Source organism: Dendrobates tinctorius, unplaced genomic scaffold (assembly GCF_039654945.1).
Source record: "Dendrobates tinctorius isolate UK_male_01 unplaced genomic scaffold, ASM3965494v1 ptg000020l, whole genome shotgun sequence".
NCBI classification, from domain to species: domain Eukaryota; kingdom Metazoa; phylum Chordata; class Amphibia; order Anura; family Dendrobatidae; genus Dendrobates; species Dendrobates tinctorius.
Genome location: NW_027361688.1, coordinates 35,064,659 through 35,208,837, shown reverse-complemented (window position 1 = coordinate 35,208,837; position 144,179 = coordinate 35,064,659). Strand labels below are relative to the sequence as shown.

Here is a 144,179-nt window from a genome sequence, read left to right as displayed (position 1 = left end):
CACACCTATACTGCTATATGGCAGCGAGGTATGGGGTCCAGCAACCTATCCAGACCAGAAAAAGTGGGATTCTAGCCCAACCAAAGTCTTCCATCTGGAGTTCTGCAAATATCTCCTCCAGGTACATCGCAGCACCTCAAACATAGCCTGTTGGGCAGAGCTGGGCCGATTCCCCTTATGGCTCACTATACACAAGAGGGCGCTATCACACCAGGCGCATATACAGAACAGCAACCCCAGCTCCTACCATCATAAAGCCCTGCTGAGCCAGAGCCAAGAGGAAGCCAGGAACCTCGGCAGCCAGCTCAACCAAAGTCAGCAACACACCCTAACTAAAGCCCAAATAAAAGAGATCTCAGAGAGCTGCAAGATGCAATACATAGGGGGTTGGAAGAGTGAATTGGAGAACTCCCAGAAACTCACCATCTACCGGTCACTGCGGAGGGACTACACACTGGCTCCATACCTGGAAAGGCTACGCCACCCCAAAGACAGGCAGACCCTGAGTATATACAGATTTAGCGCCCACAACCTAGAGGTGGAAACAGGGCGGCACCGACAGACATACAAGCCACAAGAGAACAGACTGTGCCAGCACTGCCAGCAGGGGCTCTGGAAGATGAGGTGCACTTCCTGCTGCACTGCAACAAATACTCAGCAGTGAGGGACTCCCTCTTCCAGAAACTTACCACCCATACCCCAGACTTCCCATCCATGGATGAGGAGAGGAAACTCTCCATCCTACTGGGGGAAGAAGAATCAATGGTGGAGGTCGCCGCCCAATATGTCACCACATGTCCTAAGATGAGAGGAACTAAAGACCTCCAAATGGACAATCACTCCCCAAATTTTGCCCCCAACACCCCATCCCCACTACCCTAATCCACTCCCCTGCCACACTTCTTTTCTTGCTTTGGCAACACTAATTGTATTTTGGTCCTGCCAATAAAGCCAATTTGAATGAGAGAGAGAGAGAGAGAGAGAGAGAGAGTTTTTTTTTTTTGTCCGGCACCCAGACAGATTTTGGGGTTAATTCAGTGTCTGGAGGATCCGCCGGCCAAAAAAACGTTGCAAGCTCCGTTTCGAAATCTTTGAGGATGGTGACGGACACTAACATTCTGGCGGATCCTCAAAAAAACGGATGCAACGGACGGCAATCAGTCAGGATCCGCCAATAATGAAAGTCAATGGGAAAAAAAACGGATCCTCAAAGAAAAATAGCGGATCCATTTTTTTTCAAAATTGGCGGATCTTAACTGATTGTCAAAAACGGAAGTGTGAAAGAGGCCTCACAGGCGGATCTTGACGGATGGCCATCCATTGGATCCGTTTTTTTGCAGATCCGCCAAAATTTTTGCGTCTGCTGACATGCCTGGACAGACAATGCAACGTTTTTTTGGGCGGCCGGATCCGCATTTTACATTGCGCATGCCCGGAGGACTTGCCTCGGCCGCAAATTTAACCCTAAACTCTGTTCGGGCGGCTGAAAAAAATCTCTCTCTCTCTTCCCCAGACAGCGGTTCCTTTAAATTTCTTCCTTGCCGGATCCGTCAAAAAAACGGTCCGGTGCCACACGTTGATGTCTGTACACAGGCGGATCCTTTTTCCGCCATTTTGGCGGATTACAACTGACAGAAAAAACTGATGTGTGAAACAGGCCTTAGTCATGTACCGACGAGCTGTTCTCCCTATTGCTCTCAATGCTCAGTGAAAAACTGAAAGAAGCAGGAAGAGAAGCTCGTTGTCATAGGACCATAACTATGAAAATCGCATATGAGTGAAGTGTCCATGTGATGACTACTGGAACCTGCAGAGCTGAATCCTGACATTGCAGGCTTCTGAATTCTCACACTGAATGCACTGCACACTTTTAGCATTCTCCCGTACCAGTGTCAAGAGTACACGGTTATGTCAGCACAAGCATGTGATTTATATACTTCTGGCCACATTCCGACTAGACGTGCCCGGCCTCGCTCTGTTCATTATCATTGAGTGAGGCCACACATGTCTAGTCAGCATGTGGCCACATGTATGTAAATTACTGGCACGAGAGAATCCTAACAGCGTTCAGTGAGCACTTTGAGAATTCAGATGTCTGCAGTCACTAGGAATGACTGCACACTCATAACAAACCTGGACAACCCCTTTAATGTTCCTAACAAATAAAAACATGAGAATTAGTCAGTGTCACAAATAATATTTACATCCAGGTACCTTATAGATGACATTGTCTCTGGATTTGTTCTTCTTTTCTTCTTCTTGTCCAGACCCCATGATGAGTTTTCTCATCCACATCTCGTCTCTGCAGACTTCCATCTTCTCTGGTCTTCTGCAGCAAATCTCCACACGATGCCCTTAAAGATAGAAGTGTCATTATAATGCTCCTGAATAAAAATATCTGCAATATACTGTTGTCTCACACTATTCCCCTCCCTCCTCCTACTGTCTCCTCTAACATCCCACCTGTTCACCATAACTGTCTCCTCATATATTTACCCCCTCACTCTCTATACTGTCTGCTCACACATACCCCTGACTCCCCATACTGTGTCTGCACACATCCCATCACCCTCACTCCCCATACTGTGTCCACATACATCATACTGTGTCCACATACATTTACCCCCCTCTCACTCCCCATACTGCTTCCTCATACATACATACTCTTCATTTTGTGTCCTCAAATCTCCCCACACTCATTAAATCCCCCCATCCCCACTCTAAATCACCCCATCCCCACTCCAAATCCCCCCACACACATGAAATCCCCCCATCCCCACTCCAATTCCACTCACACACATTAAATCCCCCATCCCCACTCCAAATCCCCCCACACATTAAGTACCCCCCATCCCCACTCTAAATGCCCCTACACATTAAGCACCCCCATCCTCACTCTAAATCCCCCCACACATTAAATAACCCCCCATTCCCACTTCAAATCCTGCACATATTAAATAACCCCCTATCCCCACTCCAAATCCCCCCATACATTAAATAACCCTCCATCCCCACTCTAAATCCCCCCACACATTAAATAACCCTCCATCCCCACTCTAAATCCCCCCACACATTAAATAATCCCCCATCCCCACTCTAAATCCCCCCACACATAAAATGCCCCCCATCCATTAAATAACCCCCTATCCCCACTCCAAATCCCCCCATACATTAAATAACCTTCCATCCCCACTCTAAATCCCCCCACACATTAAATAACCCCCCATCCCCACTCCAAATGCCCACACACATTAAATAATCCCCCATCCCCACTCTAAATCCCCCCACACATAAAGTTCCCCCCATCCATTAAATAAACCCCCACACATAAAGTGCCTCCCCCCTTAATCTTTGGTGGTTCTTCAGCTCCAGAGAGAGTGGAGCACACTTACCACCAGTGTCCTGGGCGCCGGCGAGTGACGTCAGCAGCATGATCACATGACATGATCACGTTGCTGGCGTCGCTCTGAGCCGGCGGTCAGAGCTTCAATTGTACTGGCGTCTGTATAGACACCAGTACAATTGCTCCTTGGGAGCTGGCGTGCGCAGCTTCTCTGCGCCGGCTGTCAGCTTGACATCTGACACAGAGAACCGCCGACTCAGTGCGGACCGCCGCATTAGGTGGCCCGACTGTGCACCCCCCTGCCGGCTGCGCCTAGGGAAAATGCCCCAGCTGCCCCCTATGGATACGCCTCTGGTAGTCATCATTGTCAGGGCATTTCACCTTATTTAATGCAGTCAGTACTGAAAAGTCAGACTGGGTATAACACCTGGAGGTCATGTCACTTTCTGTTATTATGGTTCACTTAACTAATAAGTAGGGACAAGTTTCTGTAAACCTGGTGAATAAAATCATCTGCATTGTACATTGTGCAAAAAGTAACATGTTAGCCTAATGTCGCAGATCTAGTTAACACTTAAAAAGCCGCAACAAACATCCAAACAACAGATCCTGCTTCCCATTTATAGTACTTTTTTGTGTTTGTTTGTGTGTTTGTATGTTCTTTTGTTATTATCCTATAGACACAAGTGAGACCTTTTCCTCCTCCAAGACCATTGAAAAGTGAACAGACTGCTTGTCCCACTCTTCCTGGCCAATAACTTTATTGAAGGTCACGCAGAGGTTGATGAGGCTCATTAATGTAAATTGTCCACATCAAACAGACCCACCTGCCACATCCTAAACCCACCCACCCCTATAGCTATTCCCGCACAAGAATGTACCTGCTTCTCTTTCTTTCTCATTCTGTTGTCTCTTTATCATATTGCCGGTTTCTTTAAAGATAGAGATAAAAGCAAAATTACATTTTTTGCGCTATGGAGTATAGTATTTTGCTGTAGTTTGCAGAACAATACATCATGTCAATAACAATTATCGGCATCAATGGAGTTTGTGCTCTGGGTACAAATTTACAGTTATATGTACTGTACATATAAAGGACAATAAAAGTACTACATACAGTTGTAATGATAATAACAGTTATAGGCTTAGCAGTAATTACACAAAATTGTGCTATAAAGTATCCTAGATTCCTATTGGAATTTAATTGCATAGGTTAACCCTTTTGCAACCACAATATGTTTTTGTATACATACGGAATGTATGTATATAGGAAAATGTCTTAGCTACGTGGGGTGCGAAGGCAGCAGCTGCACCCAGACATTGGTGCCTTAGGGGTCTTTACAAGAAAAAAATGTATTCGGGCTCATTCACATCAGTTTTTTCATATATGAGAAAAACTGAGTTTCATCAATGTATTTGGTCCGAGTTTCATCAATTTTTCTCGGACGTGAAAAAGTTATTTTAAAAAAAAGTCTCTCCATCTTCTTTTGTCAGTCCTTGAAATCGAAGTTCACTAGGATGGCATCTGCACTCCGTCCGATTGTTTTCCACTGATACGTAGACTTCCATTTCCGATTTTAATTTGACAGTCGGATCAACGGTCTTGGTCCGTGAAAATTTAAATGCATGTGATTGACCCCATTCACTGCTACAGTATATCTTTGAAAAACACAGATAGCACTCATGCGCAAAAAAATGGATGTCTGAAAGAGCCCTTAGGTTGGGGCTTCTTGGGTAGATGTGTCTTGCATCATCAGTATAGATGGGCGAATCCGAATGGTAATATTCGGGGTCCGTTCCGAACAACTAGTGTCCGTATACAGACCCCGTGCATAGACTGTTCAGGTTCAGCAGCCCAAACATCAGGTGTTTCCCATGCTGTCATCTGTGTGACAGCACAAGAAACACTGGCTCTCATCAGCAGTAAGTTCGTTACCGCCAGTCAGAGCGCTGCGGTTCCCATGCTGTCACACAGATGACACTGTGTGAGCGAGCAGCTCTGACAGGCAGTAAAAAGGTTACCGCCGGTCATAGGCATCGACTGATGAGAGTACTACTTTCATCATCGTGTGCCTGCTCTCGCTGATAGCAGCAATAGCAGGTGTACAATGATGGGAGTATTCACCAGACGGCGCTTGTGCAATAAATAAATAAAGAATGGCATGGGGGTCACCTCTATTTTTGACAACCAGCTCAGGCAAAACTGACAGCTGTGGGCTGCAGCCCTCAATTGTCAGTGTTATCCTGGCTGGTAATCAAAAATAGCAGAATCCCCACACATTTTTAAAAAAATATTTAAATAAATAATTAAAAAAAGACATAAGGTCCCCAAGTTGCACTGAAGTCTATGGCAAGTGTGTTGCGTGCAACTAGTAACCATTGACATTTACAACTTTGTGTCGCTGCTGCAGTATGTTGCAGGTTGCAAAATCATTACATCCAATGTTGCAAAATATTGCTGCGATTTCAGCGTTGTGATATATGTTACTGTGCAGCCCTTAGCCTAAGGTTAGATGCTCTGTTACCGATTCTACATTAGGACAGCTATGTATGCATAATGTCAGGTTTTATTGTATAGTTCTCCACCAACAGAAATTTTCTGTGTTGGGCAAGGGAACCTTTTGGGCCCCCATAGTCTCCAGATGTGATTACAACCCCTACACCAATTATAGTTACACTCCTGCTAATGTGATTTTCTACATGACATGAATGAAAAAGTTGACATGAATGAAAATGAAAATGGTACATAAACCTTCCACCACTGGTACATTACAACCTAAATGAAGAACGGTAACTTCCACATTTGGAGTATTGCTATGCCCCTTCTCAAATATGGGACACAAGGGTAGGACTTAATTTTTGATCTTCCCTGTACTTCAATTTTTAAAAAAATGCATTCTGGATTCTTCCAGATCCTTGAATATGAAAATGAATTAAAAAAAGCCACTAAAATATGTTTACTTGTACATTGATGGGTTTGAACAACCTTCTAATGTGCACTGGTGGAGCTCCTGACATGATAGTCGGGTGAGTTCTGGAACCTGCATGTTTGCTATTGGGCTGCCGATCCTTTTGTAAGCTGCCGTTCTCTAATAGAGAACATCAAGGCACTCAGCAAAGTGTGTACTGCTGTATATGGGAGAGACATAGCCAAGATGCCTGCCAGCCAAAAAATCGGCCACACCATCACTGAGCTGACAGCTACCCAATGTGTATGAGGCTTAAGTGTTCTAACACCTACAACAGAAAGCTAGGTACATGGGTGCTTTGCACCAGCTAATTAGATGGCTGTCAGCCTATTGATGCTTCGGTCGGCCGTTTGGTAGACAGCCATCCCAGCCATACACAAGAGTACTTGTTCGGGCTGTGAGAAAGCCTTTGATTGATTCGTTGGCTGGTGGCTTATCTCCAATCGACATCTCGGTGTCAATGTCGGCGGGTTCAGCCGACATTAGTCTAATGTGTATGGTTGCCCTAAGAGCAACAGACAACATTGAGGCCATGTTCACCCTATGAGGTTTTGATGCTGCGTATTCCAACTGCTTCAAAAACACAGCATCTTACAGTTCCAGTCAAGTGGATGGAATTTATAAAAAATTCCTGCCCACTGGGCTTCTTTTTGCACAGTGTAAATTGAAATTATTCTATGTGGTACTGCTAAGCACTGTATTCAGCTATTTCTAAAAGTTCCATAGAGAATGAAAAGAGCAGTGGTGTCCACGTCTGGTCAGCAGTCTACTCAGATGGGACATTTCAGAGCCCCATTCTTGCCATAAGTGGAGGCCCGAGTGGTCTGACAGCATGTTATTATCACCTCTCCCATGTATAGGTGAAAGCTTTTAAAGGTGGGAATAACGCTTTAATTAATGTAATGCACCATTTAATTAATTAAGTACCGGTACCCTGCCCGCCTAATTAACCCATCTGGTGTGGAATCGATGATTTCTGGTCACCCCTGTATTTTCCAAAAATGGCCTCCAGCTCCTCAGGCTACTCTATTCTTACTGTGATTCTGCAGTCTGAGATATTACAACTAGGCGTCAGGTACTTTACCTTTATGTTTCCCATATTATGTGAAAATTTCATGAAGGGTCCCGTTACGTAATTTTCAGACATCAGCATATTAGGGCGCTGTGTAGAGGGGTTTATTTATGTGCATTGAAATACAGCAGGTGTCAAGCTCATCCATATACTGAGATAGTGACAACATTTTAACAGCCTTCCATATCTTGAATAAAATAGGATATGTGGAGAAAGCTGTATTATTGTGTGTCATCTTCCTCAGGTTTATGATTGCCTTCAGTATAGTCCATTATCTTTACAATGTAGTGAGTATAATTGCGTTACAGTTATAGACCGTAGACAAACTAGACAGCTTATATTAGAGTCCCAGCAATGTCCAGGTTAGTTTATGGCGAATTCATATTGGAACCATTATTTTGTCACCCAACTCTGCCAGTTGGATAGATCCATTACCATTTTCTAAAACTTTATTATTTTCATGGACTGATAATACTGTAAGAAGATGGACATACTGCCCATGTTCCCCCTTGAAGAACATGTGAATGTTTTTATTCTCTAATGTGAACTGTGATCTGAGTTAATGTTGTTAGTATTGTGAACTTCTTGAGTGTAGGGACACCAAAAGTTAGCGTCCCATTATACATAGCGATGCTCCAACGTTCCCGACATGGTAAGGATCGCTGGTACATTGCTACATGGTCGCTAGTAAGCTGTCAAACAGGCTGATCTACTTAACGACCCAGCAACTATACGGCGAACCGTATAACGACCTCGGCAGTCGTTGGGACCTTGTCACGCAGCAGCTATTCCGATGACTCAGACCTCGATAGGCGTGCTTCAACGAGGTCGCCCGTCGTTGTTAAGGCGTCAAACATAGCAATGCATGCTGTCCAGCGGGACACCAACGATCAAAAAATGGCCTAGGACATTCGAGCACGATCAGCAACATCGCAGCAGGGGGGCGGTCGCCGCTATGTGTCACACGTAGTGAGATCGCTGGCGAGGTCGCTGTTGCGTTACAAAACTTGTGACGTTTCAGCGATCATGCTAACGATCTCGCTATGTGTGAAGTACCCCTTAATGTTTGGGACTAACCGAGAGTGGGAGGTGCTAAGCTAAACTGACAAGAGACAGTTCTTTTCAGGAAGGCAGAATGGGTCCGGAATTCATAGAGAACAGACTTAAGGCCTGAGGTGAGCAATGCCGTATTTAATGGGTGTCCCTAGTACTATGAGAGGAGACCAGGAGAAAGAGATAGCGTGATCCAGAGCAGAAACGAGGAACAGTGACTGAGAGAGTGGTTTACCAGAGACGGGTCCCGAGAGAGGACGCCTATTAGTACAGCCCAGAGTTTATCACTCCTAAAAGTAACGGGCCTAGACAGGACGGAGTTTGCGAGACAAACAATGCTCAGGGCCGGAGAAGATAAGTACCGGCCACACTGGCTCCATAGTTCTTGAGGGGGAAACACGACACAGAGCCATGGGTTGAGTAAAGGACTCTTTCTAGTTGAAATATAGTGATGAGCTGGGTTGTGGTGAAGTAATGAGGAATAGTGAAGAGAGGGTTCAAGAAAAGAGAGGGAAGAGAAAGGGACTGAATTTCTGTGAGGAAAATGTTATGGATTATGATGGAAATGTTTGAGAAGATTTGTACCCGCTATCTACTCTATATAACCCTCCCCAAGTTAATGTTCAGCAAAAGGTTTCTTTTAAACTGGTGGTCTTCATCACTGAATATGAAACATCTGGTCTTGGCCGTCCAGCAACACCGGTTACATGCATTCTGCATGGGCAAAGCGCCCTCACAGCACAAGTCCCAACACCCAGCCAGGATCTCCACCTTCATGTTACGTGCCGAGGTGAAAGAGATGAGTACCTCGCTCACGGCTACCCTCGTGTGCGTTACAATACAATACACTATTATTGCATCTTTAGAAGGATAGACTACCAGCAGAATCAGCCACCTTAGGGTCTGCATGTGAGGGTGGCATGGGGCCCATTTCAAGTCTGCCAATCCTAAATACATTTCTGAACATTACATAATAATACGATACTTTTATCTAGAGTAAAAGATGCATCGGTAATTTTTATTTTTAGGCTGACAATTCCAGTCGGATTGACCTGCTATTTTGATGCATGTGCACACATTGAGTATTTGGTAAGTATTTTACGTCAGTATTTGTAAGCTAAAGCTAGTAGTGGGTACAAAAATGCAGTAGTGTTTTTATTATACTGTTCCTCTGATTGTTCCTCTCCAGGTTTTGGCTTACAAATGCTGAGGTACAAAACTTACCAAATACTCAACATGTGAATGTGGCCTAATGCTGTCAATGAGTTCCAGGAGCGAACATATCAGTGGTGCAATCTGTCCAGCCACACAGGGGCCCAAGAGGTAAAGGGATCCATTTACATGTCCAGGGCCGGCCCGAATGTATAGGCGAACTAGGCGGCCACCTAGGGCGCCGACCCAAAGGGGGCGCCAGAGAAAAAATAGAAAAAATTATAAAAAATCTTTTCAAAAGGCAAAAAGTTTTAGGGATGGAAAGAAAAGTGTACATATTTAAGGGCAAATATGACGCAAGAGAGGTTGGTTGGGTTGGCAACAATTTCGATAGAATCTGAAGTTGCTAAACAAATTAATCTCGGTGACTTAGTGTCATCCTTTTCAAAAAAAAAGGCAAGGAAACAAAAATTTTAATTACCTATGGTCGTTTTTGTTTTGTGTTATTGATTACTTTGTATATATTTGTCCTATACAACTTCTCAGAAGATTAAAGAGTTAGGAGAGAGTTAATTAATCATTGTTGTTGTGGTTTATTTTGCTCCTAAATTTATATCCCAAGTTTTCATCTACTGCCAAGAATAGTAGGGGCGCAACAAAATAGTTTCGCCTAGGGCGCCGTAATCTCTCGGGCCGGCCCTGTACATGTCTAAATCAGCATACACACACACACACACACGAAGGAGTGCATTATTGTTCTTACACAGGTTCCCTCTCCTGTCTGTATCCACTCCTGATGATTTCATGTCAGTGTATTAACAGGGTTGAGCAGCGTTAGGGTACAATTCTGATGTCACATTGAGTGACTCCTCACAGCGCACGCTGTAAGTATTCTCTGATGAAGGCGCTGAGAGCAGTGGGTGCGTAACTGCAAGTATGCGATTTGCATCGCATACATGAGATCACATGCTGACTAGACGTGCCCAGCCTTTCTCCATGCAAAAGCATTGAGCCATGCTGAACATGTCTAGTCAGAATGTGGCCGGAAGTATGCAAATTGCAGTTAAATGACCACCTGCTCTTGGCACCAGAGGATTCAGGACAGGACTTCTTAATCACTATATATAAATGGTCTTTATTTTTTTTAAGATATACAAGTGAAAGATAGAAAATTTTACTTTAAGGGCTTATTTAGATGTAGAATTTTTTTATGCATGTTTTCTGTGCAGTTTTTTGTGCAGACTAAACAGGTTTCTACAGTAACAGCCAAATAAATGTTGTCAGGAACACTGCACTGCACTTGCTCACTGAGCCAGTGCGCATGTCCTGAGTACAAACTTGTGCCCAAAGATACCTGTGGAGTGGGGCAGCAGTGGTGACGATGCGTGCTCCAGGCTCACAGGACTTGTGTCACTGAAGGTAGAAAGCAGTGAAGGATCTACGATCATGTGACTGCAGGGGACGGGGCTTAGCGTCCTGCTGCTGGAGATAAGTGCAGGATTCTACTACAGGGATCCTCAAATCAGACAAACGGGGGGTCATACACAGAGAGGGCGGAGCGGTACCAGAGGGACAAGCAGAGAGTAGTCAGAACATAGGCAATGAGTCAGAAACCAGAAAAGCAGAAAAGCAGTACAGAATCAAGTGACAAACTCACAACAGGGGACAGAACCGGGTCAGAACCATATAAGCAAGCTAGAAGACAATCAGAAGGCACAGGCACACAGAGGTCACCACACTCGGCCAAAGGCAAAAGTATAACTAACAGGGATTGGAGTCTCCCAGGGCTATAAGAAGCTCTCCTTGAGTCAAAGAGAGGCTACAATAATTAACCCCCGGCGTGCAGGTCAAGCCTGCACTGAGCTCAAGACATTAACCCCTGATGTGCAGGTCAAAACCTGCACTGGGATCATGACAGTACCCCCCTCTCAACGGGGGGCCTCTGGACCCCCAGGCTTTCCCGGGTATTTGGAAAGCCCGAACTAGAAGATCTGCATGTACAGATTGAGCAGGAACCCATGAGCGATCCTCCGGTCCATATCCCTTCCAGTGGACCAGGTACTGCAAGGAGCGGCGCACCAACCGAGAGTCCACAATATGTTGGACCTCATACTCCAAGTGACCCTCCACCAACACTGGAGGAACAACAAGCTCGGAGTCCTCCTTGACAGACCCCATGGGTTTCAACAGCGATTTATGGAACACATTGGATATTTTTAAGGAGGCAGGTAGATGCAGCCTATATGCCACTGGGTTGACTATTTCCACAATCTCATACGGACCAATGAACTTTGGTCCCAATTTAGCTGATGGTACCTTCAAGTTGATGTTACGTGTGGAAAGCCAAACCTTCTCCCCTACCTGAAACATGTGCCCCAGGGCTCTCTTTTTGTTAGGAAAATAAATATTTTGCTTACAAAATATAAATATACCTCCCCTGGGCCTGAGAGATATTACGCTGAACTTCAGCCCAGAGGTTTTTCAACCATTGAACAGATCCCTCCGCCCCTGGACAACCAGAATCCACCCATGAAAACTCCCCAAAATGAGGATTAAACCCACAATTGACCAGGAATGGGGACATGTTGGTGGATTGATTCACCCGGTTTTAAAAGCAAACTCCGCCAACGGTAGCGCATCACACCAATCCTCCTGTCTGGTGGAGGTCAGACACCTGAGAATCTGTTTCAGGGATTGATTGGTGCGTTCCGTCTGACCATTACTCTCCGGGTGATATGCCGAGGAGAAGGAGAGTGAGATGCCCAATTTCTTACAGAATGCCCTCCAAAATTTGGCCACAAACTGCACACTTCTGTCAGACACAACATTCAGGGGTACCCCATGCAATCGGACCACATGCAGCACAAACAACCTTGACAATGTTGCTGCTGAGGGTAATGCTGCCAAGGGAATGACATGGGCTTGTTTTGAAAACCTGTCCACCACCACCCAGATCACGGTATTGCCCCTGGATGGTGGAAGACCGATAATAAAGTCCATGGAGAGATGAGTCCAAGGCCTATCAGGAACCGGTAACGGTATGAATTCCCCAGCCGGCCGGTTATGCGAGTTTTGGAACGGGCACAAACTTCACAAGCAGAAATGAATTTCTTGACATCGGACCTAAGTGAAGGCCACCAAAAAACCCTGGCTACTGCCTCTCTAGTGGCTGTCGTACCAGGATGAGCACTGAGCCTAGACTCATGAAACTCCTGTAGAAGTCTAGGCCGCAATAAATCTGGAACAAACAATTTATCTCGTGGCCTGGCTGCCCGGAGGTAGGGACTGGGCCCTCATAATTTCTTGTTCCAATTCTGACGAGACCCCCGCCACTACCACCCCTGGGCGAAGAATTGAGGACGGCGGCTCGGGGGGAGACACTGGCTCAAAACCTCTGGACAGCGCATCCGCTCTAACATTTTTGGACCCTGGTCGAAAAGTAATTGAGAATTGAAAGCGTGAAAAAAAAGTGACCAATGGGCTTGTCTAGGAGTAAGCCTCTTAGCAGATTCAAGGTATGCCAAATTTTTGTGATCAGTGACAACTGTGATCGGGTGAGCCGCCCCTTCCAAAAAGTGCCTCCATTCTTCGAATGCCAGCTTGACCGCAAGAAGTTCTCGATTGCCTACAACATATTTTCTCTCAGCGGATGAGAACTTCTTGGAGATGAAGGCACAGGGTTTGAAATTAGTAAGGGTGGCCGGATCCTGGGACAATGCTGCCCCCACCCCTAGTTCAGAAGCATCCACCTCCACAATAAATGGTTTGGACGTCTCTGGCTGAACCAACATCGGGGCGGACATGAAACATTTCTTAAGAGCTGAGAAGGTCTCCTTAGCGAGTTCTGACCAATTTTTTACATCAACCCCCTTCCGGGTAAGATCCGTGAGTGGTTTAACCACTTGAGAGAAACCTTTAATGAATCTCCGGTAATAGTTTGCAAATCCCAAGAAGCGCTGGAGCCCCTTGAGATCACGAGGCTGAACCCAGTCTGTGATCGCCAGCACCTTCTTAGGGTCCATACGAAGCCCCTCTCAAGATACAATCAGCCCCAAAAAAGACAGTTCCTGTAAGAAAAACAAACATTTTTCCAATTTAGCAAACAAGTGGTTCTCCCTGAGTCTCTGGAGAACTGTCTGTAGATGTTGCAAGTGAGACTGACTGTCTGGGGAATACACCAAAATGTCATCCAAATAAATGACAACAAAATGGCCTATCAGGTCAGAAAACACAACATTGATAAAGTTTTGGAAAATAGCGGGGGCATTAGTTAACCAAAACGGCATAGCCAGGTTTTCAAAGAGTCCCTCTAATGTGAGGAACGCAGTTTTCCACTCGTCCCCTTCCAGAACCCTTATCAGGTTGTAGGCCCCCCTGAATATCTAATTTGGAGAACCATTGGGCCCCAGATAGCTGGTTACATAAGTCTGGGATGAGGGGAAGTGGATAAGTGTTCCTAACCGTTATCTTGTTATGTTCCCAAAAGTCGAGGCATGGCCGCAAACCACCATCTTTCTTCTTCACAAAGAAGAATCCTGCTGCCATGAGTGACACAGAAGGCCTGATATGCCCTTTGCGGAGACTCTCAGCTATGTACTCCTTCATGGCATGGCGCTCAGGCCCGGACAAATTGAACAATCGAGCCTTAGGTAACTTGGCTCCGGGTACTAAATCAATGGCATAATCGTAGGGTCTATGTGGTGGCAGCGCCTCAGCCTCGCTTTCAGAAAATACGTCTTCGAAATCCTTCAGGTTCTCCGGAATACCTTCCAGACCGACAGACGACACAGTTTTAACAGAGTTAATAAGAGGCCCCAGGTTACAACATTTATCTTTGCATCCCTATTGAGTGATCTCCCCCGTCACCCAATCAATGGTAGGATTATGGCGTTGTAGCCAAGGCATCCCCAGTACCAGTCCTGCAGGCAAGTTATCTAACACAAGACAAGTTAATTTTTCTACATGAGTAGGATCCACTTTCAGAGAAAAAAGTTCAGACCTGAAACAGATACCATCCCGGGTAAGAGAGGACGAGTTAATTGCCACAAGTTTAACAGGGTCCTGAAGCCTGACTGTCCCTATCTTATTAAGAGCTATAATCCGGGCATCAATCAGGTTAACAGCAGAGCCACGGTCAACAAAGGTGGTAGTCTGAACATAGGCAATGAGTCAGAAACCAGAGAAGCAGATAAACAGCACAGAATCAAGAGACAAACTCACAACATGGGACAGAACTGGGTCAGAACCATATAAGCAAGCTAGAAGACAATCAGAAGGCACAGGCACACAGGGGTCACAACACTCGGCCAAAGGAAAAAGTATAACTGACAGGGCTTGGAGTCTCCCAGGGCTATAAGAAGCTCTCCTTGAGCCAAAGAGAGGCAACAATAATTAACCCCCGGCGTGCAGGTCAAGCCTGCACTGAGCTCAAGACATTAACCCCTGATGTGCAGGTCAAAATCTGCACTGGGATCATGACAAATGTATTTTCTAAAATCTAATTCACGCAGTACATTTTTTTTTTTCAGTTTTTGAACTGTGGTGCGTTTTTTTTTTAAATGCAACATTTTTTATTGCAATTTTCTTCCTATGAGATCAACATGGCTTAGCAGCACCAAAAAGATCATTAAAAATAAACCAAAACTGTGTCAAGAAAGCAACAAAAATGCACTTTAATTTCCGCTGCGTTCCACATGCAAGCATTTTCATAGATTGCATTTTATTTTTAAATAAATACTTTTTAATGCACAGAAATAAAATGCATAAAAAAACTATGTGAGACTATATCCTAAAATATAGACTGGGTTCAGAAGAGTGTATGAAAAATTATTCATTTCACAATGATTTTCCATACATTTCATATGTGCAAAAAATTACATCCAACACTGGTCCGTCTGACTTGGCCGATTGGCTGACTATGTACTGTGTTGTGCTGTGCAGTGCTGTGTTGTGCAGTGCTGTGTTGTGCAGTGCTGTGCATTGCTGTGCTGTGTTGTGCATGGCTGTGTTGTGTTGTGCAGTGCTGTGCATTGCTGTGCTGTGTTGTGCATGGCTGTGTTGTGTTGTGCATTGCTGTGTTGTGTTGTGCAGTGCTGTGCATTGCTGTGTTGTGTTGTGCAGTGCTGTACTGTGCATTGCTGTGCTGTGTTGTGTTGTGCAGTGCTGTGTGCAGCCGAGTGTACACATGAACAGTTCACAATTAAAATTTCTCTGAACTAAAACTTAATTTAGAAAATTAATAGTCAAATTATGTAAAATATCTAAAATTTACTTATTTGAAATATTTGGTCTGCATACATAGAAAATTACAATTCTTATGACTGTAAAAAAAATGTTTTTGAAAATTTGTAAGTACACTTAAAGCAATATAATATTTGAAAAATGAAATAAAAATGAGTGAAATATTTTATTATATTTAATTGAAGAAATACAATAATAATTATTATCTTAATAGTATTATTAGAAGTTTTACTTTAGTAATAATAATAATAACAAAAAAAATCCTGCACACAAGTAAAGCAATAATCATTCTTCTGAAACCTTAATGTTCAGATAAAAATAATAATAATATTATTATTACCATTACTATTTGAGCATTAAGGTTTGAAAAGACCGATTATTGTTTTGTTATTTGTGTTATTCTTTTTTTTATTTTGTGGGATTTTTTTTCCATTTTTCTCCTTTACTATATAAAGCGAAGAGCACGTAATTCCCTGTGTACAGACCCAATAGACTGAAACCAGTGGTCATAAAAACACTCGCTTTGCAGAACCCTGATGACAAAGACTACAAAATTATTTTCAAAATCAGACTTTCATTCCTTTTATTTAGAATTTCTTTTTTAAATACTAGAAACTATAAAAAGAAAAAATAGTTTATGACATAGCAAAGTGAAAACAGCAGAGCGTCCCAAATCCACCGGCAAATATTTTCTCTGGTCGCATATTATTTTTTGATGTCCACGTATATCTCCAAATATGAGATTTTTCATTTTTTTATTGCACGTTTTCCTGTAACTAGATCATGCATTTTTTTTTTAATTCTCGCTTTGCAGTCAGATAAATTCATAGAGATCTAAATTATGGGAATTTAATGCCTATACTCCACTCCTTTTAATAAATTTATAGCATAGAGATTGTCATTATATCTTAGAGGTCTTCGTAATCATGTTAGAATTTTTTCCCCAAAATTTTTACACTATATATATATAAATATATATATTTATATATATATACTGTATATAGATTTCAGCAAAGTCACATGTACATTATATTTTTTATTGAATTATAAATATATATAGGTATTATATTTTATGTAAGTACATATATATTATATATAAATTTTTATGTATATAACAATATATCTATGTATATATCATGTGCGTATGTATATGACAATATATAATATTATATATATTATATTATATATTTTTATTTCTGCCAAAATGTATATATAATAAATTTTATATATTATATTATATATATATATATATATATATATATATATATACAAAGCTTTCTTGAATATTATATATATAAATAAATATATACATATATATATAATTCCTAATGTGTGTCAAAATTTTGCCTAAAAAAACACTCTTACATGATTACGAAGACCTCTGAGATATAACATTCTATAAATGCCGTATATGTATATGACTTTACTGAATGTGACACACCAGGTGAGAAACAGTTAAAGATTAAGAACTTTCTTTTCGCACATTGATACTTTGGCCGGTCTAATAACTGATAAAAATGTGCCGCTTCGGCACTCCAGAGCATTAGTTGAGCTCTTCCTGAATCCTCCTGCTATTTGTCCCCGACAGATTTGTAGCTGGCACGGACTTTCGTTATATAAGCTTGGTTTTGATTTCAAGTTAATTCTTTTTGCTAAAAATAAAGATCGGATATTTTTCTACCTACCATAAGGTACAAGGTACAGCACATCGAGCCTCTTGTCTTAGGCCACGTTCACATGTTCAGTATTTGGTCAGTTTGTTACATCAGTATGTGTAAGCCAAAACCAGGAGTGGAACAATCACAGGAAAAGTATAACAGAAACACATCACCACTTCTGTATTTATCACCCACTCCTGGTTTTGGCTTACAAAGACTGATGTGAAATGCTGACCAAATACTGAACGTGTGAACGTGGCCTTAAAGGGAGCTTACACTGTATGATTATTGTGAAAGCTCGTTTCATGATAATCGGGTAGTGCTAAGAGGCTGCCGATCAAATGACAAATTAGAAACACGCTGTTCGTTGGATGAAATGATAATTATTCTCGGCAGCACATTGTCCTGTGTAAACTGGACCTGTGCTGCCGAGAACAATGACTGTCTATGCAGACTGATTGTTTAGTGCACATCTGAAGTGTGGTCTCCTTGTACCAACCGGCTATTAAAGGACTGTAGACCGTCAAACATGCTACCGGCTCGCATCCGTCTAAGGCCGGAGTCACACTACAGCGAGATACGGCCGAGTCTCGCAGGTTAAAACCAAGCTCTGGCACCAGGACTCTGGAGCGGAGCGTGCAGCTCCATGTATTGCTGTGCGGCTGCACTCTCCGCTCCGGAGTGCCAGCACCAGAGCTTGGTTTTAACCTGCGAGACTCGGCCGTATTACGCTGTGTGTGATCCCGGCCTTACGCTGCGCATCACACTGTAAAAATAAAGCTCAGGGTCGCATTCCCATGTTTTTTTCCACTGTGGTAATTTCATGAAATCTTCAGACCTCTGCGTTTTTACAGACACTATGAACTATGCTGTTTCTGGTGCGTTTTCTTTTTGAGGATCCTGAAAAAACCATAAAAAATGCAGACATATTTTCAGGATTTTCATTTCAAGGATTTTCTGATTTACAAAAACTGCATTAAAAACACTGTTGGCACGAAAAAAAAGCATCAAATAAAGGTAAGAGTGCCACAAAAAACGTAAGATCAGAGAAGATTGTTGTTACGTCTTTTGGTGCGGACACCTGCAGAAAGCAGTGGATAACAGCAGCTGAAAAAAACGCTCCATAAATAAACTCAGCAAAAAGACTACGTGTTAACACCCTCTTTGGGTATGTGCATATGGTGTCATGTTTTCCCAGGCAAAATCTCTTCAGGAAACCACCCGTGGTCATTTTCCTGATTCAGCTTCGCAGGTGGCTTTGCCTCCATTCGGAACTCTGCCACTGTTAAAAGAAGTGACATAAGACAAAACTTGCATGGCGCTATCGTTTCAACATTTTTATGCATCATGTTCATTTTATGGAGCAATTTTTCAGGCAGCTTTCGTTTGGAATCCTCCTCAAAAAGATGTCTTGTGCACATACCCTGAAGCTATGTCCACGCAAAGTCTTTTTCCTCAGTTTTCGGAGCAGAACCTGAGTGGCAAAATTACGGTTTTTGAGGCATTTTGAGAAAAATTTTGAGTTTTCTCTCAATTTCTGCTCAAAACATCCCACAAAAAACTTTGTACATAGCCTAATTTTACATTAGCAGGAGTTCTGCTCAAAACTGCTATAAAAACACTTTGAAAATGCTACCTATTCATGTCTATGAGAAATCTCCTGTGGTGTTAATATGAAGAGAATTTTGAGTGTTTTATTCTTGGGAAAAAAATGTGCGTCACGTTCAAAGCTGATCCTGATGGCCAAGTAAATGACTGTAAAAAGTGCTTTAGGAAAAAACCTCATTCAAAAACTGTTCAGTAAAAATACTATAGGAATTAGATTCAAAAATGGTTTCTGCTTGAAAAACTCATCGTTTTTGAACGCCTCAAAAATTTCTGCATCAACATAACCCTAGAGTCTTTAATGAAACTCAGTATTTTTCTTTGAACCAGAATATACTGTAAGGAAAGCCATGAATGGCAAGAGAACGGAGGGGAAGGGAAATATTTAGCATTTTATGATATAGAGGAAAGCAATTGGCTCTTTGTTTTTATTATTTGACTATCCCAGTTCCTGCAAACCCTGGAACAATAGCAGACAAACTGCTCCCAAGACGGAGGTGTGAGGTGGAACCAGGGATGAAAGGATGTCCTAGAGGAATAAGGGCTGGACCTCTTTGTCTGTAAGGCTAGATTCAGATATCTAGGAGCCTGATAGTCTATGAAGGTGAAACAACTGGAGGGGGCAGGGAAGTCTCGAGGAGTGAAAGATGGAGGTGGGGTATATTGGCCAGAAGAACAGGATGGACAATAATGTGGCACCTGGCACATGTCAAACCACTCGCTTAACTCAGATCAGGATTTGGGATCATTTACTTGTCTATTCAATTAAGAATTTTCTGGTTTTGACTCTGTAAATTCATTTAGTGAGGCACAACGCTGCCAATACTGATGTTCCATTGCAAATCAGAACTAGCAATGCATAGTAATCTCCAAAAAGGTAGAAACAATGGGGTATTAGATTGAGTTTCTACTGATGCCCATCTATCAGTCAATTCATGGGCATCTCTCCTCGCCACCCTCCGAACCCATGGACAATCAGTACACGAGAGGGCTGCTGGTTCTGCAGAAATTGGTAGGTTTCGATAACTTAGGCCTCATTCAGATGTTCATGTTGCACGTTTGTTTTTTTCCACACGTACACATTATAATCTATGGTTCTATCCACATTTCCAGTTTTTTTATGGACCGGGTGTCCATGCAAAACTCATGGAGACATGTCTGTGCTTCTCTGGTATCATGAATCAAAAGGAACAATACAAGTCTATGGGTCAGTGAAAGGCATGTAGAGCACACAAATGGCATCTGTTCGCCATTCGTGTGCTGTATGTATTAACCATTGCAGAGCATAAAATATTTTCTTTATTTGTCCTTCCATGAAAAAAGGACTGATGGTAAAAACACAACACCGGTACCATTTTTTGCCGTATGTGTTTAAACACTTAAAAGAAAAAGACGCGCACTCTTGCTATTTAGATACAGTAGGTGCTGACTGAGCGTGGAAAATCCACAATCAGTAGTCACTAAATAGACAGTCGCAATCAAAAATGGCTTGGTCTTATTGAAGAATCTTTGTAATTTTTGTAATTTTTATTTTTCATTTTTCAATTCAACAAATAGTGTAACACCGCAATAAATCCCAGAAGTGTACTCTATATGGTTACGTTTCGACCTAACCATAGGTCTTTTTCAAACCAAACTCAAATAGAAGTTTCAGAGTGGGAGATAAGAAAATTATTTTCAGAGTCCCTGTTAGGGGCTGGTGGCTTGTGGGAAGCAGGGAAATGCGGTGACCTATGGTTAGGTCGAAACATAACCATATAGAGTACAAGCAAAAAAGGGGGCTCCATGGGAGTGATTCAGAAATGTTTCAGGTACAGATTGCATTCAATATGGTCTTGCTTTTAATGCATTTAGGAGGCTGCAATGGCACAGCAAATATAAAAAACGTAGAGTAGGACTGCCCCACATGAGATTGCCTTGGCGCGGCGGGGTGGCTCAAATGATTGATTAATTTTTTGCCAAATATCTCATTTTGAATACAGCTAGAAATTAATATGTGTATATGCACTTTATGTATTGCGTTCTGACCACAAGCAGCGCTGGCTTCTCTCCTTTTTTTACTTGATGTTGGTTTGTGGTTGACCGCCACTATTGCTGCGTGCTGGGTTATGTTCGCCATTTTTTCTGTGTTCACTGTGATTGATCTAGGCTGCTGTGCACACACAGCAAGCCCTGCCCTGCCCCAAGCTCTGTTTAATTATGCACCTGTATCTGGACCTGTATCGCCCTTTATCTGTGTTTGATGGTCAGGCAAGTGTGGAGGTTAAACCTGAGATGCCTATATCCAGACCTAGTTGGCCTTTTTCTGCACTTGCTCTTTCTGGCTCCATGGGAGTGATTCAGAAATGTTTCAGGTACAGATTGCATTCAATATGGTCTTGCTTTTAATGCATTTAGGAGGCTGCAATGGCACAGCAAATATAAAAAACGTAGAGTAGGACTGCCCCACATGAGATTGCCTTGGCGCGGCGGGGTGGCTCAAATGATTGATTAATTTTTTGCCAAATATCTCATTTTGAATACAGCTAGAAATTAATATGTGTATATGCACTTTATGTATTGCGTTCTGACCACAAGCAGCGCTGGCTTCTCTCCTTTTTTTACTTGATGTTGGTTTGTGGTTGACCGCCACTATTGCTGCGTGCTGGGTTATGTTCGCCATTTTTTCTGTGTTCACTGTGATTGATCTAGGCTGCTGTGCACACACAGCAAGCCCTGCCCTGCCCCAAGCTCTGTTTAATTATGCACCTGTATCTGGACCTGTATCGCCCTTTATCTGTGTTTGATGGTCAGGCAAGTGTGGAGGTTAAACCTGAGATGCCTATATCCAGACCTAGTTGGCCTTTTTCTGCACTTGCTCTTTCTGGCTCCACGGGAGTGATTCAGAAATGTTTCAGGTACAGATTGCATTCAATATGGTCTTGCTTTTAATGCATTTAGGAGGCCGCAATGGCACAACGAATATAAAAAAACGTAGAGTAGGACTGCCCCACATGAGATTGCCTTGGCGCGGCGGGGTGGCTCAAATGATTGATCAATTTTTTGCCAAATATCTCATTTTGAATACAGCTAGAAATTAGTATGTGCATATGCACTTTCTGTATTGCGTTCTGACCACAAGCAGCGCTGGCTTCTCTCCTTTTTTTACATATAGAGTACACTTCTGGGATTTATGGCGGTGTTACACTATTTGTTGAATTGAAAAATAAAAAATAAAAATTACAAAAATGACAAAGATTCTTCAATAAGACTAAGTCATTTTTGAGTGCGACTGTCTATTTTGTGTTTAAACACTGACGTGTGAATGAGGCCTAAATTGAAACTATAATATAAGTCTATCTATGGAGTTGTCCAGGATTAGGAAAAGCTGTGCCTGCTTCCCTCTAATAACAGCGCCACACCTATCTACAGATGGTGAGTGGTATTCCAGTTTAGCTGAGGTGATGGTAATCTCTTATAGGGGACATAACTTTTGGACAAATGTGGCGCTGTTTAGTTTAGTGAATTGAATAGTACAATTAGTATGTCCCTGGCAGTGCATGCGGTAAGTCGCTGGGCAGCCTGTGCCACAGAAGTCAGTCTGGTGTTGGTCTACGTTCTGCTAAAGTGACAAATGAAATTTATACAAATGGAGTGTTATATAAAGTTTACAATCACCCATTTTTTTCACTTTTGATTTTTTTTATAGGTTTCCAAGAGCCATAACAGTTTCATTTTCCATATCTATTTTTTATCCATTTTGTTTTGTTGGACAGGTTGTGGTCTCGAATGACTCGTTGATTGTTTTTTATGTTGATTTACGATTTTTTATTTTTACATTTATTTTGTTTTAAAAAAATTACCTGGTAGCTTCGTTCTGTTGGTCAGTGTATACGTCTGGACTCTGGGACAGCACAGAGGCACTAATCATAGCGGCACAAGCGCTAAGTACCAGATCCATAGAAGCAAGAATCTACCACACAAGACAAGACCCAAGGTGTGCAAAGAAACCTCAGAAACCGTCCAACACATAGTGGCAGGATGCAAAATGCAAGCAGGAACAGCATATACCAAACGCCACAACCAAGTAGCGGGAATTGTATACAGTAACATCTGTGCAGCATATGGGCTAAGTCCTCCTAAGTCCAGGTGGGAGACCCCAGAAAAAGTGGTGGATAATGAAAGTGCTAAAATTCTGTGGGTCTTCAAGATCCAGACAGATAAGCAGGTGTTGGCTAACCAACCAGACATTGTGATAGTAGATGAGGATCAGAAGACAGCAATGATGTACAGTATATATATGAGGATGGGACCCAAAATAAGGGAAATATATACAAGGATGGCGTATATATATACCAGGATGGAGGACATCTATACCAGGATGGGGGGGCATCTGTCCAAAATCTTGTATGGCGCCCCTGAGGGTTCAGTCGCCACAGAGGTACTGCACCTCCTCCTGAGGTGTGGTACCCCACCATCCAGGTAAGGTGGAGACACCTGACCACGCTCCAACACCTGCATCCCACACAACATAGTAGTGTATCAAAGAACCCTTTGGTGGCTCCCTGCTTGGAACACGAAGAGTGCTGGTAGGTTGGTGGAGTTTAGTTTGCACCAAAAGAGCGGGAAGAGTTTAGGATTTGGTCAGTTTGTCACAGGAGTCTGACCAGGTCAGTCTGTGAGAGAAGCTCCCCTGAGAGGGATGGATGGAAGGAAGTGCTGCAGCCGACCTCAGTGACCTGGGTCCGCTGGCACAGGAAAGGAACATTGATAGAAAGCCTGACTTTCCATAAGAAGGAAAGGATAAGTACAGAACGTGAGGAGAAGAAGAGGACTAAGGATTAGGGTTAGAGGAGAACCCTTCCCAGTTCTAAGCGCAAAGCCGAGGTCCGGTCCCCGAGGTTGTATGGATACTAATAGTCCTGCAGCAGACACCGGAGGAATAGAAGTAGTGACCACTTTATTCCCACACAAGACTTGGGGGCACAACAGCAATGTGAGTGAGCCGGGACTAGGTAGTAAGGAGTCCCCGAAGCAGGCTACAGCTGTCTGCCGTACAAGTAGAGTTCATAGGAACATCTGACAGGAGGAACGCCAGTGTAACTCAGTACTGTGAGTACTTCACTAAAGGCTCAATAAGGGAGACTTTCAGAAAAGGCACATGTTGGCGGAGTGTTGGAAAGGAGTACTTCATCTTGCCTGGAAGTTGGCTGAGCTCCTGACCAGGAGGACACGGCATGGATGCGGGCCCTTGTGCCACAACAGACCGTGAGTAAAGCTTTGGAGTTACATCCCCTGCGCCTGACACTACACCATCTACGTGTCACTTCACTTACTCTGCCCTGGGACTACAGCCCTGCCTGTGGTGGGCTATAACATCATTGCTGCACCACACATCTGACCCAGAGGATCTGTCTGCAGCGTCGGCTTAACATCTTCATTGCCGAACACCACAGGTGGCGTCACGACTCATTCATTCATAAACTCTAATCTTCATAAGCACACTGAACATTCCCCTTTTACAATGGGCGCCCAGGGCCATGGGCTGGGTCCCAGCTGCTGTGACATCTCCCATTGAAGCTCATCGGGCCCGGTACCGAGTACCCCGCCAGCCCTGGGAGGGCGACCCACTTGCACCTGGGCTCAGCGTATCCACCACGTAGGGCAGCTAGGGTGGCTTATAAATCAGTGAAGCCTCCAGTTTGTTTTCTGTAATTGCTGGACCTTTTCGCATTGGAGTAAATGCACCGATAGAGGAAGGGTTATCCAGGTGTCAACAGCATGGATGACACGTGGAACAATATACAATATTTAATTATGATCCATAAATTCTATAAATATCATCGGGGAAATTCCAGGTAAGAAATCTCTTGTTATATACAGATTGCTTCAAATGATTTACACGGGACTGTAAACTAAGTGCAATATTGAGCCAAATGGCCTTTAGTCTAGAGCTAGATGACAACTTCTGCTGCACGACTTCTGTAAGCCGGGTATGTGGTGCTGCACCACGCTAGGATAACACAGTAGCAACCAAACCAGCAGGAGCAGGAGCTGAGCCTGATCCACACTGTGCAGGTGATGGCACCTGAGAATAAAAACTGCTTTCTATTGGAGCTATTTCCGATCACAACTTTTTTCCACTTGCTGCTGTCAACCGGGAGATCAGTATGTAAGAGGTCAAAAATGGGATGGCACCTGTTCTTTTGACCATGCCACACCAACAACATGATAGAGGAGTACTAATGGCATTGTCATGGCAGCTGGAGGTTTGTACATTGTTAAAGCCTGACCTGTAGCCGGACTTCATAGGAGATTGGTAATGAATGATCAAATATTAAAATACTATGGACATCACAGGTTCAAGCCCACTAAGGGGAATAGAGAAATAAAAGCGCAAAAAGTGAGAGGTCAAATCAGCCAACGTTTCCCAAAATGTAAATAGCAATTAATTTAAAAAATATATTTATCTTATATTGAAAAGTTAAGGTTTTATTTTAAATTGCTGTTTTTTGTCACTTCACCTCCCAACTCACACTCTTACAAAAAACGGCATGAAAAATAATCCAAAAAAATCAGAAAGTTGTACGAACCCCAATAAGTACCATAAAAACTACAGTTTGTGTTGCTATACCCAAATCGCTATATAATTCTATCACCCAAGAAATTAAAAAAAAAATGTTATGGCCCTCGGAATATCATAGTGGAAGCCAGAAGTCTTTTTTTTTTTTTTTTAGCAATATACAGTATGTATATATATTTATATCTCTCATCTTGGTAATATGTCCGCTATCCTGGTAAATGTCACGTAGCCTGGCATATGCCGCTGTTCTTTAATGTACAAAGAAAAATAAACCATTATACTCACCTCTCCTGCAGCGCAGCCTCTTCTTCTGGATCCAGCAGCTGACTTTAGAGTTCAAGTGATGGGAGTGCATGACATCACTGGCATGTGCCCCTAGTCACGTGCACACTGTCATCAGCTGCTGGCCTCTGATGAGTCTGTGTGCCACAATACATTTCAACTGGATGTGTGACCAAGGATGGACATTCATTTAAAGTTTCTGCTCGCATATGTGGACCGCTGACCTGCACAGGCCCCAACCCGCAACGGCCGGTTTGGTCGCGACTTGTGTGACCAAGGTTTTTACACCTCTGTGCTTCAGTTAAAAGCGAGCAGACTTTTTCCTGAAACGGCTTCGCTGGCGATCTTGTCATTGGCTTTTGTTGCTCTGCCACCAATGTATTTTCTCTATATTTTGAACTATACAGAACAGAGAGCTTAATTTGGAATTAACATGTCACTTCTTTTATCTGATTTATGGTTTCTAAACCTTGAAGCGGTTAAATTATCCCTTAATGACTTTTGACATGCAAGTCAAAAGTCGTGTCCCTGAATTTGATATAGACTCACACGTTGAGCCCACATCTTTTTCTGTATTCCTCCTCGTAAATCTGCCCACGGCTGTTAAATGCTGCAGCCAATCTCTGACAGTGGTATTTAACTTGCGCCAGCAGAGGTGAGCGTCATTCTACCCGCCCATCGGTACGCCCCTGACATGATTGCACGGATTGCCATGACAGCTGGGTGTCTAGTGAAGGACTCTGTACCTATTAATATTATTATTATTTATTTATATAGCGCCATTGATTCCATGAGAAGGGGTTACATACAAATTACAGATGTCACTTAAAGTAAATTAAATCACAGACTGATACAGAGGGGAGAGGACCCTGCCCTTTCGGGCTTACATTCTACAGGATGGTGGGGAAGGAGACAGTAGGTTTGGGGGTTGCAGCAGCTCCAGTGATGGTGAGGAGGCAGCGGGGTCATTGCAGGCTGTAGGCTTTCCTGAAGAGATGGGTTTTCAGGTTCCGTCTAAAGGATCCGAGTGTGGTTGATAGCTGGACGTGTTGGGGCAAAGAATTCCAGAGGATGGGGGCAGTTCGGGAGAAGTCTTGGAGGCGATAGGCACTGAGGAGCGAATAAGTGTGGAGGAGAAAAGGAGAGATCGGGAGATTAGTTCAGAGATATATGGGGGAGACAGATTATAGATGGCCTTGTAGGTCAGTGTTAGTAATTTGAACTGGATACGCTGAGGGAGTGGGAGCCAGTGAAGAGATCTGCAGAGGGGAGAAGCGGAGGAGTAGCGAGGAGAGAGATGAATTAGTCGGGCAGCAGAGGTAAGGATGGTATACCCAAAAGAAATCCTAGATTTGTGGCCATCCCATAAATATATAAACCAAAAAGAAAGAACAAAAAGGAAGCAAATGTCATAAAAATACGAAATTTATTGCGCAAAATTTATTGAAGCATATTAATTAAAAAATATATTAAAAATAATGCAGGGACACAAATGCAAAAATATGCCACTTTTAGAAGGAAATACGACGTGTGTAAAGCCAAATACTGGTAGAAAAGTCACCAATATACTTAGCTCATTTCAGGCTCTGGTTAGGTTTGTACAAAAATACATGTGTATACAGTTATAATAAAATAAAATAAAATAAACTTTTCAAGCCTATGAACAATGTTTAACCCAAAAATGAGTAAAAAAAAAGCCTAAAAGGAGCAAAGGATCAGTAAATATGCATACAGTATTTAATTATATATAAAAAAATAAGTGCTAAATTTCACCAATGCCTAAAAAACTGCTTCTTAAAGATAAATACACTAAACAGCGTAACACAATCCTTTAAATGTAGCATAAAAATAGGAGCAGTAAAGAAGGCAATATATAAAACTCCATTGAAGCATGTATATCAGATAATCAAGTTAATCAAGTGAATAGCCCATAAACAAAAAGTGCAGACTGTAACATCAATTAAAAAAGTCAGTGAGGCAAACCACTGATAAGATCTCTGGAGATGGACATATAACCTTGAGATTGTTTATATTTTTAATCATTTTTGGTTCTCAAGTCCTCAGACAGTTCTCTGCTCCTCTTTCAGTTCTCCATACTAGAATGGCGCACATAGACACATAATGCAAAGATTGAATCAACTTCTCCCCTATTTATCTGGTTTCAGGTGTGATCTGTATATTGTTACTTGCCACAGGTGAGTGTGATTGAGCATCACATGCTTGAGACAAAGTTGCTTACCCACAATTTTGGAAAAGTGCCAACAATTTTGTCTGGCTCATTTTGGGGATTTTGTGTGAAATTATGCCTAATTTGCCTTTTTTCCTAATTTTTTTGTGTTGTTCCAATACACACATAGGAAATAGACATGTGTATAACAAAACGTGTAATAGCAATAATTTTCTCTGAAAAACACTTCCTTTTCCGGAACAATTTCAACGGTGCCAACACTTTTGGTCACAGCTGTATGTTCTTTTTAAAAATTATATTCTACCCTTAAAGGACCCCAGATACCTTAGTATCACGTGAGCTGAACCCTCTTATATCAGTAGGTTCATCCGACTGTCTTAAGTGCATTTAGGCCCCACTACTCTTCCCTGGCATATAAGGATTTGTCAATTTCGCACTTCCAATCCTTTTGTTTCCTAAGAGACAATCGAATGCCAAAGTCTGGCATTTCTCTTAGGCCGGGGTCAGACTTGTGAGAAAATTGCACGAGTCTCGCATCTCAATACCCAACACTCGGGACCGGAGTGTGCGGCTGCATATATTTCTATGCAGCTGAGCGCTACGGTCCCGACTGCCGGGTATTGAGATGTGAGACTCGTGCGAGTTTCTCGCAAGTCTGACCCCGGCCTTATAGAGATTACAGGAGCACTTGACAGAGGGAGCGCTCTTGTGAAATGGAGAGTTGGGGCGGGATAACTGCCAGCTGAACCACTGTATGATTACCAGTAGTGATGAGCAAGTATACTTGTTGCGCGGGTTTTCCTGAGCATGATCGGGTGACCTCCGAGAATTTTGGCGAGCTCAGAGATCTAGTTTTTGTCGACGCAGCTGCATGATTTACGGTTAATAGACAGGCTGAATACATGTGGGAATTCCCTAACAAACAGGCATTCCTCACATGTATTCAGGCTGTCCAGCAGCCACAAATCATGCAGCTGAGACCACGAAAACTAAATAAGCACACCAAAATACTTGGAGGACACCAGAGCATGCTCGGGAAAACCCGTGCAACGAGTGTACTCTCTCATCACTAATTACCAGTGTTTGGGGGGCTTTATAATTTTGCACATAGGGCAACGGCCCATGTCTATAGGTGCCATTTTAAAGCTCAGAGATTGCATGGAGCAGTTGTATAGTACCGTGCATAAGGGCTCGTTCACACGTCTGACTTTCTCTTACGAGTTCTATCCATGGTTTTCATAGATAGTACACGTACCTATGATATTCTGTGCCTATGCGGTTGAGCATATCTATGATTATTCTTTTCGAAAAAAGTGGTCAGTGGAAAATATCGAAAAGATGTCCGATTTTGATCCAAGTGTTGGATCAAAATCGGCAATTCAAATCTATGGATCCATGAAAAAAATCAGATGTCATCGGAGTGGGGTTATTATTATTATTATGCGTTTATATAGCGCCATTTATTCCATGGCGCTTTACATATGAAAAGGGGAAATATAGACAAGTACAATAAACATGTGTAAGACAAGGGACACACAAGTACATAAGGAGAGGGGACCCTGCCCACGAGGGCTCACAGTCTACAGGGATGGGTGAGGATACAGTAGGAGAGGGGAGAGCAGGTCATGCTGTGGTTCAGTAGACCGAGGATCACTGCAGGCTGTAGGCTTGTCGGAACAGGTGGGTCTTCAGGTTCTTCTTGAAGGTTTCCGTTGTTGGTGAGAGTCTGGGGTTCGATTTTCATGGACTGTCAGAAAGGAGAAGATGGAGATTTTATTTTTTTCCACTGATGACACTTGGACTACGCTTTGACCAAACTCTGATCAGAATAATCGTGGAAAATACTGACGTCTGAATGAGCGCTAAGTCCTAAAGACGTCAGCTCTGTTTCTGGCTGGACCTTTTTTGGCTTCAAGGAGCTCCTGGGTGATATCATTTTCTCCACTGGGGATTTATTTCTTGGATTTTGTAATGTAAATGTACTAATGTAGTAACAAAGAAAATAACAGTAACCATGAGACTGGTAATAATAGCAGAGTGCAGCCATCGATTTAGGAATCACCTTCTTATAATAATGTGATCACCATAAATCTCTGGACAATTATCCCTGTATCTGAAGTCATCCCGTATATTGCACCAATTGCATTGATTAAAGCGAGTGGCTGGTGTTATATTTATGGTTATAGTCAGTAATTATGGCAGTTTATGCTGATGATTCTGATCTTTATGTCACAGAAGAGGAAACGACAAATAAACGAGGGCTATAATAACCTATCACTGGAATGAATTAATAATAATAGTGATATGCTGTAAGGCTGAGATGGCCTCAATTCACAGAAAAACGGCTTCATCTTTAACAAGCAGAAGGAAGGGAACGTCGAATGGGAATGAAAATGAGATATTATTCTTGTAGCTGTTATTATTATCATTATTATTATTTCATTTATTATTGCTATTATTATTAGTGTCATTATTTATTATCATTTACTATTTATGTTATTGTTATAATTGCTATTGGTATGATTTATTATTATTATTATTATTATTATTATTATTATTATTATTATTACTTTGATATAATTTATTTATTATTCATTATTATTATTTATTTATATAATTTATTATTTATTATCATTTACTTTTTATATTATTGTTATAATTGCTCTTGGTATGATTTATTATTATTATTATTATTATTATTATTACTTTGATATAATTTATTTATTAATCATTATTATTATTTATTTATATAATTTATTATTTATTATCATTTACTTTTTATATTATTGTTATAATTGCTCTTGGTATGATTTATTATTATTATTATTATTATTATTACTTTGATTAATATAATTTATTTATTATTCATTATTATTATTTATTTATATAATTTATTATTTATTATCGTTTACTTTTTATATTATTGTTATAATTGCTATTGGTATGATTTATTATTATTATTATTATTATTATTATTATTATTATTATTATTATTATTATTATTATTACTTTGATTAATATAATTTATCATTTATTATTGATATTAGTTTTTTGCATTATTGCTATTATTATGATTGCTATAGTCATTATAATGTATTACTATTTATTATTTACATTTTTATTTATCATAGACTGTCGCTATTATTTTTATTATTGATATTAATGTTGTTATTATTATTATTATTATTTATTACAATTTATTATTGCTATTGCTATTTGTGTATTATATGTTATTATTATCATTATTATTATTATTACAGTGTTAGTTTTAATGACAATGAAGTTATTTTGGGTCCCATACATAAGCTACTTAAAGGGGTTGTCCACCTTTGGGGGCAGCCTTTTCTTTCTTACTTGAATGCATGCAATCAGGCTAAAAATCATTTTAACTATTGGGTTTGATTAAAAATGTTGCAGAGTTTGTCATCTATAGCCACTGTATTAGGCCGAGGTCACACGGCCATCGATTCTGTCATGTGAGAGAATTAGGACAATTATGCAAATGACACTCGGCTAAAACTCTGTCTAATCCGAGTGTCAGTGCTCTGCGCTCCGATCTTCTCGCATGACAGAATCGGATCTCAAGTGTGGAGGAGACGATAAAAGTAATTTCTCCATCTTCTCCATTGCCGGGGTCTGCCGTAATTAGACTGCACTCGGATGACATCCAAGTGTAATTTACGCCTATTTACTTTTTCTTTCTCTCCTGGCAGGAAGAGATTTCAGAGGGGCGGTGGTAGTGATGCACCCTCAGATGCCGAGACTGGAGGGCACAGACCCAAATCTTTCTCCCCCTTATTTGATGTCTTTTTGGCGCAGATGTGAAGCCGCATTTTTAATGTGGTTTTTTTAATACTGAAAAGCTTTGATTCTGCACTTAATAAAGTTTCTGCAGTTTTTAAAATATGTCCTTTTTAGGCTCCACATAGAAGACAAGAGAGAAAAAAAAGCACCAAAACCGCACAGATCAGCAGCGTCTTTAGACCACAGGGGGCGCAGTTCTCATGAAATCCCATCCATTTTGCTTGGACAGTTAATCAGCAGAATTTCTGTGCTAAAAGAGCAGCAGAAAATAAGCAGCATTTACGCTACATGTGAACAAGCTCTAAATGACCAAGCAAAGTGGATGTGATTGTGCGAAATCTCCTCCCTCTGTGGTCTAAAGACGCTGAACTGTGTGGTTTTGGTACATTTTTCTCCATGTGGAACCTGAAAAAAAACACAAGGGAAAAAAAAACCGCCGCTGCATTTTTAAGCACAGAATCAAAACTTTTCTGTACTAGTACAAAAGCATTAAAACGCATATTCACATTTAGCACTAAAAAAGCATCAAATATGGGGGAACACACATAAAAGAAACAAGACAAGCACACAATAATGAGAGAAGATTGTTATCTTGTCGTGTAGTGCAGAAAACGCGCAGGAAAAAATATAGTAGAAAATACGCAGCATTTACGCTGCGTGTGAACATGGAATCAGTGTTACATTTTTACTACATTCTTTAAGGGAGAAAAAAATATAAATCACACCATTTTTTTACGCCATTTACCGATCCCCATAAATAATCTAATGGCTGTGTCGTGCGGTTCATCATGACTATAGGGACACTCAATATGTCTGAGAGTGGTGGGCTAACCTGAAGCCCCCTGCTCCACCAATGAATACAACTGTATCAAGTCAATGTCATATTACCACCGATATCGGTCAAAGTGGTGCTCACCAGGGGAACCCATCTGGAAATCCGGGTGTGTGGAATATGTTTGGTGCAACAACTCCATTCCTGTCTATAAGTGTTTAGCTGCCAGATTTAAATGCTGTTAATAAAGTTAGAACAAAAAAAAACTCCCAGAGGCTCACACAGGGATAACATGTGACTGTATTTCCTGTTTTTCCTGTGTCTGTGTATGAGAGAAGCAGCCTGCTTCAGATGCTGCACAGATAGAGACACACAAATGATTTATTCATGATCTATTAAGCTTATCATATATTGTTCCTGAATAAAGAAGCTCTGTTGTTACATGCTTGGAGAGTATCCTGAATAATCTGCTGCCAACACCGGGACATGTGTACTGCTCTGGATCTTGGAAAATATTGATGCTACTTTCTTTTTTTCTACTTTTGAAATTTTGCAATCCTCAGAATTTTGTGATCAGGACATCCCAATGTTGCAATGAATTAAAAAAAGTGTTAGTTTAAGTCACCACTCCAGATAACACTAAGTATCCCATGGTAGACAGTGCACGGGAGTATGCAATGGTCTGGCTTCCAGGTCAAATTGCTCTCAGTAGTCCAAAAGTGGGGATGTTCTCCAGCACCAGCGGAGAGATAGTTAAAACTTAGCCTTTAATCATGTGGAATTGTAAAATTGGATAAATGTGCACTTGTTAAAAAGTCCATAACGGTTACGCGTTTCGGGTAGAGAAACCCTTATTCAATTCTGTGGATAAGGGTTTTTTGATCCGAAATGCGTAAGATTAGAAAAAAAAATAAAATATGCTCATTTTACCATTTTTTTATCCTATATGATTAAAGGCTAAGTTTTAGCTACCTTTCCATTGGTGCTGGAGAACATCCCCTCTATTGGATCCCCATATTATGCCGATGCTAAAGCGTCTGCTATCAGAGAAATACATTAATGGAACAGTTGAATTTTCCAGTTCAATTCTGTTTTTTTTATTCTTTTTTTTCCCTTATGTCTCGTGCTTTAGTTTCTTGGGTAAATCGCCTGAATATTATTTGGTCATTATAGGCCGATTATAATTTATAAGTCAATGATGCCGCACTAAAGCTTCCTTCGACCTTCATTATTTGCACAGCTCCTTAGTGTAGAGACAGACAGACTCTACTCAACACGTAATTTCCATAAAGATGTTGTGGTTAAGCCTTTTCACAGATTTTGGAGAATAACTTAATGGGCCGTGTCTTTACTTAGAATCTTTATGGTCAATTTACACACTTCATGGCGCCATTTTATGCTCCGTGGCTCAATAAGCGTGTGCTAACGAGGGCCATATATCAAAGAGATACCAGGTTACAAGTCACTTGGCTTTGATAGGGGTCACATTTGGACCTGCAGGGTTGTTAGCCGTATTTAAAAAAAAAAAAAATCTAAATTCTGTAGAGTAATTTTTTTTATAAACGGGAACTTTTTAGCACAGCTATAAAGTACCATGATATGTACTATCGGTAGAGCAAAGGAAGACATTCACAGCTTACTACCCGATTAGAAGACGTGATCGTCAATCACACGAGATGGCTTTCGGCAGAATGATGCTTAGGCCGATTGTTTGACAGACAGCCATTTCGGCATTCCTACGTGCAAGATTGCTGGCTCAACCCACAAGCTCTTGGGTTCTTTATGAGAGAGTCAAGTATGGCGGCGTGTCTCATGGAGGACAAATGCAATCATACATGCCTAGTAGATATCTAGCCCGACGCTAGATACAGTTGTGGCCAAAAGTATTGACACCCCTGCAATTTTGTCAGATAATACTCGGTTTCTTCCTGAAAATGATTGCAAGCACAAATTCTTTGGTATTATTATCTTCATTTAATTTGTATTAAATTAAAAAACACTAAAAGAATTGTCCTAAAGCCAAATTGGATATAATTCCACACCAAACATAAAAAGAGGGTGGACAAAAGTATTGGCACTGTTCTAAAAATCATGTGATGCTTCTCTAATTTGTGTAATTAACAGCACCTGTAACTTACCTGTGGCACCTAACAGGTGTTGGCAATAACTAAATCACACTTGCAGCCAGTTGACATGGATTAAAGTTGACTCAACCTCTGTCCTGTGTCCTTGTGTGTACCACATTGAGCATGGAGAAAAGAAAGAAGACCAAAGAACTGTCTGAGGACTTGAGAAACCAAATTGTGAGGAAACATGAGCAATCTCAAGGCTACAAGTCCATCTCCAAAGACCTGAATGTTCCTGTGTCTACCGTGCGCAGAGTCATCAAGAAGTTTAAAGCCCATGGCACTGTGGCTAACCTCCCTAGATGTGGACGGAAAAGAAAAATTGACAAGAGATTTCAACGCAAGATTGTGCGGATGTTGGATAAAGAACCTCGACTAACATCCAAACAAGTTCAAGCTGCCCTGCAGTCCGAGGGTACAACAGTGTCAACCCGTACTATCCGTCGGCGTCTGAATGAAAAGGGACTGTATGGTAGGAGACCCAGGAAGACCCCACTTCTTACCCCGAGACATAAAAAAGCCAGGCTGGAGTTTGCCAAAACTTACCTGAAAAAGCCTAAAACGTTTTGGAATAATGTTCTCTGGTCAGATGAGACAAAAGTAGAGCTTTTTGGGCAAAGGCATCAACAGAGTTTACAGGAGAAAAAAAGAGGCTTTCAAAGAAGAAAGCATGGTCCCTACAGTCAAACATGGCGGCGGTTCCCTGATGTTTTGGGGTTGCTTTGCTGCCTCTGGCACTGGACTGATTGACCGTGTGCATGGCATTATGAAGTCTGAAGACTACCAACAAATTTTGCAGCATAATGTAGGGCCCAGTGTGAGAAAGCTGGGTCTCCCTCAGAGGTCATGGGTCTTCCAGCAGGACAATGACCCAAAACACACTTCAAAAAGCACTAGAAAATGGTTTGAGAGAAAGCACAGGAGACTTCTAAGGTGGCCAGCAATGAGTCCAGACCTGAATCCCATAGAACACCTGTGGAGAGATCTAAAAATGGTAGTTTGGAGAAGGCACCCTTCAAATATCAGGGACCTGGAGCAGTTTGCCAAAGAAGAATGGTCTAAAATTCCAGCAGAGCATTGTAAGAAACTCATTGATGGTTACTGGAAGCAGTTGGTCGCAGTTATTTTGGCTAAAGGTTGTGCAACCAAGTATTAGGCTGAGGGTGCCAATACTTTTGTCTGGCCCATTTTTGGAGTTTTGTGGGAAATGATCAATGTTTTGCTTTTTGCTTCATTCTCTTTTGCGTTATTTCATTTAAGACAGATTAAATGAAGATAATAATACCAAATAATTTGTGTTTGCAATCATTTTCAGGAAGAAACGGAGTATTTTCTGACAAAATTGCAGGGGTGTCAATACTTTTGGCCACAACTGTAGGTTGAGGCCGAATCCGGCAATATCGGCGAGTTTGGCTGATATTACTCCAATGTCTATGGGGGCATTTAGGGTGCATTTATTAGCTACCTGCACTCCGATTGGTGGTCATTTAATGGCCGGTTTATAGAGGTCAGCTATCATTGTTCTCAGCAGCACGTGTCCTGTTTAAATAGGATGATGTGCTGCCGAAAAAGCAGGATAATTTGAACATTTAGACAGGCTCTTTCACCTTTTATTTATTTTTTTCACTGTGCATTCATTTACCTTAAAGTGGCTCCTTCTGGACCCTATTTTGAATAGAACTGAGGTGTGTCAGCTCAACCTCCCCACTCCATTCATCCTCTATGGGGCTGACAGAAAGGGCAACGTACAGCTCTATGGATTCTCATAGACAATAAATAGCGTGGAGGTCAAGCATCCATATTTAGGATGATTAAGAGTCCCACCATCCAATAGAAAAGGGATAAATTACTATCTTGGGAATAACCGTTTATTGAAAGTCATTAATCCCAAACTGACATGATAAGCTCAACACATTGCCTTGTAGGGAATAAAGCCCCTATAAAAATCGCATGGTTAATGGTTTAAGTACGGCCTCTGTTCTGCATAAATTACAGTTTAATCAAATATGCTAATTATGGTGCTTCGTGCCACCTTGACAAGACCAACAGACTCAATGCTCAGTGGTAATTAGGCTGCTTGGTGTACCCTTGGTGTGGCCAAGTGGCTCAATATACCATTTTGATATTGTATGTCCTCACCTCCTTCACTGATGATTGACAGCCCTGGCTTGACTGCAGCAAACACTATCGCTAGTGTGGGAGGCGCAGACAAGCAAAATTGGTCGGCAGAACGGTGACCATGAGTCTCTTAGCCACACCCAGGGTGCACCGAGAAGATCACTGAGCAGATTAATAAACATATTTGATTAAACATACATTTAGATAGAAAGGAGGCAGCAAAATAAAAAAACAAAAACTAAAATTGAATTTTTTTTTTTTTGTAAGAGTAATATTCCCTACCAGGCGCTTTGCTTAGTTTATACTGTCAGCTACTCTTTAATAAAAAAATAGTTGTTTTTCGAGGAAAATGATTTAGGGAAACATTGTGTAAATTCATTTTACCCAGTGACTGGTAGACTACAGGAGCCTTTGCTCCCTCCTCCTACTCATGCACATACTTTAGAGATTAGCAGTTTTTTTCTTACATATATTGTACTTTGGACCGACCAGCGTTACATAAATCCAAGTAGACATGGAGCAATCCTGCTATAGATGACTTGATGAACAATTCTTCAATCTGCCCACATGTGGGTGACCAAATGGGACTAGATCCTCCTTTCTATCCTTTGAAACAAGTGGTTAGATCTCTGCTGGCTCCCAGTAGTCTGCAGTTGATTACCGTGCAGATGGTTCCATTAAGCAAACTGTATTTTGCAAAAGAGGCGTAACATCAAGCACCTGGCACCAAATTCAAAATGTGACCAGAGCCCCCACCTGCCATGTGCTAAGAACAGTATATCACATAGGAGACATCTTCTTCCTCTTCTTTTTTAAACGGATCATTAATTCCTTTGTGTTACACATGTGCGTATAAAATACATAAAAAGTACATCAAGTATTAACTAAGGGTGACGGACTGGTACAGAGGAGAAAACCCTACCCTGACCCTACCCTGACTTGCAATCTAGAAACTCTATTGGTGGATGGCTGTGGCAAAGGAAGCAGCTTACTGTAGGTTGTAATGTGGCAGCAGGGTTATTAAAGGCTGTAGGCTGTTGGTTTTGAAGACTTCAATTGTGGAGAATGTTGAGATATGTTGAAGTAGCAAATTCCAACGTTGGGGGGAAACATGGGAGAAATTTTGGAGATGCTTTTATAAGTAGTGAGAAAAGGCTTAAGGGCCTCTTACACATAGCGAGATTGCTAGCGATACCGCTAAAGCGTCACCGATTTTGTGACGCAACAGCGATATCGCTAGCGATCTCGCTTTGTGTGACACGTACCTGCGACCCGGCCCCCCCCGCTGGATATCGCTGATCGCGCTCGAATGTCCTGGGCCATTTTTTCCTCGTTGGCGTCCCGCTGTCACTGACTAGTGATGCATGGACGCAGGCGGAGGTTGTCATCATCACTGCGGTGTGACAGGTAAGCGCGACCGCCGACGGATCACTTATCGCTGCTGCGTCGCTGGTGAGATCTGCCTGTTTGGCAGCTCACTAGCGACCATTTAGTGATGCACCAGCGATCCTGACCAGGTCATATCGTTGTCGGGATCGCTAGTGCATCGCTAAATGTAACGGGACCCTTAGATCTTGTGTTGACTGGTAATTACCTGTAGGGAAGTATCAAGAGATTTGGTTAAAGATGTATGGAGGGAACAGATTATGGTGGACAGTCTTATTTGTCATTGTTAATGAATAAAACTGAATTATGTGGGAAATAGGGAGCTAGTGAAGCAATTAGCACAAGGATAGGATGAACCGGTCCACAAATTTGAGGTTCAAGGTTGTTAAATAGGAGACCACAGAGAGGGATGTTGCAGTAGCCTAGGCAGGAGATGATGAGGGTATGACTCAAGGTTAAGGAAGTGGTAGATTCAGGAAATGTTTTTCAGTTGGATGTGGCATGAGGTGGTAAAGGCTTGGAGGCTTGGTCTGAAGGACATAGTAGGGTCGAAGGTTTCGTATGTGACAGAAGTACACTTATTGCCTCTCCTCCATCAGCCCGAGGCGACTGCTACTTCTGTGCTCCCTATAGCAAATGCTCGGTTTCCATCTTGTCAGTACCAATTCTCAATGAGCAAGTCATTTCTAGTAGTGCAATTATTATCAGTAAGTGCATGCTATAAAATATGGATTGAAGAGGTCAAGATCACCTTAAAGAAACTCAGATTGATTCATAACTAGAAATTCAGCTGTGTATAGAGAAATATAGCCTCTTCTGACAATCAAATGAGTCAGATTGCGTAATCTATCATTTCTAAAGGCAGGATCCGCCTTAACACATATTAGTAGCACCAGCAGCATTGGGGATCTGGGTTCAAATTCTACCCCAGGACAACATCTGCAATGAAGTTGTATGTTGTCCCTGTATTTGTGTGGTTTCCTCAAGGTTCTCCAATTTCTTTCGAAACTTCAAAGACATACTCAGTGTTGGACTGGAACACCTTGGGTCCACCAGAGAAAATCATTCTTGAGACCCACTATGTAGCTACATATAAATAAATTTAAGACCACCAATTGTGTGGTAAAACACGCTAATATCAGGGTATAATATAAGGTAGTACACGTCTTAATTATGTAGCAGGGGTTGGGGTAGCCCCCTCATAGAATATAATGTAGTCCCCTCATAGAATATAAAGTATCCCCCTCATAGAATATAATGTAGCCTCCCTCATGAAATATAATGCAGCCCCCCTCATAGAATATAATGTAGCCCCCCTCATAGAATATAATGCAGCCCCCTCATAGAATATAATGCAGCCCCCCTCGTAGGGTATAATGCAGCACCCCACAAAATATAATGCAACCCCCTCATAAGGTATAATGCAGCCCCCTATAGAATATAATGTAGCACCCTCATAGGGTATAATGCAGCCCGTCCACAGAATATAATGTAGCCCCCTCAGAGTATAATGCAACCCCCTCATAAGGTATAATGCTATAATGCAGCCCCCCTCATATAGTATGATGTAGCCCCCAGAATATAATGTAGCCCCCTGAGAGAGTAATGCAGCCCCCCACACAGAATATAATGCAGCCCCTCCACAGAATATAATCTAGCCCCCAGAATATAATGCAGCCCCCCTCATATAGTATGATGTAGCCCCCTGAATATAATGTAGCTCCCTGAGAGAATAATGCAGCCCCCACACAGAATATAATGCAGCCCCTCCACAGAATATAATCTAGCCCCCCAGAATATAATGCAAACCCACTCATAGAGTATAATGCAGCCCCCCTCATAGGGTATAATGCAGCCCCCTCATAGAATATAATGCTGCCCCCTCATAGGGTATAATGAAGCCCCCCTCTACATCCATCATTGTTCTCCCCCTCTACACCCATCATTGTCCCCATCACCACCTCCATCAATGCCTTCTCACCCACCACCCCTATCATTGCCCTTTCTACCACCTCCATCATTGCCTTCTCCCCCACCACCCATCATTGCCCATTCCACCACCTCTATCATTGCCTCCTCCCCCACCACCATTGTCCTTTCCACAACTACCAACATTGTCCTTTCCACCACAACATCATTGCTTTCTCCCCCACCACCCCTATCATATTGCCCATTCCAACACCTCCATCATTGCCTACCCCTACCACCAACATTGACCTTTCCACCACAACCATCAATGCCTTCTCCCACCACCTAATCATTGCCCATTCCACCATCTCCATCATTGCCTCCTCCCCCACCACCCCATCGTCCTTTCCACCACCAGCAACATTGCCTTCTCCTCCACCACCCCATCACTGCTCTCTCCATCTCCCACATAATTGCCAATCTCTAATACACACATACCACACACAGAGTACCACACCACTCTCACAGACAAAGCACCACACCGCACCACATACACACATATGCACGCAGGCAGACAGACACACAGCACCACTCACCTCTCCGCACGTTGCCCGCAGCATATCCCTGCATCATCACTGGCAGCTTTCTCTCTGAAAGAGCCACGCACTGAATGATGATGTTATCCAGCTGCGCTGTGTCAGACAGGAAGCGCCGGGCAGGAAGCAGAATGGCATTGGATCCCTGCAGCTCTGATCCGCTGCCAAGTTGCAGGGATCGCTCCCTGCCAGCTGATTGCCCTCAGGGTTAGCCGCCCAGCAAGGGCCCACCTCCGGTGCCCCAATGCAGCCACACCGGCTTTACAAGCAGGTGGCGTTAGCCCCAGCCTGTGGCTAGCACTACCCTATATTAAAGTGAAATGAATATTCACTCCTCTCCACGCCCATGCGGGTGTGGGGAAGCGTGAATATTAATTTCTCTTTAGCAGCGGGGACAGGCTCCTGTCTCCAGCTGCTGCTTGCTGGCACCGGGCGGCCCCCCTGACTGAGGGGTCCCATAGCAACTGGTTGTGCTGCTATTAGCGACACGCCACTGGCTGGAGTCCTCTGGAGCAGTGGGGGGCTCTAGGCAGCTGCTGGCCAGCATGCCTTAAGGTGTCAGTGCTTGGGCCCACCAGAGAATCCTCCGGTTCCCGGTGGGCCAGTCCGACACCTGGACATACTGATAGAGGACTTAGATTGTGAACCCCTATGGGGACAGTGATGATAATATCTGTAAAGTGTTGTGAAAAGTATTGGCACTGCGCAATCAAATAAAATCAATAAATACACATTAAAGTCATCCAAACCTGAAATTTTTGTCAAATTCGGCTGAACATCTAACACGAATGAGTCTCCTGACTCTCCCGTAATAATTTTGGGGTAGAGAAGGATTGAGCCCAGAGTATATGAGGATGGGGTAATCTGTAGTGGAAAAGGAGTGTTTTTTCTGTGAGGACCCAAGAAACACAGGATGAATAAATGCAGTTTTAAAATCGACGCGTTTCGAAGTTATCCAACTTTTTCCTCCGGATACAACCACAGTTAACATCCTTTTACAAACAGACAGCTATATGGGATATGTTGGTGTTTGACATATGACATGCCCCTTTGGCATCCTTATTCAAAGTTCAACATCAGCCCGTTACTATGTTACCACAGGATTTGGAGTGATTGAACATAGGATCAACTGAAACAAAGAACATACAATACTATAAAACTAAAAACTTAGAAATGAACAATTGTAGAAACTATGATGACAGTATTCTAATGAAATAATGAAGATTGTATATACCATTAAAAATATACCGTATATGAAAAAATACTAATGCTAATGGGATTTGAACTGGTCGGAACACGTCAAGAAAATCATTTCACCGATTCTTGTTAAGGAGCGAATGAAAAAGATGTGTATCTAGAAAAGGAAGAATTGTCAATAGAACGAGTGACAATATGTATATGTTTTTCACATATAAATATAGAAAATATGTACAATGTTTTTAATTATTAATGCTATGTTGGGTGCAAGAATAAATGAAATAAAAAGTTGCCGACACTTGGAAATTTATTAAAAATTTTTATTTTATAAAAAAATAATAATAATAATAACAATTTCTAACTTTCTTTCTTGATGTGTTCGTGCCGGTTCGAATCCCAATAGCTTGTATATTTTAATATCATTTTAATGTTCGATACAATTTACATTATTTCATGAGAATACTGTCAACATAAGTTCTACAATCGTTCCTTTCTAAGTTTTTAGATTTATAGTATTCTATGTTCCTTGTTTCAGTTGATCCTTTGTACAATTGCTCTGGATCCCGTAGTAACAGGCTGATGTTTACCCTTGACATCATGTGCCCTTTTGGCGCTCTTATTCAAGCACCAACATATCCTATAAAGCTGTCCGTTTGTAAACGAATGTTCACTGTGGTTCTATCCGGAGGAAGAAATTGGATAACTTCGAAACGCGTAGATATTGAAACCGCATTTATTCGTCCTGTGTTTCCTGGGTCCTTTCCGTTGAACCTCACCAGCAGCATAGAAAAAACACTCAATTTCCACCACAGATTTCTCCTGGTCCTGCGACCTGTGGGTTTGCAGCACCTGGTAATTATGTTTTTCCATTGTTGCAATTGCAACTCCATCAGATGAGCCAGTACTCTATATCTATACGTTGTCACCAATGGATGAAACCCTATTTGCGCTTTGTTGGCTCCCCAGCTTTTCCTGGTATATATGCATGGGGTGACAAAGATAGCTGTTGCCAAACTTGCTTGGACAGCAATTTTTGTATATGGCCACCTTTAGGACTTGTGGGCACATGCATGGAGAATCTATGGTATAGAGCAGGACATTGCTTATGGATTACTATACAGTCTCTTGTAGATTCTCTGTGTCTTCCAAAAAAAATACCTTTTTGAAGGTGGATATATACAGATTGCTTATGCATCTCTATGGCAGCCCTTGGAGGGTCGTTGTGCCAAACAGAGCCATAATACAGCCATACAATGAGTAGATTTATCACCAAGAGCTTTATGGCCAATCATGTTCTTTTCATCTCTATGTCTCTGTATCATATAAAGGAAGGCCGGATAGCATATTTCTCTACCTGCAGTATAAATATGTTTTAAGCCCCACTATAACCATATAATGACTTGAAATTTTGTAGGGAAAGGAATAAGGGGTAGGGCTGTGAAAGAAATTGTCCATATTTTTTGCATTGATATTGAGAGGAGGACCACGGAAAAGGCAGCTGGTGGTGATTTCACCCATAGTATCTACGGAATTAATTTAAAAAGTATCCACATTCAAGGATATACTTGGATAGACTGAACTACAGGTAGATACACTGCACTGAACCAAAGGTGCATGGACTGGAAAAACCACTGGTGCATGCACACAGTGTACTGAACCAGAAGTGCATGGACTGGAGTGAAGCACAGGTGTGTGGACTTTACTGAATCACAGGTGTGTGGACTTTACTGAATCACAGGTGTATGGACTTTACTGACCCATAGGTGTATGGACTTTACTAATCCATATGTGTATGGACTTTACTGACCCATAGGTGTATGGACTTTACTGACCCATAGGTGTATGTACTTTACTGAACCACAGGTGTATGTACTTTACTGAACCATAAGTATATGGACTTTACTGACCCATAGGTGTATGGACTTTACTGGATCATAGGGGGATGGACTTTTCTGACCCATAGGTGTATGGACTTTACTGACCCATAGGTATATGGATTTTACTGAACCATAGGTGTATGGACTTTACTGGACCATAGGTGTATGGACTTTACTGACCCATAAGTGTATGGACTTTACTGACCCATAAGTGTATGGACTTTACTGACCCATAAGTGTATGGACTTTACTGAACCACAGGTGTATGCAGGGGCGTAACTAGAACTGATTGGGCCCCATAGCAAACTTTTAAACGGGGCCCCCTTAAAGACACCCCCCTCAAAACCACACCCCCTTACTGATAATGCATACTAGAGTCACATTAAGTAACAGAATTAGAAATAATGTAACACAATTATTCCTAATCCTGTAACTCAGTCAATACAATCAAATTAGTTAAGCATTGATAATTTTATATTTTAAGTTGCTAACCCACCACCACATGGTATATAGCCCAGCCACACATGGTATACAGCACCCAGCACCACATGATATATATATATATATATATATAGCGCCCAGCAATACATGGTATATAGTGCCCAGCACCACCTGGTATATAGCGCCCAGCATCACCTGGTATATAGCGCCCAGCACCACCTGGTATATAGCGCCCAGCACCACATGGTATTTAGCACCCAGCACCACATGGTATTTAGCACCCAGCACCACATGGTATATAGCACCACATGGTATATAGCACCCAGCACCACATGGTATATAGCACCCAGCACCACCTGGTATATATAGCGCCCAGCACCACCTGGTATATATAGCGCCCAGCACCACATGGTATATAGCGCCCAGCACCACATGGTATATAACGCCCAGCACCACATGGTATATAGCGCCTAGCACCACATGGTACATAGCGCCCAGCACCACATGGTACATAGCGCCCAGCACCACATGGTATATAGCGCCCAGCACCACATGGTATATAGCGCCCAGCACCACATGGTATACAGCGCCAGCACCACATGGTATATAGTGCCCAGCACGACAATGTATATAGCGCCCAGCACCACATGGTATATAGCGCCCAGCACCACATGGTATATAGCGCCCAGCACCACATGGTATATAGCGCCCAGCACCACATGGTATATAGCGCCCAGCACCACATGGTATATAGCGCCCAGCACCACATGGTATATAGTGCCCAGCACCACATGGTATATAGTGCCCAGCACCACATGGTATATAGTGCCCAGCACCACATGGTACTTAGCGCCCAGCACCACATGGTACTTAGTGCCCAGCACCACATGGTATATAGTGCCCAGCACCACATGGTATATAGTGCCCAGCACCACATGGTATATAGTGCCCAGCACCACATGGTATATAGTGCCCAGCACCACATGGTATATAGTGCCCAGCACCACATGGTACTTAGCGCCCAGCACCACATGGTATATAGTTCCCAGCACCACATGGTATATAGTGCCCAGCACCACATGGTATATAGCGCCCAGCACCACATGGTATATAGCGCCCAGCACCACATGGTACATAGCGCTCAGCATCACATGGTACATAGCGCCCAGCACCACATGGTATATAGTGCCCAGCACCACATGGTATATAGTGCCCAGCACCACATAGTACATAGCGCCCAGCACCACATGGTGTATATTTACCGGGTAGCCTGCCAGGCCAGACAGAGCCTGCCCCTGAGCCTCCCTCCGTTATACTCAGTCACCTCTCTCTCTGTCTCTTGCAGCCCCCCGCCGGTGCTTGTTTCATCTTCTCATCTCAGCGGTGTTCTTCCTGCTTTCAGCATCCACGTGGTGCCTCTCATTACATATGCGCATATGTAATGAGCCGCTCATTACTTATGCGCATAGGTAATGAGCAGACGCTGAAGGCAGGAAGAACACCGGAGAACTGAAGATGGAATAAGCACGGGGCCGGGCTGCCTGCAAGTGCAAGAGACATGCATTGCTAGGGGAGGAGTTGTAGTTAATTGCACTACCCGGTTAGCGCCGATTGGAGCCGGAGACCCGGGCCCCTATATGGGCTGGGCCCCAAAGCAACCGCTTCAGCTGCTACCCCGGTAGTTACACCACTGGGTGTATGTACTTTACTGAACCATAGGTGTATGGACTTTACTGACCCATTGGTGTATGGACTTTACTGGATCATAGGGGGATGGACTTTACTGACCCATAGGTGTATGGACTTTACTGACCCATAGGTGTATGGACTTTACTGACCCATAGGTACATGGATTTTACTGAACCATAGGTGTATGGACTTTACTAAACCACAGGTGTATGGACTTTACTGAACCATAGGTGTGTGGACTTTACTGACTTTACTGACCCATAGGTGTATGGACTTTACTGACCCATAAGTGTATGGACTTTACTAATCCATATGTGTATGGACTTTACTGACCCATAGGTGTATGGACTTTACTGACCCATAAGTGTAGAGACTTTACTGAACCACAGGTGTATGGACTTTACTGACCCATAAGTGTAGGGACTTTACTGAACCATAGGTGTATGGACTTTACTGAACCACAGGTGGATGGACTTTACTGACCCATAGGTGTATGGACTTTACTGACCCATAAGTGTATGGACTTTACTGACCTATAAGTGTATGGACTTTACTGAACCACAGGTGTATGGACTTTACTGAACCACAGGTGTATGGACTTTACTGACCCATAAGTGTAGGGACTTTACTGAACCACAGGTGTATGGACTTTACTGAACCACAGGTGTATGGACTTTACTGAACCATAGGTGTATGGACTTTACTGAACCATAGGTGTATGGACTTTACTGATCCATAGGTGTATGGACTTTACTGACCCATAAGTGTAGGGACTTTACTGAACCACAGGTGTATGGACTTTACTGAACAACAGGTGTATGGACTTTACTGACCCATAAGTGTAGGGACTTTACTGAACCACAGGTGTATGGACTTTACTGAACCACAGGTGTATGGACTTTTCTGAACCACAGGTGTATGGACTTTACTGACCCATAAGTGTATGGACTTTACTGAACCACAGGTGTATGGACTTTACTGATCCATAGGTGTATGGACTTTACTGACCCATAAGTGTAGGGACTTTACTGAACCACAGGTGTATGGACTTTACTGAACCATAGGTGTATGGACTTTACTGATCCATAGGTGTATGGACTTTACTGACCCATAAGTGTAGGGACTTTACTGAACCACAGGTGTATGGACTTTACTGAACCACAGGTGTATGGACTTTACTGACCCATAAGTGTAGGGACTTTACTGAACCACAGGTGTATGGACTTTACTGAACCACAGGTGTATGGACTTTTCTGAACCACAGGTGTATGGACTTTACTGACCCATAAGTGTATGGACTTTACTGAACCACAGGTGTATGGACTTTACTGATCCATAGGTGTATGGACTTTACTGACCCATAAGTGTAGGGACTTTACTGAACCACAGGTGTATGGACTTTACTGAACCACAGGTGTATGGACTTTTCTGAACCACAGGTGTATGGACTTTACTGACCCATAAGTGTATGGACTTTACTGAACCACAGGTGTATGGACTTTTCTGAACCACAGGTGTATGGACTTTACTGACCCATAAGTGTAGGGACTTTACTGAACCACAGGTATGTGGACTTTACTGACCCATAACTGTATGTGCTTTACTGAATCACAGGTGTTTGGACTTTACTGATCCACAGGTGTATGGGCTTTCCTGAACCACAGGTATATGGACTTTACTGACCCACAAGTGTATGGGCTTTACTGACCCACAAGTGTATGGGCTTTACTGAACCACAGGTGTATGGACTTTACTGATCCGCAGGTGTATGGACTTTCCTGAACCACAGGTATATGGACTTTACTGACCCACAAGAGTATGGGCTTTACTGAACCACAGGTGTATGGAATTTACTGAACCACAGGTGTATGGACTTTACTGAACCACAGGTGTATGGACTGAACAATAGATACACAAACTGGACTGAATTACACATGATGAAGTGGAGTGAACCAGAGGTACGTGGACTGGAGTGCACTAAACCAGAGACACATGGACTGGACAGGGCCATAGGTACATGGACTGGATTGCACTAAACCAGGGGTACATGAACTGGACAGGACAACAGGTGTATGGAATGAGCTGAACCATTCGTTCTTTGACTGGACTGATCCATAGATGCGTGGAAAGATTGAACCACAGGTGCGTGCATAGACTAGACTGAGACACAGCTATATGGACTTGGCTGAATTGCAGGTGTACGGACTGAAGAGAACTAGTCATGGCTAGACTGAGCTACATATACATGGAGTGGACTAAACCTAGGCACGTGGAATAGAGTGAGGTACATGGACTGGCTAGCAACATGGTACTAACTAGTAAAGATATATTGACTGAAGCAAATAACAGGTGAATGGACTGGACTATGGTTTGTGGACCCGATTGAATAACATGGATTGGATTACATCACTAGTTTGTATATAGTCATTATAGTTGATGAAGGTTCATCACATTAATCTGTTGTCATTCCTAAACCAATATCTTTCTATAGGTCTGGTTTGGACAATTCTTATCAAATTACAAGTCCTTCTGGCATAATCTGCTTTGCAGATGGTCCCACTTCTAATATCCCAAAGTCTTCAAAATCAAAGACCAGAAACAGCGCCATTCTTTTCCATAGGCCTTGTCTGGTATTGCAGCTTATCCATGTGAAATTAGATTGGGCTGAGCTTGAATACCATGACAAGAGAGTGACAAACGTTTGGCAGATTAGGCCGGGGTCACACTAGCGATTAAATCGGACGAATGCAATGCAATAAAAAATCGCATTGCATTCGTCCCAATGTTATTCTATGGTGCTGCTCCCATCATACTTTTTTTATCGGATCCGATCCTCGGACCGAGACAATCGCAGCATGCTGCGATTGTCACCGATTTTCGGATCGATTCGAGAATGCAAGTCTATGGATGCGATTAAAAATCGCATTGAAAACGCACCACACGTGTGACTTGCGATTAAATCGCAAGACTTCTCCAGGTCATCATGAAAGAGCATCAGGCATTGGCATTGGATGTCAATTTGATGCTTAGATGCGAATAAAATCGGTTCATCGCCGGAAAATGGGATGACAGACAGATCTCTGGGCATGAAATCTTTGTGCGATTTCGTACCGTTAAAATCGGACCGATTTTTTTATTCGTTGAGTGTGACTCCAGCCTTATACTTATAATCCTCTATGTACTATAACCTTTGGCTGCTTCAATGCAAGACCCATTACATAAACAACACTAATCTACCATGGACGTATTGTAACGCACCCCATCCACATACTATTCTAAGACTGAACGTACGAAACTGATCTGACATGAGCAAGATAAGCTAAAAAAAAATAAAATTGTGACTAAAGAACTCGAAGTTATAAGAAGCCACAAAGTGATCCTGCAATATGTTCCGCGTGACTTTTCAGAAGTCGCCATGTACAATTTACGACTTCCTTTTGACAACGGAGCTGGTATTTCAAGGGCAGCATTCACCTGTTCTTCTGTATGCGACTTATCTAGTCCCGGTGAACTCTGGAAGATTTGTAAGTTTAACATAGTAAAAACTTTTCAGTGTTTGACTTGGATTTTGAGTGCTTTGGTTTGTTAATTGAGTTTGGAGTATTGTCCTTGGGATGATTTTTTTTTTTTTTTTTCTGGAGACACACTCACACTGACACACATCTTGGCTATCTGTGAAGCAATTTGTACTATTTGAATTCACCTAGTGGCTTCCACTTTGATTCTTGCACTTGAGTCTCTTTGAAATGCAAAGCTGTCTTTCAATGCAAATAGTAGGCCTACTGGCCCAATAAAAGGGTTTAGACAGGGAGGTGCCTATCAAAGTGATTACTAGTGAGCTGCCAAAGAAGGTGAAGGGAACAACAGTCAACCAGGAAGAAGTAGAGCATAGTTGAGAAGAAAACTCTCATGATACAGCTGGGAGGCACATTATGTGCTCTGGACTAATCTTGGAAAATGTACGTCGCCGGTTATCTTTTGGATAAGGACAGCAATATGTACCCCAACCCTGTTAGGCATCCCGGTCTGAATCTCAACCCCCAAAATTATGTTCCTGCTCCTCCTCAGTATTCTGATTTTGCCGGCTACCATCATGTCCCTGGGATTAACAGCGATCCACATCATGGGCAACCAGGTGGCACTTGGAGTTCCCCCTATGCCCCTAGCAGAGATGACTGGCATTCTTATGGACCAGGACCACCAGCATCTTCTGCCAACCCAGGACAGATTGGATTCAGCCCACCTGATTATAACCCTGTTCAACCCCCAGTCTCTGGACTTTTGCCACCATCTATGAACAGCACTGCGCCTCCTTTGTCACCTAATACACAGAGGCGCAATCCTTACGAATGGATGAGGCGGAGTGGAGTGCCGCAAAGTAACCCCAGTAATGGTGAGTTCAATGTATTAATAATTATCTGGATAGAAGTTGGACAGTCTTGTTATAAATGTCGGTGGCCTATGGTTAGACCTTTTTGAGAATAAAAACATATATATATATATATATATTTTTATTTATATATATATATATATATATATATATATGTGCAGCACCAGCAAAGATTAATGGCTGCCAATGCTTCAAACAGGTCCTCACGGGGACCGAAATGTCACCATTATGGGCGAATAAAAATCTATGTTATATCTAACCTTATTGCATTGAAGCGCTGCCTCTATTTTTGTTATATATATCAAAAAGGGAAAAATATATATATTATTATTATTATATCTTAGTGTGTTGGTTTTGTGGCTAGCAAACACACATACTGTACACTCACCAAATCTGACAATTTCTTGTAGATTTGTGAGTGTGTGTGTATGTGTGTGTGTGTAAATTTTTTTTCTTTTTTATATTTATATATATATATATATTTATTTATTTTAAATTCGGCCATTATTTTGAATAGTCATCATTTACTAAGGTGGTCGCTCCTGCTTTTGGACAGGAATTCTAGTGTCAAGCCCCTAGGATGGATTTATTACACACTCGCTAGAAAAAAATTTAATGACCCTATGAGCCATGCTCAGATTTGTGCAAGTTTAATTTGTGCCAAATTTACTACTGGCCTCCAATATCAAATTTTAAAATAAATCTCAGAGTGCTCATTATAAATTACGGCAGATACATCTTTTGACAGCTGAAAATAAGTCATAGTGTATTTTGTATATTATTTATATAGCGCCATCATATTCCACAGACATTATCATCACAGTCTCCACTCACTTCTACGGCCCCACTAATTTCCAAAGCGATTTATAGACATCATTATTTGGGCCCCATAATCTAAATTCCCACGCAAACACGGGAAGAACATACAAACTCCTTGTAGATGTTGTCCTTGGTGGGATTTGAACCCAGGACCCCAGCGCTGCAACTCTAGCCACCTGAGACCCTATACTGGGTCAACATTTTTGCTTAAACTTTTGTAGAATTGTTTGCAATATACATATTTTTGTAACCACACAATGTCTACATTATGTAGGGTCCCATGTTCCTTATTCTGACTGTTCTCCTCTTATGTCAAGTTATTTTCCATATTCTCTCTGGATAATGTTGTGATTGTAGTTTTATGCAATTTAGAGCAAAATACAAACCTCTAAGCCTGCTGATAATTTAGCGCATTAAACATAATTACTCAGTGTTTCTTCTATTATTTCCGGGCCTTTTGGAGGATGATAATGTTTAAATGCAAAATAGACAAAAAAAAAAAATCTCAAATCCAGTATGTGTAAAAATAAAAATGCAATACATTGTTCCGAAAGAATATCACAACAGTTAGTCTCCCTTGACATTTATTATGGAAGTTCTTTTTTTTTTAATTTTTAGGATTTATAAAAAGTAGAAATGCATTAATGTATACAAATTTTTCCTGTTATTATGCAGTCGGATGGAGATCGAAACACAATGCTCGGACTGGTCGGCGGATCTCCTGACCCGAGACTGACAGCTTCATGTATTTCTATGCAGCTGTCGCTCTCGGGTCGGGAGAGCCACAGTCAATCCAAGCATTGCATTGCGATCTACGATTTAGATTTATACCGACATCTGACTGCACCCTTAGGCTATCGGTCCCAGTACACATTATATATCTGTTGGCTGAACAATATTTTTGGATGATGGCTGTCTCTCATGACTTGCCCAATCAGAGGAACACTCAGTCCTCTCAGAGAGTCACTATCACACTTTTCTGGCTGCGGCTTATCTGAGTTGAACAAAACGAACGGTTGTTGAAGTTCAACACTATGAATTCTTGTCTCGACTGAGATTCAGGAGGCCCCCATACACATCAGATGGTCTGTCAATCCCACCGAAATCGGTGGCTTAGGCCAATTTTTATCCAATGCGTATGCGGAAGTCCTTGAGACTGAAGGTGCACCTTAGATAAGTCAACCAACCACTATTTCCCCTGATGCCCCCATACACATGCATACTCCAGTTGGTTATTGATGTGTTGGGGTGAGGGTAATATTCTTTTGCCAGATTCTTCTTTTTTTGAGAATATAATTTAACTAGAATGGCGCTTCTCTCGCCAAACATCATCTTTCGGGGAATATTTAGGAGGCCAAATACACTTTAGATGGTCAGGCAGTTCCATCCGAATAGGTAGGTTTGGCCGTCGATAACCTTATTTGTATGACTTGAGCATATGCGATTGGTAGGTCTTATTGTTCTAAAATAATTGTACCAAACCAGTGGACTAATATGAGGCCATTGTTTAAGGTTGCGCCTTCCACATCTATGCCAAAATATGTTGTGCAATAGCTTGAAGAGATTTCATTTTTAGACAACTTCCCCCCAAACATAAAACAGGCTTCTTAGAACACTGATCACATTACTGGGGTTCCATCACCAAGTCAAATCAGTAATTTTTGAAAGCTTCAAATTACACAGGGAACTTACGGTGACTCATTTGTTAGTTGCTTCTTTTCTAATGCTGCAGTCCTGGGTTCAAATCCAACCAAGGACAACTTCTGCCAGGAGTTTGTATGTACTTACCATGTTTGCATGGATGTTCTCAGGTTTCCTCGTACACCCCAAAGACTTACTGATTGGGAATTTAGGTTATTGGACCCACTGGAAACAGTGATGACAATGTTTTATAACTCGGCCAAATATATTAGAGCTATTATATAAGCCAGCATCCTAAATAAGTCAACATGGTTTATGGTTAATGAGCTAGACTCTTCGGTGCACAGATACACCTTGGACCTCTGTTTTTGCTAACAGGGCAAATGAAGAGTTTTATGGGGTGTCATCCATTGAAGCCTCCCCTCTAACAGAATATATGTGAAGGGGTTGTGTAAGCTCCTGAAAAAGAATGTGGTAAAGTGCAATATAGTTGCCGACCATAGTAGCTGAAAAACTTTCCTGTTATCTAAAATATACGTTATTTTTATAGATAGTCCTTTATATTTATTGGTAGCAAACACGGTCTTGCCAGCAGAGACAAGTGAGTACCTAAATGGTTCGGGACCACTTAATCCATAGCATTTACCGTATATTTGGTGCTGTCCAATAAGTACGTGAATTGTGGTTTTATTGGGGAATAAAGTTGGCATTATCGGCGGCCAACTTTCAATTCAGGGGTCTAAAACTGATTGAAAAAAAATGGGACCATGGGTTTGACTCTAAACTAAGAAAGCTCTTAGAAATCTATATATTTCCTCTAGAATATATATTCTAGAGACAATTGCTTTTATTCCTTAAGGGCCCGACACACTAAGCGATATCGCTAGCAATATCGCTGTAACGTCACTGGTTTTTGTGATGTTATAGCGATATTGCTAGCGATATCGCTATGTCTGATACTTACCTCCGACCGCTCCCCTGCTGGTTAACCCTTGATCGCGCGAGAACGTCCTGGACCGTGTCTCGTCGTCAGCTTCCTGCTGGGCTTTCTGCTGTGGAGACGAGCGATGCGTGGAGCCGGGCGGGAGGGCGTCAGGATCGCCTCGTCTGACAGGTAAGTAGCGACCCCCGACCGCTGCGATGTCGCTGGTGAGATCTGTCTGTGTGGCAGCTCACTAGTGACCACTTAGTGATGCACCAGCGATCCTGACCACGTCATATCGCTGGTTGGTATCGCTGGTGCATCGCTAAGTGTGACAGTACCTTTAGTATTGTCTTAGTACTTTTTGATGAAGCTTGATTGTAATCGGCAGTAACGGAAGAGTTTCACCTTTCATCTCAGTGTTGCCCCCTTTGCACCCCACAATGTTAGAAGAATCTTTACTTTGGAGCTTCAGATGGCCAAGATCATTGGCTCGTTATTGCATTTGGCTGAACAAACTATGTTTCCCAACTCGCTCATAAATACACAATGGCTCTGTGTAACGATAATCGGCAAACAGACATTTCTGGCGCCACTTACGGTATCTTCCTGATAATCAAAAGGTGGGACATGACAAAATCCTGGATCTCATTAAAGTAATGATACATAAAGTGTACGGCCAGATTTTGGTATGTTATTTATTGTTATTTTGACTTTTTTTATTGACTGAATTTGTTTTGCTTTAATTGCACAGTAAAAAAATCATACAAATTCACCTTAGTCCAGAAAAGTGTTTTTGTTCTATTTTATTAGTCTTCACTTACATGTCAGTATGATGCACAGTATCATTAACCTTACACAGAGGTGTAGCTAGGGGTTTTGGTTTGGTGGGGGGGTGGAACTTCTGAGTGGGTCCCTAACCAGGTAACCCTGCTTACAGCTATGGGGGTGCACCCTATTAGTGGATGTAGGAGAACCTCAGCAGATGACCGTGCTGTTACTGAACATAATCTCAATATAAAGACCAACATTGATATTACCGCCATATGGTCAGTGGTAGATACCAGCCCTACGGAACATATAAGAGATTACAGCACAGTTATAGATGGTGACCTATAGCTGACATTCTTTCTGATGGAATCGTTCACTTTTCCTGTCTTTTCCATCTGACCCAGACCGAAATGACAACTTCTTCCAGCCAGGACTCGGCTTCAGAGATTACAATAAAGACACATTTCACTTCCCACATTTCAGGCACCATCCCCATCTATTCCCAACCTGCACAAACTCCTCATCCTGCTGCTGCCCCAATGCTGAGCCGCTTCTGCCGTATGTGTCCCGATTACTGAACCTACTGTGTGGTTCTCTGTGCCCTCTAGATCGTAAAACATCCATGTAGAGTCTAGAATATAGTAATGCTAGCTGTAAGTGCCATAAAAAACATTGCCCACATTTTGGCCCCCAGAAAGTAATAATACCCTCTGTGTGCCCCTTTGACAGTAGCAATAAATAAAGTGCTCCTATAACAATAAGTGCCCACTTAAAATTGGATAATTTTCTGAGGATCCCCTCTGCACAATATGATGCTCACCTATACATAGAATAATGCCCCCACACAATATACTGACCCCTTAGTTAGTAGCTGACAAACTGTTTGATGGCTCCAACACTGTATGATGACCCCCAAACTGTAATGCCCACACTGTGTGATGGCCCCCTAGATAGCCTTCATATAGTATAATGCACCCCATAGTCCTCTATATAATATACTGCACTCCTCATAGACCTCTATATAGTATAATATGGACACCATAGGCCTCCATATAGTATAATTCGCTCCCCATAGGTCTCCATATAGTATAATTCACTCCCCATAGGCCTCCATATAGTATAATGCGCACCCCGTAGGCCTCCACATAGTATAATGCACTCCCTGTAGGCCTCCACATAGTATAATGCATTCCCCCTTAGGCCTCCATATAGTATAATGCACTCCCCATAAAAAAAATACAATGCTCACATCTCCTACTCGTTCCCCTGCTGTTCCGAGCCTCTGTACATCTCAGCACAGCGGGCTGAGGGAATAGAGAGCCTTGGAATTCCAATTGTTTTTATTTATTAATACCAATGCATTTCTGAGCCGGACCGATGCCTTTCTCAGGGTATAAAATCCAAGCAGAAACACATTAGGATTAATAAAAACTGATTTGGAATCCCAAAGGCTCTTCATTCCTGCAGCGCAGCTCGCCTGAACGTGCAAGTTCCATTTTTGCCATTATACTTCAGGAAGAACCCTTTCCTCCAACCACGAGGCGGCAGCAGCAGGTTTCCACATTTATATTAGGTGTTGAACAGATATGAAATTTAATTAATTCCAAATTGTCCATTCTCAATAGCATGAGTACACAGATAAATAGCAAACAAAAAGGTCATTACAGACGTTTGGTAAAATAAAAAACTTAAAAAAAAAAGATTATCATTATTATCACTGTAATTTTTAATTTTATTATTTTTTCCATTATTAATAACAACTTATTCACTAGGAAATGTCAATAAATTGCGGTGATTAGCATATTAATACTATTAATTAGGAGTAGTTACTAAAATATACCGTAATGTACGGTAATTTGTATGGAAATATTGTTTTTTTTAGTTATGAATATTGTAATATCTATATTCAGTTTTTTAAAATAATGCAAAAACTTATTAGCCTAAATTTCAGTAATTTTGTTGATGATGATAATGAAATGAGAATTTAAGTTTTCATGTCCTGCACAGCTATTTGCACTGCAACCAGGCGATTTTTATATGGCTGTACTTTTTTAACGGCACTTGTAAGTTATATACTTTACGCCATTTATTTGTCATTGGTCATTAAATGCCAATCATAAATCATGCTTGTAAAGTTTAAAGTGCGGCGCTGACACTTTATAGCTTCTTACAGTATTGTACGAAACAATGGGTAATGATATTGCGGAAAATGTCAATACATAGATGTGATTTTCATAGCGGAATGGCAGTGATGTACGATGAATAAGATAAATGGATATAATAGATATTATACAGTATAGGAAGATAAATAGTAACATTTCCGAAATTCAAAATTTTGCAAGAAATTCAAAATTTTGCTATAAAATATATCTACTTAAATTAATTTCAAATTTAATAAAATAGCTAATATATGATTTTATTTATTTTATTTTTCTATTTTATTTTTTTCTAGTATTATTAAAACTTTCATTTTGTTAACTTTTTTTAGATTTCTGTTGCGAATATGTTACTTGGGCTCGTGAATATGTCCAGGATTAGAGATGGGCAAACCCGAAAATAAATGTTCTGTGTTTCTACTGGACAGTCACTGTTCGGGCCTGAACGCCGAACACGGACTTTCTACTGAAGTCGGGTGCAGTGTTCGGGGTAAATCTGTGGTGCGGAGGAGAGAGAGAGTTCTGGTGGAAGTTTGGATACTGTTCTGGTACTTGAACCGAACATTCTATAAAGTTCGAGTCAGGTGCTAGAACCCGAACTTCCACCGGTCCACCCATCCCTATGCCGGATCTATAATATAACACCTATAAAATTTATGGGAACCTCCAAGTTTTTCTGTTTGCGTATGAATTAATGGTCTATTGAATGACATACTATGGAGGTATTAACATGCTTCTAGTAGGAGCTGTTTCAGTATTATAGTGCCAAACAGAAGTAAAATTGAGGGTGCCTATAGCTTGGTAGCATATGGTTCCATGAGCCGCCAATCAGTGAACACGTCTCACTAATACAATTAATAGTAATTTTGAAAGATCTGGATAGTATCAATCCATATAAGCATAAAAATCAGACTTGACTGATTGTGGTCTGTCAATATCATTGGTCACCTGAAGATTTTAAAGTCTCTGATTACTTGTAGTGTTTAGAGTTTTGCATATTTACTACTAATAATTTCACACTCTTTGTAGATTTTTCTAAACGATTTACACATTTGTGCTCCAATTGTTTCATTAATTTAAAAAGTCATAGTTTTAGCACCTGCATTCTTATAATGCTAGAATGTCATGATTACAACATTCTAGCAGTTTTTTGGTGGTACCAAGACAATAATTTGACCATGAGTGCCGATAGGTCCTTCCTTCCTTTTCCTACATTTTTTTTCCTCCAAAGCTGGACAGTTTACGTCACCTATATTGAGATTTTTTCGAGTCTAGAGGAAAAGCAAGGAAGGAAAGCTCATTCTAAAAAGATATTCTTGTGTTATTAATTTAATTGATATTAACATGATTAACACTTCTTTTGATGAATACACATGCTTGGGTTTAAGTGTTGACTGGTCCTCCGGAAATCAGTAGCTTCTCCCAACATTCATCTGTGTATGACCACATCATAGTATATTATTCATTTACTTGTTATATTAAGATAAAGTAGGTACTTTCTAAAGCTGAACATACACGAGATAGCTCCCACCTGAACATTAGTTTGGTGGACAGCCATCTCTTCCGATTCCCCCATGTATACTGTATAATCGCTTTTCTCGATTTAACTGCTCAATTCTTTTCTCCCCCAACATAATCTTTTTGAGAGATTTGGAAAGATCCCATACACATCAGGTACATCATACACCAAAATTAGCAACTAACTTGTTAGTCTGATGTGTGTCGAGGGTCACCGATATCGACAAGTTGGGTCAACATCAACAGTCTAACTTGTATGACAGGCACCTGCTGACTGATGTTCGGGGGAGATGTTGATCGCCTATATCCAATTTCAGACTGTCGATCACATTATCCCTGAGATAACCCACCGACCGACATGTCAGTCAGCAGCTTTCTCATAGAGAACACAAGCGTGCTCAGCCAAGCGAGTCCTCCTGTGTATGGGAGTGTCCGCTGAGTTGGTTATTGGTTGAATGATCGTCTTAAGTATCGTTCAGCTGAAAGCCATCTAGTGTACATGATCAGCCTTAAGGTCCCGTTACATTTAGCGATGCACCAGCGATCCCGACAACGATCAGGATCGCTGGTGCATCGCTAAATGGTCACTAGTGAGCTGCCAAACAGGCAGATCTCACCAGCAACACAGCAACAATCCAACGATGCTCGGCGGTCACGCCTCCCTGTCAGACAGCAGCGATGATGACTACTTCCGCCTGCGTCCATGCATCGCTAGTCGGTGCCGACGGGACGCCAACGAGAAGAAAATGGCTCAGGATGTTCAAGCGCAATCAGTGATATCCAGCGGGAGGGCCGTCGCAGGTACGTGTCACATGTAGCGAGATCGCTAGCGATACCGCTGTAGCGTCACAAAATCGGTGACGCTTTAGCGATATCGCTAGGAATCTCGCTATGTGTAAAACGCCCTTAAGTCCTCATCACTATTGCCCTTTTTTTCTCTTAGAAATTAAGATACAATCTGACTTGAACCTAAAGCCTCTTTCATATGAAGGGATGATCACCTGTAGGAACGATCATTGCTCAGATTAAGCCTGACCTGTAACCAAAGAACAAGAAAATACTTGTTCGTCTTTGATCATATCTTTTATGTGAGCAGAAACCTCATTTGTAGAGAGCATTCCCCCTGAAATAAATAAGGAATGTGCTGGTGACCACAATGAAAGTTAGTTGGTACGGATAATCATATGAAGGACTGTTCATACAAACCCCTTATGATCATTAGAAAATGAAAACGAAAGTTAACGAGCACCGATTGACTTGCTATATCATTACCATCCATTGCAGGCAGTCTGCGCATGTAAAGAGCACTCTAAAAGGCACAGACCAAAATTTAGTCTATGGCTCCTAACTTGTATGGCACTGTCATAACTTTTATGTTTTACTACCATACGCAGACTTCTTGGATCTTCTCGATATTTGTTATTTGCCGAAAATATAATTATTTTTGTAGAGAAAAAAAGTTTCCGTCATTCTTCCTTCTTTACAAATCACAGACTATGGTAGCAGTGAAAATTTTATTGGTTAGATTGTGTTTTGTTCAAGTCTTAAAAGGACCAATTGTTTTTGCTCTGTTAGACTTGATGTTTCTACTATTCGTCAAAATTTAAGTTGATTTACTTCTGAAAATTTTACCTAGAATATGCTTATATTATGTCAATACCTAATCAAGGTTGTCCACTACTTTAACATTGATGACCTATCCCTATCCCTAGGATAGGTCACCAATATCTGGTCGGAGTAGGTTCGACACCTAACTTCCACTCCGATCAGCAGTTCTTGGTACTGGTGGCAGCCGGAAGTGCTCATGGAACTGATCCATCCTCTGATATTATCCGCAGCAAAAACAGCTCATCAGTGGGGGTGCCAGTTCTAGCATCCCCACCGATCAGACATTGATGACCTATCCTAAGGATGGACAACCTCTTCAAGCTGCATTTAAACTGAAACATTACCATGAGCAAATATTCCTAGTAACACTTGTTTCACAATAATCTTCCAAATTATTTTTAAGCTTGCTTAAAAATCATCGTTGTTGGCCTCACATCATGCTGTATAAATAGGACACGTGCTGCCGAGAACAATGACAGCGTATACGGTCTGTTACCGATTGCTCAGTGCTCCTCATTTACCGTGGTCTGCCTTTGTAGACAGGCTGTTAAATAAACGCTGATCGGTAGTCGTTTAGTGCCGCCAGTCGGTTCATACAAAAGGGCCTTTAGTTTTTACGCAAGTGAACGTGTGTACTATGAGTGTCAACTATTACTTTTATCACTATGTATGACTAACCACCTACACAAATTTTCACTGGACTGTTGTACTGTATATATATCACTTTTCTGTTTTTTTTATTTTTTTTTTACTCGGTTTTTGCATTTATAGTAATTATTAGAATTCCATATTCCTAGCTGTCAGGACCAAAAATTGTGTGATTACATATAATTTCTATTGTCTCATAGAAAATCTTGTATTGATCCCAGGAAAAGGTGAGGAGCACGGACAAGGTAGGACTCTTTTTTTTTTTTTTCTTAGAAAGTGGAAGCAAGTCCCCATGAAAAACCAAATAAGCATGTTTTGCAAATTACAGTTCAAAGGCTGCCTGGGTAGTATTTGATAGAAGGCAGTAGTTTAACCCTGTAGTTTCAATAGACCTATTGTCTCTTGTAGGTCGTTAACATTAGCTTTGTAGTGTCAAAAAAAGATTAGAAACAGCTTTTACTTTTTTTTAACAGTTTAGTTTTTCGTAACTAAAAAAAACAAACAAACATAAATTGACTACAAAAAATATTTGAAAATTAAAAAATAAATAAAAATCCCTCCTACGGATATTTAATACCTTTTACAACCAGAGCGTCAATGTGATATTTCAATATGTAAGGTCAGCATAAAGCGGGATATACACATGTGATAAGACAGCCGAGTCTGCTGACAACTATTGGACATTCAGGAGTCTATAGGCTCATATAATTTCATTAGAGATGGTTTTATCTCCAGGCAAAACAAAGGGGTACAAATCCCACCTGTCTGACCCTTGCACGCCTCTGGCTTTCCCCATAGATCTCAAGAAGATTTTTTTAAGGGTCTTTAAATCTCCATTTATATTTTAGGATAACATTTGAACTGCAAATTAATAATATTTCATAAAATGTAAGGTTTTATATGGGACCATTTAGATGACTGCCGATCAGCTACTTGGTTGCCTATCGGTGTTCTCTTAATAGCCTGTTTACGCAAGCCAGATGTGCTTCAGATGGCCACCGAACCATGATTTCTTGGGCGTTTTGCTCTCTCATCAAGTGAACGACAGCCTGTTTAGACTGCATGCTCAATAAATGGGTGTTCCTAGGATTCGCTCATTCACGATAATCACACCTTAAAAAAATTGGCCATAAACACAAAAGGCTTGCTCCTACCCAAGCTGAGATTGATACCATTCATTAGCACCCCCTAAGGGAATAATTTTCCCAATTGCTTCCACTGTTGCAAATATCCATCCTGCATCATGTCCAAAAACTAATTATACGTTTAGGACCGCAGCAAATTTGAAAAGTAAAAAGGACAACTATAGTTCTAAAGAACGGAACAAATGTCCAGTTGTCAGAACCAATTGATTTTGAGCTAGAGGCAACAGAAAGATTGTCATTGATTATCACTGTCTTTGGTCACCCTTTTTAGACTTCTGCATACTAATTCTACTTGTATGTACCTTTTTTCTTTCTTATAAATTTAGTATGTGTAGTGATTTTATGTAAATAATAAAATAAAATTCCCTGGATTCAAGTTGTGGCAATTTTTTTTATTAATTTTTTTAAATTTTTTTTCACTTTCTGCATTTTCTAGGTGATTAGGTAAGTCTATCAAGTCATACTATGGAATCACTGCAGAGAAAGAGGAGCCTAGTTGGAGGTTATCAACAACTTGCTTGGAAATACCAGTATCTCTTTTTCCCAAGGTCCAGATCTTCATCAGCCAACAGCGATACCAAAACTCCGGCATTGGTCAGGTTTCATGTGCCACAAACGTGCCAGTGTAGATTGTTTCATAAGGTTATTTAGCTAGACGTTATAACTGGTAACCATCAGTTTTCAATAAGTCATTATGGTTTTACTTTGTCATCATAGGATTATCACACATTAAGTCGGATTTTGATGTTTATGTTTGAGGTTTGCTAATAGTAGCTTAAGGTCTTATTAACAGAGTTAACTGTATGAACACTCCCCGGATGAAGCAGAGTAGGTGAAACTCGAGTTTTGCAAGTGTTCAAAACGCATTCTTTGTACTATGATGCAAGATACCTTTTTATTGCTAACTTCTGTGGATTTTGTGAGTATAATAAACACATTTTGGCTGAATGTGTTATTTAATAATGGTGCGTCACCATTGTGGCTTACTCTACATTAGTCGATTTATGGAGCCTGAGACCTGACCACTGCCGGAGTTTCGGTAGTTGTTCAAGATCTGGATGTCAGGAAAAAGAGATACTGGTGTTTCCAAGTAAGAACTGTTAATATCCTTCAGCTCAGTTCCTCTTTCATGAGCGGTGTTTCTATAATATGGCTTTTTAAAATTGGGTATTATTGACCAACGCATTTCTACACCAACTGCACTATCCTATGACTTTTTTGTCCATAGGATTTTTTCTATTTAGTTATGTTTTTTTCTAATGTGAATCTATTAGATAAATCATTTACTTTAATAATTTTCACAAATATATGCTTTTTGTACTAGCATTTGTACTTTTTAAAACAAATGATTGAAAGCTATGGTCAAATCATCAAAAATTGCATAATGTTTGACCAACTGTGTGTTTTTTTTCTGGACTGTGAAACTTCTGGAGGTCAAAATGAGGGGAGTAATGGTTGAAGTTGTAAGTGATTCTCTTTAGAGAAGTGAAAATGTCACAAACTCCTAGGGTTTTTTTTTATGCAAATTGAGTATAGTGAAATCTTGGAGAGACTCACTTGCAGGAAGTGGGAGGAGCGAGACAGGGGTCTTCATAGATACCATTGTTCTTTGGCTTTGTCTTGAGTTGTTCTGTGTGGAGATACAGAAGGAAAAAGCCTTTGATCTTTGATACAGTTCTTACATTTCAAATTCAGAAAATTCTTCTTGTTCATTGAAAATACAGAATGAGGAAAAATTGTATGAGAAAGTCCACAGAGCTCGGTCATACCGGCCAAGGCTACAAGACTTCCTTTTGATGCAAAAGAGAAAACTCTTCTAAGACCATAAAACATATCAATGGAAATGTGAAACATTTTTGCCTTCTCCGTAGTAGAACTTCTTTTGGAGTGCTTGATATTTTGTTGAAAATTTTTTAATGAGCATTTTCACCTCCCCAATTTTTTTTCATATTTATTGTTTTTGTTTCTTAAGGTCCGTTTACACCGATTGACCGGTGGCTTGATACGACCGCCGATTTGGTAAATTTTTGCCAATTTTGATTATACAGGCAGACCCAAGCAAACATTGCACACTGAGAGATCTATACTAGATAGCTAAGTTCCCATAGGTTGTCATGGTTCTCGGCAGCGCATGTCCTGTTTACACTGAACGATGCACCGCCGAGGATGATGATCTTTTGTGCTGACCAAAACATCATTTCACCCAACAAACAAGCATTTTGCTCATTGACTGTGTGATCGGCAGCCCGTTTACAGAGCTACATAATCGTAAAACAAGCGTTTTTTAACAATGCTCGTTCACAGTTACTGTATCTTGCAATGTAAACGCCCCTTTAGACTGTTTCCACCTATGTTTTATTTGGCAAATTACAAACCCTATGGGAATTTGGATTGTAGGTTTCTATGTATAACCAAATTGATTTATCCAGTGTCTTGAAAAGAAACACAATGATCCACTGTTGTTAACGTAAGGATGCATCCATTATTTGTGGATTCATTTAGCATTCGGGTGTGGATTCAGGACAGACCCCGCAACCAAATCTACCAACAATGGAAATTAAAGGGGAAATTAAAGAGCCTGTTAACATGCTATAGAAAATATCAGCTCAGTGATGGGGAGGGTTGGTTGAGTGTGTTTTACAGTAGTGCATTAAAAATTTTCTGGAAACAAGATTTTTCCAGATCAGTTTGATCACGGTGATGGCAAACATTTATAGTTTTTTACTACATCAATGGTAAAAAACATTCTGAAAATTGTAAATAAAATTAATATCTTTGTCACCATTATCTGAGACCCTAGCTTTTTTATTTTAGCGTCGATGGTTGTGTGAGGGCTTGTGTTTTTGGCATATCAAGCTGATTTTTTTATTGATATAATATGACGTTATGATCGCTTTTAATGCATTTATTTTAGGGAGGTGAAGTGAACATTTGGCATTTTACTTTTTTCCATACAGTGTTTCGTTGGTAGTAAGTGATGATATATCAGGCCATAATAGACTAAAAAAAATTTTTTTTTTCCAAAAAGATTTCAGCAAAGCCATTCCTCAGAACATGAGAAAAAAGGAGAAGAAAGTGGAATTTTAAGGGCAAAAAAGTTCTTTATTGATGCAAAATATTGAGAAAAGATTATATATAAAACAAAGACTAGTTAGGTAAAGGAGAAAAAGGGGAACCACAAGCAATGAGTCCTACAGTTAGATAAGTATGGAGGGGGAAAGAGACAAGTGAGCATATAAATCACCGTTGTACATATAACCCTTCACAAAACTATCCAACCAACAGTCAGAACTTAGGCCCACAGTTGCTAATTCTTACCCATTTTGCAGGATGTAGTACCCAAAAATACCTATAGGAAATCCCCATTGCACGTTTCGCTTGTTATACCACTGCTTTATCAAGTGAAGAGTAAATAAAAGAAGTGCTCTGCAGGAACTTATAGCTCCGTGACCCCAGGTCACATGACCGGTGGTCAACCAATGAGATCGGCCCATCGGCGCATGCGCAAATCGCTTTGTGCGCTCACCAGCCATCAAGCTGCCAGTGCACATTTCCGAGAGCAAAGATGCATTGCCAAGGCTCTCAGACATGCGCAGACAGCATAAAGATGCCAGAAGACAGACAGGAGCACAAAGCATGGAAAGCACACACTGATCCCATCGGTAAATAGTTCACATTCTACCCACTTTTACCTATCATCCATACAAAAATACGTGAATTATGGAATAACTAAAAACCGAGGAAAAAACAGATCACCTCTTCCGATTTGGAAAGATTTATTTTGCAAATTAGGGTGGAAAATAAGTATTTGGTCACCTAAAAACATTCATGATTTATGGCTCTCACAGACCTGTAACTTCTTCTTTAAGAGGCTCCTCTGTCCTCCACTCATTACCTGTAGTAATGGCACCTGTTTGAACTTGTTATCAGTATAAAAGACACCTGTCCACAACCTCAAACAGTCACACTCCAAACTCCACTATGGTGAAGACCAAAGAGCTGTCTAAGGACACCAGAAACAAAATTGTAGCCAGGTTGGGAAGACTGAATCTGCAATAGGCAAGCAGCTTGGTGTGATGAAATCAACTGTGGGAGCAATAATAAGAAAATGGAAAACCACTCATAATCTCCCTCGATCTGGGGATCCATGCAAGATGTCACCCCATGGGGTCAAAATTATCACAAGAATTGTGAGTAAAAATCCCAGAACCACACAGGGGGACCTAGTGAATGACCTGCATAGAGCTGAGACAACCGTAACAAAGGCTACCATCAGTAATACACTACGCTGTCAGGGACTCAGATCCTGCAGTGCCAGACTTGTCCCCCTGGTTAAGCTAGTACATGTTCGGGCCCGTCTGAAGTTTGCAAGAGAGCATTTGGATTATTCAGAAGAGTATGGGGAGAATGACATATGGTCTGTTGAAACCAAAATAGAAGTGTTTGGTAAAAACAAAACTCGTCATGTTTGGAGGAGACAGAATGCTTAGATGCATCCAAAGAATACCATACCTACAGTGAAGCATGGGGGTGGCAACATCATGCTTTAGGGCTGTTTTTCTGTAAAGGGACCAGGATGACTGATCCATGTACATGAAAGAATGAATGGGGCCATGTATAGTGAGATTTTGAGCGCAAACCTCGTTCCATCAGCAATGGCACTGAAGATGAAATGTGGATGGGTCTGTCAGCCTGATAATGATCCCAAGTACACCACCAGGGAAGGAGTGGCTTCGTAAGAAGCATATGCAGGTCCTGGAGTGGTCTAGCCAGTCTCCAGATCTCAACAACATAGAAAACCTTTGGAGGGATTTGAAAGTCTGTGTTGCCCAGCGACAGGCCAAAACATCACTGCTCTAGAGGAGATCTGCATGGAAGAATGGGCCAACATACCACCAACAGTGTGTGCCAACCTTGTGAAGAGTTACAGAAAACGTTTGACCTCTGTCATTGCCAACAAAGGATATATCACAAAGTATTGAGATGAACTTTTGTTAATGACCAAATACTTATTTTTCACCATAATTTGAAAAATAAATCTTGCCAAATCAGACAAGGTGATTTTCTGGATTTGTTTTCTCATTTTGACTCTCATAGTTGTGGTCTATCTATGATGTCAATTACAGGCCTCTCATCCTTTTAAGTGGGAGAACTTGCACAATTGGTGACTGACTATGTACTTTTTTTACTAAATTCTTTTCCCCACTGTATATAAAAAGACAATTATTGGAACCAATAGTTAAATCCCAATTCCATCATGCAGTATTTCATCTATTTTGTTCCTCAGCCGATTTACATAGTAACATAGAAACATAGTAAGTAAGGCCGAAAAAAGACATTAGTCCATCCAGTTCAGCCTATAAAATTCTGTCAGAATAAATCCCCAGATCTACGTTCTTCTAAAGAACCTAACAATAACTGTAAGATACAATATTGTTACGCTCCAGGAAGACATCCAGGCCTCTCTTGAACCCTTCGACTGAGTTCGCCATCACCACCTCCTCAGACAGGGAATTCCAGATTCTCACTGCCCTAACTGTAAAGAATCCTCTTCTATGTTGGTGGAAAAACCTTTTTTCCTCCAGACGCAGAGAATGCCCCCTTGTGACCGTCACTTTCCTTGGTATAAACAGATCCTCTGAGAGATATTTGTATTGTCCCCTTATATACTTATATATGGTTATTAGATCGCCCTCAGTCGTCTTTTTTCTAGACTAAACAATCCTAATTTTGCTAATCTCTCTGGGTATTGTCGTTCCCCCATCCCCTTTATTAATTTTGTTGCCCTCCTTTGTACCCGCTCTAGTTCCATTATATCCTTCCTGAGCACCGGTGCCCAAAACTGTACACAGTACTCCATGTGCAGTCTAACCAGAGATTTGTACAGAGGCAGTATAATGCTCTCATCATGTGTATCCAGACCTCTTTTAATGCACCCCATGATCCTGTTTGCCTAGGCAGTCGCTGCCTGGCACTGGCTGCTCCAGGTAAGTTTATCATTAGCTAGGATCCCCAAGTCCTTCTCCATGTCAGATTTACCCAGTGGTTTACCGTACAGTGTGTAATGGTGATATTGATTCCATCTTCCCATGTGTAAAAACCTTACATTTATCATTGTTAATCTGCATCTGCCACCTTTCGTCTCAAGTTCCCAACTTATCCAGATCCATCTGTAGCAGAATAATATCTTCTCTTGTATTGACAGCTTTACATAGTTTTGTATCATCTGCAAATATCGATATTTTACTGTGCAAACCTTCTACCAGATTGTTAATAAATATGTTAAAGAGAATAGGTCCCAACACCGACCCCTGCAGTACCCACTGGTCACAGCGACCCAGTTAGAGAATATACCATTTATAACCACCCTCTGCTTTCTATCACTAAGCCAGTTACTTACCCATTTACACACATTTTCCCCCAGACCCAGCATTCTCATTTTGTGTACCTTGTGTGGCACGGTATCAAACGCTTTGGAAAAATCAAGATATACCACGTCCAATGACTCACCTTAGTCCAGTCTATAGCTTACCTCTTCATAAAAACTGATTAGATTGGTTTGACAGGAGCGATTCCTCATAAACCCATGCTGATATGGAGTTCAACAGTTATTCTCATTGAGATAAACCAGAATAACATCCCTCAGAAACCCTTCAAATATTTTACCAACAATAGAGGTTAGACTTACTGGCTTATAATTTCCAGGTTCACTTTTAGAGCCCTTTTTGAATATTGGTACCACATTTGCTATGCGCCAGTCCTGTGGAACAGACCCCGTCGCTATAGAGTCCCTAAATATAAGAAATAATGGTTTGTCTATTACATTACTTAGTTCTCTTAGTACTCGTGGGTGTATGCCATCCGGACCCGGAGATTTATCTATTTTAATCTTATTTAGCCGTTTTGCACCTCTTCTTGGGTTAGATTGGTGTCCCTTAATATAGGGTTTTCTTTCTTACACCTGTTTGAAAAATATCCTTGGAGGAAAGCTTGAAATAATTTGCGATGTCTCAGGATCATGAAAAGATACACGAACACCGGATACAGTATATGATATATAAGATCTCTATGTATATCTCAAAATATATCAATAATAATAATTTATAAAATTCATTTATATATATACTACCACCAGTGTTCAGGGAAAATTAGTGGTTTACCCACTGATTAGAAGATCAAACCCCAATCCACCGAAGGACCCATAGACAGGAAAGACCAAGCAGGATATAGTTAATCAAACAATTTTTATTATATTGGTGGTGAAATAGTAAAAACCAAGTTTAAAACCAATGTGCAGGAATGGGGACAGCTTTACCACAATTGTAAAGAAAATAATATGGACCAAATTATATATACTATATTCACATATGTATTCCTCAAATAAAGATTGATAAAAACTTTTTTGTGCAAGCAATGAATAAAAAATTAATAAAAAATATTGATTAAAAAACTTTTTGTGAGGTGAAATAATCAAAAGGTTATATATCAACTATTAATTACATTATCTAGCTGTAAACATAAATTGCCATGTGCATGTGCAGAAAAACAAATACTATAACCAACCACTGTTGCATTAAAGTGCAGTGTGCTAGTGCAAAAAACTTCTTATTGCTGTGCAAAAAAAGAGTCCTAATGACTTTTATATAAAGTGTCATGCCAAAGAGGATTACAAGGAATTAGTTCACATACCTTATAAGGGTCACCACGTTACTCTAGCATGTGCCCCGACACACGTTTCGAACTTTTTCCTTCATCCCCTGGTGATGATCATACCACAGCTCCTGGGTAGGGGAGGAAGAAAAAAGCATACAGATATTACAGCACTGGATCACAAATAATTCTTTCTTGGGGTAAAACATTTTTTATAAACAGGCAGGAAATGTTTTATCTCACAGAAAGAATCATCTGTGATCTCATGCTGTCCTGTCTGTATACTCTCTTTCGCTTCCCCCCTGGCCAGGAGCTGTGGTATGATCAGACCATGTTCCTGTATGGTCAGACACATCCATTACACAGTACACAGCAGGGGAACATTTATAAGATTATTTCAGCACAGGAACATTTTATTTAAACACATCCAATTGTGGAAATTATTATGATTCCAAGATCTATTGAATAAAATCAACTTTAAAATTAGCTTTGCTTGTGGGAAAACCCCTTTAAAATGGTGTTATCTTATGAATAAGCCCATAAGTGTCCAAAAATACTAATGGCTGGCACTTCACATCAAATAGTCACTATATTCGGACTTACATAAAAAAAATTGCTGAAGAGATCCAGAGAATTAATAAAATGTCAAATGCTTTATTAATAAAGTTTAAAAAAACAATAAGCGTATGGGACAATACAATGGAATGCAAGTGCGCCCTAACTAGGGGAGATGCTGGGTTGTGATATGTGGTATACAGTGTTAAGAGGCCATATCAAGGACAATATTCAGTAACTGATCAAGATTTGTAGGCAAGCATCATACCTATGCTATCTGGCTAAATGAAGGCTAATTAAGTATGCAGTCATATAGAAAGTAAATTGTACATATTACCAGAAGTGATATGATATGGGAGATGGCTGCCACACAAAGACAACAGCGTACCTCCTCACCCCGACGCACGTTTTGCATCAAGCTTCTTCCGGGGGCATGAGTTACTAACAGCAAAATTTAAATGGTTAAATAATAGCAAGTGAAAAAAAGGCATTGGAGAAGGCTTTTGATTGCATCTAAATACTACAGTGCTACATATTTTAAAAAGCTATGATGTGCTCATAAGGCTATGTTCGCATGGAGTGTTTTTTTAAGTGTTCAAAAACAATAAGTTTTTCAAGCAAAATACACTTCAATAAAGCTTCTTCTTTGAGATTTTAGGGAATTTCTCTTTCTTTTTCCTATAGCAACTTGAAAGAGTTTTGAAGAGTTTTTTTATCCTGCTGAATTTTGTACACTTTTTTTAAATAACAGTGCACTTATGAGCAAATGTCATCAGGGTAAACTTCAGAAGAAGAAGCCCGGTAATGCCCGGGAACTTACAACAGGTGATGTAAGGATATCGTGCCTGCGTGTTGCGGAGGCCCCAGATCCTGCTCCGCAGTGTGTTATGATGTATTCACACTGCGCGGCTGGGAATCTGGTGCCTGCGCAGTGAGGATCTCTGCGCTTGTCCCCTTCTCCCTTCGCCTCTTTCCTCCACCGTATTAGATCAGCAGCGTCATAGTGAGCTGAAGCTGAGCTCCCCACACCGAGGAGATCACAGGCAGCACAGCACATCACCAAACAGTAACGACTGGAAGGGTGGCAAAGTAACACACTGCGGGGCGGGATCTGAGACCTCCGCTACACGCAGGCACGATATCCTTACATCACCTGATCTAAGTCTCTGGGCAGCGTGCACGGCGCATGCCCGAGAACTGATTGCAGAGCACAAGCGCCAGTGACGTCACGAGAAAGAGAGGAGGCGGCGCCCGGAAGCCAGAGGGGGATAATGGACGGCCGCGAGGAGGTTGAGTCAGGCGGAGAAAGCATACCCCCATGACTCAATAGAAGTATGGGGGCATAAGAGCCACCTTCACAGAATGCAGCCTTAGTGCTGCTGAAGGTGGCGCTTTTACTTTAATAGGCCGGGGGGGGGGGGTGACAGGTTCCCTTTAAAAGCCTTCATGTTTGAAAGTAAAGTGATTTCCATGGAGAAATGAATATAATCACCGACAAGCAACATATTTGTTTACGGACAAATTGAAAAATCGTCATGATTATAAGTGATATATGTCTACAGCCCAAAATTCTGATATGAAGACATCAGCTGCATTTACTGTAAACTTATATTAGTTATAGTCCAAAATAATCTGTATAAGTCTCTTCAGCTTCAAAAAAAAAATCAGGAACGTCTCAATTTTTTTTTTTACGGACAGGCCAAAAAAATGGCAATCCTGTTCCTAGAATGGACAAAATAACTCCAAGAAATGATGGTAGACTGGATGAACTTCATGATGTTTTCGTTACAACTGTTGCTTAATAATGGCTATTTAAATTTAAAAAAGTCTCTACATTCCTCCCACATCGCGGCTGTTACTCCCCTCTCTGGCACGTGTGTAATGACATAAATAATTTCACATTACCATTAATGCTAATCAGACGTTGACATCGGCTGCAGCCTTCACATTTCCATTCGAGTCTAAAAACCGCTGTTCTACCGCTCCAATGGAACAGTGAAGGCTGCAACCGATCAGTTGTTGCTTATTGGTTCCAATGGTCATGTACCATTACTTATGATGTTTATGACAGGAGACACAGGTCTGAGAGCAGAAGAGCAGCGGAGGTCCGAGAGTAAAGTTTAGGTTTTTTTTTTCAAATTTATGCAGCACCCTATGGTGGGTAGTAGACAATCTTTTTCTTTAAAAAACAGAATGTCACTATTTGCCCCGTCCCTATAATTAAAGCATTGTATTTTCAAAATACCCACATCACAACAACCAGTTTCACAATAAAAGCCATTATGTGCTAGATGTGTTTACATAAGGTATCATACTTGCCATTCATCCCAGATCTAGAGGGACAGTCCCAAATTCAGGAAATTGTTACAATATCCTGCTGTAATTGTTCAGTTTCTCCTCCTCTGACTTATGATCTTGGGAAAAGGGCAAGTATCTGTCTGTGCTTTGGACGTACATTGCAATTACAAACATTCAATTTACTAGCTATCTTTTCTTGAGGTGTGGTCTTAACTGTCAATCTCACAACCTCTAGCATGGCAGGCACCAGCTTTAGCTATGACCCACAGGCTTCACTGCTGAGGATAGAAAAATATTCAGAATTGAGAGTCCTCAGTGGTTGATACCTTTTAATGGCTAACTGAAAAGATGGTAACACATTACAAGCTTTCGAGACTACTGAGGTCTCTTCATCAGGCACAGACTAATACAAAATCTGAAGAGTCACATATTTATGCACAATACAGCACAGAAAAAATGCAATAGATGAGACAAGTGACGTGAAGCAGAATTATGACTATGGGAGAGGGAGAAACATAAATATTGGACCAGTTCATAGATAAGGAGTCCGGATGTTTTATTGTCCTCTGATTGGGGTCTCCTAATGTGTTGTGATGCCCCCACAAGGTCTTAGGAGCAAATTCCTTAATTGATGTAAAAAGACATAAATCCATGCGACACATTCATTCCAGCACTGAGAGTGTCAAAGGTCGTCATAAATTTATACTCAGACTCTTCTCTCTCTATGAGATGTGAAGTTACCTTTCAATACCAGTAATTTCATATCCCTGGTGTTGTGGTCCATCATACAAAAATGTTTTGCCACAGGTAGATCCATTCTTTTTTCTCTTATTGTGTGACGATGAGCATTCATCCTTGTTCTAAGCTTTTGCCCTGTCTCCCCCACATACAGACCCCCAGCTGGACATTTAGTACAAATAATTAAGTACACCACATTAGATGCAATGCAGCTGAAAGTACCTGGGATCTTGTAATCCTGATGTGAATTGGGGATCTTTATCTTGTCCGTGGTCATTATAGATGGACAGATTTTACATTTTTTCTGGTTGCAAGGAAAGGTTCCTCCAGCTGTTGGAGAGGACAGGGAGCTTCTGACAATGATGCTTCTTAGATTTGGGGGCTGCCTAAAGCACAGTAGTGGGGGGTCTGGAAAAATGGATTGTAATCGGGCATCTTTTTGTAGTAAAGGTTGTCATTTCCGTGCAGCTCCCCTTAGTACTTCCAGATTTGGGTTGTAGGTGACTACTAGAGGCACCCGGTTATTTTCTTCTTTAGCTTTGTAATGTAGCAGGTGATTCCTTGACATTCTGGTGGCTCTTGTAATTTGGTTTTCAATTGTTCTTGAATAGTAACCCTGATTCAAAAAGGTCTTTTTGAGGCGACCAAGGTGTTTGTCTCTATCCATGGGGTTGGAACATATACGATTGTATCTGATGGCTTGGCTATAGATAATAGAGTTCTTTATGTGTTTTGGATGGAAACTGTCCCATTTAAGGTATGTTGGACGGTCGATTGGCTTCTGATACAGGGATGTCTCTATTTCTTTGTTTTTTAGCTTAATGATGGTGTCCAAAAAGTTAATCTCAGTGCTGGAGTAGTTGAGTGTTAGGCCGGGGTCACACTAACCGACGCAAAATACGGTCAGAATTTTACATGCGTAATACGGATGAATGACCCCTAAACAGTGCTCCGTATGTCATCCGTAATCAAGGTGTGGTCGCGTATTTTGCGCATGTGAGCATCCGTATGTAATCCGTATGGCATCCGTATGGTGAGATTTTCTCGCCGCCTTGCAAAATGGACATATAATGGACCCCTATGGCAGGGTTTCTAACAGAAACGAAAGAATAGATATAGACACATAGAATGCATATATTTAATATATATATATATATATATATATATGTATTTATGTGTATATATCTATTCTTTTGTTTCTTTATTAAAACTGTCAGTGTGAGTTTACTGTATCGCGCACTGAATTGCCGGCTTTGCTAAAAGACACCGGGTGCGTATTTCTCGCAAGTCACATGTGTGGTCCGTGTGTAATCCGTATTTTTAGCGCACCCATAGACTTGCATTGGCGTATTACGGCCGTAGTACGCTGACAATCGCAGCATGCTGCGATTGGCACGGAGCATAGAATACGGATGAGAAATATACGGCTGGTGCGAGGGACCCCATAGAGAATCATTGGTCCGTGTCTAATGCGTGCTTTTAGCGCCTCTCACTCGCCCGTATTCCTCGCCAGTGTGACCCCGGCCTTAAATTGATGGTGGGATGAAATTGATTAAACTGTTCGTGGAACGTCTTTTAGCTCCGTCCAGATGAAGAAGAATTTTCTCTTCGTGGATATGTAAATGATTTTCTTCTTTACAAGCTCAATGTACTAATGTACTGGTTTAAAGCAATGTATCTTTATATACCAGATACAACTCTATATATCTGTATGATATTGGTAAAAATAAGTCAGATTTTGTTTTCCTTTAGCTATGAGCCACAGGAGGATAGAAGAATTTTCTCTTCCTGAATATGTAAATGATTTTCTTCTTTACAAGCACAATGTACTGGTTTTAAGCAAAGTATCTTTATATACCAGATACAACTCTATATATCTGTATAATATTGGTAAAATAAGATTTTTTTTTTCCTTTAAAATTATTAAAAGTAGTGAAAAACAATTATGATAATCACACTTCTTAATGCATTTCTTTTAAAAGTATGCCTCACAAATATGCAAATATCATGGACAGATTTGGCATCTCTGTAATAGTAACAACCCATGCAAAAGAGTCAACAGTATATTTATGGTGATCAAGAAATGGCTTGATTTTTTTCACCATTAACCCCATTAACATTTTTAATAAAAATGTAGTGCTTATATACATATTTAGCAAAATGCCCTCTAAAAAAATAACAGCTCTACTAGCAAAAAAAGCAAGACCTCATATAGCTAAGCTTACATAAAAATGAAAAATTACAACTATGAATGTATGAACAAAAAATAGGTTCATGGATACAGTGGGACACTCAAGTTTGAGCCTCTGCCCCACTGTCACGGTCAGTCTGCTGACTGTCCTTTACTACACCCATGCTTCCTCTGACATTTCCTATCATTAGTGTAGCCCTACGCAACATGAGCATGGAACTGAAATGCTGAGCACATGTTGTGCAACGCCATGCAGATCAGACTGAACAAGCATCTTCATTTCTGGTATGCGGGCCATAGTGGACTCATTCTACTGACCCCTTAGAAGACACAAGGTTCAGCCTTGATACTGGTTTAGTTGGCATGAGCAGTTGAGCTCAGTAATAGGCTGCAGCAGTGATATCCACTACAGACATGACATCATGCCTGCAGCCTATAAACAAAGACTGGGGCTGTGGCTAAAAGCGGAAAGTGAGTAACGCTGATTTTATTTTTTTAATATGGGCATATTGTGAACAGACACTTGGAAAGGTGAAAACTTCTTTAAAGAATTAACTATAAAGATGGCACTAGTGATTAGAGTTGAGCGAATTTGTTCGGATTCGGTGGCCGAATCTGAATTTGCCATATTCGTGCCATATGGGTACCCTATTCGTGCTGAATGTATGTTTGATGATTGGTTCTGAACATATTCGGTAATTTCTACTCCCATTGACTCTAATGACATTCGACTGAGAACAATATTCACTGTCGATCATATTCGGAACCGAATTCGAACAAATTCGCTCAACTCCACTAGTGATAGGTGAACCTGTGGATGTTTGGGGCTGGCGGGTTCAGCCGAATATCTAAAAAAGTTTGATCTGTACCCGGACCCCATTCAGATGAATGGGGGGCTTGAGCATCTGTTGTTTGCTAAGCTGTCATCTGCAGAACAGTCCGGAAAGCAAGGGCTCTGTCGCTGAAAACAGAGCAAGCATGCACCACTCATGGGAGTATTTATCAGCCAGCGAATGTGCTATAAATGCAAAAAAAATTTAAAATTAAGTGGGGTCTGTTCTGTTTTTGATAACTAGCAAGGCAAAACTGATAGCTGCAGGCTGCAACCCTCAGCTATCAGCTTTATCATTGCAAGTTATCAAGAATAGGGGGGTCCTTAGGCATCACTGATGTGACTGCTATCCAAATCATCTGGATTGTCATCAAATAGTATGGATTACCTTCACATCAGACAGGTGAGGGATATGGTGGTTTATTATTCTTTTATTTACATGAAACATTGGCATCGGTGATTTAGGTGTAAAGTGAGTACCATTGTTGTTTGTTAAGTTCTTTTTTTGCAGGGGACAAGGGCTTCTATGGAATAGGCGTAAGGTGAGTATAACTTTGTTCTTTATTTTTAAATGTGTAAAGCAGGGTGCTGATTTTTATTTCAAATAAAGGGCTTTATTCATGTTGTGTGATTAAATCCAAATGTACAATGGGGTTAGTAATGCGGACTTCTTATAGATGCCTCTCCATTACTAACCCTAGGGCTTGATTTCAGCTGCCAATACAAAGCTGACATCAACCTCACAACTATTACCCCACTTGCCATCGCCACAGGGCAAGTGGGAAGAGCGAGGCTAAGCATCAGATTTGGTGCATCTTATTGATGTGCCATTTCTGGGGTGGCTGAGGGCTGATGTTCTTGCCCTGGGAAGAGGGCCACTTTCCCTGTCCCCTTCCCTGGCTGTTAATAACAGTCTACAGCTGTCTGTTTAGCCTTTGCTGTTTTGAAAATATGGGGGGACCCTACCCAATTTTTATGAGATACCTCCATAAAATAACCAGACAGCTGAGGGTTGCATCCTGCTGCTGTCAGTTTTCCTGTGCTGGTTATCAAAAATTGAAAAGATACCCCACGATACCCCTATTTTCTTTTTATTTATAGCACAGGTGTTGGCTGATGAATACTCCCATCAGTAGCGAGTGCTCTTGCTGTTAGTACTCTCATCAGCCGACTCCTGTGACTGGAGGTAACCTTTTTACGTCAGATCACAGCTGCTGGCTCACGCTGTCATCTTATAGCGTAATGATCTTACCGCCGATCAGAGCCACCGGTGTTTCTCGCGCTGTCATGGAGATGACAGTGCGGGAAACACCCAATGTTCGTGGTACCAAATCCAAACAGTAGCACAAATTTTATGGAGAAGTCCATGTTCAGGGTCCATGCCAGAACACTAGGTGTTCGGTATGGATCCTGAACTTTACTGTTCGGGTTCACCCATCTTTAGACATCAACTTTTTAAGGATGCACCTCACTGCCTTTGGTCCAGGACAGATTGTGATGTTAAAACTTGCATCATGCCTTGGCCCGGCGGCAAAGAAAAAACTGAAGAAACAGCCCAAAAGAAGACAGTAATGCTAAGGAGACAGCCTGGGGGCAGAGAAAACTGAGGCGATGGTCTGAGAGCTCCGAACAGTATCTGAATCAGTGGGACTGTGCTGATTTGAGGGCTCAGTCTCACCACATTAGGGTTTTGTTCTGACTTCTAATACTTGTCTCTCTTCAACGTCATCATTCCTCCGTTGCTGCTCTTCCTCGGGTGCAGGGCTGCATCTTTCTGATCTGTCATAAATTTAATAAACTATTCCCTTCTCTTGTGATCTGGTCTTCCCAAGACTCAAAGTCATGACCTTCATGTTTATAGGCAGCAGCTCTAACTATGGGCCACAGCCCACATTGATAAACATAGGAGAATTAAGTACTCAAGAAGCAGATTATACAGGTGCATAGAGAAACATTATACAAAGTGTATCTCTATGTCTCAGTATTATAGAGGTAAAGAAAAATCAAATTCTCTTATTCCTATAAAAAACAAAAGATTAGAGATGAGTGAACTTGTTCGGAAAACGTCCGCCAATCTCAAATTCGGCACGAACATAGCTCTTTCAGATTCGTTTTCGGCTTCCTGAGCATTTTTTCCTCAAAGTCGGTAAATTTGGGCTCAGTTTGTTAAATGATTGTGTGTTCACAAATGCCTTTCTTAGGACTTTGGCTAGGATAGTGGTGCTGTAGGCTTGTTTTATGAAGGGAGGGGAAAGGTTGGGTATAGGTCAGACGAGCTGCAGATTATTTTTTTTTATTTTTATTTTTTAAATTAACTTAATGTGAGTAGACCCTAGCAGCCAATCGGGCTGCAGAAACCATCCACAACATCCAGACCCAAGTGCTTCTGTCATTGTCACATGTCTCTCTCCATATAAAAAGCCAACATCTTGTTTTGCTGGTGCCATTTTCTCAGTCCTACAGTGCTGAAAGGCTGCTCATGCTGCTGATGCAAGGTGTCATATATTTAGATAGTACCCTGTCCTGTGTGAAATCGACCTTTCAGCATCTAACTAGTTTGTGCTAATAGTGCTGTGCAGGTAGGAGTCCATATTTCCTAATACAAATAGTTTGGGCTAATACTGTGTTGCAGTCAGGACTCAGGAGGTCACATTTACTAATCAAAATCATTTTGGCTAATATTGGGTTGCAGGCACCAGGCCCCATTTCCTAATTAAAATGGTTTGGGCTAATATTGTGGTGCAGGCAGGAGTCCGCCTTTCCTAATCAAAATTGTTTGGGCTAATACTTTGGTGCAGGCACCATGCCTCACTTCATAATCTTTATCATTTGGGATAATACTCTGGTGCAGGCACCAGGCCTCATTTCATTAGCAAATTGTTTGGTCTAATACGCTGGTGCAAGTACCAGGCCTCTTTTCAGAATCAAAATCATTTGGGATAATACTCTGGAGCAGGCACTAGGCCTCATTTCATAATCAAAATTGTTTGGGCTAATACTCTAGTGCAGGCACCAGGCCTCATTTCATAATCTAAATTGTTTGAGATAATACTCTGGTGCAGGCACTAGACCTCATTTCATAGTGCAAATTGTTTGGGCTAATACTTCAGTGCAGGCACCAACGCATATTTCATAATATAAATCATTTGTGCTAATACTGTGTTGCAGGCACCAGGCCTCATTTCATAATCAAAATTGTTTGGGCTAATACTCTGTCACGGGCACCAGGCCTCATTTCATAATCCAAATCGTTTGGGCTAATATTCTGGTGCATTCACCAGGCCTCCTTTCATTTTCAAAATCATTTGGGCTAATACTCTGGTACAGTCACTAGGCCACATTTTATAATTTAAAATTCAAATCGATTGTGTTGATTGTGTGGTCCAGCCACCAGTCAACATTTCAGCATCTAAATACTTTGTGCTAATTGTGTGGTCCAGCCACCAGTCCACATTTCAGCATATAATTTTTTTGTGCTAATTCTGTGCTCCAACCACACTTTCTCAGCCAATAATTGATGATAATTAATTGTGACAGGTGACTGCCAGATATGGGCCTATCATTGTGAAACAACTGGTTAAAAGAGGGGAAGCTTACATCCAACATGAGTGGGAAAAAGCAAGGATGTGGTGGAAAGGGGAATCGGCTTGGTGTTTGAGGTGTATGTGGGGTCAGTGGTAATGTTAGGCTACTTTCACACATCAGGTTTTCGGCGTCAGGCGCGATCCGGCGTCGTGCCGGAATGCCGGATCCGGCAAATGTTTTGTATAACCTGATGTGCCGGATCCGGTTTTCTGCCGGATCCGTCTTGTTCTTGACAGACAAAACCGGATCCGTCTCATCCGGTTCATCCGCTTTTCTATCCGTTTTTTCGACGGATTACGCCGGATCCGGTTTTTAAAATTGACCCTTGTGGCCCCTCAAGGCAGAGTACACTGGCAGGATGACAGAGTGTGAAAGATTTGTGCACTAACCAAACTTGTGTACCTTCTGGACCAACAGTATATACCTTTGCCAACCAAAGTTGGCTATCTTGTCATGGTCTTACTATTTTTAGCTTTAGGCCACAGGTGTGTACCTGGTTGTGTTTTATGCAAAGTATTTCACCTTTTAACAAAAGTTGTGTACATTGTTAGGAAATCACCAACAATAAACACAACTTTTTAGGTGAAATACTTTGCTTCAAACACAACCAGGAACACAACTGTGGCAAAAAGCTAAAATTTACCCACAGTTATATACCTGGTTTTGAATACCTTTTTACCTTTGAAATACCCTGTATTTAACCTTTTTTTTAAACATAGTTCGCCGCAGAAAGAAAAGACAGACAACCATTGTGAAACGATAATTTAACTTTTATTTAAAAATTTTTTTTTTTTTTTTAAATTTTTTAAAGTGCAAAAAACTTTTTTAATAAAGGTTTTAAACCCAATGGGCATTTTTATTAAAAAACACACATTACAATTCTGTGTATTGTGGGGTGGAAATACTGCTGGAGGGGCTGCGCGACACTTCGACACTGGGTGTGTGGAGAGAGGACTGGGATCGTGGTGGGGAAGGAACAGTTAGAGGTGAAGGTGTGGAAAAAACTACAGAATGGGTGGACATGTGGGAAGCAGAAGAGGTGGTGGGTGGTGGAGTGGAGGGTTGGGCAGGGACTGTAGGAGCAGATGATGTTGATGGAAAGTTGTATGGGGAAGGAGTTTGGTACGGGGAAGGAGTTTGGTACGGGGCAGGTTGCTGGAAGTGGGGAGATGACTGGTACTGGGGAGGTTGCTGGTACTGGGGAGGTTGCTGGTACTGGGCAGGTTGCTGGTATGTATTAGGAGGGGGAGGATGAAAAGTGGCTGGAGGGGGTGCAGATGTAATAGGAGGGGGAGGATGGAAAGTGGCTGGAGGGGGTACAGGTGGAGGAACTACAGTGGTGGGAGGTGGAGGTTGGGAGGTAACCTGCTGTAGAGCACCGTGGCACGAATGCATTACATGCATCTGCTGGGCAGGAGAGAGCGTTTCCATGCGCTCCACAACAGACCTGAAAAAGGTGTGGTTTGGCGAAGATCTTGCTTCTGAATGCATGGTTTGCAGAAGTGTCTTCACCTCCAGAATGCTGGAGTTGATCTGCTGAAAGCCTGCGGAGATTTGCTCTGACAAGACTTTGAGACAGTTCTGGAAAGATGCATTCAGATGCAATAACTCTTGCGCATAACTCTTTTCCTGACCCCTCTGCCGCTGCCGCCCAGTACCCGCAGGTGTACTAGAGGCGGCAGGGGCAGAAGGGTGGGGTAAAGGGAAAGCGATCTCCTCACCAGCAGCTTCATGTAATGTAGGCGGCCACGATGCTCCTGTGCTGGTGGATGGGACAGATGGGTCGAATGTGTGGGAAGGCAGGGAAGGTGCAGATGTACCGGGGCGGTCGAAGTGTCCCTCGGTGCCGGTCTCCTCAGGGATCGCCTCAGAAGGGTCCAATCGTGCAGGCTCCCGAGTGCTGCTCACCGTGCTGTGGAATAAAGAGAAAAAAACAATTAAAATACTGACATGGTATGGCCCTGGCTGAAAAAAAAAAGTTACATCTTTTTCACATGTGGTGTGTAATATTTACCTTCTGGTGAGCATTGTTTCCCGGAGGAACGACAGGGCTTGTGCGTACTTGTACTTGCTCCTGCGTCCTCCAGATCCACTCGGGGCCCGCATCTCTTTATTGAACTCCTTCTTGAAACGATCCCTCACAGACCGCCACCGATTCACAATTCTGTTCCCTGAAACGAGAAAGGAGTGGTTAGTATACAACATCAGTGTTTCACAAACTCCAGTCCTCATGGTCCCCAGGGGTCATGTTTTCAGGATTTCAATAGTAAATAGAAATCCTGAACACATGATCCGTGGGGACCACGAGGACTGGAGTTCGGGAAACACTGGTTTACATCAAGCAACCGTTACTGTATATACTTACGCTCTTTAATCTGGTCCCGAGCTTCGAGGTCCTCCCAGCGGCCTACAAGGAGAGAACAGATTTCCTCCCAGAGTCGTCGGGTAATGATCAGGTCAGCGTGGCGGCGGTCAGCCATATTCCAGAGCGGCTCCCTTTCTCTGACGAGATCGATGAGGCGGTCCACATCAATCCCTCCATCCTCACCGTCAGAGTCGGGAGCACGCTGTGAAGGCTGTTAAAGAAAAAGACAAAAATAACATAATTAGCCTCCACAAAAGAAATGAAATAAAAAGTGCAAAAAAACAAAGCAAAAATATTTATACTTACACGCTGGTGACCGCCGCGTTGCTGTCGCCGACGACCCTGGGAGGCACTGCGAGGACCTCTTGGCCGAGCACCAGATTGGGAAGACTAGAGAAGAAAACAAAAAATGTTATGAGTTTGGATGTAGGCATTTGTTTGCTGTGTGTGGTCTGCAGAACATTGTTTTCTATGTGTTGTGTGTAGTGTGATGTTGTGTTTCTGCGTTTGATGCAAAAAACTTACGAATTGTGAGCCCACTCCAAGCGTCTGTCCACCCCTTCCTTCTTCTTCTGGGAGCTCCTCTTCATCTTGTGATTCCTGTTTTGAAATAAAAGGCAATGAATAGACATATATTACAGAGATGATGGATTTTGGAAATAAAAACTTACCGTCAAACGCTGACGATGCGAGGGAGGGCTCCCAGAAGAAGATGTGCTGTCCTGTTGATGGCCAGACTCCATGGCTGTGGGTATTGCTGCTGCCAGTGATGCCATTTCTGCTGCTGCTGCTGCTGCATCTCTTTGGCAGCTGTTGAATAAAGAGAAACAAAGGGCCAATGAATATCTTGATATTCCATGGCCCTAGTTTGGAGGAATGGGGGATTTGATAATTACCGTCTCTCATCTGCTTCTGGACTCCCCTCCCGTTCAGCATGCTGCTCCATTTGGGGTGGTGCTGATGGTGCTGCTGCTGCATCTCTTTGGCGGCTGTTGAATAAAGAGAAACAAAGGGCCAATGAATATCTTGATATTCCATGGCCCTAGTTTGGAGGAATGGGGGATTTGATAATTACCATCTCTCATCTGCTTCTGGACTCCCCTCCCGTTCAGCATGCTGCTCCATTTGGGGTGTTGCTGATGGTGCTGCTGCTGCAGATGTCTGCTGCCTTCTCCTGCGCCTGGTTGCTGTCTTGGGTGGCATGTTGGGTGTGGCTGAGGGTCCCATTGTCTTGCTTATATATCTCCTGTGGGCAGAGCTACTGAGCATGCTCAGACCAAAAAAACCGGATCCGGCCACCGGATCCGGCTTTCGCCGGATCCGGCGCATTGCGGCGCTCATAGGCTTTCATTGTGTGAAAAAGCCAGACGCGCCGGATCCGGCGTGTCCGGCTTTTTCGCCGGAGACAAAAAAACGTTACAGTAGACGTTTTTTCCAGACGCCGGATCGCGACACATTGCGACACATTGCCGGATCCGGCGAAAACCGGATGAAACGCATGGCCATCCGGCGCGATCCGGCGCAAATGCAAGTCAATGGGGGGGAAACCGGATCCGGCATTGCATTTCGCCGGATCCGGTTTCTGTCAAAAGCGCCGGATCGCGCCTGACGGCGAAAACCTGATGTGTGAAAGAGGCCTTACTGAACAAACACAGGCTCATCCTATCCAAAGTCAACTGACGAATTCTGTTACTGGACATGCTTCTCGACTCGCTTTCTCTGGCAGCTGCACAGTGGTACGCCTTGTAGATGAGGGTCAGAAAGAGCATGTACTCCAGTTGATGGCAAACATTGCATCAAGTGGCCTCTCCTACTCTTCCTCCACCTTAACATCACACACAGAACAGTTCTCAGAGGTGGTATCATAGTCAATTACCCTTGTTCTCCCCGCGTCACAACTCTTCAACTGCCCAACTGACCCAGAATAAAAATAGTATAATTGTGCAGCATGGATGCTTGGGAAAGGGCTTGGACCAGCATTTCTAGCTGAAACATTGATCAGTAACAGGTGGATGACTGACACGTGTACGCCTGGTGCTCTGTGAGCTCTACCAAATTCAGGCAACACACATGAGGGAGACTTAACTTGAGATCAATGCAGCACACTAAAAGCTAAACCATCGCCTAGCCTGTACAGTCTGCGACTGGGGTGCAAAAGTCATTAGAGATCCATAACTTATTTTGATGAAAGTTATGCGGTCTACATTTCCAGGGGACAGGTAGATGCACTTATCAGTCAGGACACCACCAGTAGCGCTGAAAACAAGTTCTGAGAGAACGCTGACAAAACCTCCAAGGCGTGACAGTTGAGCTTAGGCCACTCTTCCATTTTTGAAGACCAAAAAGGTACAAACCCCCTGATGACATTTATATTTAGCTAGAGATAGTCCTGCACCATCCTCTACAGTCCATCACAAGGTGTCAGACTTGTACTCCTTGCTGCTGGTGCACGGGCTGGTGTAAAAAATGAAATTGCTTCTGCCACTTACACTGCTACTGCTGCTAATGTTTTTGCATTGACAACGTGACGTTCCCAGGGTTGGAAGTCTAAAACTGCTACGCACGCTGTGTGCCTAACTGCTGTCTTGGGGAAGCGTGTTTCGATTGCTCCAGCATGCGCGTGTCCTTTTCCAAGGGGGAAGCATCTGGCAAAATTTACTGTTATACCGTGGATCTAGCAGCATGTCAGCTCAGTAGTCAACAGTATTTCTAATCCTAACAATGTGCATAATGTTGCAGAAAGTATAGCAAGAAGGCGCTCATGTGTTGGCGGCTTAAATTAGGTACAGGTCCATGGTGTGTTGGTGGCGGAGTAACACTCAAGCTTGCTTCCTACGTCCCCTCTTGCCAACCTTGTACAACAGAGAGGGGTTCATTATCCTCTTCATCTCCTGAATGTTGCGTTCCCATCACCTCTTCTTCCTCCTCCTCCTTCATTTGTTCCTCGGCTCCTGCACCTTCACTAACGGTTTGTCTGGTACCATGACCTCCTCTTGATCACTGTAGTTCACCCTCCCATGGCACCTGCTTGTGTGATGACAGACCGGAACTTTGACATATTGTTATCCCTTCCCCATCCTCCTCTGCCTCCTCTTCTTCCTCTGGGACCACCTCCTCCTCCTGCAGACTATTCAAAGAGTACTCCAGCATGTAGATGACTGGCTGCAATATTGATGCTGATCATCAGCGATAACCATCTCAGTAGCCATTTCGAAACTGCAGAATGGTGCAGAGTTCCTTCATCTGTGTTCCTTCACTGCCTGATTGCGGTGATCTCTGGCTGTGTGGTATGGAGGTGGGGGGGATTCTCTCTGCATTGTTGGAAAGTGTGTCATTAAGGGAGAGGTTGAGGGTGCAAGTGGATGTCCTAGAGGAGGTGGAGGAGACAGTATCAGTGGAGGAAGTGTTAGATACAGAGGTTTGTCTTGCAAGCCGTGGGGTTTTCAAGACTTGGTGTCTAATGACACCTTGGTGTCTAGTGGTTTAGCTCACCATCACTTGGTGTCTAGCAATTTAGTTCTCAATCCTCTGGGGTATGTCATGGTTTAGTTCTCCATCAACAAGCATCCAGCAAGACTTGAGGATTCCAAGACTTTTGAAGCAGACCCTTTTCCGACTTCCCCCACAGCTACCAGAGTCACCCAGTGCGCAGTCACCGAGTTGTAACATCCCTGGCCATGCTTGCTCATCCAGGTGTCAGTGGTGAATTGCATGACATTATGGTGGATTGAGAACAATGTCTTGGTGTCTGAGACCTGTCAAAAATAGCAGGAATGTACACTTCTGTAACAGCTGACGGGCTGTCACTCCCCCCGACTGTAGGGAGTAAACAAGTGGAGGTTCTGTGTCCGGAGACCTGTGTGAGAACACTTACCATAATGATGGAGGAGGACAAAGTAGTGGATAGGGTTGATGGGGCGGCCGGTGGTTGTCGAGGCCCGCTAGGCCACATTTTAGCACAGTGAGATTCCCAGAGTAACGCATGTTGATCAATGATGTGCCAGTTCGTGCATGTAGTAGTCAAATTATTGCAATTTTTGCCTCTACTGAGTCTTTTTTTTTTTTTAAAGTTGGCAGATAACGTGGTTTGAGTCATCTTTTTTGGTCTCAAAAAAAGCCCAGGCTGGGCAACCCTTGCTGCCCATGTGAACTGCAGACCTGCGACTGCTGCTGGTGACAGCCAGTTGTGGCTGAGAATGCAGTGCTTGTTGTGGTTACTTCACTCCATGTCTGTACGGCAAGCCACAACTTAACCTCCTCATCTTCCTCCTCCTCCACCCTCTCTGCTGAGCTACTCAGCTGCATGCCTCAGGGTTCACACCAAGTGGGATCTACAACCTATAGTCATCCTCTCTGTTCTCCCACTCCTTGCCCTGAGAGTCACCCTCCTCCTCTTCCTGCCCTGACAGCATAGTACAGTCCGTGTGCGCTTCTGGTATCTGACTCATCAGGATCACCTCCCCCTCAGGGGTTAACATCTGGTGACGAAGGTCTGGATTCTGCTCAGACCTTACTTTGTTCGGCCCCCGATTCAATTGAAAAAAAAATTGGGGCATCTGTGTAGATGCTTTCCTCTTTTTGAGTCTGTGAATCTTTGGAGCAGACCTATGATGCACATGGAATAGAATGTGTGAACAGTTCTACAGACTCGCACATGTGTGGTTCCCAACAGTCAGTTGGGCTGTTGTAGAGTTGTAACGCAGGAGCAAACAAGGGTAATTGGGGTGCCACCTCTGAGGACTGTACTGTGTGTGATGTTAAGGTGGAGGAAGAGGAGGAGAAGCCACTTTTCTGCAGTGCTTGCCATCCACTGGAGCACATGCTAATTCACCTATCCCCCGTCATTCCCGGGCCTCTCCTCTGTGTCAATCCCCATTACCCAGAGACTCCAGTTCAAAACCCTAACCATGACATACAAAGCCATCCACAACATGTCTCCTCCATACATCTATGACCTAGTTTCCCGGTAGTTACCTGCACGCAACCTCTGATCCTCAAAGCATCTCCTTTTCTACTTCCCTCTTATCTCCTCTTCCCACAATACTACATACTACATTTCTCTGATACATCCCCTCTACTTTGGAACTCTCTACCCCAACATATCATACTCTCGCCTACCATGGGAAGCTTCAAAAGGAACCTGAAAAATCACCTTTTCCGACAAGCCTACAACCTACAGTAACCATCATTCCATCATATCGATTGTACATGCAGCACTAACCTCACCTATTGTACCCTCACCCATTCCTTGTAGACTGTGAGCTGGCTGAGCAGAAAAGAAGTTTAAGCTGTTGCATGAGATATCAGGGCTCCCGGCAAAGCATGCCTACACTGATCCCTCACCCCCCTAGTCTTAATTTAAGCTTAAATTAAAAACTATAAATTCTGGCTCAGACTCTTGATACCTCAAACATGGCCCATGGCTGACTACTGCTGTGCATTTATCAAATTTCTACTGTGTGCCAATTCATGCCACTTTTCCTTGGGTCTGCCCCTAATTTTTGGAAATGTTTGGAATCCTAGTTGGGTCTCCTTCATGTGTGTTGCCTGAATTTGGCAGGGCTCTGAGAGCACCAGGCCCACACCTGTCACTCAACCACCTGTTACTGATCAAAGTTTCAGCTAGAAATGCTGGTCCAAGCCCTGGCTCAGGCCCTATCCTATGCATCCATGCAGCACAATTATACTATTTGTACTCTGGTCAATTGATGTGATTGTTCCTGGTGTCTGCCCCTAATGTGAGCTGGTTTGAAAGCTTTTTGTCCCCCTTTAAGGCGTTGCCTATGCCTTTGGTTTAGCCTCCCATTGAATTTAATGAGGTTCGGATGTGTTCGACGAACTGAACAGTACCTTGAAAGGTTTGCTCATCTCTACTAAAGATGCTCTAAAGCAATTAAAAAAATGTACTTTTTTTCATTTTGTATCAGGCTTCCTGGGACTGAAACAACCTCTATATTTGCAGGCAGGTGTTAAAGGGAATCTGTCACCGTTTTTTTGGACTACGAGCTGCCGGCATCGACATCAGGGGCTTATCTACAGCATTCTGTAACGCTGTAGATAAGCCTCCGATGTAACCTGAAAGAGAAGAAAAAGGAGTTAGATTATACTCACTGGGGGGGGAGGGGGGCGGTCCGTTCTCGGTCCCATGTGTGTTGCGGTCCGGCGCCTCCCATCTTCATACGATGCTGTCCTCTTCTTCCCTTCCTGTCGTGGCTCCTGTGCGGTCGCACTTCTCTGCCCTGTTGAGGGCAGAGCAGAATACTGCAGTGCGCAAGCGCCGGACCTCTCCCGGCACCTGCGCACTGCATGACTCTACTCTGCCCTCAACAGGGCAGAGCAGTGCGCCTGCGCCGGAGCCACAACAGGAAGAGAAGAAGAGGACGGCATCGCATGAAGATGGGAGGACAGGGTGAGTATAATCTAACCTTTTTTGGTATCTTTCAGGTTACATCGGAGGCTTATCTACAGCATTACAGAATGCTGTAGATAAGCCCCTGATGTCGGTGCTGGCAGCTCATAGTCCAAAAAAAGGGTGACAGATTCCCTTTAAGGCTATTGAGCCACGCATTCTGCTGACTTCACTGGGATAATTTTGAATACTTGATGTGTATTGCAGGCAATAACCCCACAGGCAGATTATACTGATACATAGAGATACATTGTATATATCACTGTATTTCTATGTCCTCATATTCTAAAGGGAGAATAAAAGCTTTTTTTTTCTTCCCAGTAAATTACTAAAATATAATTAAAAACACTTACAAGAATGTTATTTTTAATGCACTTTCATAAAACAAAATAAACCTCACAAATTGCAAATAACAGACGTATTTGTCCCTGTAATCGTAATGACCTGCACAACACAGCGATTAAACTGCGTAAAAAAATGGTGTCATTGATATCTTTTCTCCATAAAAAGTAATAAAAATGTAATGCGGAGGCGTAAATGCTGTTTTTTTCTACTGCGTTTTTTTCACATACGTTTTCTGCAGGTGTTCACACCACATGATGTAATAGATTTCCTGCCTTCCATCCATCCGCCAAGTACCACTGACCTGGACGCTGGACCGGAGTCCCGTTAATTGATCGGCTCACCTCTAGTCCCAACCGTCCTGGAAACGGCAAGACAGTCCCGGTTTTGTGTCTACACCCTACGGTCTCAGACATCTGCTGAATTTCCTTCACTGCTACTGCTAACATCTCCTCCTGCCAGAGTAGAAAGTAATGGTAAATGGGCGTGCATTGGGGTGTGACCAGGGACGTGGCCGAAATGTGTTACAGCGTGAATAGCGCGCCTCATAAATTGTCCTTCTTTCCGTTCTTCAAGGTTGAAAGGTATGTAAATGATGTGGCTATGAGGTATAGTTAAAGGTGTTGGCGAAAAATTTGCAGTAACGCTGCATAGTACACATGCCGCATAATCTGGCCTTCTTTATGTTCTTTGAAAGTTGGGAGATATGATAAAACAGTAACTGCACAGTCTTACATGGGCTATTTGTAATAACTCAGTACAGTTAATGTAGCTAAAGTGCCTGAGATCTCTTGAGGACCAAATCCGTTTCTTCTTATCATTTTTTATTATTATAGCACCATTTATTCCATTTATTGAAAAGCGGTATACATAATAAAACAAGTAGCATATTCTAGAACAAAGCGAGTCACAGACTGGAAGAGGAGGAGAGATGACCCTGCCCATGAAGGCTCACAGTCTACAAGGGATGGGTGAAGATACAATAAGTGAGGGTAGAGCTGGTCATGCAGCGGTGTGATGGAATGATGGTTACTGCAGGTTGTACGCTTGTTGGAAGAGGTGGATCTTCAAGTTCCAGTTGAGAGGTATCTGGTAGCAGCTTACTCTCCTTTGAAATCATACTAAGGTTTGGCTATGTAGAGGTCAGCCAGGACCATAGTCATGGCTGAGTTCATCGGGCCTTGTCTGCCCTGGCCTTCCAATATATAAAAATCACGCTCCACTGTCAGCTTACTTGGCTCTCTGTCCCCTGTGTTATCAGAGGCTGGTCTCCAATTTTTATGGTCACCTCCAGCCACTTCTGAATAAACAGAGACACAGTCCAGGTGCAACTCAAAATGTAAAACTTTACTTTCATGACTGTGCAGCATATCCAGATTTGTTGCAACATTTTCAACAGCTTGTATGTTACACGTTACTTTGTCTTTCTCTACAATCATTTCCCTGTCACACTGCATGTTTCCAATGGCTCCTCAGCGTCCTCTCTGGCCAGCCTCACTGCATACGGGTGATCCCTCAGCTGTTTCGCCCTGGTTCTGAAGGCATCAGCCCAAGCAATGACCTACTACATGGTGAGCGGCCTGCCCTGCTGTGCTGCAGTGACTTCTCCTGTAGCCCCAAATCCTGTAGATGCTGTCGCTACTATATCTGAGGCTATGCTGTCCCACTGACTCTGGATGGCTGGATTCCTCCTTAAACATTGCAGGGTGCTGAGTAGCTCGGGTATTTAGCCCGCCCGAACACTTCAGGCTACCTAGGCCTGAGTGACTCTACCCAGGAACTATTCCTGCCTTACACCCAGCTGACCCCTCCTAGGGTTAACCATTTACACAAATACACTCTTGTCCTACACTAAGCACACCTATAATATCCCGTCTAGTGACCAAACGTATGCACTACACTTTCCCTAATCATATACATACACAGACGAGCAAAAGGGTAACAGTGTTTTGAAATTTTGACTTTCCGGCTCAATATCTCACCATCCACTCCAGCATCAAATGTGAGACTATGGTCATTTTTTAGAAAATCATCTTGGCTATCTCATACATACATTTTACTTCCAACTATTGAGCAAATGATTAGTTATGCAGATTCTTGTCATGTCACTGCATTTTTGAAATGTCACTGGTTTGAATCAAGGAGCAGCTGTGAAGATTTCCCAAGAAAAGAGAAACCGTATCATCCAGCTCATTGATGGTGGTCTCTCGGCCAAGAAAATTGCCAAATTGCATCATGTGAGTGCCATGTCAGTTGAAAGAATATGAAATGAAGTCCGTCCATCCAAAAGCCAAGAGGTTAACATCCAGGCAAAATTTCGGAGTCGGATCATCACAAAGTCTATCAGTTCTGGTGCGACAAACAAGAGGTGGCTCATATGCTTCATAATAGTGAGCTCACATAGGTCAATGCAAGCACTGTGAGTTTCACGTTGCACAAGTCTGGAATAGTGGGTCAATAAAAAAGGTGATGAAGCCTCAACTTCAATATCGTCATAAGAAGCGTTGGCTTGAGTTTTCAAAAAAGTATGAAAAGTGGACAGTAGAAGATTGGAAATGGGTGATTTGGAGAGATGACACGAAAGTCAATACACTAGGCTCTAATAGGTGCAAATGGGTCTGGAATGAACAAGAGAATAAGGGTCTTACGGATCGAGAAACTGAAGGAAATGTCAAGTTCGGAGACAGAAGTGTCATGATGTTAGGTTGCTTCACAGGAAAGAGACATTGAATACTTGGCCAGAATCAGTGGTGGTCTCAAGCCTGAGCTATATGTGAGTGTCTTACAAGACAAGTTACTTTGTACATGCAAGTACTATGGGTGTGAAAAAGGTGACAGTGTTCCAGCAGGTCAACTACCTGAAACATACATCGAGAGTGACAAAGAATGTTAAATGACAATGAAGTTGAGGTCCTGGATTGGTCCCTACAGTCCCCAAACCTCAACTCAATCGGACACTTGTGGGTAGAGTTGAAGAAAAAACTGTACACATACCCAAGTGAGTCGACAAGTATGCACTGACTTTGGGAATGTGAAGAAGTGACCTGGGATCAGATTTTGGATGTGTTATGTCTGAATCTGATCTACAGCATGCCCAGAAGAATTCAGGCAGTTTTGAGAGCTAAAGGTGGATTTACAAAACACTAGCAAAATAATAAAAACGCAATTTAGATTTCTAGGAGCAAAACTGTAACAATGCAGTGACATTACAAGAATCTACATAACTAATAATATGATGAATAGTTACAAGTCAAATTTAGGTATGAGATAGCCAAGATGATAGTCTATAAAATGATGGTAGTCTCACTTTCAAAGCAGTAGTCGATGGTGAGATATGGAGTCTGAAAGTCAAAAGTTCATCTCTGTATATGACAGGATGGTGGCTCAGTGGTTAATACTTTTGCTTTGCAGAGCTGAGGTCCTGGTGTCAAATCCCACAACATCTGCAAAGAGTTTGTATGTTCTTCAATGTTGCTGAACTCTATAAAAGTTATAAGCCCATGTATAAATTTGCTGCCACAGCCCTTGACGGTAATTACTGTCCGCCATACAAGTTGACTTCAACGGCCTCTCTTAACATTCATCAAGCTACTACTGAATGGCAACTTGCTGTGCCAAAATCCATTATAGCCCAACTGCACCAGCCATGACCTTCGCTGTATAAGGTCATTGCTATCATTGTTTCCGCTTACTGGTCCTGGCTGGAAAAGGTTCAATGGAGCTCAGCCATTTTGCTGGGTTTCAAAAACCTCATGCTAGGCTCCAATACCAGGAGTGAGTTGCTCATACTAAGCAGCATACCTAATATGGCAAGTATCAAGAAGGTAGGGTCAGAAACCATCCCTGGTCTCCAATGCTGTCATTATGCCTCATTAAGCACAATCAAATACAAATAGTAACCCCATAGTGCCAAGAAATACTATTAATTAACAGAAAATACTACTGTTATTTACTATTCAAAAACATAATAAATTAATATGTTAAAATATGAAAACGTTTCTGCTAAAAAATTGTTAAATAATAAATTCCTTTTATTAATTAAAAAGTGACATTTCCTTTAAAGCAGTTCTCCAATTTTGACAAACCTTTTTGCTAGAAAGGTAATTTAAAGGGATTGTTTTGTCATCATTAGAAAATGATCTATTTCTTAAATAAAGCCTTTCTTCTTAAATTTATTTTTTTTTAACCATTGTGGCTATGTACATGTGTTCTTTCCTGAAACAACTGGAAATTAAAATAAAAAGTAGCCCCAGCAACCAGTGTGAAAATTGCATGATTTCTAATTGATGTTTTTAATGTAAATTGTGATATATATATATATAAAACGCTGTAAGTGTCACTCTGTCTGAAGTCTATATAAACTGCACAAGCGCGACGCACCTGCGCACTGCGTAGTCTTGCTCCAGAGTGACGCATCCCCCCAGGAAATCGCGGTATGCGTAAGCACTGAATGCATACCGCGATCTCCGCAAAACCTTACCGAAACCAGTGTTGCTGTTGCTGCGGGGTCTTGTGTCTTCCTGTGACGTCAGGAGATGGCAGGTTGTGGTGCCAGAATCGGCACATGCGCAGTCTGCGCTTACCACCGCCATTTTGTAGAAGACACACAGTAGGTATTGACGCGGGCCCTCTCCTGACATCACGGTGAGACCCCGTATCAATAGCCAATCATTACGTTGTTGGGCCGTGATGTCTGGACAGGGCGTGTTGTGGTGCCGGACTCTGCACCTGCACAGTCCTCGCTTTCCGCCGCCATGTTGTAGAAGACTACAGTGCATCTTCAAGAAAATGGTGACAGAAAGCGAGGACTACGCAGGCGACGAGTCCGGCACCACAACATGCCCTGTCCAGACATCACGGCTTTGTGGGGGGTAAGGGGACCATGCATACCAGGATTGGGGGGTGAGGGGACCATGCATACCAGGATTGGGGGTGAGGGGACCATGTATTCCTGGATTGGGGGGTGAGGGGACCATGCATGCCAGGATTGGGGGTGAGGAGACCATGCATTCCAGGATTGAGGGGTGAGGGGACCATGCATACCAGGATTGGGGGGTGAGGGGACCATGCATTCCCAGATTGGAGGGTGAGGGGACCATGCATACCAGGATAGGGGGTTGAGAGGACCATGCATATCAGGATTGGGGGTGATGTGACCATGCATATCAGGATAGGGGGGTGAGAGGACAATGCATACCAGGATTGGGGGATGAGAGGACCATGCATACCAGGATTAGGGGGGTGAGAGGACCATACATACAGGATGAGGAATGGGGTGCCATGCATACCAGGATTGGGGGGTATACATACCAGAATAGGGATAAGGGGGCCATGCATACCATTATAGGGATGAGGGGGCCATGCATAGCAGGATAGTGATGAGGGGTGCCATGCATACCAGGATAGGAGGGGCAGCACATACCAGGATGGTAGACCATATACCAATAAAAATAATTGCCATCCGGGCGTAGAACGGGTTCATAGCTAATATATATATATATATATATATATACAGTATATATATATATATATATATATACAGTGGGGCAAAAAAGTATTTAGTCAGTCAGCAATAGTGCAAGTTCCACCACTTAAAAAGATGAGAGGCGTCTGTAATTTACATCATAGGTAGACCTCAACTATGGGAGACAAGCTGAGAAAAAAAAATCCAGAAAATCACATTGTCTGTTTTTTTTTCATTTTATTTGCATATTATGGTGGAAAATAAGTATTTGGTCAGAAACAAAATTTCATCTCAATACTTTGTGATATATCCTTTGTTGGCAATGACAGAGGTCAAACGTTTTCTGTAAGTCTTCACAAGGTTGCCACACACTGTTGTTGGTATGTTGGCCCATTCCTCTATGCAGATCTCCTCTAGAGCAGTGATGTTTTTGGCTTTTCGCTTGGCAACACGGACTTTCAACTCCCTCCAAAGGTTTTCTATAGGGTTGAGATCTGGAGACTGGCTAGGCCACTCCAGGACCTTGAAATGCTTCTTACGAAGCCACTCCTTCGTTGCCCTGGCGGTGTGCTTTGGATCATTGTCATGTTGAAAGACCCAGCCACGTTTCATCATCAATGCCCTTGCTGATGGAAGGAGGTTTGCACTCAAAATCTCACGATACATGGCCCCATTCATTCTTTCATGTACCCGGATCAGTCGTCCTGGCCCCTTTGCAGAGAAACAGCCCCAAAGCATGATGTTTCCACCACCATGCTTTACAGTAGGTATGGTGTTTGATGGATGCAACTCAGTATTCTTTTTCCTCCAAACACGACAAGTTGTGTTTTTACCAAACATTTCCAGTTTGGTTTCATCAGACCATAGGACATTCTCCCAAAACTCCTCTGGATCATCCAAATGCTCTCTAGCAAACTTCAGACGGGCCCGGACATGTACAGGCTTAAGCAGTGGGACACGTCTGGCACTGCAGGATCTGAGTCCATGGTGGCGTAGTGTGTTACTTATGGTAGGCCTTGTTACATTGGTCCCAGCTCTCTGCAGTTCATTCACTAGGTCCCCCCGCGAGGTTCTGGGATTTTTGCTCACCGTTCTTGTGATCATTCTGACCCCACGGGGTGGGATTTTGCGTGGAGCACCAGATCGAGGGAGATTATCAGTGGTCTTGTATGTCTTCCATTTTCTAATTATTGCTCCCACAGTTGATTTCTTCACTCCAAGCTGGTTGGCTATTGCAGATTCAGTCTTCCCAGCCTGGTGCAGGGCTACAAGTTTGTTTCTGGTGTCCTTTGACAGCTCTTTGGTCTTCACCATAGTGGAGTTTGGAGTCAGACTGTTTGAGGGTGTGCACAGGTGTCTTTTTATACTGATAACAAGTTTAAACAGGTGCCATTACTACAGGTAATGAGTGGAGGAAAGAGGAGCCTCTTAAAGAAGTTGTTACAGGTCTGTGAGAGCCAGAAATCTTGATTGCTTGTTTCTGACCAAATACTTATTTTCCACCATAATATGCAAATAAAATGAAAAAAAAAACAGACAATGTGATTTTCTGGATTTTTTTTTCTCAGTTTGTCTCCCATAGTTGAGGTCTACCTATGATGTAAATTACAGACGCCTCTCATCTTTTTAAGTGGTGGAACTTGCACTATTGCTAACTGACTAAATACTTTTTTGCCCCACTGTACACACAGTGGGTACAGAAAGTAGTCAGACCCCTTTAACTTTTTCACTCTTTGTTTCATTGCAGCAATTTGGTAAATTCAAATAAGTTCATTTTTTTTCTCATTAATGTACACTCTGCACCCCATCAAATGTAGACATTTTTGCAAATTTATTAAAAAAGAAAAACTGAAATATCACATGGTCACAAGTACTCAGACCCTTTGCTCAGACACTCATATTTAAGTCACATGGTGTCCATTTCCTTGTGCTCCTCATTGAGATGGTTCTTCTCCTTCATTGGAGTCCAGCTGTGTTTAATTAAACTGATAGGACTTTATTTGTAAAGGCGCACACCTGTCTATATAAGACCTCACCGCTCACAGTGCATGTCAGACCAAATGAGAATCATGAGGTCAAAGGAACTGGCAAAGGAGCTCAGAGACAGAATTGTGGCAAGGCACAGATCTGGCCAAGGTTACAAAAGAATTTCTGCAGTATTCAAGGTTCCTAAGACAACATTGGCCTCCATAATCCTTAAATGAAAGAGGTTTGGGACCACTTGAAGTCTTCCTAGACCTGGCCGCCCAGCCAGTCAATCGTGAGAGAAGAGCCTTGGTGAGAGAGGTAAAGAAGAACCCCAAGATCACTGTGGCTGAGCTCCACAGATGCAGTAGGGAGATGGGAGAAAGTTCCACAAAATCAACTATCACGGCAGACCTCCACCAGTCGGGCTTTTATGGCAGAGTGGCCCAACGGAAGCCTCTCCTCAATGCCAGACATATGAAAGCTTGCATAGAGTTTGCTAAAAAACACATGAAGGACTCCCAGACTATGGGAAATAAGATTCTCTGGTCTGATGAGACAAATATAGAAATTTTTGGTGATAATTCTAAGCGGTATGTGTGGAGAAAACCAGGCACTGCTCATCACCTGCCCAATACAATCCCAACAGTGAAACATGGTGGGGGCAGAATCATGCTATGGGGGTGTTTTTCAGCTGCAGGGACAGGACAACTGGTTGCAATTGAGGGAAACATGAATGCGGCTAAGTACAGAGATATCCAGGATGAAAACCTCTTCAGTGTGCTCTGGACCTCAGACTTGGTTCACCTTCCAACAAGGCAATGACCCTAAGCAAACAGCTAAAATAACAAAGAAGTGGCTTCAGAACAACTCTGTGACCATTCTTGACTGGCCCAGCCAGAGCCCTGACTTAAACCCAATTGAGCATCTCTGGAGAGACCAGAAAATAGCTGTCCATCAATGTTCACCATCCAACCTGAAGGAACCGGAGAGGATCTGCAAGGAAGAATGGCAGACGATCCCTAAATCCAGGTGTGAAAAACTTGTTGCATCATTCCCAAGAAGACTCATGGCTGTACTAGCTCAAAAGGGAGCCTCTGCTCAATACTAAGCAAAGGGTCTGAATACTTTTGGCCATATGATATTTCAGTTTTCTTTTTTATTAAATTTGCAAAAATTTCTACATTTCTGATTTTTTCAGTCAAGATGGGGTGCAGAATGTACATTAATGAGAAAAAATGAACTTTTTTGAATTTACCAAATGGCTGCAATGAAACAAAGAGTGAAAAATTTATAGGGGTCTGAATATTTTCCGTACCCACTGTATATGTCCATATATATTCCATAATTTCCCTTGGGATCAATAAAGTGTATCGTATATGTCACAATTTACATTAAAAACATCAATTAGAAATCATGCAATTTTCACACTGGTTACTGGGCTACTTTTTATTTTAATTTCCAATTGTTTCAGGAAAGAACACATGTACATCGCCACAAAGCTGGAATTCTGACCTATCTTTTATATTGTTTACTGAGCATTTGCAGAGGTCATTGTGAAGAGGGGGAAGCAGGGTCAGGTGTAATATCACATATTGAGATTGGTGGATCCTTTGTCGTCAGTTGTGTTAAAATGTTATCTGTCATTGCAATCCTGTCTGTGATAATATGGAGCCCTGCTGTAAACTGTTCCTGAAAGAACAGCCAATCCTTTTGTTTTCAGGTGAGGTAAATGCTGCCAGAGCAGCCTGGCAATAGCTTTCTTCTCCCTCCACACTGATAAAACCGAGAGCTCAAACAGTATTTATGGAACTGTGGGCATGGCGAAGCTGCTGAGATCAGCCAACAGCTACCTATGTGTGTATGGCCAGCTTGACCCTGGTTAAATAAATGAGATACCTGTCGTCCAAATAGTCATACCTCCCAGACTGCACAGACACCAACATCTTACTGCCTATACCTACTCCTGCACATTAATTAACCAAATTGTGGCATCCCGGTACCCGTTCTACTGCTGCTGAATGAGGCATTTGTCGTGTGGCAGTAGATTTGTTCCAGTGTGTCAGAATTAGTATACCAACGATTTATAAATGTGCTTTGCTGCCATCTACTGGCCAATGTGTGTATATGAAAGTTAAGTGATTATTCTCCTCACAAGATGACATAGAAATGGCTGGGAGGAGCCTCTCAGCTCAGGGCTCTCACGCTTCATGAGGTAACTTCCAGTTCAGGGCGTTTCAAGCTGAAGTCAGAGGAAGCAGACACTACTGATCCCAGGATTGTTTTTCTATGCCAGTCCATGCTTAGGAAACATCATTCTCCAAATAATCTCCTCCACAAAGGAGTGAAGCCTCATTTAGTCAGGAGAGATAAGCTGCATCCATCTCTGAGGTCAAGATGAGATTCTTTTCAAGACGACAACAGCTCATTCTGCAGCAGTAGAACGGGTACCGGGATACCACAATATGGTTAGGTTAATCATGAAAACCGTGATTTTGGTGAGGGTTAGTCACAGTTTTAATATTTAAGCTCAGTTTACAACAAAAGGTATATCATTATCGCAAATATTGAAAACCCAAAAAGCACAGAGCATTATGCATCCAATCCGACACCCACCCATCAGGAACAAGGCCTGTTCCACCCTGTCCTATAAACTGTCTTGTAAAATATCCAAACTGCTGTTAGTGAGCTGGACACTGTCAGGTATTAATCAGAGCCTATTGTGTTCCTCTAACTTAAAATGAAGAACCACCCCAAGAAACTGGTGTTAATAAAATGAGAAAGACACGAATTGACAATATGATGTGAACACTTCACAGCCCCATGGCCAAGAGATCCTTTCCAGATCAGGCAAAGAATCATCTATGACCAAATTAGAATCTCAGGGAAGATTGTAGGAAAACTTTCAACATTAGTATACATCATGGTAATCAATTCTGCAAATTTTTTTTGAGGAGACATCAATTGCGTCTGCGTGCAAGACAATGTTGACTGGACTAGTAGAGCACTTACTAATATCAACCACTTCAGGCAAAATTTTAATGTATTATCCCCCTTTTTCCACCCAGTTGTTACACTCTTTTCGACTCTGTGGTGCGCATGCGTTCTGTCTCTCCTCCGCGGCTCTCTGGCCCAGCCAGCACTAGTATCTGAGTGCCACTGCCTCGCCGATGACCATGCTCAGTGGGCAGAAGTTCCTCTATCCAGGAGGTTCTCAGACAGCACATGCTCTGCTGTCATAGATCTGATGCACACAAGATCACGGTTCCGTGACATTGCTATGAGGTCTGCTCCTTCCATTGGCTACATGCTGATTGAGGCCTGCTATTTATACTTAACTTTCTGCTCCTTCCTTGACACGAGTCCTTACGAAGCTGGGTGGAATGCTTGGAAGGTCGCTGTCAGGCCATCAAATTCACATCATGCAAGTCTGCATTTAATTACTCTGCTGTTTGATTTGTATGTAACACCCTATGGACTACACCATAAGAATGCACCTAAATACGTTCTACATGTACTTCCTTATATATGCTCTGTAGCCCCCCCAGTGTTACCTTACTGATCGTTTATTGAGCTACTGTTTTTTAATTTTTTTTGTGAGTATCTTTTTTATATATGAATAAAGTTTGTGATTTTGAGACATGTTTGTAGCACCTTTTTTCTTTTGGATTATTTCATGACTTGCATGTGTGTCTCTGCTACTTTGCCTCTCCATTGGCTTTAGTTGGCTTTAAAATTTAATGCTAACTAAGTCCTCTGATACCCCTCCAATTGATTCTTATGCGTCGGAATCCCAGGTTCCTCCTTCAAGGATGGCATTCAACCCTCTCGGCTGCCTAGAACATGAATGCCCTAACACTCACAGCTTGACTGTACCTGAAAATGAAGAACAGGTCTAATGAAGAACAGGTTAAATCAAATCAGGTCTAATAAACCTGGCAAAACATTCAGAGCGTCATCGACCAAAACTCTGCTCATCCCCTTTGCATAGGCCCATTGTAGCTGCCAATATTACTGTTATTATTATTTATTATTACCGTAAGTTTTTATTATTATTCATTCCATGGCGCTATATATGATAAAAAAACTACAATAATCTTGAACAAAACCAGTCACCTACTCGTACAAGAAGAGAGAGGACCCTGCCCGTGAGGGCTCACAGTCTACAATGGATGGATAAGGTTACAGTAGAAAGAATGTATCCCATACGCAATTGGATCCAACCCAACTCACTTTAACAGTGGCATTAAACGTGCTAAAGCTGGAGTTTGATCAGATGGGAGCCATCCTCATGAGAAAGGAAAATATTCACGACTAAGTCTATAGCCCTGAGCCCTAAGATGAGGAGGAACAAAGGACTCGTCGACCGGCTCAGAGTCCGACCATTGCGGGGAGCTGGCCTCCTGAGAAGCAGCACACACATGATGACAACCGCAAATGGACACTTGAGCCGGAGCTGTATCAAAACTGGTACAAGACACCTCCATGGGCTCTGGGGGTAAAACCTCTGGCTCAGGTAGCTCAAGAGGCTCAAAAAATTTGAGAGCCAGACTAGCTCTCCGCTTGGAGAGAGCACGCTCCATACCGCGCTCCGAAAAACGGAGGTCAATACGTGAGGAGACAGAAATTAGCTACTCCAAGGTAGTGGGGATCTCTCTGGTAGAGAGAGCATCCTTGACATGCTCCACTAGCCCTCACCAAAAAAACGGGAATAAGGGCCTTATCGGACCATTCCAACTCAGACGCCAGTGTCCGAAAACGGACGACATACTGGCTAACCGAGAGGGATCTCTGAGTAAGAGCGAGTAACTGCAGATAAGTGTCTGCGTGACCCGTGGGTCGAGGAAAACCTGCTTGATAGCCATTAACAGGTTACCTGCTGTCCGAATATCAGGGTCACCGAGCTCCCACAAAGGCGTAGCCCGTTCCAAGGCCTTGCCCGACAGTAGGGAAATAACAAATGCCACTTTGGCCCGTTCCGTAGGGAATTGCGTGGCCAGCAACTCCAGGTGGATTGAGCACTGGCTGATAAAGCCCCTACAGGAGGCGCCATCCCCGGAAAACTTATCGGGTAACGGGAGGCGGGTGACTGTCGGTGCGAGGGTGGACAAGGACATACGGCCTACCGCATCAGTTAGAGCCTGTACAGCAGCATCAGTAGCTTGTGCAGCAGCAAGAGCCTTCTCAAGAGTGACTAAACGGTTCTCAAGCTGCCGCATGCATAACATAAGTTGCTGCTGATCTGCCATCACTAGCCAGACCCTGGCGTTAGTATAATGTTAGGAGTGCAGAAGGCACTAAATAAAAATATAAATAAAGTACCTTCGCCACTCGGGGTCCACCGTGCAGAAGATGTAATAACTGCTGCTAGGTGACGGCAGAGCAATCTGGCGGTAATGTGCACAGGGGTTAATGGCGCCCAATGTGCACTGCTCAGACTCTGTTGAACTCACAGAGTCACAGAAACAAAACACAAAAAGCGCTGAGTCTGTTCAGGACACAGAACTACAGCGCTGCACCCGCGGTATCTGGTCACAGGAATAGCACTAGATGGCGGTACTTACTCCGTCTAGACCTACCGACAAGGATCGGGCGTAAAGCGTCGCAACCGCGGACGCACGAAGAGCTGCCACTGCAGCGCGGCAAAGACAGAGCCGCTGGAAAGACACTGCTAACTAGCAGGCGCAATGCTGACGCTAGGCTGCTGAGGCAATGGAGCAATAGCGCGCTGGCGCTGATACTGGCAATAACTCAGGCACTCTCACAAACATAGTATCAGAGGGTAGGGGTTTCCAATGAGTCATTCACCAGTCCATGCATCCATCAAACAAACATACAGCAGCAGTATGGTTATACTAGCGCATGGCGGAACAGCCATGCGCGCTTTTTATAGCGAACGGGACCTTCCGGAAATCTCCAGGTCTCCAAGAGGAGCCAATGGGATCCGACACAGGACCTGAACACCTGACTCCCGAACTCCAATGGGAGTTCGTCCCATGAGCATGCTCAGACGCAGGAGTAGAGGACTTAGCTTCTGGAGAGAGTTGCCGCAAAGCAATCTCCTCTGCAGTCTCCTCTACAGCAGATGAGGAGCAGGAGACTGAAGAATGTGAGGATCTAGATTTCAGCAAAGGAGAGGCAGAAATCTGACTCCTAACACTCCATTGAGGCTTACGTCTGAACCCCAGCAAAGCGGGATTTGGACGTATGCTGCGACAGTGCCATAAACAACAATGATGTCGGTATGGCGAACATGTCAGCCGTGCATCACTTTCGAGCTTATATGCCTACTGGAGGTGGACATTCAGTCATAGTAGACTGTGTCTGAGTGTCCGTCTCCAGTAGGCGTATACGCCAAAAATACGCCAGACTGTTTTGCGGGGGGGTTTCAACATAGGCCACGACAAGGCCACCGACTGGGTGTCGGAAGGCAATGTGAAAATGTGAAAGCACTCTAAAGGTCCCGTTACATTTAACGATGCACCAGCGATCCCAGCAATGATACGACCCGGTCAGGATTGCTGGTGCATCGCTAAATGGTCGCTAGTGAGCTGCCAAACAGGCAGATCTCACCAGCGATGCTCAGCGGTCGTCACATACCTGTCACATGCAGTGATGATGACGACTTCCGCCCGCGTCCATGCGTCGCTTGTCGGCGCCAGCAGGAAGCCGATGATGAGAAATGGACCAGGACGATCTCGCGCAATCAGTGATATCCAGCGGGGGGGGTCGGTCGGAGGTAAGTGTCACATGTAGCGAGATCGCTAGTGATATCGCTGTTGCGTCACAAAATCGGTGACGCTTTAGTGATTTCGCTAGCGATATCGCTATGTGTAAAAGGCCCTTAAGGGTGATGTAACTCTGGGTTGTCCCCTCTAATGAATACAATTCTAAAATCTAGATAGAATCTTATCAGTAGCAGCTGCCATCTCTTATCTTTGTAATTGGAGAGTCTGTCTTCACCGAATACAGATTTTACCGCCAAATTGAGAATTTTCATAATTACCAACTTTGGTAGAGTAAAAAGCTCATTTTTCTGATAACTAATATTAGAAAGTTTCTTATTTTCTTATGAATTATTGATTTATAAAATTAAAATTTAACTGTAGGCTACACTTTAAGAATACATACATACATACATTCCTCAACATTGAAAAATTGCAACACCAAGAAGGAAAAGTCTTAGAATAATGACAATAGACATGTTAATGATATGGATGAAAAGATGAAATCTACAAAACTTCTCATTCAGTATTAAGTATGTGCTCCATGTGCAGAAATCCCCGCACTTACACACCTTGTCTGCTATCAATGAAGTTATTAATGGTTATCTGAGGAATGTTCTGTCACTGTAAATGCACTTAGGCAAATCTTCAAAATCCGCTGCTGGCACTTTCCTTTGCAGTTGCTAACCAATGACGTCCCAGATGTGCTCAATGGGAGACAAGTCTGGAGACACTGTAGGCCACATTTCAACTTCCTAGGCTGCTCAAATTGTATCAGTAAGATGCAGTCTGGTGTTGGATTGAAGCAATGCTCCTGTTACACTTACATGTTCTATCATGAAGGCTTCTTCATGCATTGCCCACGTAGTCTCCAGAACAATCCATGACTATAATAGTGTTCAAGACCAAAGTGTAACTCATCACTAAAGAGGGTACACCTTGATTCCAGGCTCCAATGCTGTCTTGCTCTGCACCATGATAGCTTTTCAGATTGGTGACATGAAGTCAATGGAGCCCTTGTAACAGGGCTTCTGGCTAGTAGCCTTATGTCATGGAAACACCTTCTGATGGTGCCTTAAGCTTGGCACGTGGCATCTAATTTCACTTGCAGAACAGAATAGATCATTAAATGCCATTCCTCAAATCTGATGAACTCATGTGGGCAACGTCATACAAAGGCCTTTATTAGGGAGCGCCACACCGGTCCTACTCCTGGGATTTTGGTGTGGCTTATTGTACAGTAGTCAGACTTCTCTAGTCGTTATTCCAGGTATACTAAAAGCTTGGCGTTACAATGATTTGATTGTAAAACCAGTGGTACGACCATTTCTCCAAAGTGTCCCCAGAGCCATTTTTCAACATGACAATGCCTGTGCTACTATTAGCAGCCTGCATTGTCTAAAACAGTTACAATGGCCTGCAGCCTCTCTAGACTTGCCCCAGCTGTGCTTGATGAGAGACATCTACGGCAATTGCAAAGAGCTCTGCCAGCAGCGGATCTTGATGATTTGATTGCCCAAATGCATTCAGCGTGGCAGAACATTCCTCAGACAACCATTAATAAGCTAATTGATTGCAGTCAAGTCCATATGTTTCTGTGTGTGATGTTCATACTTGATACTGAAATAAATCAAGATTTTGCTTAAAAAGGTTGTTTCCATTTTTTCATCATTTACATATCATTAACCTGTCTGTCCATCCTGTGATTTCCATAATTACAAACATTTTTTCTTCTTAAGGCCGGGATCACACATGCGAGAAACACGGCTGAGTCTCGCATGTTAATACCCGGCACTGCTGCCGGCACTTGGGAGCGGAGCGTGTGGCTCCATGTATTGCCATGCGGCTGCCAGCTCCTATCTGAGTGCCGGCGGCAGTGCCAGGTATTAACATGCGTGACTCGGCCGTGTTTCTCGCATGTGTGATCCCGGCCTTAGTGTTGCATTTTCACTTTTGAGGAGCATACAGTAGATATAATGGTGAAATATCTCTTAAAATATGACCAAATGTCTAGAAAAAGACAGCCTAGGTTATGGCTATAATTTATCTGTAACAAAAACCATAGACTCGCCACCTCTCAATGTTCTCATTTGACATAATTAGTGATAGGGTTAATGTGCCACTGATTATTACTGCAGCTTCTGTAGAAATCAATAAAGGTGGGTCTCCAAATGCTGCCCAGATTAGATAGTTGTCTGCTGCTTAGAAAGGAAATTAATACCCGGCTTATCACATAGACAGTTATAAATCATTATACATCAGAGGAATATAAATGAAGTGGCTCATTAATGCTGATAAATAAACAGACGGCTTACGTGGCTACCAATATGACTCAAAGGTGCAGTCCCTTTCTTTTACTGCAAATCTATAGGAAACAAATCACTCTTTTCTCAGTATTTGTTTAAGAAAGTATATATACAGACATACCAGGGCTATGGCTACTTATGGTGCAGCTTTAGCAGATTGACCTGGGTCGTGAAGGCTAATGGAACCCAAACACCCCTCTGACACGGAGACACCAGGATTCTGAATGGCAGTTGATACTGTAGGAGGGTTTTTTTTTAATACAGATTTTGTACTGAGACCTTCAAGTTAATAGATTCACATAGTGCTGTGTAATTTATCTTCAGTGCTTATGTAGGCAGCATACTCTGGCTGGCAGGAATTGTGAACTCAGGTCTTGTGACCCTGATGACATCATTACAGGTCCTTCACTTCTGTATTGATGCTTGCTCATGATTGGCCAGCATCATGCAGGAGGCAGAAGTACACACCCCCAGTGAAAACTATCTGATAACCCCCTCCTGGACTTAAAGCATAACCGTCGCTTTAATTGTTTTTCATAAATCAATAATACACATGACCATAACCATCTTTGTAATATATCGTATCTGAGAGATTTGATTCTTTCTCTGCCAGAATTGATCAGTCATTATCAAAATTCTCAATTATGAGGTAAACTCTGTATTCAGTGAAGTCAGACTTTCCCATTACTGAGATAGGAGATGGCAAGTGCTATTGATATGATTCTATCTAGATCGGAGGAGAATGAGGAGCTCTACCTCTAGCTCCTCCCTCCTCCTGTCTCCATAGATGTTCATAAATAGTAACTGTCATCTCCTATTTCAGGCGAGCACATATAAAATAGGCTTTAAAAAAGCACAAATAAAATTATGAATTGAGTTTAACCCCCCCCAACAAACTAGACAAAAAACAGGCACAAAGGCAATGACGAATCTGGGTCTAAGCCTATTACAGATTACAGTGGATGCAACCACCACCTATGACATCTTCTTCAACCAGGGGCATTGCTAGGGGTCTAAGAAGATCATTGGCAGAAGCCCCAAAGGATATGTCACCAAATACACCACCACTCATTGAATATTTTTTTTACCTCGGACAGTAATAATGCCCCGTGTGATCTTTTTGAAGATTACAAAGCTCCAAGTGCTCCTTCAAGTAATACTGACTCTTGAGTGACCCTGAATGCCCCATGTGCCTGCTTTAAAAAAGAACAATCCCCATGAGCAACTGATAATGCCTCCATTTTTCAAATGAATAAGGTCTCCTGAGGGGCCCCATTCACAACTAATAATGCTACTGAATGCCTTTTAAATATAATATATAAAACAATTAGGCTTATACTCACTAATCCTGATTCCAGATCCATTGCTGACTCTGTCTACTCTTTTGACATGTATAAACAGGTGGCTGACACAATTCAGTGTCGTCATTGCACCCCCTGCACCAACTTTCTGATATTTTGTAAGCTAAATGCTTGCAGCAGTCTGCGGCCTACAAGGTGGGGAGTGATAGGCAAAGAGATTGTGGCTCTTGGCTCTACCTAGAGATTGAACCTTGAATGTTGATGTTAACACTTTTCAAAGTAGTGTTCATCAGAAATTTTAGACACCGGGAAGGAAAGAAGTTTGGCTACGGAATCCTGGACTTCTGGCACTAGCACTGCCTCTTGCTTCAACCACATTAATGTCCACTCTACTGTCCTCCCATCTCGAAATTTAAGGCAACAGTCCCTCCTTAAAAAAATTCACCCAAAGTGTAAGTGCTAACTCAACCACAAAGTCTACTTTACTGTTGTTTGTGGATCCCATAGGTGTCCACCGGTAGGCTACTAAAAAATGGTTGTCGTGATCTGTCTGGAACTGGCTAGTCTTGACAATTGTTGCCTGAGATATAAGCATACAGACAGGCTGGGGAAGACATGAGTGAATTCCCTGACCCAATAATGATACTTAATTATGAGTCATTTATTATGCAAAACTCAAGTAATAGAAAAATAGCATGCTAATTACACTCCTCCATCTAAGAGCCCTTTCAGCCATTCAGATGGGCCAGGAAGGTGTGCCATGACTTACTTTTCTGCTGCTCTAAATTCTTTGATACTTGAGGGGATGCAGCATTTTTTACCAGCTTCCCGATCAGTGGCACTATGATGGTTGGAGGGATGTTTAGCTATAAATCACACCCAGTAGTTCAACTTTGATATGGTATTGCACAGATGGTATATTCTAGTCAATTTCCTTTAAAACCATTAGATTTATTTTCCTTTTTTTTTTTTAAACGAGATATTGAAGTAAAGTGTCCCAACTGGGGCGGTGGATCTTAGTCTATTGATTTTAGCAAATGTAATGATTTAGATATGTATCTAGACAGCAGGCCTCCATGTTTAAAATAGGCAAGCTAATATCTGTTGACAGTGAGGAAAAATCAATAATTAAGTGCTAGGCAAACTTTGCATGGTCCTTTGATCTTAAAGAGTGACAAATAACCTCCTTCGACCCGCAGATGTCAACATGAATATCCAAGCTAGCCAAATCAGGTCACTAAGTGAGCAGTATTGGTGGCAAAAACCCTTTATTCTCATCAACTCTTTTGACAATTACTTAAAATCAGTAATTAAATGCTAGACAAACTTTACATAGACCTTTTGATCTTAAAGGGTGACGATTCACCGCATTCGACCCTCAGGTGTCAGCGTGAAAATGGAAGACAGCCAAATCATATCACTAAGAGAACTTCAAAGTTCAAGTGTCAACATGAAAATACAAGCTAGTCAAATCGGGTCACGAAGTGAAGTGAACAGCATTGGTGGCCAAACGCTTTATTCTCATGGCCAAACTCTGTTGACAATTAAGACATATCAATAATTAAATGCTAGACAAACTTTACATGATCCTTTTGATCTTAAAGGTTGACGATTCACCACATTTGACCTTCAGGTGTCAACGTGAAAATTGAAGACTGCCAAATCATGTTACTAAGTGAACAACATTGGTGGTCAAAACGTCTTCAACCTTCAGGTGCCAACACGAAAATTCAAGATAACCAAATCGTGTCACCAAGTGTGTTCATTGACGGTGAAACGGTGTTCATTGGTGGCCAAACTCTGTTGACAATGAAGAAATATCAATAATTAAATGCTAGGCAAACTTTACATGGTCATTTCATCTAAAAGGGTGACAACCCCCTTTTGACACCCTCAAGTGTCAACATGAAAATCCAAGATAGCTATATCAGGTCACTAAGTGAACAGCCTTGGTGGCCAATCCCCTTCAACCTATAAGTGTCAACGTGAAAATCAAAGATAGCCAAATCGGAAAAGCATTCGTGGTCAAACCTTTATTATGGCTAAAATTAGAATTTTACATTTGTATTTAACTTTTAATGTACTTACAGCCAAAATGTATCATTGTTTAAGATATCAGGATCTACTGAAGAGCTCCTTCATAGCTGAGAACTAGATCCTGTATTTGAGTGGTTGCTTGTAAAACATTTTGCAAATGAAATAACCTTCTCCCCAAGTTGGGGATGGGAAAGTGTAGGGTTGGACAGTGTATCTATCACAACAATGCTGTCCTACACTCAAAGATGGGTTCTACCAGATATACAGTGCTCATCGCATCTAATAGTTGATTCACTATAATGTATTATCTCCTATATATACTCTTTAATCGAGAGAAGTAGCTGATGAATGACTCCACCATATCTCAAAAAGAAATGGCAGGAACAGTTAAAATGTAAAACCCTTCAATTCTCCTTATATACAATTGTTGATCTGGCAGCTTCTCTCCCGATGCCGTCATACACAGGAGAGCAAGCGCTCTTGTGTTGTCTATGAGAAAGTTGCTGCCAGACATCTCTGGCAGCAGCTTATCTCTTCGAGAAACAAAAGGATTGACAGTCTGAAACTGGACCTCTTCTTCTTTAGTTCAGTTTTTTAAAATGATTTAGAGGCGGATTTTACTGTAAAATTCACATTTAAAAAATGCTTAAAATACTATGAATACGTTTTCCATTGGTTTTACTCATAAATGTTGAAAGTAACATGAAAAACAACACTGTGTGCACACTAAAGGAGCTTTTCACTTTATAATCAGCCAGAAATAGAGATAAGTGAACCCGAACTGTAAATTTCGGGGCTCGTACCGGTGCGGAACGCCAAACATGGACTTGAAAGAGAGACACACAGTCCCCATTAACTTCTCTGGGGTTTGGGTTCTGGTTAAAGTTCAGATTGAGTTCTGGTACCCACACTGAACTTAGGACTAAAGTTCGGTTGAACCCGAGCTTCCACAGGGCCTCTTGTCCCCAGTCGGAAACTCATTGTAAAAAGTATTTGATACAGTTTTGATATGGATTTAGGAGAAGAGTCTATTTCTAAATCTTCGTAAAAAAACGAATATATCATGAGAATGCTGATTAGTGGAGGTAAAAATCCTATAAGTAAAATTTGCACCTATCAAACATTTATAGTATATACTTTCAATATGCCATAAATGTTATAGAAGGTATGTCCCCTTTAATTTTTAGTGAGGCCCTTTGATTGGTTCTGTATGACAATGTGTCTCTTGAACAAAAAAAAGGTTGTGTACCCCTGTGTAGGGTCGGTGGGCCGAGTTGGGGGGTGGTCCCTCGATGTACCGCGCAGTGACGTACAGACACACTATGAGGCAAGTTTCGGGTACAACAGGTCCAAGTATATTCTCTTGCCGTCCACCCGACGGGCTCCGAAGTACACCGCACTTCAATTCACTTTACTTCACTTCACTTATCGGCCCCCCGTTTCCAGGGCCGCTTCCCACACATCATACTTTACACCGGGGACGTACATTTACGCACCGTCCCCTCGTCACTCTTCGACGCTCCTGTCAGATCCATCACTGTGACCGCCTTAGGCCCGTAAACCAACAGCACTTTTACTGATCAGTCATCTCTCTCTTAATACGGTGTGCTTTACCTCAGTGCCTCGTCTATACTGCGGTACTCTGGTGTCAGGACCACCCCCCTGACTTTCTCTCTCCTCAGTCCCCCTGGTTCGGTTTTCCTCACAGTGCACAAACTGTCGTAGTCCTCCTGTCACTGGAGATCCCTCTGGGGACTGGAACTTTCTGGAACCCTCCTGTCAAATTTATGTCATTCCCGGTTCCCTGTATCCCCGCCCCCCAGGACCAACGGTTTCCTAAGCCCTAAGCTGATGTCAAGTCCTTTGCTCACACTCCTCCCTACCCTCTAATGGTCAACCCAAGGTACTGCACGTCCACTACACTTTCTCAGCTGTTTCCCCACTATAGTAACTGACACCTGTCTAAACTGTGCAAACCTTCCTTTCTCTATTCTGACAAGTCTGTCCGTCCATTAGGTCACCTTCCCTACACTCCTCCTTCCTTTGTCTATTGTTGTCCTCGACAACCGTAATCCCTGCCTTCGTCGTTCTGAAGCTTCACCTACACTCTGTTGTCGGACCAGTTGTTGGGCCAAACCCACTACCTGCGGGGGCCGAACCATACTCAGAACACCATGCTCTGAGCAGCCTACTGCTACTCACCAGCACGCACGCCACATGACAATGTCTTTCAAATTGGGCTAGGTACACCCATTTTCTCTCTATGGCATGTACCTTCCCCTACTCTCCCCTTCTGTTACCTTCCACTGTCCAGTACGCCATGATCGAGGCCTCACACCTACCAGATCATTGCCGGCATCCACCTTCCTCCTTCAGGGTTGTCCGTGGTGTCGGGGACCTGACCTAGGACTGCTGTCTTTCTCACATCTTCCACCTCTTTTGCCTTTCTTTCAGTTACATGTCATGGTTGGCGTCTTGGTCTCCCAGACATTCACTACACATAGACCCCTGTCGGATCTCACACTTCCCTTTGGTCCCTTAGACCTTCTCTTACCCGGACCTGTTGCATTTACTTGTGCATATTATACATCAACACAACTTTACAATATCACAAGTACCCCACTTTTTATAATTTTTTTTTTTCATTTTCCTTTGCTTTTAAAACCAACATATAACAATATAACATTGCATATCTTCTTTCCCCCCCCCCTTCCTTGGACATGGACACTCCCTCGTTTCTTTGTATCCCCGCTCTGTCAGGTAAACATATTTATGTATACTTTCCTACAAAAAGTACACAGAACGGAGAAGGAAAGAAAAAGAAAATAAGAGCAACAGATAAACAACGATAGAAAATTTCCTCTACATACAACTGTCCTTATAACTTGCACAACGGTGCTACGAACTCCTGACAGTTCAATCCACCTTCTGGTGGTCAGTAGTAAGGGCCCCACAGCGGTGGAGTACCCGGGATACCGAGAGTGTCCGCAACAGTTCTCTTTACGGGGGCTCGTGTTCTTCGGATTCTGCCAGCACGGTTACGGCATAGTAACCGCGGGGACAATATTCCTTATAATAGGATACTAAGTCCCCCTCCTGCAAGGCCTGGCCATGACGGACAGAGGCAACATTGAGGTAAACCTTCTGGCCTGTCACAAGATCGTGGATAAACCCATATCCTCTGGGTATGTTCGTATACACAAGCCGTCCATTGGATCATGTGGCTGCCATGCAAGCCTCTCCTTTTTCATGTAGAAGCCCCCAAATCTCCCGCTCTCTGGCCTTCTTCCCTTTGATGTCCTCCGCGACCCAAACGGAGGGTCCGGTATGAGCCCGGGAGTCCGGTGGGTGGGACTTAGCCGGGGATGAGAGCAGGGCAGAGGCCACTGATGATGTCTGCGGCCCAGCAGCCGCTGGGACCGGGTGGCGAGCAGGGACAGCCGTGTTTCTCGCAGATTGGGCCACAGGAACCAACTCATCGGCTACAGACGGCTCCAACGCCAGCATAGCCGTGGCCGCAAGATGGGCCGCATCCAGAATTTCAACCGGAGCCGGAGCCAGTACAGTAGTAGTAACGGCTGGCTTCGGGGAAGTTGTCAAATCTGGCAGGGGGAATGCAAAAGCGTTTTCCAGCGACAGGTTCCGCATCGGTGACACCGGGCGTGGCATCACCGGGCGGGGTGGCTCGGGGTTAGGAGCGGAGGCCCCGCTCAGCTCCACGTAGATAGTAGGGCCTCCCCTGATCAGACTCTCAGGGACACAGGATGCCGCGGGCTGCGGCTGAATGGTAGAGACCGCTTGCGGGGCCACTGGTGGGACCAGGGGAACCTCACCTTCCCTGGCACTATGGCCTCCGTCACGTTATCACGCGGCTCCTCCTGCAGTCTCTGCTCTTCACCCCACTGTCCGGCGGGGCTAGCCTCCAGGCTCAGGAGCTCCGCGGGCAGGTCCCCTGCTGGTATGTTCAGTGGCTGCCCCAGCTGGCTCCGCAAAGGCTCCACTTCTCCGCTCATCATCCAGTTTCCTGCCCGGGACTCTGAGGGAGACGTTTCCTGGTGTGACTCGACCTCCTGGCGCCACCGCCACTCCAGGCACCCGATGCCCCGACATCCACAGCTTCGCATATCGTCCGATGAGCAGCACTCAAATGGCGCCAGACAGCCGCAGGCAAACTTTTCCTCTGGGCCACTCCCTCTGCTGGGTGGGGCGTCTGCAGGCCTTTCCACCCACTTATCAGGGTCCAGTATGTGGGAGCGTCGGCCTCCTGGTACATATTGCTGTCCCCAGGGATACGTAGGAGGGGGCCCCAGTCCATTGGGGACAACGGCAAACACCTGGATCTCTCCTCTGCGCTGAAGCAGCACCTCCATCTTGCTCCAGACCAGACAGCGTCCCGGATCCTCTGCTGGCAACGCAGATGCACCACAGCACTCCCAATTTATAATCCACAGGTTGGTGATTTGTTTTCCACAGGTGCTTATAATCCCCACAGAGCAGTCTATGAGTTTTTTTTCCATCCCTTGGAGCAGGCCTGTCGCAGAAGATCTTGTATTAGCGGCGTTGATCCTGCCGACTACGCCAAGTGTAGGGTCGGTGGGCCGAGCTGGGGGGTGGTCCCTCGATATACCATGCAGTGACGTACAGACACATGATGAGGCAAGTTTCAGGTACAACAGGTCCAAGTTTATTCTCTTGTCGCCCACCTGACGGCCTCCGAAGTACACCGCACTTCAATTCACTTTGCTTCACTTCACTTATCGGCCCCCCGTTTCCAGGGCCGCTTCCCGCACACCGTACCTTACACCGGGGACTTACATTTACGCACCGTCCCCTCGTCACTCTTCGACGCTCCTGTCAGATCCATCACTGTGGCCGCCTTAGGCCCATAAACCAACAGCACTTTGAATGATCAGACGTCTCTCTCTCAATACGGTATGCTTTACCTCAGTGCCTCGTCTATACTGCGGTACTCTGTTGTCAGGACCACCCCCCTGACTTTCATTCTCCTCAGTCCCCCTGGTTCGGTTTTCCTCACAGTGCACAAACTGTCCTAGTCCTCCTGTCACTGGAGCTCCCTCTGGGGACTGGAACTTTCTGGAACCCTCCTGTCAAATTTATATAATTCCCGCTTCCCTGTAACTCCGCCCCCCCATGACCAACGGTTTCCTAAGCCCTAAGCTGATGTCAAGTCCTTTGCTCACACTCCTCCCTGCCCTCTAATGGTCAACCCAAGGTACTGCACGTCCACTACACTTTCTCAGCTGTTTCCCCACTGTAGTAACTGACACCTACCTACACTGTGCAAACCTTCCTTTCTCTATTCTGACAAGTCAGTCCATCCATCAGGTCACCTTCCCTACACCTGTATTAAATCAATGGTGGATCTTATAAAAATTGCCTGGATTTAAGTATGGTCAAGTTAGAAAAACATAGCATCTCTGTGGTCTTCTACAGTACATTAATTAGGTGAACAACAGTTAATTGTGTCATATACCAACCATCCATGCAATCATTACTACATATAATAGAGAGGACATGGCAGTAGGAAACATCTGCAATAGGATGATGGTAGTAGGACGTCATGTCAAAATCAGATATTGGGTACTGTTGGAATGACCCTTTATGAAGGGTACTTAATAAACTCTTCTCAGTAGGTAATGCCTATATATGCAAGGTAGAGAGTTAATAAATTAGGAAATTTGGCGGCACACAACCTACTGTAATTTTTCATGGAATATCTTATAACTGGACCATTATTACCAGTAAAGGTGATTCCGCTTTAGCGCATAAATGTCTTGTAAAATGGTCATTATCGACATCTTATGTCAGAGAAAGGAAAGCATAATGATTGTGTAATATAACCAAATGAGTGGATGTAAACTGTGCTGCCATAATGTAGTGCAACATGTGGATCGTGATGCCATATCCTAGACCGTCGAGTGTAAAATACTATACCTGTAAATGTTATATTGACTATAATTGGCTTATGTTTGGCCATATAGTTATAACACACCCGCCATTTCCTGGGAAGGAAGACAAACAAAGGTTTTATATTGGCCTATTATACCGAGATGAAAACCATATATAGAGTCTTAAAAGTTAAACACAGGCATAAATGCTAATTGTTATGCTTTCACTAAAGCGGGTAAATTAAAAGTTTAGCAGAATTGCGGAGGCTTCCTAGGATATATCGTAATATAAATGTCTAGTTTTCTTTTTTCATCTCCATTGTTTAGCTTAAAGGTACTGTCACACTTAGCGATGCACCAGCGATCCCGACCAGTGATATGACGCCGTCAGGATCACTGGTGCATCGCTAAGTGGTCGCTAGTGAGCTGCCACACAGGCAGATCTCACCAGCGACATAGGCGATCCTGACGTCCTCCCGCCCGCGTCCATGCCTCGCTCGTCGGCGCCACAGGAAGCCCAGCAGAAAGCTGATAACGAGTAATGGCCCAGGACGTTCTCGCGCGATCAGCGATAATCAGCAGGGAGGCGGTCGGAGGTAAGTATCAGACATAGCGATATCGCTAGCAATATCGCTGCTACGTCACAAAAACCAGTGACGTTATAGCGATATTGCTAGCGATATCGCTTAGTGTGACAGGCCCTTTAGTCAGAATATAGGGTTAGGTCCCCAATCTTGTTATAGAAGGGCACATCCACAGACGTTGGTGCTCCAGGTCAAAATCATAAAATTTTTCTAGCAAAAACGGATTGTTAAAACAAAAAGGCAAAACCTTCTTGGCATATTTTTGGAAGACGTTCCCCATTTTTAAGATACTGTGCTACATGTCTCTTGTGTTTTCTTTTAGGTAAGACAAGAACAAAAGATAAGTACCGTGTTGTATACACAGATCATCAACGACTTGAGCTGGAGAAAGAATTTCACTACAGCCGCTACATTACAATACGCAGAAAAGCAGAGTTGGCAGCCACGTTGTCACTAACAGAGCGACAGGTAGTTCTTACAATATGTCTTAACAGTTCTCTGTTTTTATATTCTTAACCTACCCAAGGGTCCATCTACATCAGGGTTTCTCAACTCCGGTCCTCAAGACCCACCAACAGGTCAAGTTTTCAGTATATCCTTAGTATTGCACAGCTGATAATTTCATCACCTGCTCAAGCATTAATTCCATTACCTATGCAATACTAAGGAAATCCCGAAAACATGACCTGTTGGTGGGTCTTGAGGACTGGAGTTAAGAAACACTGATCTACAGTCTCTTTTTCTCATGGATTCATAAGATACAGTATTTTGGATAAAATAAATATTGTGAAACACTCCATGGCATACTATGTTACCAGACAGAGGTGTAGCTAGGGATATCATTCAGGGTGGTGGTGAAACATCTGAGTGAGCTTCAAACCAGGTAAGCATGACTACAACTACAATGGAGCATCTACATCGTGGGTATAGGGCAGTGTTTTGCAAACTCCAGTCCTCACAGTCCCCAAACAGATCATGTATCAAGATTTCCTGGATTTCCTCAGTTTTGCACAGGTGAGAGTACCTGTGGCAATTTCTGATGCCTTGATAATAATTCAATCACTTGGGTAATACTAAGGAAATTCTGAAAACATGACCTGTTAGGGGTCCTTGAGGACCAGAGTTTGGGAAACACTGGTAAAGAGGAACCAGGCTGTTTCTGAAAATAAATCTCTATACAAAGACCAACACAAGACCAACACCAATTTTACGGCCATTCGGTGAGGTGACTGTACAGTGGTAGATACCAGTGCTGCAGGACATATAAGAGATTACAGTACAGTTATAGATTCTAATGGAGTCATCCAATTTTTCAGTGACATTTGACTTCTCACATTTTCAGCACCATGCTCATCTATTTTCAAACTGCACAAACTCTTCATCCTCCGGTCACACCAATACTGAGCCGCTCCTGCCATAATATTCACCACTATGCCTCTTACAAAGTAAAATGCCTACTTTGAACATTCTAGATGGTAAATTTGCCACCTAGAAAATATTGATGTGCAGAAAAAATAGGTTGCATTCACCCTCCCATTAAAAATTCCCTTTATTCAAACATGGAAAAACAGCTTCGGCAGGAGGACAGTGGGGGACTTCTTGGAACGACGGCCGTTTCGCTCTAACTGCACTTCAACGGGTTTCGAAACCTGTTGAAACAGTTTTATTTTGACCTCTGGAAAGTAATAATGTCTCCTGTGTGCACCTTTGAAAGTCACAATGCCATAACTGACTACCTCTATAATAACAAGTGCCTATTTAATATTTAATAATGATCCCTGAGTCCCCCCATGTATAGTAGTAATGTTCCTTAAGTCCCCCTTGTAAATTAATTTCCCCTGTGTCCCCCCACATACAACTCCTCTATATACTGAAAAATGCCCCTACAGCTCCTCTATACAAAGTGTTTTTCCTTTATATCTCCCTTATACAAGTGTGATGCCCCCACAGCTCCCTTACAATGTGCCTAAAGCGCCCTTATACCCAATATGATGGGCGCCCAGCTCCCTTATACATAATGTGATTGACCCACAGCTCCTCTGTACACAGTATGATGGGCCCACAGCTTCCCTATACACAGCATTGGGGCATGCACAGAATGTAAGAATCCGGGCTCAATAACCTCATCACATTGCTCTTTCCCCTGCCCAAGACTCATCTATTGCATTACCATGTTGTTTTGTAGGTTTCAGGCCATGTTTCCCTGATCTACCACTGAGTCTATCCATATCGTCGAGCTGTTCACATCGATACAGTTAAGAATGGCGGTCGCTTCTGGTGGGCTGTGCTCCTCTGAATGAGGGACCTGGGTACAGTGGAAATGAACTGACTGGGTGTCATAGGACCCAGCAGCTTCTGCTCCTGCTCTATACCCTGTGATCTCATGACCACTGGGCCAAGAGGTGAAAGTGTTGTTAGCACTGTCGTTAGCACTTCCTATTACTTTGTGCACAGAGCATGTTTAGCGTTGTGTATACAACAATCGAGAAGGCAGAAACTGTAATAAACCATCTCTGCCTTCTCCATGGGGAACAGCCTCTCCATGTCTGACAGCTGACTCTCTTCTCCCACACTTAACAATCGCATGCAGCTGCATTACGATGCCGAATAGAACTTGGACCATCCAGAAGTTTAAAGTCAGCGGTCCAGAAGTAGTTAACATTCTTGAGGTTATCCAGAACGTGTTATGATTATCTGAATGCTCATTACATTGCAAGATTATACTTCATAAACAAAAAGAGGCTGTTCAGCCACTAATATTAAGAAAAAAAAACTGTCAGAATGATGTAAAATATTCTGATCCTGCTCTTACTGGGTCTGTGCTCTGTTTTTTGGTCATCTAAAGCTAAAACTGCTTGATGGGTATTTAGTCCATTTTGATTTTTTTTGTTTTTGTGCAGATTTTTTTGCAGCATTTCTGCACTAATTAGCTATATTAGTTTACTTGTGGTTTTTCATTACGTTTTTTCAGTTTGTTTTTAATGGCATTTTTTCAGCTACAATTTTTGTCTCTTTTTCTTTATACTATGTTATGTTTTAAATAAAACCGCTTTGTTTTAAAACCTTTTACTGTGGTAACTCAATAAAAACATGTGCTTTTCTATTATCTGCTGATTTTCCTCATCTCCTCAAAGCTATGGGGAAAATCCACCAAAAAAGCAACATATTTATTGCAAGAGAAATTGACATGTTGAATATTTCTAAAACGTACCACAGCATAAAAAGCACTGTGTGCATGATCTCATAAAACTCTAATATACAACGTAAAAAAAACATTAAATATTCATCATGGCAACTTAGCCTAGCATGACCATATGATGCTTCTGACAATCACTGGCTGTAGTGGGTTATCACTATGACAAGTGATTGACTGCAGCGCAAGGAACCAGGAAGTGCAGGGGTAGTTTAAAGAGGATTCGTCACTTGCCATAAATTTGTATGCAAATTGCCTCTTCAGAGAAAAAGAGGACTTGAACTCTATAGTGCCACCTGTTGATAGTAGCGATCCTACAAGTCACAATCAACCCTTTAATGAGTTTTGTAATATGACCTCAGTCCAGAGCCTCTCACCTAGCCAAATCAGTTCTCATACTTTGCACTGACAAGCGCCAATAACCCGAAAAACCCTTTTTTGCAAATTGAGATTCTGATTTGGCTTTTATCCTGTCATATTACAAGACTCGTTAAAGGGTTGATTGTGACTTGTAGGATCGCTACTACCAACAGGTGGTGCTATAGAGTTCAAGTCCTCTTTTTCTCTGAAGAGGCAATTTGCATATTATTTTCCCAGAGGAGCATTGCACGGCGAATAAGCCTCCTTACCTTGACAAGCCAGAGCTGGCATGTCACTCTCCACAAGGAGAAACCTTACCACTTAGACCTCAGTCCATAAATTTGTAACTATTTTTATATCTGGTGTACATGCCACTGTTCTCTTTAATTGTTTATTTTTTTGGTTCTGTGCCTCTCCTTGTCTGAGCTATGGCTCCTTCATCCCTATATATAAAGCTAATCCTTGAAGTCAACTGGGCATGGCTATCAAGAAGACTCCCATAGAGAAAAGTTTGGAACAACATCCACTTGGCTAAAAAGACAAGTTTTACTAACAAGGGAAAGGGACCATATTTTAGGGGTAGGATCGAAATACAAACTACGGTATGCCAGGTTCTGGAGAACAGCGGCATTTACTCCTGTTAAAAATAATACATATTTACACTGTGTGCAGAATTATTAGGCAAGTGAGAATTTTGATCATATCATCAAACTTGAATGATGAAGCATCAAGACTGGGCGAAGAAATATCCGTAGACAGATTTTTCAAAAAGTTCTATGGATTAAAGAGGTGAGTGATTCTTGATGGACCAGATAGATAGGCCATGGATGGATGGTAACTAGCATGGGCCTCCTCTTCGACTCAGATGTCATCAAAGTAGAGGTGGGGTACTGCTATGGCCTGGTATGATTAAACATGAACTAGTTGGACCTTTTCAGTTTGAAGATCGACTTAAAATCAATTTCCAAATGTACTACTAGTTTTTAGAGGACACTAGATTAATCATCTAAAATACAAATTGTCTAATAATTGTGCACACCGCTTATGGCAAGTGCTAGGTCCTCTTTAAGGCTCACGAGCACTGTTATAAGCATTGTACTTGTACCTTTTATGTACTTACTTCCTGTTTTTTCTCTTTTTTAATAGGTAAAAATCTGGTTCCAAAATCGAAGGGCAAAAGAAAGAAAAGTAAACAAGAAGAAGATGCAGCAGCAGACTCAACAAGCTACCACCACCACGCCGACACCCCCCACTGTTGGCTCCACTGCAGGGATGGGCGGTATTTGCAGTAGCAGTAGTAGTAGCAGTAACATGGTATCGCCAACAGGACTAACTATCAAGGAAGAATATCTCTCGTGAAGTCTTGAGACTTTCAGACACCAGGACTATGGAAAAGGCCCATCACTAAGTGTGATCCACACATAGAAGCTTCTAGGGAAACATATAACTGGGTTTCGCACATTTTGTTGCCAGGACCTTTTGGTTTTTTAAAGAACTGGTAACACATGTTCCACCACAACAAGATGCAGCAGTTATCTGTCTGCTTTTGGACTATATCTGAAAAATGTATGTGTAACTGTATATTTAAAGAAGAAGGAACGTATAATCTATGGCTGGAATTTTTTTTATCATGTACATTTTTTTTTCTAGTTTCTGCAATGAGTGTTTGTACTGTAAAAATTTATAAAACTTTCTCCTGCTCTAGAGCCAGAGAAAAGATGTGATAGCAATCATACAACCTGATTGTTCTTTTTCTTTAAATTAAGGTCATTGTCATCACAATTGTCTATATTACACATTATTTGTATGTTTTTAACTTTGATTAAATTTCTTGTTACTATTTTATGCAGGTAAAAGTTTGCACAAAGTTTATTCTGTCTTTGTTTTAGTGATAGAATAAAATTATTCAGAGGTAGAACTTAACTCATGCACTCACCCTGAAGGATTGTCGATTTTTTTTATGCATTTATTATAAGGACGTAGCAAGTTGGTCTGAGGGGGCATGTACCTTGGGTTCTGACCAGCCAACTACATTTTTTGACTTTAAAGGTACAATAGCATGTGAAAGTTTTGGGCACCCCTGGTCAAAAATTACTGTTATTGTGATTGTGAACAGTTAAGCAAGTTAAAATGAAATGATCTCTAAAAGGCCTAAAGTTAAAGATGACAAATTTTAGGCAAAAAATGGCTTTCATATTTTACATTTTAAAAATTACAAAAAGGAAAATGGGCCAATTCAAAAGTTTGGACACCCTTGGAGATTTGTGTGCTCTAATAACTTTGACCAAGGTTTCAGATTTTAATTTGCCTGTTAAGGTTATGGCTTGTTCACTATCATGGTTGGGAAAGGCCAGGTGTTGCAAATTTATCAGACTTAAAAAAAAAAACTCTGTCTTCTCTAACCTTGTGCCAAAAAACAGCAGCCATGAGTTCTTCTAAGAAACTGTCTAGCACTCTGAAAATGAATATTGTGGAGGCCCACAAAGCAGGAGAAGATTATAAGAAGATAGAAAAGTGTTTTTCAAAATTTCCGTTTCCTTAGTTCAAAATGTAATTAACAAAATGGCAGTTAACAGGAACAGTGGAGGTCAAGATAAGGTCTGGAAGACCAAGAAAAATTTCAGTGAGAGCTGCTCGTAGGATTGCTAGAGAAGCAAATCAGAATCCCCACTTGACTGCAAAAGACCTTCAGAAAGATTTAGCAGACTCTGGAGTTGTGGTACATTGTTCTACTGTTCAGAGAGACCTGTACAAATATGGCCTTCATGGAAGAGTCATTAGAAGAAAACCTCTCCTGTATCCTCACCATAAAATTCAGGTTCACAAGTATGCAAACAAACATCTAAACAAGCCAGATGCATTTTTGAAACAAGTCCTGTGGACCCAAGAGGTTAAAATAGAAATCTTTGGCCAGAAAAAAAGGCTCAGAATTTCAGGAAAAGAACATTTCACCTACCATTAAGCATGGGGGGTGAAAAAAGCATGCTTTGGGGTTGTATTGCAGCAAATGGCACGAGGAACAATTCACTTATAGAGGGAAGAATGAGTTCAATAAAATGTCAACAAATTCTTGATGCAAACATAACACCATCTGTAAAAAAGATGAAGTTAAAAAAAAGGCTTTTACAGATGGTGAAATATCTTAAACACACGTCCAAATCCACAATAGACTACCTCAAAAGGCACAAACTGATGGTTTTACAATGGCCTTCACAGTCCCCTGATTTGAACATCTTTGAAAATCTGTGGCTAGATGTCAAAATAGGAGTGCATGCAAGACGACCCAGGAATCTCACAGAACTGGAAGGACTTCAAAAGGTGGTGCTACTAGGTACTCACGATTCACGGTGCCCAAACTCTTATACCAAACCAATTTTCTTTTTGTAATTTTTAAATATTTTAAAATGTAAAAGATGAAAAAAATGCATGTGTGAATGCCTGGCTCTCTATATTGTCAACAGGAAATTAAGAACTTTCCTCTGAAACTCAAGGAGGCTATGGAGAACAACAATGGAAGTCAACTCACGACAACTAGCACAAGAGATCATCAAATGCGACTTATATCAAGGTGATGCACTGTCCCCATTGCTGTTCTGCATAGGCTTGAACCCCCTCAGACAGATAATTTCAGAGTCTAGCTTTGGATACAAGTTCAAGAATGTAAGTACCATCATCCACCTCCTCTACATGAATGACATCAAGCTGTATGCAAAAAACGAACGAAACATCAATTCACTGATCCACCTTACAAGGATCTACAGCGATCACATTGGGATGTCGTTCAGACAGGAGAAATGCAGCCAGTTGGTAATAAAGAGAGGCAAGCTAGTCAAGACTGATGGAGTGGAATTTTCAGCAAATCAATTCCATACAACCCAGAACAAAATGGCATTGCAGAAAGAAAGAACCGTACACTTTGTGAAAGCAGAAGAAGTATGTTGTTTGATGCGAATCTACCTACAATGTATTGGGGTAAAGCCATCCTGACAGCTTACTATCTTCAAAACAGAGTGCCAGGTAAAGCCACAAATAAAACTCCATAGGAGCTGCAAGAAGCTTAACCTAAAGCACCTCAGGATATTTGGAAGCAAAATGTTTAATTATGTTCCCAAAGAAAAAAGTTCCAAGTGGGAATCACATGCAAAGCAAGGAGTCCTGGTGGGCTATAGTGAAACTCAAAAGAGATAACAGAATCCTGCAACCAGAGACCAACACAGTAGCATTCAGCAGAGATGCAGTGATTGATGAAAACTCTGTATCACAAGAATCTCAATCACCAAACCCAGATGCTGAAAAGGAAAACACTGAAGTGTGGATAAGCTCTGAAGCCACCAAGGAAGACACAGAAGAACCATGTCAACCTCCAGTCAGGCGATCAGAAAGGCCAAACAAAGGTATCCCAGCTAGACGCCATTCTTATGTGGCTCTGGTTCAGGAAGTGTTCTGACCATATAAGAAAGTCGTCTAGCTGAGATACCTTTGTTTGGCCTTTCTGATCGCCTGACTGGAGGGCAGGGCACATTGGGCCTATTTCACTTCAATTGACCCAACGCCTGTACTGAATATCAGCTCTGGAAGCGACATTCGGCTCACTCGTATCTCCCGTTCTCCTCCACAGTCATCCTCTTGTGGGCCTAGTCTCCTCACGGACCTACAGTGCTTGACCAAGTACCCTCCATCTCTTCATTAGCAGCATTTACCCACTTCTGTTTCTTGTGGACAGGCAGTTTTTGCATCTCATTGCAGCAAAAGTATTGTATCTTTTGTCTTTGAATAAATGTATTTCTCTGCAGTGTGATGTTATCATTATACTGCGGAGAAATACATATATTCAAAGACAAAACATACAATAGTTAAGTGTAATGACTTTGAGGCTCTTTTCCCCAAACTCCATTAGAACTCGTAAATTTCCATGTTCCTCTTAGCCACTGTCATTAGTCACATCACATCTTAACCCTGCCCTGTAATTCTTACTATATTGACAACTATATATATCTGTCTTCCAATATTACTACAACAAATACACTTATTTAGTACCCTGTTACCATTTCCCTATTATCTCATTGCCCGGCAGCTGATCTAATTAACCTGTGTATATGTCCACTATACCTGCTAATGGCTATGATCTCTTCTGGTGTTTTCAATCTGTCAAGGGCTTTCAGAAGTAAATCTTATTAGCTTTTTAGAAGCAAAGTCAGTTGGTTTCTAACTTTGCACAAGATGGCTGCTAGAGCCAACATGACCGCTCAGAATGCGAGGACTTTTCATTCTCTTACAAATGCCCTCACTTGCTTCTTGGAAAGTGGTTGCGGGCCAGCGGCCACTTCTGAATTGCATCGATCTCGTTTAACTGTGGCTTGATTTTGCCTCTCCCGACAACGTAGCTTAAGTACTTGGCCTCTCCCTTGTCTTTTCCGGATTTACGGTGAACCCAGCTTTTCTTAACGCTTCCAGGATTGCCTGTACCTTTGGTAGATGACCACTCCAGTACGAGCTGAAGACCACAATGTCGACCAGATAGGCTGAGGCATACTACTTATGTGCAGCCAAGAACTGATCCATAGCCCTCTGTAAGGTAGCTGGGTCCCCCTGCACTCCGAAAGGCATTCTGGTGTACGGGAAACACCCATCAGGTGTCGAGAAGGCTGTCTTGTCTTTGGCACTCTGAGACATGGGGATCTGCCAGTAGCCATTTGTCAGGTTGAGGGTTGTCATGTACCTTGCGTGTCCAAGTCTCTCAATGAGTTCATCCACATGAGGCATCGGATATGCATCAAAACTGGACACCTCATTCAGCCTGCAGTAGTCATTACAAAACCGTCACTCACCGTCGGGCTTTGGCACAAGGATGATGGGACTCGACTATCCACTTTTTGACTCCTCTATCACACTGAGGTCTAGCATTCTCTTAACCTCCTTTGATATTATCTCCTGATGTGCTTTGGGAATTCTATAGTACTTGAGGTTAACCCTTACATGCTGCTCTGTTAACAAGTCGTGTTCCACCACCTATGTATGCACTGGAAACTCTTAGATGTGAGAATAGGTCACAGTTCCGCTGCAGCAGTTCTCAACACTGTTGCTTCTGGCCCAGCGTCAGAGTCTCTGCAATTGTGACCTCCTCCACTTTGTCTTCAGATGGGCCCCTAGGCAAGGAGCTTCCAGCAAATCCCGATCTCACCATGGTTTGAGCAAGTTCACATGGTACACTTGGTGCGGCTTCCCTTGACCAGGCTGGTGTACCTTGTAATTCACCCTACCCAGTTTTTCCACCAGCACATATGGACCTTGCCACTTGGCTAGGAACTTGCTCTCCACCGTGGGGATAAGCACTAGCACTCAGTCACCGGGCTGGAACTGTCTCATCCTTGCTGATCGGTTAAATACCCTTGCCTGTGCTTCCTGTGCCTGGCAATGATGTTCCTTCACAATAGGCATCACATGCACCATCCTCTCCTGCAACTGGGCAACTTACTTAATGACATTCCTGTGTGGCATGACCTCGGCTCCCCAGGTTTCCTTGGCAATGTCCAGGAGCCCTTGCGGATGTCGACCGTACAGAATCTTGAACAGCGAGAAGCTAGTGGAAGCTTGAGGGACTTCTCTGATGGAAAAGAGCAGAAATGGAAGCAGATAATCCGAGTCTCAACCGTTCTTCTCAATGACCTTCTTGAGAATGGCATTCAAGGTCTTGTTGAAGAGCTCCACCAGGCCATTGGTCTGCGGATGGTAAACTGAGGATCGCAGTTGGGCAGTCTGGAGGACTCTACACAGCTCCCTCATCACTCCATCAAAATCTACTTTGGCAGGCCCATCCTAGCAAAGGTATTGACAAGTTGCCAGAACTTTGAAAGTGAGAATTAGGAGCGGTTATCAGACGGTTGGGGCAGGACCTACAATAATTTTAGGATCTCCTTGTAACATCCTGGCTAATAGAACCTCTGCATTACCCTCTCCTGAGTTTTCTCTACCCCAGATGTCCCCCCCCAAAACTTGCAAATGGGCCATGTCTAAAACCCGGGTCCCTGAACTATCAGATGCTCCACTATCTCACCTCCCCTCAGTTTGGTCACCCGATATAACAAATCGCCATTGACTGCAAAGTGTGGGAACCTGGTGTCAGTCCTCGGCTCTTGAGCAACCCCATTACATACGGTAACATTATCAAATGCCCCCTTTAAGGTAAGATCTCTAAGTTGAGCAGTAACAAAGTTCTCTTTGATCACTTTTAACTCAGGGAAGATGGACTCCTCTGTCATTGTCTCGTACCCCTGTTGTGAGCTCATTTTCGGGTTTGCCTCTGGCTTCTGGTGAGGGTTATGGAGCTGGCTGTGCTGACAGAGCAGTAGTGAGTTCTCTATCTGGACTCCCTCTGTTGGTGAAGGGAGGTAATGAAGCTGATCTACATGGCAGAGACTGGCCACCTGAGGAAGAGGACTGTGATTGGACATCAGGAATTTCTGATTGGATTTAAGGCAGCCGACTCCCTAGTTTCTTGCTGGTGATTTCTCCTGACTGTGGCTTCTGGTTCCCAGTTTGGTTCCTGCCTTCTTAAAGCTAAGTTTTCTCTGCTATTGTTCATATGAGTTTTCGTCTGGTTTACTTAGTTTTTGTGTTCAGCCAGCCCTGGCTGGGATTGGGCTGAATCCCCATTTTGTCTCTGATCAGTTGATCTCTTTTGCTCTGTCTTCAGAATATACCTGAGTGCTGATATAGGGAATTGAAGTCTAGCGACTTCAGGGTCTTTTTCTATCAGACGTGTTGGACATTTTTTGGCAGGGTTTTTGCATGATTGCAGACAGCAGCTTTTCTTTCCTGTCCTTTCTAGTTAGTGAGGGCCCCATCGTTTGCTCAGCCTATCTTTCTATCTGTGTTTGTGTTTTCATCTTGTTTCACCGACAATACATGTTGGGGGCTGTCTATTGCTTTGGGGTCTGCTCTGGGGCAGTTTAGATTTTTCCTTTCTTTCTTTAGGCTTATTTAGTTCTCCGGCCATGACGAGGTGTCTAGGACCACTGTAGGCACGCTCCACGGCTACTGCTAGTTGTGTGGATAGGATCAGGGGTCTGCAATCCGCTAGTTACCAACCTCTCCGGTTTTCTGGGCTTAGCTTGCTTTTTGTTTTTTCCTCCTCGGTGACTCATTCATAACATACCCCTCTCCAGCAAGGACACATAGGGAAAACATTGCCTTTATGGCATAACGGCAAAACAAAAGATAATGTATAGCAAAGTTCTTTTCTCTAAAGGGGTTCGCCCTCTGAGACCACCATGTGTTTTCAGTTTCTCCTGGAGTCACCGTCTGGAGACTTTCCTCTCCAAAATACAACACAGAGAAAAAAAAAACAGTGGCTATACATTTAACATCCCAACCACACCCTTGAGGTGGAGATATGTTGAGTAGCCGTCCCGCCATTTTGTGATCTACTCACCAACAAACCAATCCCTTATCATGGCTGCTCCTTCAGCACACAGCATACTGGAGAGAAACTTATGGGTTTCTGGATCACAGAAGATCTCCATGATACATATCCCCAGTCACATACAGTGCAATGCAGTGACCCTGTCACAGCAGATACGGTTTTTCAAGATGTGGGTTCTTATACACTAACTGTGTTTACCTTGAATGAGAGATGTCTAGATGGTTTACATTTCTTTTCTCTTGTACACTGCTTTATTTCTGTACCTGAGTACAGTTGTATCTCTCACTTGAGTTTGGGATCTCATTGACTTCAGCCATTTGTTTGAGAGTAGATCACTGTCAGTTTTCTCTTGTGTTTGTCTGTCTAGTGATGACATCACATTATATATGGATCCTTTGTCAAGTTTGACTATTGTCATCCCTTGATGCTGTCTGGATGTCTATGACACGTGTACGATGCATGTGTTACTCACCTGTCCCCGTTATAGCTCCTGGCTTTTCTTCTTTTCCCCGGATTCCTCTGTGTTAGTCCAAACCATATTAATATTATAATTTGACACACAACTCTGATGTCATCATCCAAGGCCTTTTAAGACTGGATCAGGTGGCTGCTTGTCATCAGAGTTTTCAGGTAGTAATGCACTTTTCTAGCCTATGCTATCCTAGAGTTCAACAGTACTTCCCATTATGCTCTGTTGAAGCCCAGTGTCTGATCATCTGTTTATCTAATCCTGATTGCTACCCATTAACAAACTACTACTATTAGCATAGTCATGCAAATCCGGGTGTTGTTCCTGTTATCAAAGTACCTGATAATAAACTTGTCTCTGCTATTTCTGGTGCTTTTCAACACCATCAGCTCTATAGAATGAAGGTACCTGTTAACAAAACTTTTCACTAATATTCATTTTGCAGTTCACACTCTCAACTCAGCTGTGTCGAGTTACTTGAGACTCAGGTAACTCTTCTCAGTATTCCTACTGCTGACCACACCTTCAACTATGCTCTGTAAAGGTTACCTGATATTAACTCCTCTCAGCAATCCTGGTGTCTTTAGCACTGCAGTATCAAGTTAATTGACTTGTCTCTGCTATTTATGTTGCAGCTGCATCCTCAAAATTGCTGCTTTTGTCTATTTTTGCACTCCTTTGTACGACAAGGTGCTAGATTACCTACATGTCACTGATGTTCCTATGTTATGCTGTATGCACGTTTGGCTCTGCTGCATCTAGTGCTTCCAGCTCCACTTATCCACCTGCCACTCTACATGTCCTCACTAATCCAAGTGCCATCACGCAAGTCCAGCACCACTGCATCATCAACTTCAGTCCGTGCTACTCACCCTGACCTACGGCTTAGATAAACCACCTCACCAGGTGCACCCATAACAACATGTGGATACAGTAATTATGTTCATGTGTATAGACTCTTACCTATTCCTTTGACGGTGTCGAGAAAATATAAATGCAAATTAGCTTTTTCAATGGCTGTCACCCACTGTCCACCCATAATAGCACATTTATTACTTTGGAAGTGTACAGTGAATTCTTTAGTTGTCATTTATAAGTTCTTCTAGATTGAGAAAATACAACATGTCTTCTACTGATATGTATAGTACCTTTTCCATTTATTCTGTTTCCATAAGCATCCTTGTTACCTTGTTATGTAAGTCAAGTTCTGCTATAAAACTTCTATGATTTGTGATGTGTCTTTGATTGTAGCTTTGACCTTTTGTTTAGTCCCTTGGAATTGGAATTTGTTTCTAGCGCTCTGCTTTCCATATTGTTCAGTGCTTCTTTGTGGCATCTCAAACATGCTCTAGCTTCCTTTTTGTGTGACCATGTATGCTTTGCTTTAAGAGCAATTCTTCTTCTTTAGTTTTAACCTCCTGGCCCGGTCTTTACAAACTCATGTGTCAAGTCTGTCTCAGGCCTTGTGTCAAGTGCCTGGTTCCCCTTACCTGCTTTCTTTTTTACAGAACTATCTTTATTTCAGTCAACCATTTAATACACTGTTCCATTTTGTATTTCACATCTATGATACTAAGCATCTTGACTTTCATGTTTGTACTAGCTGTTTTTAATTAATGCAAACTGATTGGCTTCATGGTGCTACTTGGTTACTGCTCAAGCAATGTTCCTTGATACTATGACAAAAGACTCATTTGATGCCTGAAATGCGTCAGCACTAACACGCTTGTCCTTGATGATGGTTTTTTAATATACTGAATAAATAAAGCCTGAACTTTTTTAGTGCATTGTGGGATGCTGGAGCTTCAGCTTTGAATATCTAAACTAGCTGTCGCATGACAAAGGGCTCACATACTGTACTTGTCTATATCTTGAATGTTCTTCAGAACTGATTCCAAGTATATCTCTGTTATTTAACAAAGGATTCTATGAACCTCGATTCTTAACAAAGGATTCTATGAACTTGTTGTATGGTCAAGAGACTATACTAATAAAGGAAATGTATTGTACTTCATCGTCATGTCTTCATGTAGTCTTCAGCTGGAGTCTTGTGCCTTCGCTAGTTTCTCTGAGCTCCAAACCGCATGGTATGGTCAAGAGACTACTCCAATATAGGACATACTGTATATCGTTCTTCATGTAGTCATCAGCTGGAGATTTGCAGGCTCACTAGTTTCTCATCCTCAAAATGCGTGGTTTGGTCCAGAGCCTTTAGCAGTAAAGGAAGTATATCTTTCTTCATCCTTACAACTTTGTGTAGTCGTTAGCAGGGAATTTCAATTTTCATGGAATATTTAACCATGATATTGCTCTATTCTGAGTATGTCATTCCAGAGCAAAGTTTCACATACCTAGATTGAGGATTGAGGGCATCAGAAGTAGCATTTTCCAGTTACATTTCACTATATGCCTGTATTCGAGTGATGTCCACTGACGCACAACCCCCCAAAGGTGAGTTTGTTGTTTTAGCCCTTTTTTCACTTCTAGACCTAACATACTAGCTCTATGTGCGTCATTCTCTAGCTTCTCTAGATGTTATTGAAATTCTGATTCTGAACCACGTCTGCAGGACCAGGATTACATCAAGTTAAGGGGCTCACATACTTAATTTCTATGTTTAGCCTTATCTTCTCAAAGGTTTCAATTAATTAACCAGGAAAGCAGTACCAAGATCAGGACCAGGACAAAGGGCTTACTTAGTTAATGCCTATGTCTAGTCTCAATGGTTCCAGCTGAATGAACAAGTACTGAAGGACCAAGATCTAGACAAAGGGTTCACAAACTTGATATTCTTTGTCTAGCTTGGTTTTCTCTGATGCTTCCAACTGAATGAACCAAAGATGCAGGACCAAGGTCATGGTCACACACTCTTTAAGAAAGGCTGGGGAGCCCCATAGGGCGTACAGGCCACTTGACAATACAGAGGGTGTTGAGAAAACAGTTAAAGGATTTAAATGAGAAATGTAGGAATACGTGTGGGGGTTTTATGATTGGAGGTGAAGGCTGGGGGCAGAGTTAAGAAGGGATAAAAGGAGGTGAATGGGACAGTTACCTCCTCTTGATTCCTGGGACACAATTGAAGATACAGGAAAGCAGAATGTGGAGCCATGGCGGACCTGGCAACCTTGATGGAGCTGGTGAAGGTAGCCATTGCGATTCATAGATTCAGTCTGGTGCAGGAGTAGCAAATGGACTGCACATACTCACCCACACCAGAGACATGTTCACCTGGCCCCGCAGCACAGGGTGGATGGTCCCAACTGCCGGAGGCCTATTCACCTGAAGGTGAGAGACCACACAGAAGATTTTCCAGGAGCCCCCTCGGGGTCCCTCTTGGGCTGGGTGAGCAGTGTGAGCCTGCAGCTTCTTCTCCAGTCTCGAGGAGGAATCCTCTTTGGAGCCGAGTCCCACCGGAAGTGGGGGGTTTCCAAGCTGCGACCTACTTCTGGTTCATGGCCAGGCTCCGGACCAGCGCCCCTGGTGATGTGCAGGCTGGGGGCCAAACCCAGCAACGAGAGAACATCAATCAGCCCACTTGTGGTCAGAGGTTGTTGCCATTCTCTGGATTTAGGCCTGCCAGGCTCCGGTCATGGGTAGCAGTGGTCCCAGGGAAGGGTATAGTCGGGGTGTATCTGGTGCTTGAGGGAACAGGAGAATCCTTCTTGCAGTTGGCAGGGAGGGTTGTGGCCTGCTAGGCCCCAGTCTAGCAGGGCTTGTACAAGTGTCAGGGTGTCAGCCTGGGCTCAAATCTGGTGTTCAAAAAGATTTGAGCGGCCCTTCTGCAATTGGTACGGGGGTCTGGGGCAGCTGATGAATCGGAGGTGAGAGCAGAATTCCATGGGCCCCTGGAATTCACGGGGCACTTTACAGTTTTTCGGCCAGGAGACGTAAATGACAGGTGGAAGAAGAGGAGCAAAGTGGAATGACCAGGAGGTAGAGCGTAGGCAGCACAGATGACTCCACCTACAGCCTTGTTGAGGCGTGATGGTGATGACGTTGGGTGGAGCCCTAAGTCAAGTGGGGAAGAAGTCGCGATTTCTCCAGGATCGTCAGCAGATGAACAAATCCCAGCGGGAGATGTCGCGGCTGGTCTGCAAATTTCTCTGAGGCAGTTTGGCGAGGAGAAAGTGTTGCTAATTTACCTGTTTTATGGGATTTTGGCAGTGACTGGTGGTTAGCAATGTTGGGGTAGTTACTAGAGATAGTTAAGTGGCGAATAGGAGTGGGCCTAATTTGCAGCGTCAGTTATTGGGGGTGTTATAGGGTTTAGCATCACAGCAAGCTGCAGTCAGTAATCTGAGGTCTACAGTGGGTGCATGGGTGGTTCTGGGTTGGGAGTTTGTCAGGTTGAGGTAGTCATGCAGGTTGCTGTTGTGCTCAAGCAACATGGTGGTTTTTTTGGGTGTAATGTCGGAATCAAGTGCTAGTAAAAAAGAAGGAGGATGAGGTTGTGAATTTGGAAGATAGGACCAGGAGTGTATGCTTTTAGGGGCCCATTTGAAGAAAGAGGTCGGGGAAAAGATTTGAAAAGGGGAGTGTAGAAATATACTCATTACTTCCGTTAGAGAAATTCAATTTGAACAAGGCTAAGCCTAGTGATTCTAAAAAGGAGAAGGATGAGGAAGAAAAGCATAGGTATTGGTTAATTTTGAGGACATTTTCAAATTGGTAGCAGGCATTTGCAATTTTGGTGAGTGTGAGTGGGCTAAAGGAGCCAAAGCACTGCTTGTCTCTTTTTGGTTGTATGGACGCGATAGGGGAGGATTATAGGGTTTATGGTGGGTTGACATGGCTGAGGCAGAAGAAGGCCATGAGGCCTGGCATGTGGTCGGATCATAAAGATATTTCATTATGGAGGCGTTTCATTGCAACTCCCGCGTCCTTTCGAGGAAGTGACGGAGGTTCTAGCTCAGCCAGTGGATCTTCGGCAACCGAAAAGAAAGATTTCTGTTGATAGTTTCCCGAAGGGCAGCGCAAGTTTGGGGCAACATCTAAGTTTAAACATGAGTCTTCCGGTTGTGGGGGTAGTCATGGGCTCAGTAGATGCTTCAAACGATCAAAGGGGTTAAGGCACTGGTAAAAGGGAAGACCCAGTTAGGGCTGCATTGACGACTCCATTTTTAAGTAGATACCCGGATTCCACATTATTTAAGTTTGGTTTCTCGGATGCATTCAGGATCCCGTTTGGTCTGGGGGTGCCAATTATTCTGCAAGGAAATTTGTAGTCAGCAAGGGAGCATCCTGGGGTAGTAAAGGAAAAGTTTAGCAGCAAGGTAGCATTGGGGCTCATGGCAGGTCTATTTCGGTAGCTGTCATGACTGGAGTTAAGGATTTCTCACTTGGGAGTTATACCCAAGAGGGAATCTAATAAGTTTCTGCTTATCCATCACTTATCCTATTCAGCAGGGGAATCCGTTAATTATGGCATCTCATCTGAGTTATAGTCAGTGTCTTATGTTTCGTTTGAAAGGGCACTGGATTTGGTAAGGATAGGGGGCTGGGGGGTTTGAAATGACCTTTTGCCTGGTCCCTATGCACCCTGACAGTCTGCATTTGTTACAGTGTGTGTGGGATGGTGAACTTTATGTTGATTGGTGTTTATCCATGGGTCGCTCCATCTTGTCTTCGTATTTCAAGGCTTTCAGTTCATTTGCTCAGCTGGTCGTGTGAGATGTGTCAGGTGTTCCATTGATAATTCATTATTACGCTTTCTTTTGTGTTGGTCCATCAGGTTCGTTGATGTGTTCAGTTTTATTCATAATGTTAAAAAGGTGGCTGCTTTGTTCATTATTCCATTGGCTGCAGACATGACTGTGGGCCCGCCTATGATAATGTGTTTTCTGGACATAGAGATTGACAGTATTGCCATGTAAAGTAGGCTTCCAGAAGACAAACTGACGGTAGCGTCAGTAGTGGCTTTGATTTGAGTAAAAAAAGTTAGGTTCAAGGTGGTACAGTCTTTGTTGGTTAAGTTTAACCTTGCTTGCCGAATTATGCCAGAGGGCCAGATGTTGTACACGTGGTTGTCATCGGCCATGTCAGGGAAGTCTGCCCCTCATCATTTTGTTCAAATTACTCAGGAGATCAAGGCTGATTTGATGATTTGGGAGTCCTTTTTAAAGGAATACAATGGTCACATTTTGTGGATGGATAAGGTAGTGTCCAATAGTTCCTGCATCTTTACAAAAATATTCAGAATTGAGAGTCCTCAGTGGTTGATACCTTTTAATGGCTAACTGAAAAGATGGTAACACATTGCAAGCTTTCGATACTACTCAGGTCCCTTCATCAGGCATAGACTAATACAAAATCTGAAGAGTCACATATTTATGCACAATACAGCACAGAAAAAAATGCAATAGATAAGACAAGTGACGTGAAGCAGAATCATGATTATGGGAGAGGGAGAAACATAAATATTGGACCAGTTCATGCATGCTGCTTGCTTGGATTTTTTTTGCATTCTTTTGGGGTCACTAGTGTGCTGAACATTGGCCTCTGTCATGGCAGGCAGCAGGTTTAGTGAGGAACTTGTCCTTGTTGGAGATATTCTCTATTTTAGTGGCTTATATGGTGATTGTTTTGCTTCAGTATAGGGAAGAGCTTAATTTGGATCCTGGGCCACTCTTATGTGTTCTGGGGTGCGTTGGGGGCCTATGTTGGTCCAGATGGTCGACAGCTTGGGCAGGCCAAGTCCACGGCATGGATCAAATGGCTTGGAATTTGTCCTATGACTTGGAGAAGGGTTTTGCCTGAAGTCTCGCATTATTGGTGTCACGGTTCCACCCCTCAGTCTGTCTGGCATACAGTTATTGAAAGCTCAGCCATCCATTCTGTTACAGAGGCATGCTGAGCTGTCAGTGTGTTGATTGACAGCTCGACTATCCAATCTGAGACTGGGAGGCACTGGCTGTCTCCAAGTGTTCATTATCCCAGGTGATTGCCATGCTACTTAACTGAGCTGTTTCTCCAAGACCTCTGCCAGATATATGTTCAGCCAAGTGTGGTTTGTTTCCTCTATGCCTTAAGTTCTGTAATTTGGTCTTTTGCTGCCTGACCTTGGAACTCGTTCTGACCATCTGTATGTTTAACCCCTTCTGCTTTGATTCGCTATCCTCCTGGTATTCTGACCTCGGAACGCTACCTGACTATGCTTTTGTCTCTTCCTAATTACGAGGTATTAATACCTCATCCCTGGGCTGGTGTGTTGCGGCCAGGGATATTCGTTGGGGTTGCTTCTACACCAAACTTATCTATTGTTATTATATATGTAATGTTTACATGTTTATTGTTTATAATGTTCTGCGGCGCCATTGTTGTGGCTGCCTCAGGTTGTGTGTGTAATATTTGATAAAAGGCTGCTGTGGCAATTCAACCAAAGTCGCAAGCCATTGTGTGTTTTACTTAAAGGGGTAGGTTAGAGAATGGTTGGTGGGAACGGTAAAACTAAATTCCTTCTTGGATTGTCATGTCTATCTCTAGCATGGTCACTTCAATTGTTCCAATTGAATGAGCTAGGACTGCAGGCTCAGGATCAGGACATGTACAAGGGGCTTATATAGTTGATGCCTTTATTTAGCATGATCATCTCAATGGTTCCAAATGAATGAACCAGGATTGAAGGATGAGGATCATTACCAGGACAAAGGACTCACATAGTTGTTGTCTATACCTCACCTGTTCATCCAAATGGTACCAAGACATTGAACCATAAGAGCATGTATTTGACAAAAATGTAAACTGAATCTAGTTAAAGTACTTGCTTTTAACTATTGCAGCAAGTGGGTGAAATTTCTAAAAAAAAAACAATTCTAAAAGGCATGGAAAAGGTTAACTGGAATATTAACTAGTGAAAGGTGTATAACCCATAAGACAGGTGTGATGGGAAAGATAGAAAAACACAACAGGAGGTCAAAGAACAAGGCCAAGCCTTTATAAAATCTTTGGATTCTGACCAGTATCCCAGAATCTGGTCTAATCAGTGTTTACGACTTACAACAAACTGAAAATCCCAATGCCATAAACTTGAAACATTCCGAGATATCGGTGGGAGCAGCTGGCAGAGGAGAGAGCAGACAACAGGTAAAGGACTAAAGTTAAAAAGGTCATTGCCCTTAAAGAAAAAAAAACATGAAATTAATTATTTACATGTTGGAAATGTGTAAAACAGGAAACTCATTCACTTAAAATTATTTGCGGGAAGCATATAAATCTCTCGGCAGAGCTAGATTGTAATTACGCATGTGGGGTTTTTCTTCTCTGCCAAGCATGCACCTCAAAGTATATATAGTAGTCAGACCTACAGTATATATATATATTGTGTTGCACTTTATTTATAATGTTTTATTTTGTAGGTCAGCTGTACAATAGGCCGCAGTGTGTTATGGTCTGATACTCTGCCCGGTCAAGGAATGACAGTCTTCTGGGTTACAGTGACGAGGGTCAGGAAACTCAGTCAGCTGTGGACAGAGCACGGTGACATTGATTTGTTGGGTCTATCACACTGAGGTTTGGAAAACCTAAAAAAAGGAGGAGAGACGGTACCAATCCAGGGAGTGTAGACTTGTAAGGGTGTGACAGAAGCTGTCATACGCCTCTCCCCTAAAGACAACTTTCGCAGGAACTGTTAAAATAAGGTTTTATTGTATTGTATTGCATTGCATTGTATGAGTAAGGTAAAATGTGAAACTCCATTAAAACATATAGGTACTAAAATGTGTACTAAATGTATTGTGGATGTATAATATATTTTATCTAAAACATTTAGGGATAAGCTTAGGATAGCATAAGGTATAGGATAGTACATGGGATAGGATAAAGTGTTAGTGTCAGATATAAGCTAGGGAAAGTTATGGGTACAGTAGATTCAGGAAATAGATTTGCACAGGTTTAGGATATATTTAAAAGTTTGGGACCAGCCCAGACAAAGGGAGGGGTCATGGTTATAATAAGGGGAATATTTCCTGATGAAGATCAGATACAGTTGGAGATTAGTTGTTATAGTTGGGCTGGAGGGCACAAACGGTTACAGGCGGTCAGGCAGCATGAGAATGGCAACAACAAACTTCAGTGGGTCTTCAAGGGATGTCGGAGCCTTCAGCCCGAATTAGGCATGAAGAATCCTGCCTTGCCTTAATTTCTTTCTTCAAGGGAAAGCCGAACGGGAATCGCTTATGGAAATCGGGACGGGACTTGTGGGAGCTGCAAAGCCGAGCGTAGTATCCCAGCGGCCAGGGATGCCAGAGAGGAAAGGGATATCTCAGGCTGAAGGAACTGTGACTACTACAACGTATAGTGCTATAACAACAATTGAACTGTTTGAGGGGTATTGGACAGATAAAGTGGCGCTGTGCACACAACATCTTTTTCAAGTGGATTCCTTTATGAAAACCGCCTAAAAATAACTATCATACAACATTGAAAGAATGAACATAAGCATTTCGATGAACAAATGACTTGTTGTGCATATGTTCAGGCTTTTGAACATCTTTTAACTACTTCAGGTTTCTAAAAATGCCAAATAGTTAAAAGCGATCCATTAGTCTGGCAGTAAGGTAAATACGTGGGGAATGGAGGGGACAGAGGGGACGGTCCCCTGTACCCCATTCTCAGAGGGGTCCACCTGGCATAAATGCCACTTTTAACTATATCGAACTACATAATTAATCTTTACGGTAGAGCAGGGAGCTATTCTTTCCCTGCACTACTGCTCTCTGTTCTGTAGACTGCAGGTCGCTTTAAACCTGTGACCTAAAGGACGGCAGGGTGATACACCAAACAAGGCAAGGGTGGGTTGATGACGTCACCGCATCAGGACTATGAGGTACTGTGCATGCGTCGGTGCAATGGCATCAACACGTTGGTCCGCGTTTGCCCACACCTTGCCACTGACTGCTGGTGAACTTGTGAGGATCCAGGGTCAGGTGAGTATAGTATATGGTGTTTTTATTTCAAGTAGTATTTGTAGTTTGACTATGGTGTAAACAAAGTGTGGGGGGGTCTTCATACACTGTAGGGGCTACTGCAATGGGACTTTATCCTTGAGAGAGTCTCTGAAGGGGCACCCTGATAAAATGTGGGGTTTAATTTAGGGTTCCTAATCAAGTGTGGGGGCATCATAATGTTTGGGGGACCCTCATACAGTTTGGTGGCTATTGTGGATGCCTACATACAGTGTGGGATTTACTGTTGGGGACATCATAAAGTGTAGGGACGACTGTGGGGGGCCTCATACAGTGTGGTGGCCAAAATATAGTGTCAGGGCCACTATAAAGCATGAGTGATAAAGTGAGGATCATTAAACAAAGTTAGGGCTAGCACAGGGCTAGCATGGGGGCCACTATACAGTGTAGGGGCCATCATACAGGGTGGGGGCTACTGTGAGGGCCATCATGAACTGTGGGGGCTATTATAAAGTGTGGGGGTTAGTGTGGGGCAATTTTACAGTGTAAGGCCTACTGTGGAGACTATTATACAGTGTAGGAGCTACTGTGGTATGGAGGATACTGCGGGGGGCCATTATACTGCATGAGACCTACTGTGGCTCCATCATACTGTGCTTTAAGGGGAGCAGTGGGACCATTATGTTGTGTATAGGGAAGCTTTATACCCATCATACTGAGTATAGAGGCGCTGTGGGCCCATTATACTGTGTATAGAGGAGCTGTACATAGGGGGACTCCAGACATTATTAAATCTTAATTGGCTTTTAAAAAGAATTATTGTTTGTGGCTGTCAACGGTGCACACATGGGGCATTTTACTTTCTAGGGAGGAAAAATGTGGACACTGTTTTCTAGAGCACTTGCACTGGGCATTAATATTTTCTAGTGGCAATTTTACCATCTACAGGGCACAATTGATTCATTATTACTGTGTGAGTAGTACAGTGGTGGGCATTATTATTTGGAACAATAAGAGGAGTGCTCTTTTTTCCCTGACTGGGAACTGAGTGACTCTGGTGGCTGTGGGGGCAGGAGGTCAAGGGGCTGCTCCACAAGTCTTTGAATCCCCAAGACGTGCGGGAAAAACCTCTGAATCTAACACTTCCTCCACTGCTTTTGGCTTCTCCACCTTTTCTAGGGCCTCAACCAATCCCTTAATCAGATAAGTGTTTCAACAGTTCAGATAGAATCCTACCACCTCCGTACTGCTTAGCCATGGCTCACCACAATCAGGCAGTGTTAATATTAATATGCCTTGGAGATTGCAGTCACACAATTCAAAAGTTGTGGACAGCTATCCAGGCTGTTAGAGCAATGGCTGTCTCCACTGAACCTGGAGCCAGGGAAGGCCGTGTGCAGTAACGGTGCAAACATGGTGACAGCCCTATGCCGGGGCAACTTCTCACACGTGCCTTGCATGACTCGCGACCTCAACCTGTGGAAGAGCAGTTTCTCTGCCATTATCCCAGCCTGGATGTGCTGCTGCAGAAAGCATGGTTGCTGTGTGCTCACTTCCGACGATCGCACCCCGCAGGTTATCGACTTGCATCACTACAGAGGTCTTTCGGCCTACCGGTTAACTGTTGATTTGCGATCTTCCGACATGGTGGAATTCTACTCTGCACACGTTGCAGCAACGATGGCAGCAGCGATGAGCAATGGTGCAGTATGTGCTTTTGCATAGCCTGCGCCAATGCAGTACAGTCGTGGTACAAATCCCGCTTGCACAGTTGGCACAGATGAAGGGCCGCTGCACCCTTCTGCACAGTTTCGAAATGGCAACTAATATGGTTAGCATTGAAGATGCCTTCATCAGCATCACTAATCCAGTCATCTACATGCTTGAGCACACTTCGAATAGTCTGTATGAGGAGGTGGTCGTCCCAGAGGAAGAGGTGGAAGCAGAGGAGGACACGGAAAGGATAACAATATCTCAAATTTACGGACTGTTGTCGCACAGGAGGGTGCCATGGAAGGTTGGATTACTACAATTGAGGGGGGTCATGGTACCAGACAAATTGTTAGTGAAGGTGTAGGAGCCAAGGAACAAATGGAGGAGGATGAGGAGGAAGAGGTGATGGACGCACAACAGTAAGGAGATGAAGAGGATAATGATCCCCTCTCTGTTGTTCGTGGTTGGTGGGATGGGACAAAGGAAGAAACCTTGAGTTTTACCAACACACCATGGACTTGGACCTCATAGACGCGCCAGACACATGAGCTGCACTATCTTCACCAAGATGCCCATATTCTTAGGGTTAGAAATAGTGCTGATTACTGGGTTGCTACTTTGTTAGATCCATAGTACAAGAGTAAATTTTGCCAGATGCTCCCCCCTGGAATGGACACGTGCATGATGGAGTATTAAAACAAGCTTGTAGACAATCTTAAGAATGGTTTTCCCCAAAAACAACAGTGAGGGCACACAGTGTGCATCGCAGTTGTAGAAGTCCAACCCCGGAATTGTCAAGGCGTCATCACAAAAAACATTAGCAGCAGCAGTGTAAGTGGCATAAGCAAAATCTGTGAGTCGTTTCACACATCTTTTAGACCCGTGCACCAGCAGAACAGAGTACAAGTCTGACACGTTGCGAATGACTGTAGAGGATGGTGCAAGAGTATCTTTAGGTCAATATTAATGCCAATGGGGGGGCTAGGACCCTTTTTCATTTTGGTCTTCAAAAATGGAAGAGTGGTCTCAGATAATCTGTCACGCCTTGGAGATTTTGTCATGCCCAGCAGCCAGCATACTCTCAGAAATCAGCTGACATATGCTGGAAAAGATGCAGGTTCATCACCGGAGCCCGCAGCAAACGGGGGGGGGTCAAACATGAACGTACCTATATGTCATAGGTCTTTAAGGATGTTTCCTGATTCAAGGTTTGGAAACCCTGGAGTCACTAAAAGAAGTAACATCATCATTCTTCTGGCCGCCCTCTTGCGAGTGTGATGCAAGAAACTTGCGCGAGTCTCTCACATCAATACTCAGCACTGTTGCCGGCACTCGGATACATGCAGCCATACGCTCCGGTCCCGAGTGCCGGCGACAGTGCCGGGTATTGATGCGAGAGACTTGCGCGCGTTTCTCGCATAGCTCTCGCAAGTCTGACCCCGGCCTTAAGGAAAATATAAGGAAAAGACACAGCAAAAATGACAGAAAAGCTTCTTCCTGAAGAAGCTTTGTGATTGTGAAAGAAAACTCTGACGGCTATGCCATAGGATCAAAGATGTCATGTGCACCTAGCCACTCTCTGCTCTAAAAACTCAATGTCTTTTCTTCAGGAAGGCAATTCTTTTTTTAAGATGAACTCTTCAAGAAACACCAATTTATATTTTTTCTGAAGCATCTTTTTTTAATGCTTTTTTGGTCATTTCCTGAGCATTTTTCCATAATTTTGACGACTTACTTTTTTTTTGCCTTTTTCCAGAATGCTTGTGGCATATTTGTTACTGGCATTTTCCAATCATTTTTTAACTCCTTTCATCAATCAAGGTTCTGTTAATGGTGTTTCCAACAAAAACATTCAAAAAGATCATGTTATGGGTGTAACGGGGTCTACCAAGCTGGGGTACCTCTTTCAGTACCACCCCGTGTTTTCGGAGGTCCGCTCTGCGTTGGCTGGAGTCTGAATGAATCTCGCTGGTTGGAATTCCTTGGTTACATGGGCGCATATAAAAGATCACTGCTTCTCCATGTATTTCCAGTCTGACAACACTTTACTCACAAGACACAGAATATATCACACAGATACAGAGGGCCGGCAAATAGAAAAGCGACAGGCCAGACATGCATTACAAAAGCCGCAGGTGGCCGGAGCCTGCCGATGTTTACTGTGGAAATTACAAAGGGTGGGGGAGGGCGGACAAAAAGGGGAATGCTGATGCATTAGGGACATGCATTTCACATAGAACCTATTATACATACATATAACTGTACAACACATTCTGCGTGCTAAGTGGTTCTGTAACACGTAACACGGCTCCCCTTTTCAGCAACGCGATCAGCATACACAGTCTGATCCTCAACGGATCGGTTTGGAGATGACCGAAGTTTATGGGGTTGGTACAAGTTCCGTTTGTCGACTTAGTCCATCGGCGTTACCGTTTTGTTTGCCGGGTCTGTGGTGGATGGTGAAGTCCAGAGGTTGTAGGGCTAAACTCCACCGCATCAATCTGGCGTTGTCTCCGGAGATCCGATTAAGCCAGACTAGGGGATTATGGTCCGTTAGGAGGGAAAACTGTCGTCCATACAAATATGGTTGCAACTTCTTGAGTGCCCATACTACCGCCAGGCACTCCTTCTCGATGGCCGCATAGCTTACTTCACGGGGCAGTAGTTTCCGACTCAGGTAAGCTACCGGGTGTTCTTGGCCGTCCAGCCCGACTTGGCTCAGTACTGCCCACAATCCAAACATAGAACCAGGAAACGTGTGAACCAGGAAACGTTTAGTTGGATCGGGTGCGGCCAATACAGGGGTATTGGTGAGGGTGTCCTTTAGTTGGCGGAAGGCTTCCTCACACTCTGAGGTCCAGGTTACCTGGCGGGGTTGGTTCTTACGGGTCAAATCAGTGAGGGGCTTGGCTACGCTGCTGTAATTGGGAACGAATTTCCTGTAATACTCCGCTGTCCCTAGAAATGCCATGACCTGGGTTTTAGTGCGTGGGATGGGCCATTTGGCTATGGCCTCAATCTTGGCTGGTTCTGGTCGCTATTTCCCACTTCCCACCCAATTCCCTAAATACTGAACCTCTGCTTTGCCCACGTGACACTTGTTTGGGTTCAGGGTGATTCCGGCCTGGTGGATCCTGTCCAATACTGTCTCTAGGTGATTTAGATGCTCTTCCCATGTCGCACGGTAGATGGCGATGTCGTCCAGGTAGGCACAAGCATAGTCCTGGAGACCATCCAGAAGTTGGTCAGCCAGCCTTTGGAAGGTCGCCGGGGCATTCTTCATCCTGAATGGCATAACTCGAAACTGGAATAAGCCGAACGGGGTGACAAATGCCGACTTGGGAATAGCATCAGGACTAAGGAGAATCTGCCAGTAGCCTTTGCATAGATCGATGGTGGTCAAATAATTTGACCCCGCCAGCCGGTCTAACAACTCATCCACACGCGGCATGGGGTATGCATCCGTCACTGTTTTCTCATTGAGCTTACGATAGTCTACACAAAACTGTGTAGTCCCATCCTTCTTGGGTACTAACACTACGGGGGATGCCCAGGGACTATCTGACTCTTCAATGACCCCTAAACGCAGCATCTCTTGTATCTCTTGTCGCATCCCCTCTCGTACAGACTCAGGGACGCGGAAGGGGTTTTGTCGCAGGGGGGTCTGATCCTGGGTCTCAACCTTGTGTGGTGCCAGGCGAGTGTACCCCGGTCTCGCTGAAAACATCCTCTGTCGCAGCCTCAACAATGCCTCCGCCTGCTGTCTCTCCCGGGGGCCTAGGTCTTCACCCAAGTGTACCTGGTCCCATGTTTTAGACTGAGTCCTTTCCCCTAAGACATCCGGCAAGGGAAGTCCGGCTAAATCCTCTGCTTCAGGTGCACAGATGGCCACTACCTCTTCAGGGCGCTCCCGGTAGGGCTTCAGCATATTCACGTGGAACATGCGGATAACCCTGGGGTCGTCACAATCGGCGACATTATAGGTTGTGTCGGCCATTTTCCCCACTACCTGGTAGGGCCCCTGCCATGCAGCTTGAAACTTATTCTGCTTAGTGGGCTCTAACACCAGGACCTTCTGTCCTATTTCCAAAGTGCGCTCTCTGGCCCTCCGATCGTGCCATATGCGCTGGCGCCGCTGGGTCGCCTGCATGTTCTCACGTACAGCCTGAGTCAGCTCTTGTAGGTGGTCCCGGAATTCCAGCACATAGGGTACAATAGGTACCCCTTCTATGAGGCCCTCCCCTTCCCAGTGTTCCAGCACTAAGTCTAGGGGTCCCCTTACCCGTCTCCCGTATACCAGCTTGAACGGGGAGAACCCCATGGATTCTTGGGGCACCTCCCGATAGGCAAACAGGAGGTGTGGCAAGAATTTCTCCCAGTCCCTGTAGGTCCTGGTAAAAGTCCCAATGAGCTGTTTTAATGTCCTGTTAAAGCGTTCACACAACCCATTGGTTTGCGGGTGGTACGGGGCGCTTCTAAAGGACTTTACGCCGCACAGCTTCCACAGTTGGCTGGTCACCTCTGCTGTAAACTGGGTACCCTGGTCCGAGATAATCTCCCGGGGAAATCCAACCCGTGAGGACACCTGGAGCAGGGCGGCCGCCACCGTCTCTGCCAGTATGTTAGGTAATGCAACCGCCTTTGGATACCGTGTGGCATAATCTACCACTGTCAATATATACTTTTTCCCGGACGGACTGGGTTTGGCTAACGGCCCTATCAGATCGACCGCTACTCGGCTAAATGGTTCCTCCACAATGGGGAGGGGGCGTAATTTGGCCTTACATCGATCCCCCCTCTTGCCAATGCGCTGACATCTGTCACAGGTCTGGCAGTACTGACGAACATCATAGGTTACCCCCGGCCAAAAGAAGTTTTGTGTCAGACGATGCCTGGTGCGACTGACGCCGAAGTGCCCGGCCAAGGGTATATCATGAGAGATTCGCAGTAACTCCTGCCTATACTTCTTGGGAACTACCAGCTGTTGTTTTATAGTGGGGCTCGTCCCTGTGTGGTGCTGCTCTGTGATCTGGTAGAGGAGTCCCTGCTTCCATACAAACTGTTCCCCTTCCAGTACTCCTCTCCCCTCCTGTGCCTTCCCACGATATCCCTCTAATGAAGGATCCTCAAGTAACTCCCTCTTAAATTCATCTGGGGTGGCCCAAGAAATGTGTCTGGCTATGGGAATACGTGCAGGGCTGGGATGTC

General features: G+C 42.9%; 1 protein-coding gene across 2 annotated transcripts; it reads left to right on the top strand.

Annotated features, from left to right (window-relative positions):
- The first annotated feature begins 49,774 nt into the window (after positions 1-49,774).
- CDX1 (caudal type homeobox 1) lies at positions 49,775-120,400 on the top strand. Of its 2 annotated transcripts, XM_073567992.1 has the most exons (4): positions 49,775-50,431; positions 60,712-60,756; positions 115,235-115,380; positions 119,612-120,400. In XM_073567992.1, exons 1-4 carry the CDS (start codon positions 49,996-49,998, stop codon positions 119,822-119,824), a joined length of 840 nt encoding a protein of 279 aa, XP_073424093.1. In that variant the 5' UTR covers positions 49,775-49,995; the 3' UTR covers positions 119,825-120,400. The 2 variants fall into 2 exon arrangements, with proteins under 2 accessions (XP_073424093.1, XP_073424094.1); XM_073567993.1 differs by lacking the exon at positions 60,712-60,756 and having other exon boundaries at positions 49,782-50,431.
- Positions 120,401-144,179: the final 23,779 nt, after the last annotated feature.

What these genes read in the sequence shown, in the direction of transcription:
- CDX1 (XM_073567992.1), top strand. Translation starts at nt 49,996, where the DNA reads ATGTACGTCGCCGGTTATCTTTTGGATAAGGACAGCAATATGTACCCC. An exon ending in AGGTGAGGAGCACGGACAAG is followed by an intron (nt 60,757 to 115,234) that starts GTAGGACTCTTT and finishes GTTTTCTTTTAG; the next exon opens with GTAAGACAAGAACAAAAGAT. An exon ending in TGTCACTAACAGAGCGACAG is followed by an intron (nt 115,381 to 119,611) that starts GTAGTTCTTACA and finishes CTTTTTTAATAG; the next exon opens with GTAAAAATCTGGTTCCAAAA.